Source organism: Photinus pyralis, unplaced genomic scaffold (assembly GCF_008802855.1).
Source record: "Photinus pyralis isolate 1611_PpyrPB1 unplaced genomic scaffold, Ppyr1.3 Ppyr1.4_LG6, whole genome shotgun sequence".
Classification (NCBI taxonomy): Eukaryota; Metazoa; Arthropoda; class Insecta; order Coleoptera; family Lampyridae; genus Photinus; species Photinus pyralis.
In genome coordinates this window covers 2887024-3031202 of record NW_022170663.1, presented here as the reverse complement: position 1 = coordinate 3031202, position 144179 = coordinate 2887024, and the positions used below count along the sequence as shown (strand labels likewise).

Sequence of the window (144179 nt, the reverse complement as noted above, 5' to 3'; positions counted from 1 at the left end):
GTTTGCAAGATCGTGTGATAATATTCAAGAACTGTAAAAAAAATTTTTCACAGCATTTTTCTTTTTTATTCTTTCTTTTGTTTTCCTTTGTCTTTTTTTATTTAAATACTCAACATATTTTTTATATTCTTTATAATTTCGAATAGTTTCTTTTTAAAATTAATACATGAACATTGTTATTGGGGGCAACCTGTTATGTTCATAGATAAAAATAAATAAATAAATAAATGACTAAAATAAACGAAGAAATTGTGCTGTGCCTATTTTTCTTGTGTAGGGGATGCCTAGCTAATGTTTTTCTATGATATGATGGTGAGGAGAACAAAAAGATTCATTACATTAATTGTCAGCCACCGTGTGGAGGCAATTACGTATTCTCTTCACGTTGGGATATAAAAAATACTTAACGTGCCACAAAACGAGGATGTTTAAGGTAGCAGATAAACATGTAAAAGGAACAGTAAACCTTAATGAGAAAGTTGACTAATTACTAAAATAATATGCATAAAAGGTTGCACTAAAATATCCACTCCACTTTAAATAAGAGATGTTTGCGTTGATAAAGGACACGTCAGCCGTATGCGACTTCAACTTTTAAAAATTAATTAAACAATTTATTATGACAATAAAAGCAAACTTATTTAACTGCGCATGCAAATTATAAATTAGAACTTCGTTTCAGAATAGGAACGACTATTAATTGAGACCTCGCCTCTTTGTACATACCAAAAATAAGGCACAGTATTGACAACTAATAGATCCAATCAGAAATGTGTAACAATAGCGGCAATTATTAATACAACTTTCACCGATATCCTGTCTCACGGTTTATACCAGCCCATCTCGAGCTCTGTCGTAAACAAAATTTTCGCCTTTAATTTCAAAAGCTAAGTGCACGACGTGCAATTTATATAACATCTTTACCTACATCCCGATAGCATCGACATTTTTTATGTTCGACATCAGATCGGCGAGGATCACAATTTTTTCCTCCATTTTGCTGTTACAGTAACTTACTTTCACTTCCTGAATTTCATTTGCACGACTTATTAAGTAATATCACGGAGATGTTTTAGCTGCAGTCTTCCAGAAAATTTTCCATTCTAGTAATTACCTAGTTTAAACACGAAGCCGTAAATAATTACGCCGATATAATAAATTAAATGAGACTCGCGCAAATAATTATCTTCAATTTACACTCTACTTAAATCACAAATCCAGGAGAAAACAAACTACCTACCTACGTACGGATTGTTTCACCTTCGCACGTTTAATTTTTGTCGTTCGTCGTCTCGCTAATTGTGGCTAGTTTTCAAAATAAGAAAAGCGCGACATTAACGTAAAAAGAAAGTTTCGTACGATTGTTACACAATTGTCTAGCTTTCTCGGGGGAAAAAAGTGCAAATCATGACCATAAAAAGTATTGAATTAAGAATTGTAAAGAACGTCTATTACTCGACAGATGAATAGTCGAAAGGAGGAATGTGGGAGACATAATAGGAAAATTTGAGGTTCTTAATGTAAATTCTCGATAGGGGGTGAGCATAAATGGATACACCCGAAAATACGGCTTAGGTCTCGCCAAACCTGCGTAAATTACGTCTTGGGATGATTGTGCCACGAATTGGTGGATTAATAAGAATCCGAAAATAAATAAACAACAAAATTACCCAGTTGCACTGCCGTCCAAGGGGTTAAAAAACTCATCCCTTTACCACTCATATACAAAACGACACACGATCAAATTTTCGTGGTTAATGAACGATAATCGGACAATAAATAAGCGAAAAAAATTTAGATATACGCTGCCGCCCAAGGGGTTGGAATAGTCATCCCTTTGTCGCATCTCGGACACATTTTATCAGGATTAAATTTTTGTGTTTTGTTAACGAGAATCAGAAATTAAATAATCAAAAATACCTAGGTGCACTGCTGTCCAAGGGATTAAAACACACCCCTTTGTCTGTCACATCTCGAAAATGATACACGATGAATTTTTTGGTGGTTGAGTAACGGTAATATAAAAATAAATAAATAACAAAAATTCCCCGGGTGCACTGTCGTCCAAGGGATTAAATAAGTCACTCCTTTGCCGCTCATCTCGAAAACGATCAAATTTTTGTGGTTGGTTAACGATAATCCCACAATAAATAAGCGCAAAAAAAAAAGATTTCGCAATCCTATTGTTCATTAAGTTCATTAAGTAACAGTTTTTGTTGTTCATAAGGTTCATGCGGCACTAACCCATGCACCCGCCCTGCTCCCTTTACGGGTGTTATTTACGTGATATTGTATTGCAATTTGCACAGCTTTTCGAAAATGCTTTCCAAGCAACAATCAGATTTTAATAAATGTAGGAAGATAAGGTAATTGTGAATTAATTAAAAGGTAACATTGTAAAATTTACCCCTCGTAAGTCATTTGCTCTTGCTGTACTTTTTGTCCAAATAGTCTAGAAAAAATCATCTACCTACAAGTAAAGACCTCATTATGATTTTGTCCAAAAAGTGTCTTTTTATATTTTCAAAAATGCACCGAAGGATTTTTTGAAATGCCGTAGTGAAGTTAATTGAAGTAGTAACACTGATAATAATGCGGCTTTTTCGTATTCCAAGTGTCAAAGAGGGTCTATTTTTTGGGAAACATTTTTTCGAGTTCTAATTATAGCCCTTCGATAGTTCTGGATGTTTGTGTAATATTAGCTTTTGAATGGAGACATAAAGCGAAAATTATAAAAAAAGCACAAAAAACATTTTCTGGTGGATGGTTGGTCTTTCAAAGAGTTCCCGACAGCCCCTCCATAATTCTGAAACTTCCTTTAAGAGAGTTCCATAATAAACCTTATTATAATAGAAACTTATGAGGGTCTTCCAACTTACAAAAGAAATATTTGGGACCATTTCTTGGTGAAAGTTTTCAGTGTGGGTTCCAGTTCCAGATAATTATTTCAGATTAATTTTTTTTAATAGGGCGTTTGATGATATCATTCTTAAGGTCCGTAAAAGTTTCTTTAATGGTTTTTCACATTCACAATATAAGTGTTATAACCTCCAAAACTCTAATTACATTTTATAAATGAGGGGCTAATTTCAAATGCGCCCATTTTAGACAAATTTATTATTAAACATATTACATTATTTTATCTGGCACTGATTGATCCTAATTATGGACGACTTAATTTTATCATAAATATCAGAAATGCCAAATAGTGGTCAATTGCAATATTTGTATATGAAAAATCCTTTCGGTAAATTCTTCGTTAGGTATAACTCAAATTACAGATGTGATAATGTGCAAATTTATCCAATCTGTCCTATTTTGTTTCGCGTATGACAGCGAGAGGGTGAAATTCGTATTTGCAAGGGTTCCGAAAACGAAATCTCGACACCTTATTTTTAGGAATATTTTATTCATTTTTCTTTGCTTCTTTGCTCGAAGGAGCAGGAATGATGTAGAATTAGTTTTTCAATCTTTACTTTAACAATGTAATAATAATGTTTAAAAATGTTTGTCAAAAGTGAGCTTATTGTCCTAAAAATGTGTTTCTACACAATCCTATTAGATTCGCATGCCATTAACGCAATGCCAAAAACACGGCCAACAAAGTTAAAGCTAATTCTAAGAATCGACCCTTGCAAGCAGTTAAAATGCAGTCGCGTTGGATCACTCTTAATGTCCGTAAAGAATTTGAGCCGACTTACTAGTGTACCGTGTGTCCTATTTTGGTTGAGACTGCAGTGTATCTCAGCTGTTTTTAGAGACTTGCGGTTTTTGCAACCCTGTGTCACTTTTTTTGTGAAACTTTTAATACTACAAACAGAATCAATGTAACGTTTGTTTCTGAGATACAGGGTGAAAACGAAAAGTTTGACTTTTTGGGATGTTATCATATCTTACTACCCATGTAAGATAGAAAAAAAAGGGTTGTTATAGATATTTTTACGCAAAATCAACTCTGTGGTAACCGTAAAACCTAGAAGACAATCTAAAATCTAGATGTGTCAAATGCTTAAAAATCCACCTTTACAATTACTGTCCAAACCAACCACCTACATCATCAATGTGTTGTGTCAACTGCGGGGAGGACCATCCGGCTAGTTTTAAAGGATGCAAAGCTTACATCGAAGCCTCAACAAATCAGCAGAATAAAACCAGACTGCCCGACAATCCACCATTTTACAAAGCACCAACTACAAAGAATAGTGAAAATAATCGAAGTTTTTGAACAAAAGCGGTACACCCAGCACTTTTCGTAGATATAGTTCAAGTAGGAATTGATAAATTCAAAAATATCGCCCTATATAGTTGCCATATTATTTTCATTCCAGAACTTTCTCAGTCAACATTAACTATTCTGTCAATAGATAAAAGTATACATGCTGGCACCGATATTATTCGTACAAGGCTTCCCAACTAATTCTTGTATCTTTGCCATAAATAACAAATTATTTGTTGAACTGGTATACAATAACATAAAAAAAGGTGTTATTGAATATGAGCCGGATTAAAAGTCTGGTTTCCGAATACGAGCTGAGTGGCAAAAAATTGCCTACTGAAAATCGTATGCAAGTCTACCGATCTTGTTTAAAGACACTTTTATATCAGTTAAGTGAGAAGCGTCAACTACGACCACCCCACTCATACAAAAGTGGTCGATCTAGTTTCGCGTAGAATAAGCCTCACCAGCCCTTATTATGAGGAGAGAAATTAAATATATACAATTTTTGATAGTTCAATATAACTTGTAATAGTTATTTTAATTTATTTAGAGCCAAATTGAAGTACGAATGCGAGGTGTCATCAAAAATATTAAAATCAACCATTAAAAAACGAACATCGAATGTGTCGTGAATAATTTCCCATGTGCATAGAAACACATATCACAAATATGCATGCATTTTTCAAACAATCCATTGAAATGAATTAATTATCTGTTAACACATTAAACTACTATTCGAAAATTGCTCGTTTAGTTTGAGATCGTCCTTTATGTGCTTTTTTCCCACGAGATCCGCGAATTTACAGCCGTTATTAAAGCCTAAAATCAATCTTCTTCCAGCGAAATAAAGCGCAAACGGCATGTGCATTCCATTATTAATGCAATGTTTAATACTGCAATGCGAGTTTTCTGCTCAGAACATGCCACGGACGTATGTGTGCACCACGTTGGTCTTTCCACCAACATGCAACATATGAAATCAATGAAGCTGCACCACAAGAGGTAGGTACTTTACTCATTTGAACATATGGCGCAATTGCGCGATGGAATTTTTTTCGGTCTTGGAAGATTTTTAATCTACGCGTCGAAATATTTAAACAAAAATGCCTAAAATTCCATAATAAATTTTCTCAACATATCGCAAAACCTTCAACTACCTATTGTCTAAATCTAAATATGTTTTTATTAAACCGGGGCTTCAGAATAAAATTTGATTTTGTCGCATTCCACTATTTCACGGCGTAATTTTCAAATTGAAAAATAACTTCGCAGTATTTTCTCATACCACCACCATCAGCAGCGCTCGGGCCAGAAAAATAACAGCTAAAAAACATTGTTTCCGAACTTCTGTAAAACAAAGGCATCGGATAATGTAGAAGAATTTTAATAAAAGATGTCAATTATTGGCCTCGCTATAATGGAGCATTCCATTCAAGGCTTGCAGAACTCTCGCCCGAGATGAAATGAAAGGGTTTCGCAAATGAACAAATCGCGCCAGTTTTCCTCAGAAAACAACCAAAGGACAAATGATTAATAGAACATTTTTACATGATTTTAATGGTCACGGATGACGTTTACAAAATCAGCGGATTATTTTATACTTTTAATCATAAACGTAAGTATTTCTGAAAGCCAAAGATAAGGGCTTGTCAGCTGTAAACAATTTTTCGGAAAGTGCAGTGAAGATGAAGCGGGGTAGCTTTAATTAGGGGAACATGGGGTGTGACGGTGTTCTTAAGCCTCAAGTCAATAGTCACATGAGGGGCAACATTTTTATTTAATTTTACGGAAAATGTATGTACGTCGGAATTTAAAAAATCTTAGGTTCTGATTATGTATCTCATCCAGACATTCCACTTGCCCTATATGAGTACCTTCTTCTTCAGTTCAATTCCATTCCATTTTAAACTTTGAATAAATTTTTTTAGGTAACAAAAATGGATGAAGTAAGCAAATGTCTAGCATCCAGCAACGTTGTCAAATAAGTTCGTTCACATAAAGAGTTTCTCTCTTGTTACAAACTCGGACCGTTAAAATTGCACAAAGAGAGCTCCAGAAATCCTCTTATCGAGAAATACAAGAAGATTAATTCTACATTTATAGATTAGCATGTTTGGACCTGTTCGTGAACCTTCTTTGACAATACGAAAAATTTGTTTTGTTATAGCCGATTACAAATGTCTAAGCCTTTGTTCAATTATGTAAGCCAGCAGTCAATATTTTCTCTTTCTGAAATGCTCGCGAGGAACGAAGGAAATTTTCGAGATTGCGAATTTCCGACTTTTACTAATTTTTATCCGCAACGTGACGCGTAGCTAATCCAATTATATGTATATTTGCCCAATTCAAATGAGGTCCTTTTAAATCCGAAAACCTACAAAGTTCCATTTTATCAGGCGAGAACCGATTTGTAAATTTTCGTTTCAAAATATAACCCAATTCTATAACTAAATTAGTAAGACGTCGCGAGTGTCCAGGCTATTATCGAGCTTTTTTCTTTGATTTCTTTTGTGAGCATCCGAAATTCGAAGTAAAATGCTTTTTCAGATGTTTTAATTGATTTTCGTTACTGGAATGTAGGTACAAGGAAGTTTTATCGAAGATAATTTTTTAAAAGATGTGCTGATGCACACGAATAGTACTTTGTCATACAAAACGAGTAATTTCGAAAAGCAAATACCCATGGATAGCTTTTATTAATTTGGGATGTAAGGTTTTCAGTTTTGAATTTGTTGGAAGTGTCGGTCTGCCGCCCCAAATTCACTCGATATCATACCGAGATTGAACATCCGTTTTGTTTGCATAATTTTATGTTATTTATTGCTGAGGGTCTTGTTATTTTATATGAAGGATTATCAATAGTAAAGGTGAATATAATTTACAAATAATCGGGAGCCAAAGATAATCTTCTCCAAAAATTTCCAAGGGATCTAGCATCTTTTCGGATCCAGCTTCTCGAATCTTCTTTATACATTTCTATGTGCGGATTTTCGGAACTAAACCTAATGAGCTACCCCATTCTGGATATTCTTTTCCACCCAATTTTGATTTTATGGATCTTTTTGTAAAAAACGTTTAAAACGATATATGTGCCACTCGATGGGAGTGCACATTATAATGTTAAAATGTGGCGGTGCGGGGGTGAATTTGTTTGATTTTTTCTCAAAACTACAAATCACAATCCGTGGTTCGTTTCGAAGTGAAAGCTCTGATGATTAAATTATTGCTTAATGTAATAGTGTCCGCATTCAAGAAGACGACTGAAAACGAGTTTGTGTAAATCTCCGGGGAACCAGGTCCCAAAAACAGATCTGCAATGGACGTGGCCTTCTTATAATTTGGAAAAATTTGACACACATGGTTGTTTTTCAAGTGTTTTGATAAATTCGTTTTAGTAAGAGCACTCGGAGAGAAGACGTAGGGTAGTGCAAAAACATTGGGGTAGGTCATAGACGAATTGGTTTAACTACGATCGTTTTATTTGAGCGCAATTAATGCAAGGAAAGGTGAGTAATCCAGTTACATTCTCGAATGTATTGAATAAACGAACCCGTTTCGTATGATGACGCGTAATTACATTTGAATTTATTTGTTATCAGTTGAGACGTGGCCGTGTTTCGTGGTGGATTGTATCGATTTCGTGTGTTTTGACCTGACTAATTCTGGCCATGGTGATTGACTGGGGTGTTTATTTCGGCCGTGTTCAATAAGGTATGAAAATGGAAAACTGTTTTGAACATTTTTAGGTAAGCGCTGATTATTACATATATTTTCTTCCTAATATTCTTAAATTGTGAACCCCTTTCTCCCCCTTGGGGGTTAATACAGGCCGTTTTTGTGAACGTGTTTAGGTATAAAATGATAGTCCTATTTATATTATGTTTGACGTGTTTATACTGTGAAGTAGTCGGTTATCGGTTGTATCAGTTTTTTGACTTCCCCAAGCTGCGTTATGACAGTTTGTGTCCCCTACTATGGTTTTGGGGGACGGGCAATACCACCTTTTAGGTAGGGCTCAACGCCGCCTTGCATCCCCCTGCCTGCGGGCCTGAATTGTCACCTCATCACCACGACTGAAAATAACAACAAAAATCTGATGCCCAGTAAACGTATCACTCTGGAAGCGTATACCAAAAATGGAACTTCGAACTTCATCGGAAAACAGAGCAGCTGGTGTTTTTTACAATTCTGCAATAAGTGAATTTAGCATGAGTCAGTAAATTTGTATTCAACCGCATTATTAGCACTATTTATGGTTCACTTCTTGCGCTTAGTTTATACTTAATTTAAGACAGTAACTTTTCCAAAATTCCACAGCGTTAATTATCACAAACAAAGAAACTTCGCAAACATTCGCTCAAGCAACTCTGTTCGATACGAAATTCGTACATTTTCTTACGTGGAATGTTGCTAAAGGGAATTTTCGCTTTTATGTTTGAAAGATCTCATCGGGCGTAATTTCGCTAAAAGTAATTTAAATTTAACTCGTAATGATCTTTTTTGGTTTTTTTCTGTACAATGATACGAGGAATGCCAAAGTTGAGGAACTCCGTCTAGTTAATTTTTTGCGGCGACATTTGCGCAAAACGCCCGCAATTAATATTTCCGCCAGCACATAAATTCTCATTTAGAGGCATGCCTGGGCTATTGTGATTATGCCCTTCTGACGAGCAACATATCTAATGGTAGATTAAATAATAAACAGATTGTTACCTTGGTCTATAACATGTTTTTCTACGCAATTCAATTTTGACAAAGCGCAGAGATAATAGACGTCGGTACAGCGGAGCTGTTATCTAAAAGTGAAGCTATACAAAAGCTAATCAATACAAGAACTTGCGCATCTAAGAGCGGCCCCGACGTTACATTTCACTAAGAGTGTGTGTAGTATATAATTTTTGTTTATCGATTACCTTATAATAACACCCACTCCTCATTATTGTTTAGGTTATGATCGTACAAAAGTAGACATGTGTCTCTAGAATGTAATGGCCATGTAAAACTTTTTGTTGCTGTTATCTAATTTTGTTATTGTTTCTTTTTATTGATAGTGACAGTTTCGGCTGAAGTTTTAGTTGGAGTGTTGTTTTTGGGTCAAATGTGTCATCATATATTCTGAGTTTTCTCTCCAGAGCGGTCGCTAAGATCATTCACCAGAGTTTCTTATCTAGAGCGCGTTTTATTTTTAGATACCTTAATTGTACCTCTGAGCCACTCGGACGTTTGTCGATGACACATCTCATTTTGCCGCTAATTTATATGGTTTTCAGTAAACTCTTCCGTAATAGCAGTAATCAATTTTAACTTCTCGCAGCATCAACTTACGTGCGATGCATTTCGTGCGGTGTACAGAATGTACAATTGATCATTAATCTCGGCTTTACTTCCTTGAGAAATGGATCGCCACTCTGTCTCCTACATCATAATTTCAACTCGGCAGGGAACGTGTTAAAATATACACAGCACTGGTAACTTCAGTTTACTAGGCCAAATATTTACAAAACGAGAAATTATTTGATAGTATAATAACCAAGATCTGCCCTTCCTTCACTATTCTTTTGCAGTGTCATAACATAAAAAATTGCCTGACATTGGATGTTTCTACATCGAGTATTGGAATCAATATCATCAGGCACAGAGTCCAATTTTAAAACGCGTGATACCAACTTTTCATTACCTTCACGAACCAATTTTGGAGGAGTAGCTTTTGCAAGATCTGAAAGTACACAAAAGTCTTACTTCTTTAGGTCTATGTATTATGATTGATTGGGACACATAGCTTATCCTGTACTTTTTTTAAGCAAATACAGGTTTTGAAGCATCACCCGAATCAAACAAAATGTCGAGTATATCGGTCTGTCTGTCTGTACTCTCCTTTTCGATTGAAACGATTGGAACCAAATTTGTTACATATATTCTAAGACATAAAAGGAAGAGCTGAAATTTTGGGCAAAATCGCGTATGCGTACGTGTGGGGGTGGTACGTATCTGTGTTAGCAAAAGCAAATTTTTTATTATTGTATTTTCTGAGATGCCGATCTAATTAGAATTAGTAACAAAAATTTGGGTTTTTGGAAAATGAGTGCGGGGGGAAGTTGATCCTTAATTTCGTTGACTGTTGGTACTCTAATAAAGGGACATTTACCGTAAATTTATCTAGAACTGTAAAACGATTATAATAGTGAACTATAGAGCTAATGTTACTGCACGAATTCGATTCATTTAGTGTGATTTTGATTATTTTTTTAGACCTAGGAATCAACTGTGGACTTCACAGTGACAATTTTAAGTGATGGGGAGGGGACGCTTTACACATACACATTTAAAGGCCGCCTGGTATACGTTCAGAGTCTACGCTATGAAGGATTAAGTCCTTAGAGAAATTCTCTGAAATATTGTTTTTCCCGTTGTAGGTACTTTCCTCCAACATTTTTGAGATGTTCTTATTTAAGTTTTCGCGCCGCCAGTAGATGTGAATTAGACGATCCTTCCGCCCCTTGCGAGTACCCTCCTCCGACCCTCATTTCATGCCAAGATGAAACCAACCCCCGTCATCTACTGATCAATTCTCGGTTAGTATCCATTCTCCTAATGGTAACTCGAAATGGGGTGAAATTTTAACCGAAGTTGAAAAAAAATTTTTTGTTTTATTTACAAGACCTTCCCCATAAAACTGTAATTGAGTTTATTTGAACGGCGACATGTGTAGGCTAAAAGCCATCATCAGGCGATGAACAACGGTAGAAAAAATCGGTTAAAACCGGAACAATTTAAACATCATGTTTAATGATGATGTTTAATTGATGTTTAAATTGATTAAATTGTTCCGGTTTTAACCGGTTTTTTCTACCGTTGTTCATAGCCTGATGATGGCATCATGTTTAATGATGATGTTTAATTGACGTTCAAATTGTTCCGGTTTTAACCGGTTTTTTCTACTGTTGTTCATGGCCTGATGATGGCATTTAGCCGAAACATGTCGCCGTTCAAATAAATTCAATTACAATTTTATGGGGAAGGTCTTGTAAATGAAAATTTTTCAACTTCGGTTACTGATCAATTCCCTGTATCGTCTTTTCTTACGACAATTACGATCGTGCATTATTCGTATAGCACGATAGGCCGATGGGCTTGCAATCCTTCGCCAAAGTCAGGGGGGCTCTAAAGAGGTGCAACAAATGTAAGAGCATTCCATATCTTTCTGTAGAAGAGCCTGTAATATCCCGTCCTGTTCCAGAATTCATCCATTCATAATCACAAAAAAATAGAATTTTCAGTAACAAAAATTAGGTGTTGTGCATTTTCAAAAGTGAGAACTTTCAGAGTATGAGTACTCAAATTGAACAATGAGTAAATACTACAGCATCCCGTTTAAAATTATGAAGGATCATAGAACTGAAAATGTAATAAGAGGGCTTTACCCCCGATTCTAATTTGTATTTTTGATAAAAAATCCAAAAATTGTAAAAACACGCCCATTTAGAGAGCTATGGGGAAGTTTAATTCGTTTTCACCCCCGCATACCCAGTTACCCCCACTTTAAAATAAAAGTACGATGTGAATCATTTTTAAATCAAAATTACAAATTTCAATTGGTGGTTTGTTTTGAAATTACAACCCCCTGTTTTAAAAATGATCTATTCCAATCTTTGAAAAACCCTTAGCGTTTATTGAATGGTAGTTGTGTCATGTCTGTCAGTCCGCGTCTGCTCGTAACCGCATAACTCTTTAAAAACCGCCATTCCTGTTGCAAGAAGAGGCTGGTATTGATTTTCAGGAACGTAATTGTATTCTCTTTTGTGTCGGCTCGGAAGTTTTGGCAAATTTGGTTTTTAATAGCCGTTATATATGGACAATAAAGTTGGTATAGGATTATCCAAAAGTCGCAATAATGAATATCGTAACGCTTCAATATTGATGGGTAAAATTATGACACATCGAAAGTCGGAACCGGAATGTCCCTCGCGAAGATAAAATATGACTTGCTATTTATAGGAACTTCTTATCGACTTCGTTCATAGCGCTTCTTAACTTGTAAAAAATTGAAACTACAATTACGAAAAATTCACCGAATATTCGTCTTATTTTATAAAATCGGCTCTCGTCAAAACCAAGCATTCTGGCAGTCATTTTTATTACATTTAAAATTATAATACGCAACACAAATTTTAATTAAGCAAATCCATAAAGTTAGTAACAGATGATTAAAATTGTCTTCGAATTCCTCCGAAGAAATTTTATGCGAAAAAACTTTTTTCCAGTTACTCTCGTATTCCAGTTTGCGCACCTTTCAAAATGATATTTGCTACAAATTAATTCGTCGCGGGTCAAGGCAAACCGACATGTGATCGAAAAACGCCCCCTTCTGCCGAATATGGGTATACCATTATTAACGGTTCCTATTTGACAAATTAATTTAATTGCTTGGTTAAATATTGATGCCTCACTTTTCGCACGTGGAATATGCAATTAATTACAAATTACCGCGTTTAGGCAATCCTCCACTCTCGCGATCTTATTTCCTATTCTAATACGGAATTAAGCTAGATATTACCTATCAAATTTATAATGAAATAGCGTAGGATTACGTCTTACAAGGAACCGCACGTTCTCCATAAATTTCGCATGTTAAAACGATTTTCAAAACGAAATATTTCATGAGCATCAGAAAATTTGACAAAACATCAAACTTAATTAACTTTCACGTACTCTCGTTCAACTTGTAAAATCGCGCACAAAACGCCATTACGCAAAATGAGTATTGAGTTTATAATAATTAATCTAGTACATGCTCTAGGCCTAGGAAAAAGGGCGCCGTTTCTTGTAATTACGGTTATTTCCTGCGATTTACCTATACTGCGGGGAAATATTCCCTTTTTCTGTTCTGCTTCTGCTTCTCGAACTCGAAGGTGAAGTATCGCTCACATATCAATGTCAGCGAACAAGTTCCAGGCGGCCAACCTTGCCAAGTGAATTTAACCCCTCAAGATACGCCCCATTCCAAATCGATCAATTAGATACACGCTAATCTGTCCACATTATTTGAAGCATAACACGAAAGCAGTAACACGATGAAGGATGCAATTCTCGACATTTTACGCAGCAAAGAAGTAACTTTATTAATTTAAACAATAGCGTCATTTTCCACATAATACTGCTCTTTCAAATGACAGATCGCATACGGAGATCTCTTTTAGGGGAGGTCTACACGGCGTAGGGAGTCAAGGTGCCGAGATTGGATCATTTGCTAATTTTGTTCCTCCTTGAAACGATTTAGAGGATTTCTTGAGACTACTCTACGATTCCGATCTAACTGGCCACTTTTAACATTGACACTGCAGTGTATATTAAATCGCCTACCCTAAAAGTAAACCGTTAGGTACACGTGGAATCGTGTTGGAAATAAATGGAAGTAGGTGGAAATGTGGTGGCAGTAGACGAAAGTTTTAGTAGAAGTGTGTGACACTAGGTCTTTAAGTACGCTGTGGTTACCGGTTTTGTACAAAATTCCTTCCCCTAAAGTGAACGTCAAATTTGGGATCTACGGATCTTTATTCTTTGTGAATGAAAATAACAAATTTCCTTCCTCCAATATTTTTTGAGATATTCACAATTACCTAAGTTTTCATATCGCCCGTAGAGGTGTCTAGTCTAGAAAGACCATCTTTCCGTCCTTTGAGAGGACCTCCTCCGTCACTCCGTTTTGCAGATATTTGCACCAAAAGCGAATCCGTGCTTCGAGCCGGTTCCGAAACGGTTGCCGGTCAGCGGGCTACAGAACTCGTATAGTTTTTAGGTTTAAAAAAGTCCGATACAAGTAAACGATGGTAGAGATATGTTTTTGGGTTGTAACTTTTTGACCCGATAATCTACGTAGTGAACCTTTCTTATATCCATTATATCCATAAAGGACATGGATACCATGTTTGTGACACGGCAATAAGCGGAAGTCTTATCAATCTTGTAACAAAACTTAACGGTAAATAAACAATTTTCAATTACGAATACCTATACCTAATAATCTTTCATTTACAAATAGTAATTAATGACCCAATAAACCCGTACAGGCTTGTTTACTTGTCTACTAGCTTGTAATGATTTTTGCGGAAAAATTCTTTTAGTGTGTGTGTACAGTTTTTGAATGTTTGTGTTAACCGTTTTAAATGATTTTAAGAAGAAAGAAATGTTAGAATTAGAGTACCATGGACCATGGCATAAATAATTATTTCATGACAGTACCCTCTAAAATTAATAGACATTACTACCTGGTTAGCTTTCATTTCTCTGCAATTATTAAATTTGACTGAAAGAGACCAAATTAGACTAATGAGATTTAAAGTAAGGCCGTCGGGCTTATGAATAGGATAGTGGAATTGAATGAAAGCATGGAATGATAATGGTTTGGCAACGTTGACAAGTTCAGGGACCTTTTCAAACACGGAATTTGTTACAAATTGAACGTATTTACTGTTAAGTCGAACGCGAGTATCCTCCTCCGACAATCCGCTCTTGAAATTTTTTTGTAGAGCTTTATATGCACACCACACAATCCACTAAACCTCTTCAGTGGCGTACGTAGAAATGTATTCTGTGGGGGATTAAACAAGTTCGTGGCACATAGGTACAGTCACCCAGTGCGTACTAGAAGGGGGAGGGGAGGGGGTAAGAAATAGAAATTGGGTTGCAGGTTGCTGATGCTGGTAGTCATTTATCTATTTATTATTGTACAGGCGAAAAAGATTAGATTAGAACGGTATTTTATTTCTTACTGCTAACAGGCCCCTTTATTGCTTTTGCTTTAATTAGTCAACGAAAACTTTGAATAATAGGTATATTTATGGGCAAAAAACCAATTTCGACAAAAAATTCAAAGGGCTGTAACTTTTGATCTAGTAGTCCGATCTTGGAACTGTTTGAAATTATGGATTCTACAGGCCACATTCTATAAGAAAATATTTTTTCCGGTCGATCTGAGACAATTTTTCTTCGTGGCTCAAAAAAAGGCAGTGTATAACCTTCCTTTTTTACCAAAAATCGACTACACCAAAATTTCTCGGGAAAACACTTTTTGTTATTAATTTTGGTGCGTAGAATCCAAAACAATTCGTACTTTTTCGATCAGACTTCTCAATCAAAAGTTATAGACTAGAAACCAATTTCGCAAAAAAATTCAAAGGGCTGTAACTTTTGATCTAGTAGTCCGATCTTGGAACTGTTTGAAATTATGGATTCTACAGGCCACATTCTATAAGAAAATATTTTTTCCGGTCGATCTGAGACAATTTTCTTTTCGAGCCTCAAAAAAAGGCAGTGTATAACCTTCCTTTTTTACCAAAAATCGACTGCACCAAAATTTCTCGGGAAAACACTTTTTCTTATTAATTTCGGTGCGTAGAATCCAAAACAATTCGTACTTTTTCGATCGGACTTCTCAATCAAAAGTTATGGACTAGAAACCAATTTGGGCAAAAAACCAATTTCGACAAAAAATTCAAAGGGCTGTAACTTTTGATCTAGTAGTCCGATCTTGGAACTGTTTGGAATTATGGATTCTACAGGCCACATTCTATAAGAAAATATTTTCTTTATATCTTCTAAAAGGAAACCAGTTCCAATTGTAACAGCTGTCATATAGGCAATTATGATTCGGGCTGTTTTTGAAAGTACGTCAAAAATGGCTAAATTTAGGTATTGGACGTTAAACATGGAATTAATAACGAATTTTACCTAGACTCTAGAAATGAAGTAATAGGCTGTTCTATTTAAAAGTGTGGTATCAAGTTCCGGTAAAACCAAATGTACTACCGACTTTAAATGATTGTCAAATTTTGAAGATATTTTGAGGTCTCTTTTTCGAGATATAGATCGCCGGCATTCGTCGTGGGACAGACAGTTTTTTTTTGCGTTCTATTGTAAAGTGGAGTTACTTGGAAAGAACGTAACGTTAGTAACGTAAAAGGTTGGGACGAACTGTATTAAGTGGTGAGTGTGCGTCGATTAATTACATACACGGCACAAACGAAAGTGAGTGGGGTAGTAACTATATTAAACAAGTTGTAAATCAGCATATGCATGATTAAAGCGCATTTTTGGTAATGCAGGTCAGTATTTTATTAGGGAAGTTTAAAATTATCGATCTCACGAGTAATTTTGGCTGCGTTAAATAATTAATTTTATTTAATTTCAATTGACGGTACGTCTTCATTTTGTAAAACAAATCACAAAGTAAATAATAAGTTTTTATACTGGTAGCGCTATCTAACGGTAAAATTATAGCACCTCCGAAACCCATATCGAATTTATTTTCTTCAAGTATCGATCTCACAAGTAATCTAACTCAAAATAGACTAGTGCCTGCACATCTACACTATAGCAGAAAGCTTTTAGTGAAAATTTGAATTCTCTAGCTATTGTAGTTGTGGAGATCTCACGCGGACAGCCGGCCTGCCAGCAATAACGAATATAATAGCGTATTTTTTTCAAAAATGCGCTAAAAATGCAATTTTTATATATACACGACAGTAGAATATCGGAATGTAGCCTTAGAAAATTGCGCAAAACGTAAAAATGTTGTTTTTGCGGGACTGGCATACAGTGTATATTTAAAATGCAAAAGTAAATTTATAAACTCAAACTTTATCCCGGCCGTTAAAGTTAAACTGTGAAAACGCTTGAATTAATTTTATGTACGAAAATTTTAATTGTGGTTCGCTGGAGAGTTACAAAACCTGCTTCGTTCTATTATAATGGAACAACTTCGGTGTAAATTGCGAATTTCGAAATGTCTAATATTATTGAACGCCCAGAAAAACGAATTAATTTTATTTTTACGTTACATTACCGTCTCTCTTCCTCAAAATGGGCGGTGATTATCGATTTCAAAAGTAACTTTGTATGTTTTGTGTTAGAATTTTTTAATTTTACGTTTTGTCCGTGCGTGCTAGAAACATTTTTTTTAGATATTCCTCGAGATATTTCTTTGGTAAGGTAATGACCAGTACGGCTGAAAAGGGATGCACAGCCCTTGATCCGCATACTGGCATCCACAAATCCAGGTACGGCCCCAACTGCCCGTCTTACTATCGCACTCGAAAAGATCCCACGCGGAATCAGAAAGTCAGAATTGTTTACTGGGCAGGTACCGAAATTCATTCTCCCTGCTTGCGTGTTTGCTTATAAGGGTGAAAATTTTGCCTGCAAGGCTGTAACACTCAATATATCTGCAAAAAAGGTTAATTATGGTATCCAAAATTATAAAAAGTTTGCTAGCAATCTACGTAGTTTAAATTTGTAGTCAGCGGCGTGCTCATCCATGCCACCCTTAACCTTGCAGAAGTACGCCACTGACCGCAAAATTTGAATTAAAAGCTTTTTTCAAAAATGTCGTTTTGAGATATATTCAGTGTTCCAAACAGAATGTCCCTGTATATCGGTTTTAAAAAATCTCTGTTGTTGGTTAAAAAACGGTTAAGTGTGTGCTCTTCGCGGACAAGAAATAAAAATGGATGCTTTACACTCTTAACCAACGTTGCATTTTGGGTTATATAAAAATAATAATAACTTTAATGCCCAACCGCAAAAGCCCATACTTAGGCAACAGGAAAGTACACTCAAAAATAGTACAATGTGTACAAATAGCTATAAATAACCATAAAGAGATTATAAAAATGTATCACACGCTATTATCGAAATTATTCGCATTTGAAATTTTGACGCCATCCAAACCTTCAATGAGAACTACTTCCGGCACTACGTTCCCGAGATATGTACCTACATTATAACCGATCCGGAAAAGAGATCCTGGATCGGGATTGAAGTGAATAGAAAAAAATCCTGATGTCGTCAAAATCTTTAAGGAAAAAAGCCCCGCCTCCACCCTCGCCAATTAAAATAGGATACTTTGCTTGGGACCTTGGTACCACCAGAAGTAAACGTTCCCAAAACTTAATACATTGCGATCACCGTATGTTATAGTTATTTACTTGCGAAAATAGAATATTATATACTTACTGTATGAAACATCAAAGTGAGGTATTATTGGCCGATATAATTTCTGACGCCAAACTTCAATTTACACTCGCGAATTTTGAATTTGTCGGCCATTGTGTTTCGCCAAATTTGAAGTTTGATGTAGTGATGCTAAGCATCAGTGATTAGTGGATATTATGATAGATTCTGACGTTCAATTTATTGTCCTCAATACGCATTTACTTTGATTAGTCTCACCCCCACGACATTTCGTTACAATTTAAGCATTATCTTGTGCCATTGGAACCAACCCTATTGTCTTTAGATAACGTCAAAAAAAATTGTGTTTTCCGCTACTATTATTTTCGCGCTAAACGCGTTCTTTTATGAGGACTGTTATCGATCGTCTTTTCATTTCTGTTCCAGCGTTTCCTAATGAAAAGCCTATGCAAGTTGATTTGTTCTCCGGTTCTCAGTTTATTTGAAAAAATCGAGGCAGTAGCACTTTTTCGAACGTTGTATTTCTTTTTGTCCATATTCGGTATTCCAGATTGCTTGAATAAGATAAAATGCGGTTTCGATCAATATTGATATACGTTTTTCGAATTATTGTGTCACTCAATTGTCCATGCCAGTCGGGATGCTTTTTTCCAGCTCTTTGGGGAATCGGGGGTAACGTAAATCACTTGTTGAAGAGAGAAATATAAATAATTAATTATTTTTCGAGCTGTTTAAATACGAATGCCTTGTTAAGTTTAATGCCTCAATAGAAGGCATTTTCATTTTAATGAAGTCGCCTTATTATACATTTTTAATGATGTGTATACGTAGTCCGACATAATACCTTTTCTTGATCGGATTTTACAATGCTCGTCTCGGAATTTATTGGTTGTAACCTTTTTATGCATGTGTTTATTAAATTGCAGGTTTTCCTTTGGTCCTTTTCCGTCTTTAATTTGTCGACATACCATCTGCCGAGGTAGGTAATTATTTTCCAAAATATTTCGCGTTGTGATGAGTTAAGTACGTAAACCTTTCTCTAAAAATAGTTAACCGCATTTGGATTGATTGTACAAGTTTGCGACACATGATGTAGATTTAGTCATAGTGTGATAAGAGAAGGAAGTGCATGTCAAACCGATTTCCCAGGATGCCGCATGATAAGTCCGAATTTCAGTTTTTAACAACAATAGCTAAAACGATCATTTCCGCCAACAACGTTCTTATATAAATAGCGTATATTAAGTCATTGCGCTTATCATTGGTTTTGTATGGCTCCAAGCTTCAAGCCCCAGTTTCCGCGTAAGCTAATAGAATATGTTCATGGTTTGTTAGTCAATGTCGATTATTGAATCTATTGCGAACGCTAATTGGATTATCCGCGAAGTAAAAAGCTTTAATCACTCAGTGAATATATCATTTCATCTTAATCTCGCTCGGTTAATTTACTGTAGTTTAAAAATTGGAAAAAGCTCTTCCACCAATTGCTAAACAGTATAATTCTTATGAATTGAGGAATTGCAGTTTCACCAACATGACGCGCCTCTCATTTATAACATTTTGCAATTGTATTTAGAGCCCCTCTTCGTTGCGTTAAGAGTGAATTTTTTAAGACTTCGGAAAAGATCATCAATAGTTTTAAGGTGGCGTTTACATTGAAGCATTGCAAATTTGTTTCCACAATAACTGCGTTCTGGGTGAACATTTTTGGTTGGAATAACATTCATTCAAATATATGTTACGACATTTGCATGAAACAAAAATTATTTAGCTAATTCTTGCACTTTCGCCGTTATCATTGATTATATATTCGTAGTATATAAATTTTCAATTCACAATACACTGCCTTTGGAAAATACACTGCCTTTGGAAATTAGACTACTGCCATATAAGAAATTTTCCAATACAATAAAAATTTGTTTACTAAATAACCCATTTTATAGTTATAATGAATTCCTAGACAGTATTTTTAATTTTAATGCTTTTAAATATTTTTGTAGATGTAATTGTTTATTCTTGTTTTATATACAGGGTCATTCTTGACGAGCGTCAGTTAGAAAGATATGGAAAACCTTTGAAAATTAAGCTGAACTGATAAGTCCTTTAAAGGTTTTGGCACATGATGAATTGAACTAAAATATTTTCAAAATGGCGCCACTTTGTTATTTTAAATAGGGACCCCTATTTTTTCTACATTTTCGGATTCTACGTCGAATTTGGAGTAGAACGATACCCCATAATTGACCCTTTGCTCCAAGGGCTTCGCCTATATTCAAATTTTTGTGTCAAAAATTGAATTTGCAGGGGTAACTTTAAAAATTTATTATTCGAAAACGGTAAGAGATATTGCAAAACAGTTTTCAATGCTTTATTAAGGAAGGATCGAATTTTCTTATGGTATACGAAACCGTCTAAAAAAGTGAGACTACGTCACTTTTTCAAAGCTCTCAACTTTTAAACTTTTAAACATCCGTAACTCCATTTTTTCAAATGGCACCCCCCCATTTTGTTCTTCACCCTTGTTTTCCTTTTTCCCAGACCTTTAATTTGATACAAAGTGTCAAAAGCTGCTTCAAACGGTTTCCGAGATATTCCATGTTTTAGTTATTTGCTGTGGCAAATTGATAAAAAAATTAAATCGCTTGATGTTATTCTTTTGTTTTTATTATGATAATGTTTAAACGTCAAATTTTCGCTGCTTTTCCTGGCAGCTATTCGATTACATTCACCGTGTATTAATATTAAATTCAAAAAATCTTCATTAGTGTAACCCAAACGAGCCATTATTGACGAGAAGTATAAGTTCAAGCAGCGAAAATTTGACGTTTAAACATTATCATAATAAAAACAAAAGAATAACATCAAGCGATTTAATTTTTTTATCAAATTTCCACAATAAGTACCTAAAACATGGAATATCTCGGAAACCGTTTGAAGCAGCTTTTGAAATTTTGCATCAAATTAAAGGTCTGGGAAAAAGGAAAACAAGGCTGAAGAACAAAATGGGGGGTGCCATTTGAAAAAATGGAGTTACGGATATTTAAAAGTTTAAAAGTTGAGAGCTTTGAAAAAGTGACGTAATCTCACTTTTTTAGACGGTTACGCATACCATAAGAAAATTCGATCTTTCCTTAATAAAGCATTGAAAACTGTTTTGCAATATCTCTCACCGTTTTCGAATAATAAATTTTTAAAGTTATCCCTGCTAATTCAATTTTTGACACAAAAACTTGAATATCGGCGAAGCCCTTGGAGCAAAGGGTCAACTATGGGGTATCGTTGTACTCCAAATTCGACGTAGAATCCGAAAATGTAGAAAAAATAGGGGGTCCCTATTTAAAATAACAAAGTTGATGGCTACTTCCGGTATTTCCGGAAGTGGCGCCATTTTGAAAATATTTTAGTTCAATTCATCATGTGCCAAAACCCTTAAAGGGCTTATCAGTTCAGCTTAATTTTCAAAGGTTTTCCATATCTTTCTAACTGACGCTCGTCAACAATGACCCTGTATATATTTACTATTTCTGAGATATCTACTATTTATGATATATTTGTATACTTTTTATGACGAATGCAAACTTTCCTGTGTATAAACAACAAATATTCACTTCACTTCACTTCACACCAAGATGAATTATTAGTCCGTACCCTGTTAATAGGAAGGCTTTATTATTATATCAATATATTAATTGTTGACTGTAGGAAATAAACAGTTAAAACATGAGCAATTCACGTATTGGCTCGATAATAATTTTACTGTTTTTCCAGTTCAATAGTTTTCGTAGGTAATTCCTAAAAGTAAAATCCCGTCTCAGAAACGGATTGTATTTTAGAATGAATTGTATTAGTACTTTTCTTGAACTTATGCTCGAAGTAATTTGATAGAATTTTATTACACGACATAACTCTTCGAGTCTCGTTGTACTTTATTACCAATTGTACATTGTACGAGTCTAGTTTATTAGGAGGTATTTTGTCAAATTCAATTTGCTGCAATGAAAGGACAAATTAAATTATTGAGGAAATTACGTGTACGAAGATGACGTAAGAAATGCGTATGTCAAACTCAAACGTCGACAACTCCTTAATCTTCTTTAACGTGTATCAAAAGTTCCTTTAATCTATTTAATTGCAATACTATTTGTTAGGAACGAAACTTTGAGAACAAGAAAAACTTTTATCCCTTTTCCGACAAATTTTCTTTAAAGTTTCTGTTAAATAGAATTCATATCCGGAAAATTGTTAGTTCCGCGTTCTAGTAAAACGGGAGTTTTTACCAATCCTGTGACAAACCGCTAATATTCATTAAATTCAATTTCAGGATTTAGCTTTTACACTGAAATGCCAGTGTAATTACTGGTTGTATTGTAAAAAAACTGATCATGCTTTAATTTTTTTCGGTTTTCAACGCTGCGCATTGTAATTGACTTAGGGAAAAGATACATATTTTACAACCCCTCTTGAGGTGGGCTCGTTTTTTATAACCGGAAAACTTTATTGAAGCGAGGGCAATAATTAGAATTTACGAACGAGTCTCTATAATGATTTCAGTCTCCTATCGTAATTAGTATTGCGTTTATTCCCAAAAGGGTGCCGTTTCATTTATTTTTCATTCATTTAAATATTCATCGAAACTGTTTGGCCGTTCCTAAAAAGCGTCGAATGTATTTCGTTGTACTATAAAACTTGCTAATAAAAAGAAGGAAAGTTGATAAAAGTCCTAAATAGAATGAAAAGATCTCTTTTAAGAAATGGAATTTTGTTCCGTATGGTACATTGCGAAATCGCATTTCGAAAATTTGCGTTTGAATTGTAACAAACGCTTTTTACCGCGGTAGTTTAACGAACGTAATGGAATTTTATTTTTAATCCATCCTCGATCCAAAGTATATTGAAAAAAAATGGAATTTGCAAACGGTCAAAAGGGTTGAGCTGTATTTTTCCAATTTCAGATACGCCTTGATCTTTTTCGAGTCTAATTTACACTTGACTTATCCCCAATTCTATCGAGCTTTTTATTTTTCGTTTATAATGAAACTACATCGAAGTTACTTCGCGGGTATGTGGGGATTGGGTCCATTCAAAAGCTCGCATGAAAAGGGCATTACCATGAACTGGAATGTACATAAAAATTCGATTTTTCTGTGTTTGTTTTCCAAAGCTTCTGTATTACGTCTGTATATCTTAGGGTTCGAGGAAAATTGTCTAAAATTGGTTCGGAAAACTTCAACATGTGCTTTGCTTCATTTGCAGTTCTTTATACAAGCACAAAACTTTGATCTGGATCATATTTGTACCTACTTGCGTTTATTATTACTTGTTAATTTAAAATCTGGCAGCTGTGTAAAGCTGCTCAAGAATTTTCGGCATTATGGAATTACAAGCGTTTATTTTGCAAGTTCATCAAATGTGTACTTGTGTAGTTGTAAATACCTAAATGCAATCGTGGTGCATGTATGTTTTTTATTTGTAGTCAATATGAGCGTTTTAATTAAATTTACTACTCCATATAGTTGGAAACGTGAATTCATATTGAACATGAAAATTAATAATCCAAAGCTTGAGCAAATAAAAGATGACAAAGCAGAACCTATCGAAATAAATGAAAGGATTCTTGCTTTGTGAGACAACCAACCGTTTTGATTAATTCGTTTTTTTTTTGCCGCTTTTGGTGCGTTTCCGAGTTTGGTCATCTAATTTAAAAGAATGATTTTATGCTTCTTTTTATTGTTGGGAAAAATGGTAACGTTTCATTCATAAATGTTTACGGTCGAATCGTTCGGTCTCCTTTAAACAAAACGAAGGCAAATTCCCGAGACTTACTTAACGAACAATGCAATTAAGGATATCGTTTGATTTCTTTAATTAAACAGGAATCCCAACTTGAAACGTATCGCTTGAATTACTGAAAAATGTCCCGGTATTCCACTTATATGAAATAATGCTATATGAGACATTTTATTTTATCTTTATTCTTTAATGCAAATTACTGAAATAAATTCTTATGCTCTATCAACTATCAGGGGCTTGGGGATGCCCGAGTCTCTCCCAGTTAAACTGTGTTAATTTTGATAGTTCACGGTATCAATAATCTTAATCTTACCACAAAAAAAGTCTGAATTGAACAGTTTTCCTAATTAAATTAGTGCACTTATACATAGAAGATCCGGGAAATTTAGTTCTTGGGCATCGGGACGCTTTCTCAAACAAATTCATTTATAAGTTACGAATAATCTAACAAGTTAAAAAGTAATCGTAAACGATTTACATAAAGCGCATTTCCACTTGCATTCATTTCCCATTTGTAAGATGCAACTTCTATAAAATCGTAAAAATCCGGCCACAAATATGAAAGATAGCGTTGCACATGGGCAATCCATTTTTGTCGTGCTACTTCAATGTCAGTTTATGAGAAGAATTTCATTTCAATGCTTTTCTAAATAAGAAAGTTGGAACTGCGCATGCGCAAACCTAAATTTTGAAACTAATGTTAGATTTTCCTTTGTTCCAAGCGCCTAAATATCAAATTTCACTTAAATGCTTCCATAGATAAAAAAGTTGGCACTGCGCATGCGCAAAATAAAATTTTGAAACTGGCGCTAGATTTTCCTTTATTCCAAGTGCCTATGTATCAAATTTCATTCAAATGCTTTTATAAGTAAAAAATTTTGCAATTCGGTTTATAAATGGTCGAGATGCGAAAAGGGCACTGTGAATTTTGAATCGATTCGATTCAACTTTTGGCGTTGCGTATTATATGGCTAAAGCTATGCCAATATTGAATTTCATGCAATTCAGTTCATAACTAACGGAGATGTAAAAGCGATCGGACATTTCTAAACAAAGTTATCGTTCACACGAACAGATAGATGGACAGACAGACAAAGGAACAGACGGACAGACCAACAGGCAGACGACAGATAGCAATGCAAAATTATAAACGATCTCTAGGATCGTTAATAAACGGCAAAAGTGTAAAATTGTGGAACATGTAAAAAACGGTTTTTTGTTTTTTTTACAATAACTTTTTTTGTAAGCGGTACAGAAAAAATTCCTTCTTTGGTACAAGACTCGACACCATAACGAACCAAATAGCGAAAAAAGTAGAACAATAGCTCTTAAGATAAAGAACTAGTAGCGTCGCAAAACGAGCGGACGGACGGACAGCCGGACGGACGGACGGACAAAGTGGCCACAATAGCGCATATTTTTTTTATTTTTGTGGAAATGCGCTAAAAATGCTTTAAATAGGTAGGAAAAATCAATACAAACCGAAAATCCATACATTTTGATCTTACGACCTCTTATGATAACAGTATGATTGCATATTGTGGGATAAGCCGTACACTTTTCTTCGGAAAGTGCCCAACTAATCGAAGGGAAAATCTATACCGGGTGAATATTTTAAAACCGAACATAGGCAATTAACATGGGAAAATCGTTTTTTGCAGATCATTGCTCCCCATGTTAACTTTAGAAGGTTTATAACGGCACCAATCAAAAGAAGAATTTTTTCTCAACTAATTATATACGAATTAGTTTATTTTAAGGTGTATTTCTCATTATTTTATCAAAAATTCGGCAATAAATCCAATTGGAAAAATCATGTTAAGCCGTGGAAAGAATTGAAATAAGTTTTCACACAGACGGAATGGGACGCTCATTAAAATGCACGGAAAACAATCGCGTACTAGACTAAATATTTCCGCTGTAAACGTTGTTTATTATAAATAGTTTTCCTCAGTGAACCGCATTTTACAAAAAAATTAATGCCAATTGTCATAAACTGATATTGATTTCAACTTTTGAATCTGCTTTTTGTGTTACTAGTCATGGCTTAACATGATTTTGGTAAGTGGATTTATTGCCGAATTTTTGATAAAATAGATCTACAAAAAACCTTTTTCCCATGTTAATTCCCTATGTTCGGTTTGGGAATATTCACCCGGTATACATTATATTAAATTAAAAGTTAATACATCTGTTTTAATATTATTAATATTCTAATATTCATATAAGATATTATTTTTTAGAGCATATTCTGCGCGCATCTTATTTTTCGCTCTTTCATTACAATCCACAGATCGATGATGTCCTTTTTAAAATCTGGAAGCATCTATCTTCTTGTTACGTTCACTTTGGGAAACGTAACAAAATTCCCTTGATATAAGCACACGGTAAGCTGAGGCAAAGTAGTGGTGGGTCGAGATGAATGTCGGGGTTCTGGTACACTAGCAAACATGAAGAAAGAGGAAGATGTAGTAATAGTAAACCGGATAGGCGCCACTGAGTCTTTCTTTAGTCACTTTCAAAAGAGAGGAGAGAATACTTACCAAAAAGGGGGAAACAAGGCAGACTAAGAGATCCTTGTTCTGATCTTGATAAGCTAAAGAAATAAAATACCTGACGGGGAGGGAACATAAACAATAATTGATGTCACAATCGAGGATTACTTAATGAATGATTCGTGGTAAAGATAATTTCAAAGAACAATTTCTAAACGGTTCGGCTCGCATACACCTTTAAAATTTTGGCAGTGTATGTTAGGCCTAAAGAATAGACGGTCAAAAACGTTTTTTTTTGCGTCTGTCGTGACGTCATATATTATTAGGTGCATTGGTTTTTGTTCGCCATTTGTACCAGTCTCGAAGTACGCTGAGGTGGTTTTGTACATCCACGGATGCGTTTATAGGATTCTCGTTGGCATCATCAGTGAAACAAGCCATTTCTGTGACAGATTCAGGTATATCTGCGGTGTAAATGAGGAAAAAAGTGGTCCTAACACACTGTCCTGGGGGACTCCAGATTTAATAGGGTAAAACGTAGAATGTCGATTTGAAGGACAAAGAAGTGTCAGATGGATATGATTTTAGGAGGAATCCATCCTTTGTCCTTCATGTTTCCTGAGAAAAGACTCTCCAACACCGCATCTTACCGTTGTATATTTAGCCATTTATTATGACCAGTGTGCAAGTCTATTACACATTTGAGTGGATACGTGCCCGTTTTCATTTATGGGATTTGAAATGGACTACAGGCAATGGGATAATTCCAATCGCAATCAATATTTTACGAGGCGCTAACAAATTTATCTATTTCGCCGTTACTTAATTTATAAAATCCAATTTTTACCTACTTAAGAGTTTAATTTAGGAAACATACTTCTGCACTAGAAAAATCCATTACTGTTTCCATTAGTGTTGTAACCCTCTCGTGAATTATTTCCGCGAAAGAGATTAGACGTAACAATTTCAATTAAAAGTAATCAACGTGAAGATCTCTAGCGAAATAAATTTGAAATATTCGGAATGCATTGAAATGCCTTTTTTGCTTCTCGCATGTATGCGCGACGTGAAATAAACTTATCGGAAATAAAAAGTTTCCTCTTCAATTTAAATTAAAAAAAGTGTAATCCTTATAAAAATTCAATGAACTCTGTCATTAAAAAAAGACGACGTAAATACTCAGTGAAACAAGGGTAGATTGACCATAAGGGTGTTTGCGAGATGCCCCGGTAGGACGTAGAATTTATGGACCGGTAGAATATTGTGAGGGTTGGTGGCGTAAATGTACTGCGGAGGGTAACTTGTATGGGTTTTGTTTTATGTTACTACTTTCTCAGCGGCGTTAAGATGCGTTCACACTGCAATAGAAAGGGGCTGTAGGGTATACGTTAACATGAAAAAAGTCCGCTGCAATTATGATTGACAGCTCTGTAATGATACGGTTAATTGATCGTTCTAGCAAATTACACTAATGGCTTCCGTTTTTGTAGAAATCTTCTTAATACGATCGTCCTTAATGGAAATTAAGAGTAACTCTTAGCGGATGAATCGATATGTTAAATTTCAAAAATACCCTCGCCCACATCTTCGCCGCATTGCAATTAATATTCAACGCTTTGTTGTTAATTATTGAAGTTGAGATCTTTTATTACTTCATTCCTACGCGACAATCATTTCATACTTGGACATAAATTAAAATATTCAAATTTTGGTTTAATTTACGCCTTAAAATGAGAAGCTACGTACGCCTTGACCTCAATAAACATAAATTTTAAGGAGTAAAAACTGATGTATGTCACGTCAATGCAAATCATATAAACCCATTTGTTAGATGAGCTTCCATAACCAACCATTTATCATTTTCTCAATTCCTTGTCTTCCTAATTTTTACAAATTGTTAGCGACGGCAACTGCGCTTATCATATTTAGTTTGCAATTCCATAGGGACAACGAAAGTTTAATTCACAATTAATTATTCCATAAATTTGGCTTAACCTATTACGAAGATAACGAAAGTTTTATTACGCGACTTCTTACAAAACTTTCTCCATTTCTTTTAATTACAAACTATTATCAAAAAGTCTAAAATGAATTCAGTTCGGATGTGAATTAAAATTTTGGGTTTGTGTATGACAGTGACAGTTTTCAATCGATCTGCTCTGACGTACGTGATTAAATGTCAGAGATTGTCACTGAAATTTGTATGTCTAGTTTACAGGGTGGTGTTACCCGTAATGTCACCCTTCGAATCTTACGATTACATCATAATTCCTTTCGTATTTGTTGGCCCACTGGATCGAAAGCAACATGCAACCCATTTTCAAAAAGTGTATGCCAATTGCATTTCAAGCTCGGAAATATTTCCACTTTCCCATACAACTTTTGATTCTTGTGATAACCCCTTCTTGATCAATGGCACCTTTCGCTTCTTTCTAGTTTCAAAAAATACCAAATCCCAAAGTGAAGTTTTGCTTAATTTTTGTCTCATTAAAGATTCATTTTTGTTTTGGAACGCAATGAAAAATGTTTGTTTCATAGGATCTGAGCAATAGATTATTCATCAAAATTGCGATGGCTTCAATTGAATTTTGTGTGAGGTTACGATTTCGAAAAATTGGTTTTTTATTGGACTATAATTTTTTATTAAATTAAAGAACACCTCGACTGCAGCACTTGGTTTCTCAAGTAAACAGGTCTCGATGATCGAACGGGATTTCATGTAACTTAGTTATTACTCGTATATTGAAAATAGGGGTTAAGTTGAACGTTGAAATAGAACGTTGTGATAGAATAGAAGTTGTACATAGATGATGACTTTAAGGGTTAAACGTTTTGGAAGGAAACGTAGGACCAGGGGTCCCTAGAAGCAAATAGAAGTTGTCGCTTTTTCCAGAAAGCAATTGTCGTGGTAGGTTTCTAGAAACGGTAATCAATTTTTCCTGTGTGTTGGGAGCATTGGCTCTTGACCCTCTAAACCCCCCGGTGCTACGTTCCCTCACAACCTTTAAAACACTGAGAATGCTTACGATTATTCTGTAGGGAATTCTAGCAAATTTTCTTTTCCTGAGAGATTTTCCATTCATGAGGGTTTTAAGGGTTAAACGTTTTGGAAGATTGCGTATTGGTGTACTTAGTAATGAAGCTCAAAAAAACCAGTGGGAAAATCTTTTGGACATGTTAAAATTTCATCAAATTTCTACGTTTTTTCCGTCTGTATGGTTTTTGGTTTGAGCTAGGAAGCTGTTTTGTTAGGAATTTGGATAATATACCTTTTGACATAACTTCTATACGATTATATTTGCGAAATTGGCGGTTTCATTGGTGACTTTTGGTTCGATCTACATTTTCAAACCGAATTTTAATGGACACGCTTAGGCCCCTTTAGCCTAATCTCCATTTTCAATGTTATATCATCCACTTCGCCTGCCAAGGATTGAAAGAATCTGACTCAATATCCATTGAGTGCATTTTAGGTTTTTTCAGCATGGTTCCACCTTTTTAATTTGCTGACTAAGTCAAATTTGTGCAGTTTCTTCTCAAAGGCACGAGGAACACAGTTTGCGTTGACTATTTATTATAATTACTTCAGCTGTTTTAGGCCGACCGACTCTTCTCTTACAAGACCAGTTTTTTCCAATACAGTTTTCGCGCAAATTTCATTTTAATTTATCGTACACTGAAAAAAACCGTTCAGAATGCGTTGAAAACCAAACAATGCAACAATTTACGTATACAGTATGTAGAAAATATGTTTGTTTCATGGGAGTCAATTACTTTGTTATTTTATGTATGTTATTTGCTAAATGAGAATTTCATATATCGTATATGTGTTTATAACATCAGAAACAGTATTATCTTTAAACAATTGAGTTCGAATATTGGATTTATGCAATCAATTGTATATTGGCGGATGTATGTGTATTTCATGAAAAAAATTTAATATCGCTGATACTTGAAGTTGTTTTTGTGTGCTCATTATTAAAACTAACAGAACGCAGACCATAATCTATATATTTGATCTATTGCGTTTGTTTAGACCGTTGGTTTGATTTGATTTGGTTGTAAACGATATTGCTAGTACGAGTGTACAAATGAAATCTTTTTGAATTTTTGAACGCCGTCTATAAGCTTTCAGAGCTCTAGATTCTTCCACAAAAAAAATGAGACACTATTAATCGGGAGGCTAGCGTTTTTGAGCTTTTTTACTCTGTGGCCTCGACCAACTTGTGAAAATTCCAAAAAAAATTAATTCACAAATTTTGATCACTAAATTGAATAAATTACAAAGCGATAAAGTTTAAACGAAAATTATGCATTTATGCACATAACACTAGTTTAGTAATTTTCATTTAAATTAAAAATACCGACCTCATCGATATTTTTGTAGCTTTTTCCAAAAAACTTGGGATAATTGACTTCCCAGACAGAAATATATGCAGCTACTCGTCAGATTAAATAAATTTTGTCGTTTGATTGGCACATCTATATACATTATTACTAATCACGTCCAATCAATAGGACTTGTAATAACTAACTACCTATGTATTTCTTTATGCTTGAAAACATTTGGACAGATTTACCTTAGCATTTTTGGAAAAACCAAAAATAAGTTGGCATGAACTACGCTTAAAGCGCACATTTTCTAAAAATATGCATAGATTGAGAATATGCAATCATATACACCTCCAAATTCATATATTGGCCATCGATAACTACAGCTTGGTTGCTTTTCCGTGTACCTCATCCACTTTTCAGTAGCCATCGTCTTCTCAGTGTGGTATATTGGTGACTCCTTGCCATTGGCTACAGATAATTTATTTCAACATCCCCGTTTTCGGGTACGGTCAAGGTACCATTTTATGAGTGTAACTCGTGAAACTATTGTATCAAATTTAATTTATTTTTGAAGAATACGGGGGGTTGATTTTTTTTTACCTTGTATATACTTAGTTGCAATTCCCGCAACTAATTCTACGTACTCCCCTCTATTTAGTTCCGTCATCCTTAGAGTTACCCTAGGGGTTACCTTGCAAGCTTTGTGTCGTGTGTTATTCTTATTAACAGAGGCGGGGTGCCAGAAGTTCATTTTAATCCATATTTTACTCATGCATGTTCAATGGGCAATGGAAAGCATGTTTCATTTATAGGTTAAGTATTTTTAGGCAAAGTAATACGAAAGAAACCTACACCCTTTAATAAACCTTAAGATCGTAGTGATTCTCTGATAGCTGGGGTTGGTTTCTGTTTGCACCTTCGTGTAACGCCATCGATTATGTGAGCTGGGGCGGTAGCTGCGTTACTATGAACTAAAATGGGATTGAGTTTCTTAACGTATGGTATTTCAAGATCCCTTTTATTTTAAATTCGGTGGAGAATGCGAGTATAAATTGAAATTCGGAACAAAGATACGTTAAACAATGGATTCCTCCGATTATCACTTTCAAGCGAAAAAGTTTAATATTCATCGTTAATCTTGCCATGTCACATCCCTGTATTACACAAAGCTGTATTATAATAATTTAAAATTGCGAGCATCATAAATAATGTACCTAGACAGTGCGGCGGCTTAATGGACAATTACATTTATTGATTTGAACTTCCAGTTTCCCTTCTACATTACTGACGAAAATCTATAATACAAACCATCAATGAAATCTCCTCGCGCTACGATGCTGATGATAACATCAATCTCAGGATACTAAAATAGTGGTGGTGTCTAACTTGTTGCCATGCATAACGTACGTTATTAACTTTCCTTTATGAGACGGGAAATTTCGTTCCCTGTGGTAAATGGCAATTGCTACTCCCCCTTAAAAAAAGCGAATATTTCAAGTAACTCCTGCTTTATCGATGCCGTCTTTCGACAACACCCGCAGGTACAAAAATGCTGCAGCTTCCACCCTTTTTTCAATATCAAAAATTAGCAATTCGACTAATTTCAATTTTATCATTTTGAGTAACTTGAACCGCAAGAGTTGATTTCGGCAATCTCTACAATAAACTAAAAATGATGTTTCTTGTGTCATTTTGGTCTAATTGAAGTACCTCGCAAACCGCAAAAGGGAAATTTAATTTAGCAATGCCGGCGGGGCACTCAATTCACTTCGGGAAGCCAAATTTCAATAATACGCGTTTCGTTTCGGAGAAATAATCAATAACTTTATTTTTTAAATGTACCGTAAAAAAAGTAGGTACATACTGCATTAAGTAGCATTTGTTATTCCGAATTCAACGATGTGAAACTCTGTAGGTTTTAACAGGGTAGTAAACCCGGGCACAATATCCTAATCGTGTGAGAATACCTATCATCGGGCAAATGTCCTGGCAAATAAAAAATTTGTCCAATAGGTATTTTTGCACGATTAGGGCGTTATGCGTGGGTGCACCATTTTGTTGAAACCAAAAGTTTCCAACTTCTGTTTTTATGTGTGTAAGAGTTAAGACCTTCTGCAGGAGCACCTCTGTTATTGGGCATAGGCATGTGGAGGGCCCAGAACAAGAGAGGAACAATAAATAAATAAATATCGTTTTCTTCGTAGTAAAACAATTTTTTTTAATTTTTTTGTGTGTGTTCAAATAACATCAGCAAAAAATAAAACCCAAATCGGCAAATTTCGAGATTTCCGGTATATCTTCGGAAGTACTCGAAATTTTCTGATGTTCTCTACGACTTTTTCCTAATTTGACCATCGTCGTTTTTTCTATGGTTGCGGAGATCCCATGATACATAGATCCTTACCTTAGACATAGTGTATAAAGGTAGGCATTTCCGAAATCGATTTGTGCTGCTAATTTCTTTAAGGAAAAGTGTAGTGATGTTTTTTCAATCGGAAGGAACTTTACTCCCATTTTCAGATGGGCCTGGATGCCTAAGTCCCGTTTCCTCTAAACACTTGAAAACTGTAGCTGCCCCGCCCAGATAAGAATAGCACTTGAAACTTGCATTTCAGATTTGTTCACCATTTTTGGATGGAAATTTTTGGAAATGTTTTCATTATATCTAATTTGGATATTCGTCCCTTCTAGGCAAATTGGTCTTCAAAATATTTACCCTATAATATTCGGTTTTGTACTATATTCGTCGCAGATTAAAAAAATCACAAAGAAAATCACCCAAAAGAAAATCCGAGATTTCACCTACAGACTACAGACCTGCACATCTTATCCCCCAAAAGCATAATAATAATAATAATTGAAATTTATTGGCACGCGGTAAATTCTCCCCAGAAAACTCACCCTTTCGCTTTCATCTGCATTAGGTATATTCGACCTGGAAAATTAAAGCAGGTTAGTTAATTTTCCATGGTATCAGCATTCGCCCCTCAAAAAAATTCGTTGCGTATCTACTTCTTTGACCCATCGACTTGAATTTTGACTAGAAATTGTCAAAACTAATTCCGATGGGAAAATGTCAAATATATTGCCCCGACGACTGAGTAGTTATCTTGGGAGCGAATTTTCAACTTGAAAATTACCCCAAATCGTGGCAGTTTATTTCTGTTGATGCGCACGATTAATACCTATGCAATTTGTTGCTAGCCAATTTTCAACTGTTGTCAATTGCAAGGAAACTAATTGCTCTATATTAAAACCAATTACCTTATAATGTATCTACAGACTGCTGTATACTAAGAAGAGATTAGTGGATAAAAAATTCAATGAGTGTAGAGCTGTAATAGTGGGAGCTTGCCTTAATTTCAATTCCTGCAATCCAGCAAGAAATAGTGCTTTCTCATTTTGGGTTTCCTACTTTCCATTCCAATTCCCCCTTTTTTCTGCGAACTCATTTCGTCATTAAATTATCTACTGCCGGAAAAGTTCTTTTACCTCGTGCTTTTAGTTTTACGTCACCGTTACAAATAAAATAAAATTTATTTCATAGTAACTACTGCAATATTTACACATCGTGTCACAGGTGCGATAAAAACATATCACTTTTTATGTTCGTTGACCCGAAATGCTATACCTTCTGTATAACGTCAAGTACGTTGCGCGTTGTCAGGATAAAATAAATTTTGATATCCACGATTACATTACGTTTTATGTTGGGAATCTTCAGCAAAGAAAAAAAGTATTTCTCTATCAAATTACTGATTGTAAAGGTAGGTAGTTCACCCCCGCGTAATTAGTGGTTAGGGGGAGTATTACGGCACAACTCAAGAGTAGAAAATAAAGTTAATTGTCGATTTAGAATAGTTTTGACTAGGTACTATTTTGCAACATTTTGCTGATATTCAGAAAAAGCGCATTTTTTTCAACAGCGCAGTGGCTTTTAGGTTCAGTTCGAGGCGGTTCGTGGAAAATTTCTATATTGACATCTTCATAGGGTGGAAAATTCGCATCTGAACAGCACCTATACTCCATCCAGACCCCTCTACGTTCTTTTCGACTAAATTTTTCTACGAAGAAGCATTGACCATGAGCTCAGCTGCATTTAAACCAACCGTTTTGAAATAGGCCAACTGTGTGGAAACTAGATGTGAATGAGGATTGGTTTTCAAACTGTTTAGTCAAAAAACCGGCTTGAAGAGATTGAGGATGGGCAAAAGGAGAAGATATTTGTTTTTTATCCTTATCTGTGCATTAACCAACATCCCCGTCCTATCTGGATCAAATAAATAAATGTGACCATTGGGTAGGTACTGGTAGATTACTCAAAAAATGCTTAAAACAGTTTTGAGCGAGGTTTTGAGGGATGTCTTGGGAAAAAAAGCATATGGGCGAATCTTACTTTTTCATCCTCTGTGCTCCTTAAACCACCCCTTAAACATTTTAAACGATAATCTCTCTCGATACAATTTTAAAGTATCCATTTGTAATTTTTTCTAAAAACTCACATTTACGCTCGCATTTACGTAACGTTTTGTTTATTGTGGAGGCTGTAATTTTTGTGTTACTGTAAATATTTTTGTTTCCTTGTTTGATTTTGTTTTTGTGATCGACAAGCCACATCTTCAGTGCACATAAAAATACAGCTTCTCCCCGTTTCAAAAATGTTTCTATAAAACTCCCTTTTACATTGTTGTTGGTCGTAGTCGCGATCAGTATTGCTTTTTGGTTGGTGTCATGAGGCACTGTTTAGAATTTAATCCTCCAGACTAATAATCACCATAATAAGTAAGGGAAGATTTATTCTCTATAAATTGTTATAATAGGATTATAATAATTTGCACTAATTACTTACTAAATTTGGTCTTCTGAAAGACGGTTCACCAATCAAAAAGCAATATTTGACAGTGAAAAATATGCCGACTGACAAAACTAATAATTCATGCAATTTAACAAAAAGGCTAAATGATCTGCTTCACAAAACGATTCGTCTATTGTAAGGGCTGTAATTTTTGTGGTACCTACTTTAAATATTTTTGTTTCTTTGTTTGATTTCCTTTTTGGGATCCACAAGCCACCCCTTTAGTGCACATAAAAGTATAAGCTCTGCTCGTTTCAAAAATTACAATGTTTCTATCAAAACTCCCTTTTACATAACGAATTGTCTGTTATGAGAGCTGTCATTTTTGTGGTACCTATGTACTTTAAATGTTTCTGCGTTTTATTGTCTGATTCTGTTTTCAGGATATACAAGCCACCCCTTTAGTGCACATAAAAGTACAACCTCTCCCCTTTTAAAAATTATAATTTTTTTAATAAAAACTCGCTTTCATATAACGATTCGTCTATTGTGAGGGTTGCTATTTTATGGCACTTGCTTAAAAAATGGTTGTTTCGTTGTTTGGTTTTGTTTAAAGGGGCCACCTTTTAAGTGCACATAAAATTGAACTCTGTTGTGTTCAAAACTATTACATTATAATTTTTCCATTGTGATGGTACACTAAATATTTGGGCTTCCTTTTGCGATTTTATTTACTCTGCCTATTTAATCGATTGATTGATAATTGAATTGGGTATATTTCGTATTTTTCAAGGGAACCGCGTATCCATGTTTGCAAAGGGGACTGAACCCCTTCTGGGAATCCCTTGGCTACAGGACTGTAGACCACCTCCTAAAAACTTGACACTGTAATCTTGTCGATGTGATAGAAAATGCAATGCAATGGGAATATATCGGCAATGTAAAATAATATAAAGAAATGCCCCAAATGGTTTTGAGGGATGTCGGGGGAACAAAAATAGCATATGGACGAATCTTACTCGTGATTACTTTCTCCTATGTGATCCTGGAAAGTTTTGAAAAATGCCCAAACCAACTTAAATGAAAATGCATACAGATGCTTTCACTATAGAAATATTCAATATTGATAAAGTAGGTGGGGAAGTTCATCCGTGAAAATTCGTTGTTTTGTTCAGCATGGGAAATTTTCATCAAGGAACGACTCAAAGCTAAAGTTTTGGTTTCGCTCTTGTACAGAAGTTGCCCAACATTTTGGCGTATTCCACAATTATGTTGGGGATTAAGCAAACTTGTCATTTTTTTGTTTGGGGTGAGGTCATTATCGTGTATTCATACTTGAAGTTTTAGTACTGCTTTTGCTGCTGATGGAACGTGTTGGTCAATTTCATTTGCGAAGAAACAATTTGGAGTTATATTTCTCGAATTAAGCTTTAGACGAGAAAATAATTCGCCTTTTGCGTTTCCCCGGACTCTGTGCCAACAGTCGGGCGTGATTGAGTAATGGCGGCCAATGAATGTTGGGTTTTCATTTACTAAGCAACTGTCATTTCGAACCTTCCTAGTAGTGCAGTAAAAGGAATCAATAGTAAAAGGGGTTTATTAGAAGTTTTATTGAACTATTAAACAGAAGTACGAGGAAACGGCCTCGTAATAACGATCGAATCCTGGCGCATATACATTGTAAAGAGACGCTTTCCGAAATCAATTTATGTACTATTTTTATTATTTTTAGAAAAGTTACGTCCAAGCGTTCATATTTTTCCAGTAGTTTGTGGCTCGGTTCAGGTGTGTCTAATAACGAATGGCAGGTACTGTGATTGTCGGCCAACAATATTAACTGGAATAATGAGGTGGGTGTAAATTATGGATAAGCTTTGGATTTCATTTGAAAATGACATACGGTTTTATCGCGACTGACTATTTACACACGTATAGATTTTTGTTAAATGGAAACCCAATATTTTTATCATTAATTTGAAATCTAAATGAAGGGAAAATAAATCGTATTGTTACAATTATGGAAAATGTGATTGATTAGCGTTACCAGAAGCACCGCGTTAGGTACTCCTTAAACTTATCGTAACGTTCCATTTTGGCCAAGAATTTTATTTTTCCATGCGATTTATTTCATATTTCTTTTTGCATTCGCGATTCATAAGGTTCACTGGTGTGTAGTTATCCGTTTGACATATTTTACGTATACAGGCTAGAAAACGGGAAATGGTCATAGTTTACTCCGCACTAATAAAACAATCTCCATTTCTCCCCAGACGTATATACGCAGTCTAAATACTTTTCGCTAAAAGGAATCGTCCATTTTGAGGTTTGATATGATTTCTTTTATAGCAAATACAGTTACTGGTTTAGAAAAGAACAATTTTGCAATTCTATGGAGTGGATTAAGCTTGAAAATCTCGGATAGCTCCGGTTAAGTGGAGCACATGATATTTATTTAGGTGGTTAGTGCAACAGCGCTTTTTTCCTTAAAAGACTATCTTATAAAACCATTTTTACGTACTTTAAAAAGCGGAAAAAAGCTGTAGAAGTAGATAATTTGAAATTGCGCGGAATACAATATTATTTTTATTACAATTGCCGTTACAAAATTACGAAGACGTAGAATTAGAGCCGCTTCGACGTATCAAAATATCGTTACAGAAAACGTATTGGGAAAACGATTACGTATCGACGTTTTGCTGTGCCTTTATAACGTATGAATATTTTCCGCTCCAATTGATCAACGATTTTCTTCTTTTGCATTTGTCGCATATAAAACACAAAAAATGCGGATGCATTTATATTTCCAAGTCTATCGATCCCTTATGATCAGAATGCCCGCGTACATTATTTAAAACAAATAAATTTTCAACTCTAATCGGATTTTTTCCCGCACTCTTTTTCCTATTTTTCATCTTCGGTGCGGTTCGCCGCATCGCGGCCCTTTTTATTTATTAACCGAATTCTCTTTTAGTAAAACCCCTATTTTTACAACCCTTTTATTTTAATTAATCATAATTTCGATTACTCTCATTTTGGTCGCGCTTAAATCGGGAATTTATTTTTCTGGGGTCCTCGAGCCCGAGCCATCGTTCTCGTTCTAAATTTAAGCGAATTTAAATTAATCTACGGTCATTAGTTCAGTTTAATGTACAAAAACTATCGCGGAAATTTACTTTTGTTGTTTTTATCACCTCGTGGAGAATTAATCGCATCTGATTTTCAAAGCTCCGTTGTTCAAAATGTTCATTTTTCGTTTGGACGAACAATGCACATGGTGCCACTTAAAGTGTTACCTCCAGGTAACTTTTACAAATTAGTGTAATTGGGACTTTGTTTTGTCTGCGTAATGTAGAATATTTTATTCTGGGAAACAACATCTTTCGATTACCTAGGTACTCCTACTCATTCTAAATAAATAGACGCTGACCTTAATTTTAGCGTACACCTCCGCATCACCAGCTACCCCCACTAAATTGAAATATGCATCTCCCATTTTAAAGGTCATTAAATCAAATTTGGTGATCCTAGTTCAACCTACTCAAATTGAAAATTATTTCCAAAAAATTTAGTCTAATATGTGTCTGAACTTTAATGGTGTTGTTTAAGGGTTGATACGTATAGATTTAAAATCAATCGCAAGATTTGAGATCTTTAGTGGTCAAAAACCCCTAAATTGGACGTGATTTGAAAATTATTTCCAAAAAAATTGAAAACCTGTGGCTTTGACGTTATTTAAGGGTGTAGTTTTAATTCAATTACATTTGAAGCTAGGTTTGATCTATATCTTTTTTTTTGTAAATATCCGAGTGGCCAAGACAAATTGCTGGAAGTTCTTTTCGAGTGTGTAAAATGACCATTAGGGGGCGCAACAGTCATGATCAAATATAAAATTTTAATTTTCTCAGGATTTTATCTAATAGAGTGGTATCAAAGATAGCTGAGTTTTCTTTTTTGTTTTACTTTTTTTCCTTGTGAAATAAAGTGGTGGGATCAAATGTTTTGTCTGTTGCGATTTTTTAACAATTTATTGCATCCATGCTAGTACTTATTTTTCTGCCAGATTACCTTCAATACCGATGTGTCCAGGGGCCCAGAAAAGTTTTATCACAGTGCTTTCCGTAATAAGTTTGTGGCAGGTTTTTTGTATATTATGGACTATTGGATTTAAAGTGTGTATGTCTCAGTAAAGAGTATCTTGTCGTAACGGGATGAACGAATTATATTTTTAAAGGTGTGCCTGATGAGGATGCTGGGAGTTTCTTTCTTACGAACTTGTGCTCTCAGGTTTATTAATAGGGAGTATAATAATTGAGTGCTGCCATAAAGAAGGAAAATTGTTGCTAGACCATATGTTATACAGTTATACAGTTCCAGAAGTTTGTCTAAAGAAGATGGATGTAAGTTTTTAAGAAGAATAAAATGGACATTATCGGTCCCCGCAGCTGAATGTTTTGACACATGGTGAAATTCATAAAAGCAAGGGGCAATATTAGGTAGGTTATCGGGGATATTGATGTTTTTGGTTTTGTTTTGGAAGTGATGAGCGAGGATATTGGCAATCATTTGGTCTTCTGTATTAATTTTTCCGTCACGGTTGAGTGTTGGATTTTTATGTAAAGTATAGAAACCTTTCATTTTCTTTATTTTTGACCAAAAGTTGGGCTGGTGGAGTCGCTGAGTTTATTGAACTAACAAATTGGTTTTCTTTGTTTGAGTATTCGTTTAGTTCTTGATTTTAGTCTCTTAAAGTTATTAGGTGCTATTGTGATCGACTTCTACGATATTCGTTTAGCGCCTTCTTGGACTGTTGCTAATTTGCAGGTATCGTTCCACCAAGGAACAGTTTTTCTAGAGGGGTTAATGGTGAGTTTCCTTAAACATTCCTCATCTTAGGAAATTATGCAGTTGATAAATTCACTTAGCTACTGCCACATCACAATTATTTGTGAGGTTAATTGGTCTGTTTTTTCTGGCGAGGGAAATATACTTCCTCGTGCAATCCACCCTTTTAAGATACGTTCTATCCAAGAAATACCGCACGTTGACTTCAAAATGCACCGGACAAGACTTTGTTCTTTAAATTTAAATGCGTTTATTTTGGGTTCAAATGTGTTAAAAATAGTTATAGTTTAACAAGCATTAAAAAATGTGCACTTATCCCACCACGTCATTTGAATTTCGCCAGCAACATTCTACTTCCAAATTAAAACTAAACGAGGTCAACATCTAGAAAAGTGCAGTTACGGAGAGATGGACAGGGAGAATGGCTACAATAAGTGTTGGAAAATGCGCTCACTCAAAAAGCTCAGTTTGTTACAGACGAGGGACGCACACTTCAAGATCGCCAATTTTCATTTAGATTAGCGTTACTTTTGCAAGCAAAGCAAAATTCATTTTTCTTGCGCTAATCAATTCTAATTTATACGTAAGTTAGAGATTTTTTTACATAAATTTGTGTCGTGTTTCGTTATGCGCCGTTCTAGGCTAACCCTAAATTAGTGACAGAATTATTTAATTAATTTTTTAACGTCGAAAAAAAAGTTGTCAAAAAGGAAGGTTTTATTACACTTTCGGTTGGAAGATTTTAATCAGAATAATTCCATTAACCCCTCAGGTATAATAACTAAAAGCTTACGGGAACTCGTTTGTTATGGATATTAGATTTCAAGAACTTTGTGCCAGCAATTTTCACTTGTTTAGACTAGGATTACGAACTTCAAAGGGAAATAGAAAGTGTACGAAACTTGGAAATTATTTTCTATCGATCTTCGTCTCGTGAATATTCTCTCCGTTTTTTGTTTAATTATCTTTGCATCGTAAGGGAATAATCAATCCGCTTTCCTCCATCAATTTCTGGTTCTTCTGTCAATTTTAATCTGCTACAGCGAATTTTGCTTGCAGGCTACATTCGGCTCACTCTCTGGGGAGTCTTTCTAATATATAAAAGTCTAACATATTCTCGTAGTCCACCCCTAATATACATAATACAAAAGCGTCATAACAGAAAATAGGGACCGCGGTACCAAAAAAAAATTCCCAATATTTATTGATTCCTTTCCATTCTGTGAACGTGGAATTTAATTCTTTCCTCGTGGGTTGAGATAAATGTTTCCGTCATTGAAACAAACATAAAGTTTAGATATTTGTGTCGAAAAATAAAACGGGAATTTGAGTTGTAACAAATGGAAGTAATGGAAATACACCATTCTGGTTGATGTATCTTTTGGGAACAAAGTGAAATAGATACTAATAGTCATAAGGGATAAAGGAAGTTACAGTTTTCTATTTTATTCTTAAGCCAATTACACCGATGTCTTCCAGTTTTGCCGGTATCATTTTCATAACGGCGGAAACTGGAAACTGTATAATAAAATTTTGGGGAAAGTTAACAAATTTTATCATTACCCCATACGTATATTTCATATCCTTACATTAGCGAACTCGTGGAAACTTTAGGAAAGTTTTAGGAGATACAACATTTGAAATCCTTGCACGTAACACTTCGATATTCCTTCTAGGTGTCTCATATACTACGCACTTCAAATGTTCCCTAAGAAAATAATAAGGGAAACCGCCCGTCATTTATTATGAGCATTTGTACGCCGGATCGTTTTGATAGCCAACTTTGTGGAAATCTTTTGTTTGAATAGTTAACAGGGATTTTCTAGTTATGCGATAGAGCTCCGTTTTGTTGAGTGGCGCTCGTGAATTTTTAAATGTACCTAGCAAGAAATCGATACACCTACCTTCAGCATCTTGTCCTGGGTGGTAAAAAGGAAAGGAGGTGTGGACGACGTCAAATTGGTTTGTCTGAATTTCTAAATTAAACAATTGCTGCACTTGAATGTAATTACATTAAATGCAATCTCATCTTAATTGTGCCGTCCTTCACTCTAAAGAATTGGAAGTAGAGATGCCACTTGAAAATTGCTCCTGATTAAGTCATCCGATTTTATTCTAGATTGCCCCCAAAATATTCACTCTTTCAGTGGCGTTTGTTTTTCATTTCAGAAATGTTAATTAAAATTGCTCGCAACAAACTTCTAATGTTCTTTATTACATCCTACGTTTTAGACTGTTATTTCCAGAGCGTGTGTTTGCGCAATCAAGTAATCTCGTAAATTTACAGCCAACAACAGGTGTATCTTTCTTCCAGGATAATAAAACGTCTTAGTATGACCACCGGGGGTGAAGGGAAGGGTACCCACTTTTATGCAATTAACATTCTTCCGATATCGGTAATAAGTCTTCGACACAATCGTGCAGCGTGGAATCGCAATATTAAATATGGCCGTGTGAACGCAGTTCTCTTGATCGGAACGCGCAGAAAACGTTACTTATTTAACCTATTTTGGTGCGTATATTACACCATGCGAGTTTTTCAGGTTTTTCCAAGTTTAATGGAAAATCCGTTTTTTTACTAAACGTGTTAGTATTGATTTTATAATGGGGGTTAACTGTATTTGTACACATTTCTTTACGTTACCTACAACAGTTGATAATGATGTATCGTATATTTTACGAAATAACGTTAGGAAGGCCAGCATGGATCATTAAAGATTCGGTTGAGAGTAATTAATGCAGCACTTAAACGAGAAATAATTCAAGCAAATGACCGCTAATCCCTTTGTCAATACCGTCCATTTGTCTATCTGACAGTTTGAAGTATTTTTTATTTATTAGCGCATTTTGTTTAAATAAAAAAATGTGGTATTGTTTGCGTTTTGTTCGTCCGTTCGGACTCACATCTAGGAGAATTGTAGTTCTATAATTTTTTGCAATAGTAATCTATATCTAGACGGTAATGCGTTAATGCGGAGGAGGGTACTCTCACAGGGCGGGTCATATCTCGTGTGGTTGTAAAAAGTTAAGTGTGAATATCTTGAAAATGAAAGAAGGTCTTGATTTTTCTTGCATCGTATAGTAATGTTTATAATAATAATAATAATAATAATAGAGATTTATTGCCCAACAGAACAGACCTTCCAATTACAGGACAATACATAATAGTTAACGCGCAATGATTTAATGTAATAAGAAAAAAAAAGAAAAAGAAAGAAACACAACAAAAAACTCAAAATCTTAACATAACTAAACAACAACAAAATAATTAAATTCATATTAAAAAAAAAAACCAAATGAAATTGTCGACAAACTGCAAGTTACATTCTATGCATATAAAATAAAGAGAGCAGTAACGTGACATTTTCACTGTGACAAGTAACTACGAAGCACGGCTGATATTTGAGATAAAGTGTCATGGTGAATGTCGCACAAACTGGAAATGTTATTAAAACTGTGACACATCTGCTGGATAGGTGTCCTCTTCAGTAAACTGGTGCGCGCCTTCTCACAGTAAAATGTGTCTACGTGACGAGTGTGGTACTTCGGAACCAGAAATTTTAATGAAGAAAGCAATCCTATGCAGTCCACTTCATTATGCAATAACTTGTATAGCAGCCGTAGTCCCATGATGGTTCTTCGATCTTCCAAGGTTTGAAACTGGAAACGCTCCGTTAATAACCTATTGTCACATCCTTGTGGAGGATAGACCCCATCGCACCTGAATGACATAAATTTCAGGAATCTTCTTTGTACTGACTCAATCTCAATTTTTAAATATTTATAAATCGGGTTCCAAATGATAGAAGCGTATTCAAGTTTGGAGCGAACATAAGTGACGTAAAGTAATTTTGATACATCAACTGTACTAAAAGGCTTAGTGTTACGAATTATAAAACCAAGCATTCTCATGGATTCACGTCTAATGTTAGAGATGTGGTCATTAAAGTTTAAGTGGTGATCAAACGTAATGCCTAAGTCAACCGTACTAGTATGTCGTCTCAGTGTAACATCGCCACATGTGTAGTTGTATGTAATGGGTAGCCTCTTCCTCGTAAATGTAATAACTTTACATTTAGATGAGTTTAAGCGTAGACAATTAGTATTGCACCAATCTTGTATAATGTTCAGTTGAGTTTGCAAAAATTCGCAGTCTTCCATGTTACTAATACGTGAGAAAATTTTTAGGTCGTCGGCAAATAGTAGATGGTGACAGTTTATATAATTTGATAAATCGTTAATAAAAAGTATAAAAAGTAGAGGTCCAAGGTTAGAACCTTGCGGCACACCTGATGTAGCGACAAACGTTTTTGACCGAGAATTCCCTACCTCCACATACTGGACTCTATCACATAAATAAGAACGGAAAAAGTACAACAGATTGATATGTAAACCACAGTCACTTAACTTGCTCAGGATTAGGGATTGTTTAATCGTGTCGAATGCTTTCGCGAAGTCTGTATATATAACAACCGTTTGTCCTTGCCTATCCATCACTTCCGAGGTGTACTGAGCAAAGCAAGCGAGATTTGTTGTCGTGGAGCGACCCTCCATAAAACCATGTTGGTGCTGCGAAATGAGGTGCTTCACTTGGGGCTGAATACGTGCGTATATTACCATTTCAAAGATTTTCGCAAAGTTGGAAAGTATGCTAACGGGTCGATAGTTTGTTATTTGGTCTGAGTCCCCAGTTTTCAAAACCGGACACACTCGAGCTTTTTTCCACATCTGAGGAAATGTATTAGTTTGTAAAGCAAGATTAAATATATGTAATAATGGTAACGTCAACACTCCCCTACAGTCCTTAACCAAGTACGCTGGGATCTGATCCGGACCAGCAGTCGGTTTATTCTTGAGCCTTTTTATGGCTCGTATAACTTCAGCCTCAGAGACATTCGGTAAAGTAATGCATTCCAAATTGTTACTAATCACCCCTCTGCCAACACCTTTACTGTTACTTTCGTTTAGGTAAATACCACTAAAGAAATTAGCAAAAGCATCTACAATAGAATCAGGATCGTCATAGCACACGTTGTGGTACATTTTTCCAGGTATTCTTGTGATGCCCTTCCGTTGCCGTACAAAGGACCAAAATTTTGTAGAGTCAGCTTTAATCGATTCTTCAATATTAACGAGGTAATTACGATACGCCGACTTGGTTAGAGCTTTTATACTTGATCTAAGTCTAGAGAAATTTTCATAGTAAATTTGCGCCTTGGTTTTCTTAAATTTCCGAAAGTAATAATTTTTCAATTTTTGCATTCGTCTAATCTCCACAGTAACCCATGATGATCTGAAACCTCCTTTTCTAACAGGAACGAAACGATGAAAGAGTTCATTTAGGACATTATAAAAGTCCAAGCACGCTAGATTAACATCTGTGTAGCTACTAAGGAATGACCAGTCAATGGCTAATAGGCTATCGTAAAGACCAATGAAATCGGCTTTATTAAAATTAAGGGTTTTATTCGAGGTGTTATTAAAACTGACTAGCGGAAAGTTATTTCGAGCATCATGCTTCAGCTGAACGACAATTCGTAAGGCCGGATGGTGTTGTACCTCGACAACAAATGGCTCCGTATCATGACTTACTTCACTACACAAATCAGTTAGTACGAGATCTAATAGTCTATTGTTTGAATTTAAGACCAAATTACATGGCTGAAGGTTACACAGATCCATTAAATTAGTAATTTGTTAAGATTTCCGATCACTTTTACAATAGTTGCTAAAATTTGGAGCATTGAAATCTCCCATAATTAGTAACTTTTTCTGAATGTTATGACACATTTGCTCAAGTAAACTCATAAATATCCACCAGTCATTTATAGTAGTATCAGGTGGAATATATAGCACAAACACATAAATCGCGAACATATCGAACTGACATTTGCACCCTAGCACATCAATAGATGGAACAGTTCTAGAGAGTTCAGACATATCTAAAGAGTCTATGTACTTACAGTTTTTTACTGCAAGAAGTACTCCACCACCCCATTTCATATTCACACATATTAACAGAAACAAAAAATTCGTCCACCTTCGACCGCATACCTCGCACGTTTTGGAAATAGCACTCTAATGTAACTGCAGTGTTGGGCACATTTAGTTTAAATTAATAATTTTAGGGATTCCACGGACATATTTAATTTTCAGATTAGTTTCACCATTCGCAACACGTTCATCCAGTTGTTTCTTGATTTTGCGATAGTAGCTGATCTGCTTTGGAGTCCTATCAAACGAGATTGACAGATGTTTAAATGCTTCAATACGCTTCAATTGACTAGATTTGATAACAATGTTACGTACATATTCATCTTTTAAAATTACTTTAATTGGACTCGGTTTAATATTATTAGGATCGAACTTCCCTAAACGAAACGCAGAAAATTGGATGTCACTAACTATTGGATCAATTTGGGCCAACACTTCCTGTACTTGTTGTATGTCTTGTTTTGCATTATTATTTTCCATTGCTCCATAAACAATTATATTACCTTTTCGCAATTGTCGCTCATTTATTTCCTGTATGATATCTTCATAATGGTCATCCATAAGGGTTTCAAAGTTAGTATTTTGAATTTGTGATCTAGCATTTTTCAACTCATCAATTTCACTTTTTAGGGATACCAGTAGCTGTTTCAAGTCTAATAATTCCGACTGACATTTGTTGCACTCATCACAGTGATAGATAATACGACGTTCCTTATTGATAATGCAATGAACTTCACTTTCAGATAACCCAGAACAGGCCGAATGTAATAGATTTTTGCACTTATCGCACTTTATCGCCTTATCCGGGCTTAGAGTAATATTGCAAATACAACATTTACTAATGATCGGCATTTCACTATTTTTGCACACTAGAATTGTAAACAATAATTACGAAAAATATAGTTTAGCACGTTAAGAATGAAATAACACGTCAACACGCGCGCGTTGCCAAAATGCTTATGTGTAAAGAGGACCTAAACTTTTAGTAAAATCAAGCAATACCTACTCCTAAAACAAAGACAATATAATTTAATAAAGGATCACATCTGTAGATTTCAATCAATGTAATATAAAATTAAAGCAATCATTTTGCGCGTCCATCTGGCCTGCATTTATTTCAATCAAGAACGAAACCATCTACGGCGTGATCAATCTGAAAAACATCAAAATTGAACACAAACCAAAATTATATGTTCGATCTCAAATATACTCACTGCAATTCCTTTGAGGTAAAGACTTGCAAGATATTTATATCTAGTGTCAAAGTGAAATATGACATTTCAAAAATTAAAAAAAAGGCACCAGCGAGTGTTGGCAAACTTTCATTTCTCTTCCATAATGCATAATATCATTTTTAAGAATTCAGAGAATGAAAAACGATGTGTATTATCTCGACATGGCACTAATTGTAAAAAAAAAGAAGAACGTGTCCTAGGGATTTACCCAGAAACTAGCTCAATAATTGGCGTTTACATCAGTACCGAACATAAAAACGTGTTTTGTTTTTGTTATGTTGGAGACGCGGGTAGCAAGCAGCATTATAAGTTAATATAAAAATATAGACATAATGTAAGCCTGTACGTTGTAAAATCTCGCTTTCCTCTTTCACTTTAACTTAATGTAATGTTGGAATAGAGCATTTATAGGGTTCTGTTCCCCCGGCGCGTTCACTTCTAATTGCTTTTCGGTAGCTTAATTTTTTTTATCTCCAACATTTCGTTTTAGAGTTTCGAAAAAAATTCACTTTCGCCAATGTTTTGGCGTCAATTAATTACATTCTTGAAAACGCCTGTTTTCTAATAAGCACTTGCCATATAATTATCTTCGTAAACCCGCGTTGGTAATTAAGCTCAAGCAGCACTGAATAATGCTCTCGGATGATTTTCGGGATAATATAGGGAGAGAACTGGATGAAACGTCTGTGACAGATTGACTACATTGCTTGTGCTCGGACGCCTCAACGCCGGAGGCGGCCCCTATTTCACTCATACGAAATTCGAATCAATAAACACGTGCTCTAATGTTGTTCTAGATTTTCGGGAGAATGTAAAATGGCATTCTATTTGCGAGCTGATGATTTTGCGACAATCTCGATTTTTATTCTCTCCATAATTTATAAATCTGCCAGGGAGTCCCTTTTTATTGGATTTTATCATCTTTTATAGTCGCATGAGAACGCACAAGCATTTGTGGAATAAATCTTTGTTTTTTTTAATTAATTTAGTTTGTTATTCATGTTCCTCCTGGCTGGTACGATATGGGGACTTGTCAAAAATTATGGACAATGTTCCAAGTTATGACGGCTATATTTAACTAGTTATGACAGTGTGTATCGTTTTGCACCAGTTGTTTGTGATGTAAATAACATGTTTGCAAACAAGTAGTGCTGGAGTAGATATTCATTCGTTATTATTGTATCTGCCAGATGACTAACCACCACTGCTTAGCCTCTGACAGTATAATTTGTTATGTCAACAAATTAAGTGTAAAATACCGTTGGTAGTAATTATGACGCTTTATTTGCAGAAACTGCAGACAATCGGAGAAGACTTCTGCGGATTAGATGTAAACACACCACTTGGGGGTGACCAAGCTATATCGGCTGTGCCTGTTTTACTTTTCACCACGAGATTGACGGCAGTTGCGGCGACGTCCACGGGAGATTTCACGGTCGTCTTCGTAGGCACTTCAACTGGCCATTTGAAGAAGGTAAATGTTTCCTCCAGGGATCTAATAAAAATTACACGTTCCGATAATTTTCAGGTCGTGGTTGAGTCGGGAACATCAGCTCTGGAATATGGAGACCTCACTGTGGAAGAAGGATCTGCTGTCAACTCCGATCTGCACTTTGACTCACAGCTGATGCACCTTTATGTAATGACTGAGCGAAAGGTGAGTTTTTTATATACACACCCGCCTCTTAATGAGTGTTAGAGAGATCCTCAAAAATTATGATCTCGATAATGTGGCTCCAGTTACGATCGTGCTGCAGGTATATATTTTCTTAACCTGAATTGTAAAGAACATTAACAAAGTTCGTTTTTATTAGAAAACCCAAAAAATCGCATATAATAAAATGAATGAAAAGTCGTCTGAACAGAAACTTTTTTAATGAAGTAACTCTTGTGGCTATGAATTTGGCCTAAATTCGACAGACAAATTTTTCGAGTTTCGAGAAGATTTATTGATTAGAAAGTCCCAAAATCGCATATTGTATAATGAATGAAAATTCAGTTTAAGAAAAAATTCTTGAGAGTACAAATTTGTTCTAAACTCTCAAAGTTGCGCGAGGGTTTTATTTGGCTTTTCTTAGGGAACGTCTCAAAAACCTTGCTGGACTGTCACTCACATTCTGAATACACTTTTAACAAATAAACGAGCTCCTGGGTCTCTGGAAACTTGACCACTTCTTCCAGAATTGGAAACCTTTCGCCAGTTACCATGTATACAGACGGACAGACAGAAAGGCCAAAGTCATGAACTCGCTTAGGAGCTCTTTAATAAGTAACAGCAAAATAATTTGTTGATAAAAAATACGCGTGGGTAGAAATTAGCCCTACAATTATAGGTGACATTTGAAGATTGAAATTTGATTTGGTTACTAATAATTTGTTTATACAATCATGAAAATAGCTCTAACTCTAATATTGTGGGTACAAACTTGTCGTTAAAATAGTCCTAAATTATGGGCACTTTAATTTCAAAATCGAGACAAGTGGGAGCTTTTTGGCGACGGAAATTGTCTGAAAGTTACTCTATAAATAAGCAGTAGTAGTCAAATTTTCTCTCTGAAGTAACTAGTGTCGCAAAACATACGATATAAACCGATCAGGACATACAGACACTTGGATTTAGAATTATTAAAATGCTTTAAAAACGGGGGACATTTCTCAATTTGTTTAAGCTACACGGCGTTTGGCAACGATTGAGGAAGATACAACGGAATTAAAAAACTGATTAAAAATTGTGATTTTTTTGTTAGATATATAATATTGGATTTATGGTCCTTTTTTACTTCCTTCAAATTTTTGGATTATAACATTAGTTCGCGATCAACAGGGTCGCATGTCAAAATCTAAAAAAAAATACTGCGGGTTATTTGGCCTCAGTATGCATTTATTCCGGGCGCGAAATTTCAGGGACGAGTTTACTTGGGGGAGAATGTTCCGAGGCGGATCTTGCTACTACCCATTAGTTCATTGAAACAGAAGGATTTAAGTAAAATAAGTTAAGTACACAGTCTGAACCCCTTTGCCATACAGAGAGTGTTTTTTTGCCAAATAACATAAGGGTCCCTTTTGGTAGGTGCATTCGTAAAACTTTCAAAATTTTTAATTTTCTCCCATCAACACATAGAACAATAGAACTACAGTGCGTCCCAAAACTCAAAGGTAAAGTGTTTTCAGAAAAATGCAGAAACACGTTGATTAAATGTTTCAATTTTGTGACAATAGATTGACAGATCTATGACGGCATCGATAATTTTTTAAATAGCACCCCCATTTTTTCAGCATAAAGTTATAATCGCTTAAAAGAGGAATTTTTTGATGTAAGGTAATTTTTATAAGAAATGGAAAAAAACCCAAGTTTATTGTTAAAGACTGTTACGCTCTTTATTTGTATGTTTTTTTTTTGTATTTTCAAATATGTCAAATTCCGTCCAGATTTTTTCCAGGTCGCTATGTAAGAAACGGCATACCCCAAATTCTAGTTGTATTTGTTGTGACCACAAAGAAAATCAATTAACGAAGACACTTCCTGTACGAAACCTTACAATATTTGATAGAGTGGGTGTCCAAACACAAAATTTGTATTTGTCCCTTCCCACTACGTGCATTAAAAAAACAGTCTAGTTTGGTTATTCGGGATTAAAATAAACCTGTATTTAAATTTCCACGCAGAGTAATGGTATGATGGGGTAAGTCAGATTTCTACTCTGCCAAGGTTTGTGCTTTCAAAACTATCGCTTTTGCACACGTTCTACCCATTCGGGATTAAAATAGCCCTTTGATTACATTTCTACGTAAAAGTGATAGTTTTGGAACCAGTGGCACCACTAAAACCTAATTAAATCAGCTCGCATTCGGAAACACGACTTTTAATCCGCCTCATATTCAATAGCACTGATCCTTGAACTTTTGTTTCCAAAAATTGCCCTAAGAAGCAGATGAAATAGAGACTTGAAATTTGGTTTACAGCAATAACCGACCATTGCGAATTAAAATATAAAATAATTTCACAATAGCGCTCCTTCCATAAATACCGGAAGTGGTGCCATCTTGGTGTTTTTTAATAGAAACATACCATTTTCTATTTTGTTCTAAATGCGTTAGTTTATTCTGAATTGAACGCAATTAAAATTTAAGTACCTACCTATCTGTCATAGTTTTTGACATATGTCATGCATGGGTCCTTTCAGATATTCATATCTCTTAAACCGTTTAACATAAGCGATCGTCGTATTTAATAATGAAATCCTTAAAGTCTAAAGGAATGGCCGCCGAAAGTCTTGAAAAAGTTTCCAGAGCTGCTGCGATTTTTCAGTTACCAATCAAAAAATGGTAAAACTTCAGTTTTTCAAATTGCAAGTTGCAACTACTATTTCTGACGCCAGAGTGAATGTAGAGGTAAATTTTAGGGCAACTTTTATTAACATTCTGTATGACTATATCGGGTAGTTATTGAGCTATTTGTTTAAGAGATATGAATTTTTGAATGAACCCTTGCATTTTCAAATTGTTAGAGAACAGTTGACATTATGCTATATTTATCGATGTTTCTTGGTATAGATGATTAATGGAGAGGGGACTCTTTACACATAAACAGTTAAAGGACGCCTGGCATACTTTCAAAATGTATGCTATATGAACCCCTTAGAGAAATTCTCCGAAATATTGCATTTTCTGCGGGCGCTGTTAAAAAGAGTATTGCTCACACGGACGAGCGGTCGGAAAATAATAAAACTATAAAGATCACTACAAAAAATCCATAAAAGTGATCCCTGACCGTGGCTTAGTTCGGATCTGGCTTTTACCCACCAAGTCCGGGTCCGGGTTTTACCCACACCCTGTTCTGATGGGCTAAGTCAGATTTGTACCACTTATTTCTGAACAAATAAAGCCTGTGTGCGTACATTTATTAGAATTATTTAGTGGATGAAATTTGTAGAATAGTAATTGTAAGATTTGATATACTGCGAGTCCGAACACCCATAATTTTGTTCGTTCCTACCACGTCCACTTAAGGAAAACGTGTAAGATTGAAAATTATTTCTAAAAAATAGAGTTTATGCGTATATAAATTTGATTGGCGTTATTTAAGGGATGAAATGTGTAGATTTAATAGTAATTACAATGTAACCTCTTTACTCTGAACACACGCTAATCTGGGCATCCAATAATCAATAATGGACATGCAATTATCACCATGATAACCTGGACGCACATGGGGGTTTTATTTGTTCATGTCTGTTCAGTGACTAGCCCGACACAATTTACAATTTACAGCGCTGTCCTTAGTTTATAACTCACGTTTTTGCGTATTTATTGCTGTATCGTTAGTGCTAGCTTCACAGGAAATATGCAAAATCTATTGGTACGAGTACATAATAACTAAACATCACCTTTCGGAACAATATGAAAAGAGCTTTTTTCATGTCTCATTTGATAGTTCTTTCGGAACAATATGAAAAGAGCTTTTTTCATGTCTCATTTGATAGTTGGGAATTCTTCTATTGACGCTGCAAAAAGCATCCAAACAAATTCGCTGCGAATTTTCATTTAAAGAATACTTTTCTATCTACTTATTCGTAATTTTAAGGGTTGTGACACACACACAGCTTTCTATAAAGTAGAAAATACGGAATATAGGATGCCCCCTCGAACGAAAATGAAACTGTAAGAGCGTTTTTTGAAAGTTTGCTGCTATAACAACCCCAAAATAGTTTCGTTTCGTTTTCATTGCTGTATACGTAATTGCGCTTTCAACACATCGGAATAATACGCTAATATTATATAATTAGTAAAAATAAATGTTTCTGGTATCCGTGAATATTAAAGGGCGAAAATGAGCACAATTTTCGTTTACTTAAAATGTTCTCGGCAACCTAAATTTCGGTGAAAACATACTTACAGGTTAAATTATGTAAATCCATTACGCCACTAAAAATAAAGAAAAGCAACCTCAAAAACTTTTATTTTAGGCTAATATGAGAGTAAATATGAGAACCATTTGTTTTGTGGACGTTTCATATATATGTTCAATACATTGTTAAAACGCCATTAAAAGGTTGTTAACCCCAAATATGGAGTAAAACATTTCCAATCCGGACTGCAGTTGAATTCGAAGGTGACAAAAAAGATCTCATTAAAGATTTCACTCACTAATTATCCCACATTAATGAACTGGCACGATGGGTACGCGTCAACATAAGACAATATAATAGAAAACTCCTTTTAAGAGGGAAACGTATCAATTAATCTCCTTTAGTGTGTAATAAATTAGGAAAGAATTAACGGTCGACTTTTTTTGCGAAACTAGTTCCGCGCTAAACAAAAAAGAAAAACTGTAAAATTTATATGAGAATCGGCGCGAAAGCTAAGAGATGGAATAATTTAGCAGATCGACGGCAAATTTAAAATGCCCTCGTTGAGGCCGCGCTACAAGGTTTTGAGATATGGTGGAAACAGGAAAGGTTTGAAACGCCGTAGTTTATTTATTTAATACTTTAAAATCCCTTTTAACCGATCCGGGTCAAATGTGCGGTATGAATTGGTAGATCGATAATGGTATATGCTTTTTTACAACCGCGCGAAAACCCGAAAATTTTTATACGCCGATGGATTGCAAAAATTCTTTTTATTAACAGCAATTGGTTCTCTGTGAACTGTAGTAGATTTCTTGGACGTTGAATGAAAAGTTGAACACTTTCTAATATGCAGCCAATTATTCCCATGAATATCGGATTTTGTGCTAATTGGTTACAGGAGTACCGCTTAGAAGGTCATGCTGTGCTTCACAAATATGCAGGGTGTAGCATTTAGGACCCGTCGGATCATGATTGCTTTGCCATAAAAGACGTAGGAGCAAAATTGGAAATATTTCTGGTCACCAGTGGCGTATTAGTCTAGGCCAGAGGTGCCCAAACCTTTGTATCGTTTGATCTACTCTGCACAAGTAAGATCCTTCGCGATCTACCAGCTACTTCTACTATGAAAAAAGGTTTTTGTTGTTAGGATGATGTGTAATTGAGTTTTGATTTTACTTTAGTCCGTCGTATTTCTGATGTTGGTGGGCGGGCACTTATTTCTGATTGTGATGGAAAGTTGCATATTTTTTATGTATACACTCAAAAAATGTCTCTTCAAATTACCTACCTTTTTACCACCCGCACGTTAGTAAAGGGATATAGTGCATTGGGGTTAAAAATGCCCCCTTCCCCACTGTTTTGATGGAAATACTCGCTTTGAAGCACCAGAAATGCGAATCAAACAAAATCTGGAAGAGGAGGAAGAAGAAGAAGCACACCAATGTATCCTTAAACATTGTAAAACATTTGCTATACCACCCCCACACCTGCGTATTCGCGGTTCTGCCCTTTTATATCTAAGAATAAGTGTACCAAATTTGGTCCCAATCGGTTCAGCCGTTTAGCCGGAAATGAGAATACAGACGGTCCGACACAGACAGACCAACATTATCGAGATTTTGTTTGATTCGGATTCCTGGTGCCCCAAAACGTGTGTTTTCGTCAAAAGAGTTGGGGGTCACTTTTGACCCCAATGCAATAGGTACTTACTAACGTGTGGGTGGTAAAAAGTCTTCTTCCTACTCTTTATCAGAATGGTAGGGTTTTGGTCGCTTGGGCGCACTCGCTTTAAGTTAAGCATAAGCTGATTAGATGATCGACTCGGAAGATCGCCGCGATCGACCGGTAGATCGCGATCGACGGTTTGGCCAGCTCTGGTCTAGGCGATAGAGACTGTAAAATTGGCAAACTGGACATTTTGAGGTGGAAAAGAAAAAATGGTGGAATATGTTCAGTTAGGTGTCAAAAACAACATATTAAAAATCCCACCCTCCAGACCCTGTGCTAAAGGCTCCAGCCACCCCACCATCCCCCAAAAACCGTGTTTTCGCTCTTTTTCGCTGATATCTCGCGATCTATGAGGTCTATATGAAATATTTTTAGCTGAAAATATTTTTCGGGAAATTTCATACAAGGTAGATACTCAGAAGTTAGCCTAGGTGGTACCTCTTAGCCTAGAAAATTCATAAAAGGAGGCGAAAATCATCATTTTCGTGTTTTTTTTGCGGTTTTTTGCAAAAATATCGCGACCGTCAGGGCTAGATGAAATATGTTTAGCTGAAAATGCTCTTCGCGCAATTTCATACGAGATAGGTAACTGAAGAGTTGGCGTAAAGTCACCTTTCACCTTCAACTTTCATGTGTGAGGAAATATTCATTGTAAAACAAAGTATTTCTATGTACCATTTATTCACGTCAAAACAGTATTTTCATATTAAAATATTCACACATTCATTTATACCTCAACGTAATCATTACCCTTATACTTATCCAAATCAATTCGTACTTTTTCGATCAGACTTCTTATCAAAAGTTATAGACTAGAAACCAATTTGAAAAAAAATTCAAAGGGCTGTAACTTTTGAACTAGTAGCCCAATCTTGGAACTGTTTGAAACTATGGATTCTATAGGCCACATTCTATAAGAAAATTTTTTTTCCGGGTCGATCTGAGACAATTTTTTTTCGGGGCTCAAAAAAAGGCAGTGTTTAACTAACCTTCCTTTTTTACCAAAAATCGACTACACCAAAATTTCTCGAGAAAACAATTTTTCTTATTAATCTGAGTGCGTAGAATCCAAATCAATTCGTACTTTTTCGATCAGACTTCTCAATCAAAAGTTATAGACTAGAAACCAATTTGAAAAAAATTCAAAGGGCTGTAACTTTTGAACTAGTAGCCCAATCTTGGAACTGTTTGAAATTATGGATTCTATAGGCCACATTCTATAAGAAAATTTTTTTTCCAGGTCGATCTGAGACAATTTTTTTTCGGTGCTCAAAAAAAGGCAGTGTTTAACCTTCCTTTTTTACCAAAAATCGACTACACCAAAATTTCTCGGGAAAACACTTTTTCTTATTAATTTGAGTGCGTAGAATCCAAATCAATTCGTACTTTTTCGATCAGACTTCTCAATCAAAAGTTATAGACTAGATGCAGATTCCACTTTTTCAGGCTCTTCGACGTCCCCTAGTGGTAGTGGGTCGTCTGAGATTACCGACTCGTAGTTCTCGTCTTCCGCTTTACCTGATGCATGGGTACCCTGAAGAGACGACGTGGCATTTAGGCACGATGCTCCATGACACTGGACGTAGAGTTCATTACATTTCAGACCTACAACAAGAAGCATTATGTCAAAAAATGTTTATAATTATGTATACGATTATAATATTCTCTCGTGTGTCCTAGTGTCCGGTAGAGAAGGTTTACCTGATTTCCTGCAACTGTTTCAGAAAATCAGGTAAACCTTCTCTACCCGACACTTAGGAGTTAGGACACACGAGAGAATATTATATTCGTATACTTAATTATAAAATTTTTTTGACATAATACTTCTTGTTGTAGGTCTGAAGAACGAATTCTGCGTCCAGTGTCATGGATCATCGTGCCTAAATGGGACGTCGTCGTTTCAGGGTGCCCATGCAGGTAAAGCGGAAGGCGAGGAGAACTACGAGTCGGTAATTTCAGACGACCCACTAGCACTAGAGGACGTCGAAGAGCCTGAAGAAGTGGAATCTGCAGAGGATAATATTACGTTGAGGTATAAATGAATGTGTGAATATTTTAATATGAAAATACTGTTTTTACGTGAATAAATGGTACATAGAAATACTTTGTTTTACAATGAATATTTCCTCACACCTGAAAGTTGAAGGTGAAAGGTTTACGCCAACTCTACAGTTACCTATCTCGTATGAAATTGCACGAAGAGCATTTTCAGCTAAACATATTTCATCTAGCCCTGATGGTCGCGATATTTTTGCAAAAAACCGCAAAAAAAACACGAAAATTGATGATTTTCGTCTCCTTTTATGAATTTCCTAGGCTAAGAGGTACACCTAGGCTAACTTCTGAGTATCTACCTTGTAAGAAATTTCACGAGGAGCATTTTCAGCTAAAAATATTTCATCTAGCCCTAAAGGTCGCGATATATTTGCAAAAAGCCACGAAAATTGATGATTTTCGCCTCTTTTATGAATTTCCTAGGCTAAGAGGTACACCTAGGCTAAGTTCTGAGTATCTACCTTGCATAAAATTTCCAGAGAAATATTTTCAGCTAAAAATATTTTATATAGACCTCATAGATCGCGAGATATCAGCCAAAAAGAGCGAAAACACGGTTTTTGGGGGATGGTGGGGTGGCTGGAGCCTTTAGCACAGGGTCTGGGGGGTGGGATTTTTAATATGTTGTTTCTGACACCTAACTGAACATATTCCACTATTTTTTTCTTTTCCACCTCAAAATGTCCAGTTAGATGTCTTTATCGCCTAGACTATTATGAAACTTACCTTTTTTTTTTAATGGAACACCCTATATGTTATTGAAGAATTGGAAAGTACTTGAAGAGTACTTATTTTTTTATGTACTTAATATATAATAGGTTGGAAGTGCTGTCTTTCTAGCCCTTACATAAGAAAACAATACCGCATACGCAAAACCTCTTATTGTACTTTTACCTACCCTGAAGCTATAAGTGTTTTTTTCGAAAGAAGGAGTTGCAAGTGCTGCAGTCTTTCCAGGCCATATATAAAAGGACTTCCGTGACTATTAAATTTATTAACGGGTTTATGAACACATGACATGTGGTGCTCCTTATGGTGTTGATTACTGGGGTTGTTTTATCTGTGGTATCGTTGATTCGAGGTGCAGTTTAAAAACATTTACTTGGAATTATCCAGTTTGCAATCTCATACTATTTAGAGCAAACCGCATGGGGTGGAGAAAGGAGCAGACTACTCCTTTAGTTTTTAAGTTTGGAAGTTTTCGCTGATATTTTCAGAGAGTAAACCATCCCTCTACGATGCCCCTCAGAGGGCGCAGAAACAGGCGAAGGTAGCAAGTTCAACATTTCTTCAATTTTCAAGATCCTTACCTCGGTTCGTATGACATTTTAAACAAATTTCAAAAAAATGGCGCCCGCCTATCTATCTTTATCGCGGGTCACGATTTTCAACTGCTACATAAACTAAAGTCCTCATAAAGATCCATATCAATCGCTTAGGGTGTCTATATTGATATTGCGTAGAGACAGACGGACGGAAACACCGGGACGTGCGCGTTTGCCCTATAGTGGGTTGCACCAAAAATTGTTGAATATGGCCCGATTCGGTTTTGGTAACGAATCAACGAACATCACATCACGATTTTTGGGTTATTTAAATATGTGATGCATTTTTTTACACAATAGCATTTGTTTGCAAAGGAATTCTTGAGGATGGTTTTGTACACATTGGGTAAGGCATGTGTCTTATTTGCGAAAATCATAAAAATAATGCGTGCTTTCATTACAAAGGGAAATTTATTGTGTGCAGCGATGAATTTTTTTCAACATTTTGAAGAAATTCGCCTATTTCAAAAACCGTTCGAATTAGAAAGACTCCAGTAGAACGTAGATTTGAAAAAATAAATAAAGACTAGGATGGAAGTGAGGGTCAACTTTAAGAGTACCCTCTGTTCCGACATTTCACTTCCAAGATACGTTTCGTCCAGACCTTCCGTTTTCTCCTTTGACAATACCCTTTTTTCGTACTTCGTTTCCGAGATATTCGAATTTGGAGTTTGAATCTCATCGATAAGTCTCATAAACTCGCGATAAAGCTTTACTAGTAGGACAATAGTGGATAAATTTCTGACGTTTTTTCATTGCATGTGGTGCATTAGTAACGATCGTAATAAATTTTGGTGAAGAAATATTATTGGGGTATTCAAAACTGGAAGAACATTTACACTCATATTTGATTCGGATTTAGGGTATTAATAAAAAAGTAGTACATTCCATTTAAAATAACGAAGTATAAGTCAATTCCCCGTAAAACCAGCCAGAACTGACTTTGTCGATATGGTTAGTGAGTTGTGAATGATCATTGTTCTGGATTACGCACTCCCAGCTGTACGAAATTATCAAATTAAGACTTCTAGATTACTTTGTATTGGAAGTAAATAAATTACCGACCTTTGCCATCAAAGTAATCAGTTTGTTTTCCGCTTTATTTACTTTCCAGACTGATAAATGTAATTGCATTGACCTGCCTTAACGTAATTTATATACTACAGTATCGTTTTTCATAGTATCAATCGTAACTTCTTGTATTATGTGGGCCTGATGAGAGTAGTCTTTGGTGAATTCTAATCGCTGGCTTTTAGGTCCCTATGGGAATACACCATAACCCGTTTGAAATATTTATTTTTTGTTACTTGTCAAGGTGGAAGAACCAGCCAGGTATCAATCATACTCTTCAACAATCAAGATAGCCTGAGAAAATGAACATAAAGTAAAAAAGTAGGTACTACCGATGGTAATCTTCACGCAATAGCAAGATGCAAAAAAATGTCTTCTGTACTGTACCATCACTACCTAATCTTCCCTTGTACATTTCGCACACGGGTCTTCCGAAAATTAAATATTTTTTAATTCGTGTTATAATCGAAAAGTTCCGCCCTGGAATCACTATAGGAATTGTTGCTGGAACAGTCGATAGTAATTATCGCTGAGACACTTTTCATTATTCATCTACGTCAGTCAAACGGACAGCGCGATGCGACTAACATATTAATAAAAATTATTGATTGGCGGGTACTGGCGAATGAATCTCGTTTCAGATACGCTCTTTCGGACTGAATTGCAGAGAGCAAGTAAAAAAAAGCATTGAAGTAATCGCAGAAAATTGTCAATTTAAATTGAAAACTTTTACGACACATTTCCACTTAAAGACACGGATAAATAAACGACCTATCGAATCCTGTCAGATATTTTTCTAATGAAATTTAGTAGCAACGTTATAAAATTGGAACGTCTTCATTCGCAAACAGTCAAAATTCCGCCTTAGAGCGTGAATCTTTTTATTATTTTTAGCAATGAGATGCGAACATTTTCTACGAAGCTCATTTCCGAAAAAGACGGGAATTTATCTATCAACTGAAACGTCAGCTCTGCACGCCACCACTTACAAATTGCGATTGTTTTTTAGTTATTGTGTTAGTTTCGTATTTTATTTCCACCATCTCCCATCGTTGTGAATCGATGACAACTTGTATGGATGGAAATAATACTTATACAATCAGGGTAGGTACGACCGGAAAACTACCGAAATTTCCCTATGTGGAAATAACTGTCAGATTGACGGAATGATATCGTTCCTTTCAAATTGTTATTTTTTCGATTTAAATTAGCTTTTATTGATCCACCAACCACTCGCATTTCATCTGCTTCATTGGCATTTAAAAAAAAATGTACCAAAAACCACTATTGCGTTGCCACTCATCCTTTGAACGGGACATGAAAAACTATATGGATTATTTGTTGGACCTCGAGCAATCAAATTTGTTTTTTTTCCAATCAAATGTCGATTTTGGATTCTCCTGAGACCAACGTTTTCTACGATCTCCAATACTGAAACGATCATGGGACTTCAAACGATCTTAAGATTATGAGCTTTTCTCCGCAACGATAACAAACCTGTCACCCTCTATTTATAAATACCAAAAAGGGACCCTCTCATAGTGGGAGGAGGTTGCCAATACTCTACGCTCCTTAATACCCTCACTTGAAACATTCCTGACGGTTATGAAAAGAGCTTGATGGGGACTGGGCCCCCCAGGAAAAAGAAAGATTCAATGTTCCTTTCCCCAAAAGGCCACAACTATCATAAAATCGTCGTCGTATACGGGGGGGGGGGGGGGGGTTCCCAGACCCCCCGCTGGTAAATTCTCCCACAACGCGTTCATGCCTAAGGATTCTTGTGATATTTTTTCACAGAGGACCATCGAATCGTCCTTTTCTGACGAGTACTCCATACTCGGCAGGTTTCTGGTGTTACATTTTTCTCTTTCCAAAAATTACGGTGTAAATCCTAAGGGCAGTAACATGTTGGGGAAGAATCTAGAGCCGAGGATTCTCGGGGTATCGAATACCTCCAGGTAATACCCCCAGGAAAATGAAAGATTCAATGCTCCTTCCCGTGCAACTATTATAAAGTGTTCGTATAGGGTGCGTCGAATACTTGAACTCACCTCAAATTGCCTAATTCTGTTCGCTCCGCAAAATTCACCCCCGGAGAGTTTGTTTGTAGAATATACTTCCTTGGAAATTTGGTCCAATGTGTCCCAAATTCGACCTCCGAAACCGTAAAACTCTGTTAAATAGAGGCAAAGTTGCGCATTTTGGGGACCAATCGAAATTCTCCCATTTGAAGAGATTTTTTAAAACAAATAACAGCCTGCCTGTGGATCAGGGTTGGGTCACCGGAGGTGAATGGTTTGGAGGTGACAGTTTGACCCATTTGGGGCAGCCCGGTTTTCCTTCTCCTCGTCTGCTCAGCCACGGAGATACGCTTGCATGGTTTGGATTGTTGTTGAGGCTCGGTGACCTGTAATATAGGTTGAGGGGTCTCCTGGGACGCTCCTCTGGTTTATTATTTTGATCAATTTGCATGTGAGAAGACAGCGAATTCGTCCCTCTAGCTCCCTGCCCACCACGGATCCCAAGAAGGGGACGTCTATCCAGACGCCCGGGCTACTAGAGGAACATAGGTTCTAAAGGGATGATTTTGCTTTTAATAAAAAAAATAAAACAAATTGCCTACACGTTTTGAAAATTCTGAAAGGTGTCAAACATTTTGGGGTATTCTCAAACACTACTAAAATTGGATAAATGTATGTTTATTCAAGTATTCCTAAGATCTTAAAACATTTTTGCACATTTTTGATGTATTTCAAAAATTTCCTACGCACTTACTAACATTGTAAAAATCTGTTAAACATTTCCCATACGCCTCTGTATAACACAATGTTTTCCGGTTTTTAGGGCACTTCCACTTTGTGCTTCAATATAAAGCGATTTTTTCAAGTTTTAACCACATCCGCTAAGCCCCTAGAACCAAAAATTAAAAAATTCGTTAAACCGCATGTGAACAAGAGGCGAAGAGTACACTTTCAAATTTGTTTTTTCGATTTTAGAGCCCTTATGGACATTTCATGCCTTAACGAGATTACAAACATGAAATAATTTTTAATTTCTGATCGAATGACATCAATACCACGTTTGTAAGGGGTGTAGATCCAGAGCCTTTGTGACTCTGGCAGACACACGCCCTTTTTATTTTTTTAAAGTGAAAGTGCACTAAAACACGCAGTGGTCGCTGAAAATGGTCCAGATCTTTAAACGAGTGACTGGAACCTAAACTTTTGTTCTCGTAATGTTTGGTAATTAGTTAGTTAAAGTAATAGCAAAGTTATTAATTAGCGTTTAGTCATTTCGTTTCACTAACCACGGCCTTTTATCATCTTCAAATAGATACCATAATTTTAGTAATTTCGTGTGGGGAAACGGTACGTAGATGAATGAAAGATATGAATTGAAAAGGTTCCTGAATGAAATGAAAGAAGGAAAAATAAGCAACTGAAAGCGTTCCCAAAATTCCAACAGGTGCCGCACTTAAAAAATTAAGAGGCTAAAGAGACCTGTAATCCATTTAATGGATTTAATGAAAAATCATCGAATAATATTGGGAAATAATTAACTAAATTATTATAGGAAAGTCTAACAATATCTTGCTGTGACGTTTCCAATAATCATTTGATAAATGAGCTGTCACTTCTTTATATTGTCATAGCAAACAATTACGTTTGAAAAAACGCTCAAAGGTCTTGCGGTTTTTCTCTCCCAGTTCCGCTTTCGTAAATAATTAGGATGATATTTGAAATGCGTGACGATTACTTTCGTGATCCCATAACAAGATTTAACTTGTCATTAGTAACATTTCTAGCCATTAATAACGCAATCCTGAAATTACGAGACAGTTTTAAATTAAAATTGAATTCAATCTATGGACAGATGCACATAGTTTCTCACGGGGCGAAAGATAGACAGACCTGAGCCGAGAGTTTAGGTAAAAGACGCGGAAACTTTGTATTAAAGCAATTGAGTACAAACCTGTTCTTTGTGCTTGAAGCAAGCAAGATCTGCGTTTAATGGATTAATTCCGTACCGCGTAAGTAAATGAAACGTTTGCACAAGCTCGATGCAGGATAATTGCAAACAGAATTGGTGTTCACAGAAAAGCAACATGAATCCGAGTCTCTGCAGAGCGCGCGAGTAACCTTCTTTCATTGCACCAAATTTGTTTCGTTTGTCATTCTTTTTTGCACCGCGTGCGAGGGCGACGGCCGACGTGGTTGGGAATTTCGCAACCCTCTGTAAACCTATAATTAATGCAAGTTAATGCAACGTAAAGCCATTGTACTTAAAGGCCGAACGTGTGAGACTTTTTCGTGCAACCTGCATTTATTTTAAAAACAGCGTTCACAAAAAGACATTCCGTTGTAATTAAATCGACATGCTGCATCGAAAGGAATGTTGTATAGAATTTTGGCCAACAAAAGAGCACTTCAGCAGCTTAAAAAAGACTTTACTGGAAAGGTGACTTTAATACGCTGGTGCAATGTAGTAATTTTGCGGTCGCTATGACAATGGAGATCAACTGGGAACAATTTGTCCAGAGGTATAGTATGCAAAAATAATTTGACAGCTAAAGTTTCGTTTGTGGTTTCTCCACCCCCAAATGTGCATCTTGCCTTTGGCAAACGTTACGCATTCAAAAATTGGTTTTTGGATACCTTTTCCAAGAATTTTCCCTAAAAAGGTGGGCCAATACAAAAAATCCGAACTACAAGTTACGACTTTTATTATGAAGAAGATAGCTGCCACATCCGGCTAGGCATTACTGGCCGAAATATTTGTGCCATGGGCACAGGTACCTAAAAATGTACAGCTATTGCGCAACTATTGTGGTAGAGAACGACTTGAGAAGAACGTAATAAAAACATTAAATGAACCGTGAGTTTTTTAGGGAAATTTGAGGGGAATTTGTTGTGAACTTGGAGAGATATTATTTGATGCATTTTTGCTAAACCAAAATATTTTTAGCCCTCACTATTTCATCCGTCTGCCAGTCCATCCATTTACAACAAAATATATACAATAATTGTAGGGGGGTTGATTATCCTCCACCCTATCCTTCTAATTACGATGATTTCCAATATTTTCGAAATGAAAAACGCACAATTTAGAGTGACCAACTAAAACTGACCGCCATGCAGTGTCATTCCTATGTAAGAGAAGGCTTTCCGGAAAGGTATTTTCTGCAGAACTTTCGTGTCGTCGGTTTCCTAAGTAAACGGAATGTGACAAAACTGGGCTCTGCTCCGCAGTTTTTACTTTTACGCATACCAACAGCGTAATGTCTAACATCGTATGTAAAATCGCTGACAGTTCCGACAAATAAGTGTTGGATTTATGCGAGGACAACATAAACTTGGTTATGTTTATCATTTAAACTTGTCATGAACAATTGTTTGTTAGCAAGGATAAAACACTTCGCTAAGTACTTCGCGAAAACTTGCCTTTCTCGTCAAAAGTGGATTGCGAAATTAAAGTTTGGATGACATTATTTCACCTTCGCAATTGTATCTAATCTTTAATTTCAGGCGAAAATCTGTACAGGTAATTTCGAATCTTACGTTTGACGTTATGAAAGTAGCTGCTTCAGTTAAGCACTGTTTTACAGGTACATATTATTAATATTGCGTTGAAGTTGTACGTGTAATTGATGAAGGAATCTGACATTGCATATGAATAAACTACACTCGGCAATGACAGAAATGCGGACTATTGTTTAGACGACGCTCAGTATTTTCTTGTCAGGAACAACCAAAATTCACCCGTACTGCTATTTAACTGTTCCTTGACAAATGTTGCAAGATATATTTGCAACTTGATGCGGGAAATGATACACGACATTGTGGAATGTTGGCTAAACAATATGTCTAGTTACTCGAAAAATACCTTCCCGGTTATTTGCAGTCGAATTTTCCGGTAATTAATGTAAAATGTGTAATGGCGACCATGTATAGGAAAGCGCGCGTGCTTCGGCAAATGCATGAAAGTATACTTGGGATAATTTGGGATAACGTGATTAGCAAGTCAGGTAAGCGGATCAATTAAGAAACGTGGGAGTTAAAGCTCAAAAACGAGGTTACCGATTGTGTAATTCAATTTATAAGGTTTCGGGTCCTTACGTCAACAATATTGAGATGAATATTAGCATTCCCTTCAAAAAAGAAATTTCGGCAGCACGAATAGAGGGATAGGGGATGGTGCACGTAAATTCATTAAGTAGCGAAGTTACCATAAGGGAAGGGCGGATTCGGTTGCTCTCCCCCTCCAACATTTTTGTTAATTACGTCTAAAATTTGATAGCTGAATAAAGTCTCCTCCTCTCCCGCATTGCGTTTTTGAATTTTCGATGTTCCACTTGATATTTTGCGGTCGTCTGTATAAGGGAATTTCGCACCAATCCATTTCGCCTCCATAAATTGGAAAACCTGTTCAATCTACGTTCCGAGTTGAGGTTTCTCAAATGTAAATTTTCATTGGATCAAGTTTCCTGGTCGAATACTTTGAGGCTGAGCTTTCGTGAGCGGCTTTTCCGAACATTTTTTGAGGAATTCGCTTTTTCTTGGGGAGCAACGCTTTACAAGACTGAAGTGATTCAAGACCAAGAAACAATATTATTGGTTTACATACAAGGCGCTTAAATATTCCGAGACATTTTCGGAACATGGAAAAAGTGCTGAAAAGATTACACTTGAACGTAAAGGTATGGAGAAACACGTTTTTTTTAAGATTTTTTAAATTTTTTGCATAAATGGTAGTAATTAAATCTACATATGATGTAAATACGGAAGGGGCTAATTCTTTGGCTTATTTTAAGACGAGAAGTTCAGATAAACATAGACCCGCAAACGCTTCGTTACCGATCAACAGGGTGTTACAATTTCGCGTACACTGTACAGTTTAAGCCTTTAATTTATAAACATATGCAAACACAATTAATCAAATTCGAACGGTGAAAATTAATAAAAACAAGAGATAATCCAAATAAAACCAGGGCCTACCGGAGCATTTTGAAAATGTTACTTTCATTTAGCTAACTACCCAAAATTGATTTCTTTTTCTCGATGTTTGTCACAAATACAAAAAAATTGCAAGAGACCAGGGAGGGAAATCCAAATTACAATCTACCAATGGCGCACCGACAAAAAGTTCATGGGTAGAAACACCGCGTAACGTATATTTCAAATTTGAACAAAATATGTATGTCAAAAACTGCAGGAAAAACTTGGATCTTGAAACTTTAACACCCTGTACATCACTAACGAAGCGTTTTCGGATCTATTACGAACCTTATTACGACCATTAATACTCTACGCTAGTCCGATTTGGCTCAACACCTCCAAAACCAACATTCAGAAATTGCAGCGATTTCAAAACAAAATCCTTAGAATTGCTGCCCCTTGGTACATACGCAATAATCAGCTCCACTACGAATTAGGCGTTTCATCTATTCAAGACTTCACGTTAAAATGTGCAAAGAAGTTCGTTAAAAATGCAAGTGCGTGCGACGGTGCAGTGTTTTTCAATCTTTGCCAAAAAAACTTATTCATTAGAATAAAACGAAAAATGCCGCAATATCTTATAGCTTCCGAAGACGATAGTGATTAAGCCAATCCTTTAAATGTTATACATTCAATTTTTATAAACTCGCATGATCCGTCAGAGACATTAGAATAAGTCTTGTCATTATTCTCGTCATTTTCTGTCTTTACTGTCATAAATGTCATGTATAACACTTGTATGTTGATCTGACAATACACGATTTAATTAAAAAAAAAAACGAACTTTTAGTCATAAAATAAGTCAAAGCATTCGCTCATTCCGTATTTACATCATACGTAGGAACACCCTGTATATCGTGCGGGTCAAATTAAATTAATTAATAACGTAAACATACGGAAGTGTTAATTTCAAGAGATCCAACACACTCAATTATTTATCAATTAACAAAGTACAAGTCGCGATTAACTGACTAACGTTTTAAATGAAAGAGGATTGTCACTAATATCCTGCACAAATTTTTTAAAAACCAAACGGCGGAGTCAATTATTGAGGCAAACGAAAACAAAGTTTGATACAAATGGGTAGCCACGTGCTTAAAGTTGCGGATGTTTAGTTTTGTACAAAAAGGATACCCTATCTTTAGTATAAGCACAAAGTGAGTCAAGTTTAGGGTCTATGCAATGTAACAGAAACGGAACATTATGGCTCAACCTAGTGGAGTCCAATGGAGTTTTCTTACCAAAATCACATTCGCGCGCATTAATTTCAAAACGTAGCATAAGCCGACATAGATACGAAAAAATGTGTAGAAGAGAAATTGTAGAGAACTACATTTCCTACATAGCATAATATGTCCAACTTTCATCCGTTTTTGATTAATAAACTTTTAAATATGAGTCTGTTTTGCCAAGATTGCACGGTGTTTAGTAAATTTGTTGCTGCAGCGTTTCGTTTTGTTGCTCAAGTTGTTCCGACTGTGTTATAGAAATTTCATGACTTGCGAAGGATACACGTAACAACTTCACAGAATGCGACGGGTAAAAGTCACCGTGACCCGCACAAAATATTTAAAAAAAATAACAACAATTCGAACGCAGAACTACACCGATAATTTCAATCACACAACTTTGGGGAGGAGCAGGTATCTACAGATTAAATATTGCTCGCCCCCTGAAAGTAAAACAAGAATAAGCTGATGTAATGAAATCTTTATTTTTAAGCTAATTTGATGTCTTCTTTTTGATCCTCACGGTGCTAATCTACCTTGAAATACATGAACAATGCTCATTGTTCCAACATCTAATAAACGTCCTAGGTTTAGATGTGATTAATCGGCCCTCGGCAATTAGAGAGTTGCTTTAACGTTTTTTGTTGAATGTTTGTTTAGTATAAAATATAATTAATAAACGCCTAAAGTTGCTAATATCTGCAAACAATATACATTTGTGTTATCTTCTTTGTTGTTCTTGGGATGTGTAGGTAAAAACCTACCATCTATTTTGTTATTGTTTACATACAAGCTAAAACTCGTGTTATATAAATTACCCACTCTGCTGTACAAAAATCCTATCCGAGAAAAAGCTGCAGGCAACTAATTACCTTAATGAACTCGGTAATCGATAAACCTCATACAGAACAAGACGATGATATTGTGAATTGTTTACAGTTAGATTCGGATTCGTCGTACTTTTATTTACCAATGTTTTATTCTGTAGTCTCCAAACATGATATTTGGGAAAAAAACATGAGAGCTAAATGATATATCAATTTTTAGTTTGGAAAACTGACCTCAACTACTAGTACCAGTCCAAGAAATTTCAATAAGCCATGGCATAGATCGTGATGTCGCCTACAAAATTCAATCTGGCCATTTTTCGAATCTCGCCAAACAAAAGAGATAGTGAGGTGGCCCTCTTCTTCCGAACACACTGTATTGTCTTGCTATTTTACCAAAAATCGGTAAATTTTTGGTGCGCCAGAGAGATTTTGGCACGTCGAGTCCAACATGATCAGCATTTTCAAGGTGTAACTACAATTGAAAACAATTCTGCATAACCGAATTTGTTGCTAACAATAAACAATGGCAACTACAGTGAAGAATGGCAATTTTGATTCCTGAATTAACAAACACAATTTGTTACTTCAATTGAAAATCTTTGCCTATAACGGAATTTAGTGCTAAGTATAAACAATGAAAGAAGTCGGAAAATTCATGGCAGTTGTTATTTGCTAATATGCATAAATAATTTGTTACTCAAGTAATTATTGCGTAAAATTGTTATATTACATTACAGCTGAAAACAATTTGTATGGCCGTGCTGCTAACAATAAACAATGGAAACAGATTGTGAATTAATACAAAGTAACAAACGGTCATTTTGATATCTTAATATTCATAAACAATTTGTTACTCAGCACAACTGCCACTGTTTTAGAAAATTCCATGGCATCGCAGATTAGTGAAAAAGATGGGGGTTGTATTTTTCCAATTTTCCGTCTTTATTATGCAAAAAATTGAAAAGTAATACGGTTGATTGGCGTAAACAAATTTTTTCTACAAAAAACTTTAATACATTTTTGCTCTAAAATAATTTGGAGAGCCAATAATCGCATGTTATGAATTTTACATTGAAATCCTTATGATGCGTTACGCAAGTCACCACCCTGTATACATATCGGCCTCATTATCTTTTGATCCGATTTTTTTATATTTTATATTGCACAAACCAGCTTCAGCGACTAATTCCTCTCAATTTTGCAGCGTTTTGAGGCGGAAAAGCGAAATGGCTTACCGAATGTGAATATAAATGTGTAAAGCTGACAACATTTGAATCCAAAATGTTAGCAAAATTTGAATTTTCGAATTAAGAGCGCGTTGAGATGTGCGGCCATTTCAATGCATACTTAATTTGTATCTTAAATGATCCCCATGGCAATAGAGAATGCTTTTATGTGTTTTGCAAAAATGGGAACTTTAAAAAAGTCCGTCATCATCATAACTCAAAATGGTATTCATGAGCAAGATGGTGCCGTATAACACGGAGAAAAATGTATGTTAAGGTAATTAAAAATATAATAATAGCTATCAAAAAATATAATACGTATAGGGTAGCTATAAAGAATTATAAAATTTATCATATACATATTGTTGCAAGTGTATAACTAGTTTTACTATATATTGTTTTAACTCATACAAAAAAACTGTATGTAACGGCAACCATCTCATATGCATGCTTTTGTAATACTGGAGTTATTACGGGAGGAATTAACATCTCTGCTTTGTATTAATAAGTAACTTAGATTATTGCAAGTAATATACACACCCTGCCAAAAATCGACTGCACAACCTTCTTTTTTTAGCAAAAATCGACTGCACCAAAATTTCTCGGGAAAACACTTTTTCTTATTAATTTTGGTGCGTAGAATCCAAAACAATTCGTACTTTTTCGATCACACTTCTCAATCAAAAGTTATAGACTAGAAACCAATTTCGAAAGAAAATTCAAAGGCAAAGTAGCCCAATCTTGGAACTGTTTGAAATTATGGATATGCTGCGGCCAGCACAGATACCACCCGCACATCTGCCCGTGCCCAAAAGCTCTTTTATTTATGTCTAATAATAGTACCAAATTTGGTTCCAATCGGTTGAGCCGTTTAACCGGAAATGAGAGTACAGGCCGACAGACAGACCGACATAATTGAGATGTTGTTTGATTTAGATTCCTGGTACTTCAGAACGTGTATTTCTGTTGTACCCCAATGCAATAATACCTCCCTTACTAACGTGTGGGTGGTAAAAATGGAACATTTATTGAGTTAAATGTAAAGTTAAATATAATTGGCAATTGACAATACATGCAATTGGCGCCTATTTTTACGCGTAATTTTGTTAGCAGATGCTACTTTAGTACGAATAAAAGAATTGGTCCACGTGTGGAAGAACAAATTCATAATCTCTCGCTTTCCGGGCGCGTGGTGCGTGACCGCTAAGTTTGCCGAGACAAACTCTTCCGGCGACCGCCAGGCACGCGGGAAATAGTGGGCAGTAAGTCCCACGCTTTTTATTATGCATTTCTCTCTTAAGCTCAGAAATGTATTCAGATGTATGTAGAATGTATAATAACCCGTGAAATCATCATGAAATCATTTCCCCTACCCCTCTAGAGATTGGGCTGGTCCGTGGTCGGTAAATATATCGAATATACACAGTAGTCGATTATAGAAACGTACATTTTCGTTAAATTTGCCCAATACTTTGACGTTTTTGGAACAGTAGGGCTGCTGAAATCGAAGTGATACTTTTCTTCTCTTGTTAAACGGCATATTGTGAACAGAGGAAGAAAATGAAAAATCTATTGTCCGCAAAACCGTAAAATTGTAAACCAAATTTCGAACAAGTATGCGCCAATTTCGTTGAGTAAACGTCTCAACTTACCATTTTATGCTTTTTTTTCGTGCACGTTCTTTATTGTAACTTCGGTTTAAAGTGGATGTGGCTGGCCCAAAATTTTTCCGCCAGAACAAGTAATGTCACAAGTGGGACTTAGATACGATGATGATAATTGGCGTGCGCATGGTTATACTTACTTCACACGCTCACTATAAAATAAATTGAATGAAAAAAATCAATCTCGAGATTACGTACACTAAACGGTCTACTTTATGAACTAATTTGTTAAAAGTAGGGGTTGAAACCGCTATTGATAGTCAATTTCATACAAAAACAGATAATGTAACCCTTTAAGGAAGTTCATGGAAGTGCGTACAAATTACGCTCATCTTATTGAAGATGAATTTTTTAAAAAGTAACAGGCTTTAATTTTTAAAATCAATCGATATTCCTTTAACGTAACCTATCCTACAGAAAAGGCCTTAGAAGATACTCAAACTTTCATACAATACGCGTTTAATTTAGCGCATTTTTTTAAAGAATGAATGCTGTTGTTTGCGTTTTGTCCGTCCGTCCGTCCGGGCCGACTTCTGCGGTTTTGAACCACTTTTAGGGGAATTGTCCTAGAGTCCTGAAATTTTTTGCAAAATGGTAGCCTATAACTTGAAGGTGTGTCAGACGGCCTGTTTCTGAAGGTGCTAAGTTTTACATGCGATGACCATTTGTGTCAGTTTTTCATATGAATGCCTCTAGTGGTGCCAAATTGGTTAGAAATTGGTTTTGCCTTTGATAGAATTCTAATTAAAAGTATCAACAAAAGGAACTGTTTTCTATCAACTACTGCCCTTTTACTAAATATCGATGAACTTCTTTCTCTAGAATTTTTTGCATTTTTAACAATTAAAAAAATGGGGGATTCGTGGGGCTAGAATATCCTTAAGACCTTAAGTCTCAACTCGACATGATAAGGAAATGGGTTTAGTAGGACGATTTCGAGTTTTAGAACGTTTATTAATGCCAATGAGAATGCTTAATTATACTGGCGAGAATCTTATTTTTTGATGTTGAGTTTGGAATTTTAAGAACAAGGTATGCGAAGGTAAAAAGGTCCATCCATGATTTGAGGGGGCATTTGTTGATTAGGCAAGCGAGACAGTCGTCTCCTTTCGGAATTCTTTTCAGAACCCCTTTGACTTTGCAAAGAAGTTGATGAGGGTTCCAATTTTTTGAGAGAGTGGAATATACTTCCGGATCTTTCTTTTTGAAAGTCTTAGGACGGTCGGAAGGAGGGCAATGCGGGCACGAATGATAAAACTCAAAAGTTACTCCTATACACTAAAAGTATAAAATCCACGAAACGCACAAAACGTAATCCACTCCAACCCCTAATTTACCAACTATGATTTAAAAATGTATCTACTTCTGCATTGGGGGGTTTTTAATCAAGATCCAATGTTGAAATTAACAGACAAAATTTTGGCAAAAACCATATACAATCTCCTTATAGTAATCCACCCCAACCCCTAATCTACGAACCTTGTTTTTAAAGTATATCAACTTTTGTTTGGCGGGGTTTTTAATAAAAATCTACTTTTTGACATTGAGAAACAAAATTTACACAAAAATAAGATACGATCCGTTAATCTACTCTACCTTGACCCTCGTCAACAATCACACAACGTAATCCACCCCAACCTCTAATTTACCAACTGCGCCTTTAAAGTATATGAACTTTTAAAACACAAAAAAGAAGCTTATATTTTAAAGGCACGTTGGTAAATTAGAGGTTTCGATTTCGTTTTATGATCGTTGTAGAGAGTTAAGGTGTGGTAGATTAAGGAATCGCATTTGATTTTTGTTTAAAGTGTGTAGAAAACCTGGGAGGAAATGGAGAAGAGGACATGAAGAAATTTTGGTACGACTTGAAGACGCGAATTCTGAGGAAAGGAGGAAGCTTAGATAAAGTATGAAGAAAATTACGGGAGAGCTTTAGAAGGATTTGGGAAAAACTTGCAGAGACTCTGGGGAAAGCTTAATTTAAAGAAAGCATTTGAAATGATGGAAACCTGAATGGAACTTGACGTTCAGGGTGAGGGGACTTAGAGAACTTGTCTTAAGGAGGTAATTGAAGAAGAAATTGAGAAGTCAACGCCGACAGGAAGCTTTAATTTCTATTTGTGGGTTATAGATAATAAAAAAATGTCAATTAGTAATTCACATTCCCCCCTTTTTGATTGGGAAATGGTGGCATTACACATAGGGTCGATTAAGAAATAAGTACCCATTTGAATCCCAAGCAATGAAAGTTTTGATGAAAAGCGTATTAAACAAACGTAGTGATAAGACGTAGTAGGTAGTAAAATTAGAAAATAAAGAGAAATTTTGTCGTTCAAAAGATAGATGGCCGAGCCGTTAGTGCACCAATTTGGTCCATAATGGCAGACTGAGATTGCTCAAAAATAATGTTTAATAAAGTTAAAAAGCGCGCTGCTATAAGACACATAAATCTTCTCTGTTCGTTGTCTCCTACTTCTGAAGAAGAAGGCGGAAGGTGTTGTATCAAAGGAAATGAGGTATAACGATATATAAAAATAATGTCAATAGCATCTGATACATATAAATAATGCAAAGGGCGCTTTCTTTTGTTTTTTTATTACTTCACGAAGTCTGTACGTATGTACAAACGTACACCTGAACTGAATGATTAATATACGAAATGGGAGATTTGATTTATATTGTATTAATATAACTTTCTAAAATATATTTGATATAAAAACGTTACGCGAAGTCGGTAAATCAAGCACACTTGTTGTGTCGGGATGCCCCTCGTTCTCTTCTGGAAAAATGGCAGGCACGCCTACACTCTATTACACCACACTTTTGAGTAATGTTTTTAGCCGACATAATAAATTTATTTGTTGCAGCGGGAAAGGAGTTGTGAAACTAGGATTTCATTTTGAAAAATTCTTTCTCGAAAAATCTGCTGGCCAGTCACTTTTATTACCTTCTCGAAGTAGAAGTGCTTCATAATTACTTTCCCAATTCGGGTATACAGCGTTTTTATTATCGAAGTACTTTAGAATCCTCTTACTTACGGATCAAAAGCAATCGCGAATTTTATGCTGCCGATTTCCGATAAGCGACAAACAATTTTTTTACCTATCGTTCACTAACAATGTAAGATTTTTACTGTGATATATTTCTGTACGGTATTTTCGCATTTTCTTTTCGCTTCCATTCGTAAGCTAAAAAACAAAAGTGCTCGCATAAAATATTTTGCGTAAACCTTCAGGGATACTAACCCCGAGTTTACAGAGCGTGCATTTGTTGTTAAAGTGTGGAAATGTGCACTTAACACCTCTGTTGCTTTATTGCTTCTTATTGCGTCAAAATCGTTTAGATCTGAAGTGATGATTTTCTCGCATCTCGACATGCCCACAAATGAAGCTGTGGTTTTAGTTGACTTTAACATGAAATTATCTAAAAATGCTCATAATTTGTAAACATTTGTCGTATAATTTGACACTAACACATGATTTCCTAAAGGGCAAAGTATGTAGCAACCGACGACTTCGACCAGAGCTAAAGAAATGTCTGGAAAGCTGAAACGTCCGCAGGCAAGGAAATTGGGATAATTTCGTTACAACCTCCGCCAATTGCGCTGCATGTATGGAAACGGAGTAAATTTGATATTTTTGAGGTTCGGGCCATTATCTGTCTATAAGACGTCGGAAAACTTCCGTTTCAAATTTGTGGAGCTGTCCTCGTGCAATTTTTGACGGTAGACTTCCGATAATAAAACTAAAAGTGCTTGGTGGCGACCAAAACTTCAAATGTGAATATCTTCAGGACATCCATATCGAATACCGACCTACATATAGTAAATCTAATTCAAAGATAGACTAGATCCACCTGTCCCATTTACCAATTTTGTTAGGGAAATGGCAAAACCCACTTACTCATCGAGACAAGTCACTGCACCAAAACGTCCTTTGATCAACATAGAGAAAAATAGATTTGGAAATTGTTTGTTAATTTTTCCTCAGCAAGACAGTGCCGATTTTCACCCCTGCACGGGGAGGAATTGCGCAATTTTGTTCGGTCCCAAACAGGGGAGGCGTGTGCGCTGCGAGTATATCTTTCGATCGAGTAAAAATGGAAAATGGCGTTATAGAAAAATTAATAGGTTCCGCGATACGTAACGTATTTGAACATTTAACGGGGTTTTCGGAAGAGGAAACATGGGCGTCATAAAAAATTTAAAAACGTCTCCACAAAATAATACCAAAGGAAAAATGAAAAAATTAACCGAAAGGGGCGCAAAAGGTGTACTTGCTGGTGTAATTCTCTGGAATCATCTCGGGAATCACTAAATGATCACTTCTCTTCAACAGACGCTTCCGGACCTACCTACTTTCCCAAATTTTGATCAACTTCGCTGTAAGATGGATCCGTGGATTAATTACGTACTTCTTTGCCTTATTGAACAGTGTGCCCAATTGAATTTTTTTTCGAGCGCCTTGCAGCACCAGGGATGGCTATGGGCGTCTTAGCAGTCCTCAGAGGACATGCCTGTTTAAATGACTCCACAATAAAGTCGGTATAAGAAGATTTACTTTGTCCTGCAAATCGGCAGAACCCGAGAGGCGTTTCCCCAAAGGGGCAATGATCCCAGATCGCAGTCTAGCTTCGGGTAGTTACGAAAACCCTGATTTACCCCGAGGGTTGACGTTAGTACTCCCCCATGTCGTATGGTGAGCATTTAAGTCCCACCCTATAATGAGGTGTTTATTGTTTTTTCTCACAGCGTCCTATCAGTTCTGCCATCTCATTCCTGGCAGGTAGGTTGAAAGAACCTCCCGGGAGATGATATACTGATACTATTACGACTTGAGCTTTGCCCTGTATGTCAAAGCTTAACTGTATGTCGTGATATGATGGCCACAGAAGGCACTAAGGGCCTTAATTCTTAGTCCACTAATTTTGGACCCTACTTTTCACCCAAGGCGTCAACATTATTGCTTTCGAGTTTCTTCTCACTAAAAGACAAACTTTATATTGAGATTATGTATTTGTCCATATCTAGAACGAATCGAACAACATTAATTGTTAACGTTATTTCAAAAATTATTTGACGCACTCTTACTGTTTATAATAATTGCAAAACGCGTTTTCTAGTGGGCGCAACCTTAAAAGGAATCAAAACATACACGGGTGTTCTGCTTTCGCATTTTCTTATATGACGCAGCCACTTTAGACGGGAGTTGTAGGAAAAATATATTGGAATAAGCCAAGCGTACGTTTACAGAGGGGGTGCAAAATTTATCCGCTCTCCAAAAGGTTCCAAAATTTGTGTTTCTTTTTTAATCATTTTCTCGGCAACCTTGAAGCGCACAATAATTGATCGGCTTTACCCGAGGCTTTACCTAGGTGTAACCCATCTCAATTTTGCAAATTTTATCAAATTGACACAAAAAGATTGGGAAGGCGATAAAAATTCTAATCTGTGGATTTTTCAAACGAAATTAATAGAAAACGTGTAAACAAATATAGAAAACGAGCTCTTGGGTATGGCTATAATAGCATATGAAAAATCTTCGCTTTTCCTTGACCACCACTACTTTGGTGTTCAGTTTCCCCCTTTCTAGTCTTTTGGTGTAGATATACGCTATAAGAATTTTCCTTCTTCTGTCTATTTTCCTTGAAGACTCCATATGTCTGATCACTTATACAGAACATAAAACCAAAGTACGTATACTAGTCGCGTTTCTATGGTTCGGGTATGTTTCGTATGGATTATGATATTATAGCTTACCCCTATGCAACGACCCCCACAACTCTTCTTTGCTTTATTTCAACTACCAACTCACTTATTTTTTATCCTTCTAATGCATTTTTGCGTTGAGGGGGTGGAAATCAACGAAAAATTGCCGTGGATAGCAACCAGGAATTTCGAAAATCTAGTAAGAGTGTCAACACGTAAAACGAATACCTAAGTGATTGAGTCTTACTTTTAACTAAGTTTATGGATAGTAAATTGCGTTCCATTTAGTTAATTACATTTATGAACGGCAATAACGTAGAAAAGTTGTAATGAGGGGAAATCAACGTTTCCGTCATTACAGTCCGCGATTACGTGATTAGCAATGGAAAAAGGAATTTTCTAATCAATCCTAAACTAAAATATAATGACGGGTATTAAAGAATTGGATAAGTTTTCCCCTTCGTGGGGATATCGATATTAGAATTAGTAATGGGAGGCCATTCTGTCATCCGCTCGGGCGTCATATTTGTACGTAAATATTTAGTTTTCGCATTGATTTTACGCACACACGTGGGCAAACAGCAGTAATGGAAAACTCGGAAGCATTAAAATCTTACTAAGCGGCTTGAATGCGGCCATATTCCATTATTTCAAAACGATATGGAGGGATCAATTACCGTAACCACAACTTCGACGGTAATTTTTTGATGGAAGTTAATGGCCGCCTAACAAATTACGCTTATTCACCAAGTACGCTTTTAGTGAATTTATTAAATCATAGAACCTCATACTTCAAAGCAACCCCCAATTTTCAGTGGCGGCCTACTTTAAACAAAATAAAATAACATTAGGCCGCTTACCTCGGGGTAGTTATTTTATGCGAATACGAATAACAATGACCATTATACGGGCCTCTAACTTTACGTCCTGAATGCGAAGTTCGTATATTTTTTGCTGAGCAGACGGGGTAAGAAATCGATTTTTGGTTGTGGCCCCATTTAAGTGCATTTGGAAAAAAACAATCGGGCGCCATTAGAAGTAAACGTACGCGAGCTTTCGAGAAATTATGTAATGCGCCATTTAAGAACGTTACAATAATTGGTACGCATCAATTGATCGTGCCTATTTGAATTTCAGTATGCAATAAACAGAATGCCAGAATCAGTGTTGCTAATAACGATTTCCCAAAACTACAAATGATAAAATTTATGGTGGATGGAGTAGTTTTTGGATCCCCAAATCTTTCCAACTCAATTGCGATTTCCCATACAGATCAAATTTGAGGTTAAAAGAGCCAAAGGAGAGTTCGGCATAAGCCTTTATCCATACTATGGTGCGCTTAGCAGAACTCGAGCACATAATGACAGACAGATATGTCACCTATACCTATACAGTCCAGAGATGAGCTACTACGAATACTATGATCTGAAATCGTATCGATGGCAGTTAATTTTTCCTATTTTTATAACACTTATGCCGAACTGGTACTGGGCCTTAGACCATGAGACAGCTGAAGTATTCGTTTTTTGTAACAAATTGGTAGAACCTAAGAATCTGTGCCAATTAAAGTATTCAGAACAGACAATAAGAATTATGCAGGGTTCACCTAGATATAGTAGAATTGTTGCTTTTCTAATGCTAACCATATAATGGACAATGATTTAAACAAGTAAAAAGATTTTCGCCCTAAAGCGAGTAACTTCAGCGCATTTTGCATGCATTGATGCGTACTTTCTAAAAGGCCATAGCTATGTGCGCTATACTTTACTATAGAGGCATCTATGGTTAAAATTTCAAAGAAATATCTTCATAAATTAAACCGTCTGCTTTGACTACCATCGTTCCAGTTTTCAGTAAAACACCATCGGAAGTAGCACCGGAGGGTCTGGGGGTATGGAATACCATTTACCGTTTCGTCAATTAAATTGGAGTTTTCGAGATTTTGGGTCCCTCTGGTGCAAAATAAACTGAGCAAGTTTCTTGTTGGAGTTTTAGCTAATCAAGAATCAAAATACAACAAGCGTATAGGCACAATACTTGACAAAAGTTTAAAACTGTGATGAGTGAAAGTAAGTGTCAGAGAAAAAATTGCAAGCCTCAAGATAACCAACTAAATGGCGAGAAAAATAGGGTAATAGCTCTGAAGATAACGATTTGATAATGACACAGTCATAGAGACGGACGGACGGACAATGTCCATTTGAAATACGAAAAAACATCTTCATTTTTGTATTATATGGTTCACAGGGCGTTACATGTACGTAAAAAATTGGGTGGTAGAGGGTATCCAAACAAGCACTTTTTTCAAATAAACGGGGGATAGAGTGTTTCCTACGAGACTGGATAGCGCAGCTGCTGAATCTCAGAGCAGTGCACATCAGCGTTGGCGACGAAATACTTAGGTGAGAGCATACCTCCAAGATGGGGTGCACCCACTTTTTGGAACTTAACTGTAGACGGGCTCAATGACAGTGGCTACCATACGCTCTAGTATGCGGACGATATATTCAAACTAATAACGGGCAAATTTGATGCTACTTTATGCAGACTGATGTAATCAGTTCTTAGAGTAACCGAAGAATGGTGTAGGGAACACTCCTTGTGTATATCAATCCCACAAAAGCTTTCACAAGAAAAATAGTGGTAGAGGGTCTTCGAACTTCCATGCTATTGCAAGAACACCCCCAATTTTCAGAGTCAGTGAAATATTTAAGAATAAAACTTGACAAAAAACTGAATTGGAGCAAACATATCCAGGTCAATGCCTAAAAAGCAAATATGGCTTTCTGGTAAAGTTGCCGCGCAATTGGGAGACTTTGGGGACTATCCCCGAAGGTTGTCTTGTGGCTTTACACTGCCGGGATAAGACCTACGCTCTGCTGTGCAGCAATTGTGTGGTGGTCCAGAACCAGACTCTCCACAACCGTAGTACGTCTTAACCATGTGCTAAGACTTGCGTGTGGTATGTGCACGGACACGGGCACGATGCGAACAACTCCCACAGCCGTCATGGAGGCCCTTCTGGGTCTACTTCCACTAGACATAGATATGATTAGAGTCGCCACCCCTTCCAGCATCCTTAGGTTCATCTCACGCGGGTGATGGCTTGAGTGACGTTGACTCTAGCCAGGAAAATAGTACAAACGGTCCGAACATATATATTTTTTTATACAGAGTGGCTCAACGAGAAGTATACAGAGGGCTTTTAGGGTATTAAATTTAGAAATTTTGAAAAATTCTCGAACACGTCAATTTTGTATTCGAGGGGGACAACTTTTGGAATACAAATCACGAACCCAAGTCTTCACCTCTCTACGTAGGGAGCTTAACCCCTAAAATTTTAAATGGAATCCTATGGCAAATGGCACATTATTTGAAAGCCAATTTAATCGTGATTACTAATCTGCAGTGCTTTTTAAATTCTATTGATTCGTTTCCTAGAACTGACAGGTTCACCTAAGTTTAACAAACAAATTGAAGCTTCAAAATAAAATTTTAATACAAGGTAACTTAGATCGCATTTGTTTTGGTTTAGAAAAAACCATTTCAAATGCGAATTATCTCCGAAACGAATCAATAGAATTTAAAAAGCAAAGCAGATTAGTAATCACGATTAAATTGGCTTTCAAATAATGTGCCATAGGATTCTATTTAAAATTGTAGGGGTTAAGCTCCCTACGTAGAGGGGTGAAGACTTGGGTTCGTGATTTGTATTCCAAAAGTTGTCCCCCTCGAATACAAAATTGACGTGTTCGAGGATTTTTCAAAATTTCTAAATTTAATACCCTAAAAGCCCTCTGTATACTTCTCGTTGGGCCACTCTGTATTCTTTATACATTGTTATTGGGGTAACCTGTTATGTTCATAAATAAATAAATAAATTTAAGGCCTATCCATCCTCCTATCATAATCCAGTAATGCAGAATCTAGGTGGTATCCCTCGTGGTATCCAGAACTCTAATGGCGACCTCGTTTTCTGTAAACTTATTGTACATAATCGTCTTCTTCTGTCTGTCTGTTTGCATATTTTAGTCATTTTTAACGGTAGAATGCTTTTAACAAAAAGGACAAGCACTTCACGTTGGAGAAAGGTAATTTTCTTTTTGGAAATATTAATATGGAAATGCGCCTTTTGTAAATGATCACTCTTCGGTCGTTTGTCTTGGTCTCCATTCAAACTCGAACGTTTAAATTTCGACTTAAACCGTATTTGTTAAACAATTGAAATGACGTGAAGAGTGCTTGAAGAATTCTCTGTAAACAAATCGAAATGTATAAATTTCATTATTTCCCAAAAGTTACAAGGAATACGAAAATATCTCTCTAGCACTCGGTTATGCTCTCTAACCTTTCGTCAAATTCAAAATAAATGTTATTTTGTTATTCAAATTAAAACGTGGCGTCTTTGTTTCAGGTATCCAAAGTAAAGGTGCAGGAATGCAGTGTTTATAAAACATGCTGGGAATGTCTTGGAGCAAAAGACCCTTATTGTGGGTGGTGTTCATTGGAAAACAAGTAAGTATTTACGCTACACCCTTTCATCGCCAGCGCTGTTTGCTTTCGTAATTAAATCGAGAATGAAACGTTGTAACTTTAATTTATATTTATAGGTGCAGTTTGAGATCTGATTGCCAGGATGCCGCTGAGGACCCCTTATACTGGATCAGCTATAAAAGCGGGAGATGCACTACAATAACAACAGTGACACCAAACCAACTGCAGAGAACAACGGCGCGAACTGTAAGCAGACGTTACTTTAATTTTTAACAACCTCGGCATATATAACGAAAAGAAATTTGAAGAAAGATAAGTTGGGGTTGTTTCTCAAAGGACACATTTAGCTTATTTACAAATTCATGTTGTACTCAAGATGCGGTGTAGTAGGAGAATATCATTTAAACTTTCAAGGATCTGAAAGTTCATGCATTAAGTGGGAAATTTAATAGTTTTCCGTTATTTAGGGAACGGTAATTTTATAATTACTAGAAATTCAATGCGAAATTCCGCCATTCTACCGCCGCCTTTCATTCTACGGCGAATCGATACTCTGAGCAAAAAGGCTGCATGCTAAAGTACTATAAAATACTTTGAAGCTTTAATGTGCAAATTTGGTTGTTTTGCTCGATATCATGAACGCAAGACAAGAATAAATGACACTAATCTTATCAGGAAAGTCACTCGACAACTCTATGTTCTACTAATTTTGCGCTGCCATAATATTTTCTACAATGTTGAAATTTTAATTAAATGTTGCTAGTCTTTATAGTTCGGGCGCCAGGTTAATTTTATATGTCGATACCAAGGATAAGCTATTTCTCTGGACATTTCGGATTATTAAGGCCGATACGAGATCGTAATTTTATGGTCGTAAGGCTCGTTTATTTTTGGGTTTGAATAACAGCTTGTATAATGAAACCTCTTTATTTTGTATATGCAGACCAACATTTCCTCTACAGTTTTTTTTAATAACTTCTACTTCAACGTTTGGAAATTGTGTTCTTTAATCCATAGGAATTCACATGGTAGTCTAGCAATCAGGAAATTTAATACGAAAAGATTGTAACTGAGAAATTTCGTAGCAGTATTTTCTTTGAGATGGCTTTTGTTAGAAAAACAGCCAGACACTCAAAAATTCCTTAAACGTTGACGGTACAGCGAATGGGATCGCCCCCATTTGGAGAACGAACTACATTATGGACAATAATAAGTATGGTTAAAAAACCAAGACAAATTCAATTTATCTACATTGACTTTGTCAGGTAGAGTCCCCGAGACCGTGGTGGCCATTCAGTGGTACCCCCTCAGCCCGCTACCAATCCATTTAAGGTCGATTGAGTAGTGTGGCGGAGTCTTGGATGCCCAAAACTGCAAAATAAATTCCATTGAATTTCGAAAAATTCCATTGACTTCCATCTAATTCCCTTGAATTCCAGTAAATTTCAAAAGAATTCCAGTAAGAATTTGAAGTTGATATTAATGTAGTTAGTATATTTTATGATGATTTATTTTTCTATAACGTTTAAGGTAGAGTACCATTGGCTACTTGTATGACAGAGAGCATTCTTTCACTATTGTCAGTGTCAATACTATAATATGACCTAACCAATCCATGCTCCTGTTCAAAAATTCCACTTGCATTTTTATTTCTTATAGACATACACATGCACATATGTCAAACATAATAATTTATTATACAGGACGATAAAAGGATGATTTAACCATCGAGTGAATTAGCTTTTACAAGATGGCTAGTTTCCCTTTATCGTCGTGCATAATGCAAAACTTTATTTTATAGCAGAATCCATAGAAATCATTATAAAACTTCCGAAAATTCTGTAGGCATTGGCGATCCCACTCACATATGTGTTGGATCAAAGCAAATATGCAACACCATTTTCTGAATTAGAATTGGTTACGCTACTAGATCCTCTCAAGTCTTTCAGAACTGTCTAAGATTGCTCGCAACTTTTTAGAAATTCTGGGTCATCTAAGAGCGAATTTTCCATAGGTTTTTCAGTGATTGCATGAGATCCCATAGTAGGTATCCTATATAATCAGAAATTTCTATAGGACCAAGCTGCAGGCGCGTAGCCAGGGGGTGCCCAGGTGGCGCTCAGCCGTGCGACTGGAAATTACAGTTAATGGTGCCTTTACAAAAATTAGGGGAGAAGTCTTTATCAAAAACTTCTTAAGCCCCACCTAGATAAATACCGGCCACCCCTGCTACTTCATTCTGGCTACGGGCCTGCCAAGCCGTGCCTGCTAGATCAACACACCCAGAAAACGCCCCTGAGCTATACCAGAAGTTCTTGCTAATTATTAATTAATTTTTAACAATTATCTCACTCCCTGAAGAATTAAGAATCTCAAAGAATTTCTGGTGAATTTCGTTGAAGGATATGTGAAAGACTTCTCTGCGATTGGTTGTAAATCAATAGTGGGTTGGTGAACGATACCGAAATGAAATTACAAGTTTTTACCTCGGCCGCAGTTTGTTTCTCTAAGTTATTGTCATTATCTTGTATCCCATCATAGTTCGCGCTTGTTTAGCGGTCTCAAAGTCCCAGGGGTTGTTTGCAAGACGGTTTATCTCTTTATGTTAAAAATTGAGGAGGACATACTTGTTTAAACACGAAAATAAGACAAATGAATGATATATAAACGTTAAAAATTCAATGCTCCAGAGAAAAGAAGTTAAAGGCATATATGATATGACAAAGACTGATGCTAGTCTGCTTAAAATAAACCGTTAATGTAACTTTTACCAGACAGCACTGAATAACAAAAAAGTAATTTTATTAAATTAGGTTTTGCTAACTGGAAAACTTTTTAACGAAAAACGACAAAACTATTTATTTTACGAACTAGAGAGAATTGTTTTAATTTATTTTTTGGGTTACATTTTCATAGTGCACATAATCACAAAATAAGAGGGAGATCTCAAGTGTCATTAATAAAATGGAAAAAGTAGGTAGGCAGGAACGTGCCCCATTGCAGAAGCTACAGTAATTCTGTTGAATTTTTTAGCGAGCTGTTTTGCTGTTTGAGAAGAATCAATAAGCACTTAAGTACACGCCATTTTACCTTGTTAAAAATATTACGCTATCTATTTACACATTTTGACGAAATAAATACCTATGCGACCCGTGTGGCAGTTTTGAGTGAAAACCGTCACTCAATTGTGGTGGGAAGTAATTTGTGCTAAGCGGATTTGTGTACGAGTTTTATTGTAATTTGTCATCTCCGCATTTATCATTCTATTGTAGCTTGAAATGTTACAAAAGAAAACGTAAACAGCGATCAACGGCGTTTGTTGTCTTTTACCACTTCGGCTGGTTCTTTATTTTAATTAATTGGAGCTAACGACGCACGAGGGTGGTCGTCCGCTTGTAAATGTAACCACAGACTTTGTAAAAGATAATCGCATTTTCATATCCGCGTATGTGCAATATTAAATATCCCCGAAAACACTCCTGAGCTATCTCAAAAAATCTGTTTATGGTTTAGACTTTAGGGCACAGCAATTACCTTCTTCCCTTTTCGTCTCTTTCTGCAAATGTCGTTATTGGAGCCCCCATTACCATTTTGTTTAGCCTGTGATCCTTATTTTCTTTCTGCTTGCGTACCACTGTTCTATCTATCTATCTATTCACAGGGGAGGCACATCAAAGAACCATTGTGCCTACCCCCTTTCTTTCGCAACTAGGTTCAGAGCCCGTTTCTCTCAATATAGGATAGGTATAGGACCCTAAGTTGCTTCATTCTCCCCGGTTCCAGATAGTTGTCGCCAAGGAGTCTGTGTGGCTCTGATCAAGGCGACACAGTGACAGACCACAAACCTAATGTTACGCAGGTGATAGTTGATCATCCAGTGCCCCGTAAGGACACCGGTGGTCTTCCTAATCTGGCTTCTAGCCAAGCTTAGAAGGTATAGATTAGTCAAGGGGCCCTGTAAAAAAGGTCTTGGACTGTTTGAGTCCGGAATTGATTGGCCAACCAATCTTTGATCCTTGCCCTGACAACGGAGGGAGCAATTGCTAGGGTAGGTTGGGGCCCGACGAAGACCCCACCACTGCCTTCTCGAGCCAGCTCGTCCGCCCTTTTGTTGCTCCATATTTCGCAGTGCGCTGGCAGCCAGATCCCCTAATAGACTCACGTAATCTATCTAGAGTTCGCTTGCAATCAGAGTTTAGCCACCTATCTCTGCCCGGGAGAGTGACCTTATAAATCTTCAGTCTTAGTAAGACAGTCCCGATCACATCTCTTCCTGCGAGGAAGGGATCGGATCTGAGGATTTCCTCCCAAATCCATCCGTGTCCAAGGGTGTTTCGACCATTCCACTCATCCCAATCGTTTAGCCGTATGAAAGCCTTCCAAGCTTATACCTACCTCCACAGATAAGTGGCTCTAGTGCCAGAAGAGCCCCCGTTGCCAAAGTTGGCGTGGTTTTCATGGCTCCAGTGATTCCCAGAGAGGCGAGCTTTCACCGCACGGGCCTGCGTACCACTAGTTCTATAGGAACGTTAACGTGTCCTTCTTCTGGGGTCTTTCGTATTCGTCACTTTTTCGTTCTTTCGCGTTTTTTTGAGGGAATGTTTTCGCGGTTATAATGTTTTGATTCTTTTATTTTTCTTTCTTTCTTTGTTGTGTCCTGCGACTTCCATTTTTTACCACATTCTTTCCATTACCTTCCACAACAAAGTGTGACCAAGATACGCTCTCTGAGGTCCTCTGTTGTTTTATTTTCTAATAGCCTAAACTCTCTATGGGCGATTTTGAAGGTTTATCTGTTAGTTTTCCTTTCCTTTTATAGACTATAATTAATTTTGTGTTTTTAGACTGAGTATCACTTTCTATGGCTGCTTCCTCATCTGTGGCAACTTATTGTTTCATCTACTTCAAAGAACAAAAAAATGTAGCTCGTGTCGTAAAGTTCCATTGATTGGGTGGAGTTTTTGGATCCATTTTTTGATCATAGTTTAGCTATATTCTTTGCAGTTTTGGTTAAATTTCATTGGCTTGCTTCTCATCGTCCATTGACACCAAAGCATTAAGTTTCCAATTGAGTACCTCCCAGACTTATCCTAACTGATCTAAGAAATGCGCTCATCAGAATAATGAATTGTTGTTCTTTAATGCAATGCTTTCGGTTTGCGGAATGTTGACAAGTTTTAGCGTTCTGTATCACCTTTCAGTGGAATTTTTAACTTCCTAAGTTGTAAAAGTAATGCAATTTAGAATTAGAATACGCAGCCTGATTCTGAAGAGGTCTGCTCTAAGTATATCATATTATATTATACAGGATGTCCGTTATTTACGTCTCATTATGCGGATTTCGGTTATACTTTTGTCCTGTATGGGTTGCACAATGGATTCGTCGATTCGAATAAACACACGGTTAATTGATTGACAATGGCAAACATTTATTCCGAAACACCAAGGAAAAATTACTGAATCCTTGAGTGAAAAACTTACAAACCATGTTTGGAAAATATTACCCCGCACTCAGGCGACGACAATTAAAATAAGAAATCTTAAAATGACTTTTTTTTTCTTAATAATCCAAATAATTTGGTCGTACAAGGTTTGCGATGCTACGCGCACTTAACTTACACACAAACGCTGACAGCTTCGGAACACCTTGCTGATAAGCATAAGGGTTATAACACAGAATTAGACCACAAACACAATAGGCTTGATGAATAAGATGACAAATGTTCGGTGGCTGTTTGGACGGTAGAAACTTTTAGCTTTTAATAAGAAGAGAACCTTAAGCAAAGGTTTCTTTGTTTTACTTTCTTGATCACAAACGTGTACTAGCATTGATGATTATGATTTTGTTTCAGCTGGATCTCGTGATAGATAACTTACCGAGCTTATCCGGTCAGTTCCTTTGTGCGTTTACAGCTTTAGATCGTACTCTCATCACAAATGCCACCAGGAAAAACTATGGAGTGAATTGTACCACTCCGCGTACGGATCTACTTCCTGCAATTCCAGTTGGACAACGTGAGTTGATTGGGATATGAAATGTTTCCGTTGTTGATTGGTTTTTTGCAGATCACTTTACAGCGAAATTGTCTGTCCGAATGACCTCTGGTCCAGATTTTGTCGCAACCAATTTTACATTCTTTGATTGTAACACATACAGCTCGTGCACTCTATGCGTATCTTCCTCCTTTCCTTGCGACTGGTGTGTCGATGGCCATCGTTGTACGCACGACACCGCTGAAAACTGTCGAAACGACATTCTCGTTACCGGCGTTAACGTAAGCTGCAGCTCTCAAATCAATGTGTTATCGTTTTGATTTTTCAGCGAGTAGGACCGAGTTACAGATCGGGACCGGCGTTCTGCCCCACGATAAATGCTACCGTAGGGCGCTCGCCCGAAATACTAGTGGCTTCCGGATTGAAACAGTCAATTAAAGTCAAAGTTCATATCATCGGCCAATTTATAGTGCAAACGAGATTTGTGTGTCAATTTAATATCGAAGGCCGCGTTACCAGCGTCAACGCTCAGTTACTAGGCGATACGATTTATTGTGATCCTATGGACTTTATTTACACTTCTAAGTTACCCAATACGACAGCCACGTTTGCAGTCATTTGGGGCGGCTCTAAACCACTTGATAATCCAGATAACATCCATGGTAAGTGTTCAGCTTTGACTTATAAAATATCCTAAGAATGAAAATCGGTGTCTTCCAAAAGCTGTTAAACTTGCTCAAAATTTATTGGAAATTTGAAGATCTTCCAAAAATTATTCAGTTTCCTCAGTTTTCTGGAATAACTTTAATTCTGCTCATAAGCGGTGGCGCCACCAGAAGCATTATATTCAAGGACCAATATACTATCGGGCGGACCAAAACGTGCTTGACCTGAACGAGGTAGGAAATGGTGAGCAATAAACAGAACGCAGAAAGGGAACTACTAAAACATAAACTAAGCAAGTTAATTGATATTCATTTATTTTTCACATTGAACGAAAGGTATTTGGAAGCTGTGCAAAAATCCAAAAGTATAAATTAACATTTTCCTCAATTTTAAGTACGGCCTGATACTCAAATTAAAGTAGAATGTTCTCTATGTGGATCACGTCGCAGCGGCTCAATGTGGTTGTTCGAGAATCTTCCAGAAAATTGACTAGAGCAAAAACAGTCGCCCCCAAAACTCGCTCAATATAAATTTTTCCCGCGGTAGCGAATCTTTAGCAGAAAATAAATGAGTTGAACCGAGCGCACCTTGGTCCAAAGTTACTCTTTGGGGAGCATTCGATCTTATTATCACCCTGTATAAGAAACGCTCTTTTTGATTAGACCCAAAGTCGTAATACTCCAAAACAGCAGACAGATCACACTTTCGATTCTGTGTAGATATGTGCTTTGTTGCTACCTTTTTCCATACCATTCGAGTGAGGCGCCACTACTGTCCACAAGTTCCAGGTTGTTAAATTACAAATATCCTTTTTATTCCAGTTGTTATTTACCGTTGCGGAGACATGGCGGACAACTGCGGAATGTGCTTAGCTTTAGATGAAAAATACAAGTGCGGATGGTGTCAAAGTTCGGACAGTTGCGAGGTGAAAGAGCAGTGTGGCCGTGGTTCGGCGGTGTGGTTGAATCGAAGTCAGACTTGTCCCAATCCCGAGGTAACTTCGTTTAGTCCCGAATTAGGACCATGGGAAGGCGGCACCAATATTACCATACAAGGCATTAATTTAGGAAAGACTTTTCAAGATATTTATACCGGCGTTAGTATCGCCGGTATCAATTGCCAACCGTATGAGCAACTCTATCTCGAGACCAAAGAGATTGTTTGTAAGGTAATGTATTTCAAATTTGTAGTTATTGTAAATAAGTGAAGCTTCGAATTAGGTCGACGGGCCAGGCACTAGCGAACCTCGCCATGGTCCTGTAGTTGTTAGAGTAGAAGATTACAGAGGTGAATCCAAATTGCATTATAGATTTGTAGACCCTGTTATAACTGGAATCTCACCAAAGTATGGGCCGCGCTCCGGAGGCACCATGCTAAAAATAACCGGAGAGTACATGAACGCTGGAAGCAACATTCAAGCTTTCATCAATGATCTTCCCTGCAAAATACTGTCGTATGTTATTGGTCATTCACATTTCGCCGATAGTTTAATGCATTAATTTTTAGGACTGATCAAAAACAAGCACTGTGCATGACAAGTGCTTCGGAAGAACCAATTGCCGGAAAGCTTCGTATGAAATTTGATAAAGGTGATCGCTATTTCGAAAAAGAGCTGTTTCATTATGTGGAAGATCCAGTCATAGAATCCGCAGAGTCCGGCGTGGCAAGCCAGATTAAGGTACCTAAGGGAATACCCGCTGGTGGTATTCGCATCACAGTATCCGGGAAAAATTTGGCATACATTCAAAATCCCCAAATGTATGTCTACTACGAGCAAAAAATGTTCTTTAGCGTAAGTTTGGAAAAAATCCCAACGCAAATTCCTAAATCCTTCCCTTGCAGCAATGCGTTGTACAGAGTAATACCAGCATGATATGCGACAGTCCGAAAATAGAGGCGGACGAATCGAAATTAGACTCGGACAATCCGTTGAAGCTGGAGTACGGCTTTAAAATGGACAACGTCTCCGGCGTTCTCAATTTGACCATGAAAAGTGGATTCCCCCACTTTCTTCTGTATCCAAATCCCGATTTTGAGCCATTCGAAAAAGAAGTTAAATATTACAAATCGGATTATCTGAACATCAACGGCCAAAATATCGATCGCGCATGCCAGGAGTCTGACGTGGTGGTAAAAATCGGCAATAGTTACTGCAATGTAACTTCTTTGTCGCGCCAGCAATTGACTTGTCGGCCACCAGAAACTCAACCGCCTGCTGTCGACATGCTAGGTCAAGAAACCGGAGAAGCTCTGCCCAAAGTGGTCGTGATTGTAGGGGGCTCTTTGAATTTCACAATCGGCAGCTTGTCTTATTCCTCACCACAGGGACTAAACGGGTCTATCTCGAAGCCGACGTTGATAATTGTCGGCGCTATTGCTGTCGTCATAGTGTTGGTATCTGTAGCGTTCCTCATTCTTTATCGCCGCAAGTCGACCGAAAATAATCGCGTTTTAAAAAATATGCAAGAACAAATGGATATCTTAGAATTACGCGTGGCCGCCGAATGTAAGGAGGCCTTTGCTGAGCTACAAACTGAAATGACCGATTTGACTGGCGATTTAACGTCTGGTGGGATTCCGTTCTTGGACTATCGAACTTACGCAATGAAAATACTGTTCCCCAACATGGAAGATCATGCTGTTTTGCAATGGGAGAGACCCGAGCTTCTTCGGAAAGAAAAGGGACTCCGCCTTTTTGGACAGTTGATTATGAATAAGACGTTTCTACTTCTATTCATAAGAACGTTGGAGAGTAATAGATATTTTTCTATGCGAGATAGGTACGCTTTTCAAGGAAATGCCTACTTTTTAATTAATCTCCATTTTTATAGGGTAAATGTAGCTTCGTTAATAATGGTGACGCTGCAAAGCAAAATGGAGTACTGTACAGATATACTGAAAACTTTGCTGGCCGAATTAATCGAGAAATGTATGGAGGGAAAAAGCCATCCAAAACTGCTTTTGAGACGTACGGAAAGCGTTGCCGAGAAGATGCTTAGTGCATGGTTTACGTTTCTGTTATACAAATTTTTGCGCGAATGTGCGGGGGATCCCCTATTTTTACTATTTAGGGCCGTTAAGCAGCAAGTAGATAAAGGTCCGGTGGACGCGATTACTTCGGAGGCACGGTATTCTCTTAGCGAAGAAAAACTCATTAGACAATCAATAGATTTTAAGCCAATGGTATGTAAGCTCTTGCGAAGTGCTGGGTGATTTACTGTTGTTGTTCTAGACGGTGTATGTTTCCATTTCTCAACAAGCTGTATTTGTTGGAGGTTTAGATCCGAACACTGATAATGTTCCTGTTAAAGTTTTAGATTGTGATACTATCAGTCAAGTCAAAGAAAAAGCCTTAGATACTATTTATCGCGCGACGCCATACTCGCAAAGACCTAGAAAAGACGATTTGGATTTAGGTGAGTGCATAATTTTTTTCTCTGCAGCAGGATTGAGACATTGATAAACATTGATAAAGGTTATAGGGTATGAATCGACTTGCTAATGACAATCATCTGAGGTAGGTCAGTGTGGTGCAGTTTTCTTGGGTGTTGATCTAGTACTAATTGCAATACAACAAATCTGATATTTTTTGCTGTCTGGTATAGGGTAAAAATCGGGTAGTGAATAAAAACTACTTGATGATGTCCTTCCCTCACCTCTGGCACCTGGGCACGGTCGGCGCAGTGTCCGTCGGCGAAGTGTCCCTAGTTGGCTATATGAGCCATCAAAAAATCGTGTCGGCGTTGTGGGCATTCGGCGAAGTGTCCCGGCCCCACACAAACGTGTTTCTTAATAACATTCATACATATTGTTTTGGTTTTTTAGATGCAATATATGTTGTTGAAAAATACTTCCTCAAAATCAATAAATTGTTTTCAATATGTAGGCGCAGAACACAGACACAGATAAATAAGTAAAAAACCTATCGCTCTGGCAATTTGTTATAGGAATTCTTGTTCTTCTTCTTGGCGTTATTTCCTCACAATTGCAGGGTCCGCTCTTCTACATAGCCGTCTCCATCTGTTCCGGTTCATTGCATCTTCGGGTGCGTTGCCAACTGCCCTCATATCCTCGCCAAGCTGGCCCATCCATTGTTTTCTTATTCTATGCGCAGGCGTTGACCAGGTGTTTTGAGGCGCATCGTTGTGTCACTGCGTATAACGTGGCCGTATCATCGAAGTCCCGCCTCACATATCTTCTCATCAATTGGCGCCACTCCCAAGCGTCTACGGATCTCGGTGTTCCTTATGTCAGGCCCAAACTCCATCGAAGCATGCGCATTTCAATCGAGTGAAGTGCGCGCTCATACTTTGTCAATGCAGGCATGGGCGCCGCTACTAAAGGGCAAGGGGGGGCCCGGGCCCCTCCCTGGGATTTGAGAAATCACTTAATCCCTTTTAGAAAATGTTGAAAGCTCACAATAAAACCAGAACACAGCCACCTTTCTTTGTCCCATCGCTGTTCGGTGACAAAGCAAAAGTAGGTAAACCTTTTATAACCTTATTGAGTTACCTCAATGTCCATAAAGTTGCTATATTGTATAGACTATAGAGATTAAATTAACCGAAGACCGCAAGGTGGCGTTTTGTTTTGGAAAAACATCAATGACAATATTGTCATGTCACTTACATATTTCGGTTCGGCGGTTTTTAGCGCATTTTTCAAAAGGAAAACGAACGCTATTGTCCGCACTTTGTCCGTCTTTACCATTACTAGTCCTCCACTTTAAGCTTTTTCGTTGTGGTTTCTTTCTTATACAGTGTAGCACAGCCTCGAGGCCAGAACGACAAAAGACTTTTGGATTAGTCACTTCCTTCCCGACCCCGAGCTATTACTGATTTTGTGCGGGGAAAATGCGCTTTCGTTGGTCGCGAGTGACCACGTTTTTAACTTGTTATGGAATAGATGCACATAAAGTGATGAATATACGAAGAATCGCATACGATTCAGTAGGGGAATTTTTTGTTACTCAGCTCGTATTGGGAAACCAGACTTTTCATCCGGCTCATATTCAATAGCACCGATTCTTGAACTCGTAGAAATCGATTGGTGAACATTTGAGATCGCTGTGTCTTTTCGTTCTTGAGTTAGACGATGAACAGGCGCACAGGCGGACAAAACCATCACGTAAGAGGATTTTTTATTCTTCCGATTACATTGTTTTACCCTACTCTACATCCAACATTGTAATCAATAACATTATGGTTGGTGATTTGTTATAGTTTTGAGTAGAAAAATTATGCAGACACAGTTTAATGTTACAATTTGCCCTCGAATTTGCCTTACGCACTGTAATTTTTATCACCTGCACGTTAGTAAGAGAGGTATTGCATTGGGGTAAAAAATGACCCCCCCCCTACTTTTTTTCGGAAATACACGTTTTGAAGCACCAGGATTCCGAATCCAACAACATTTTGATGATGTCGGTCTGTCTGTAGTGTACTGTTATTGTAACCAAATTTGGTACACATATTCTTAGATATAAAAGGAAGAGCTGAAAAGCTTTCGGGGAGAATAGCGCATGCGCAAGTGTGTTAAACTCTCATTAACGGCTAAACGGCTGAACCGATTGGAACCAAATTTGGTACACATATTTTTGGACCTAAAAGAAGGTACAACGCGCATGCGCCGGTGTGCGAGTGGTATCTGTGCTAACCACAGCAAATTTTATAATATAGTGCTATTAATTTCATTTTTTTTTTCAGTAAACTACTGTAACTTGTTACTTTTGTTCTTGTTTTACCTATTACACTATTACACCATGTGGTTTTTATTGGATATATGATTTAGTTGCGTATCCTATTGAGTGACTAATTAAAAAATAGTTAGGTAACATTTTCTATTCCAAAAATGTAAGGGCCCCTCCCTAGCGCATTTTCTTCCGGCGCCCCTGAATGCAGGCCAGCACTCGGATCAGTAAACCAAGGGTTGTAGACTGTCGTCTTAAATTGCACTTTCATTCGCCGATCACATAAGACGCTTGTGACTACAATGTTGATTCAAGCTTGAACGTCATAGGAGATGTCACCGTCACTGCTGATAGTGGAGCCGAGGTATTTAAATTTGTTGACCTTCTTCAGGCTATCCTATCAATGGAGATAGTTCAATTGGTCTGCGACCCACACTCCATAGAAACGGTGTTTGCCATGTTGAGCCCCAAACTCAGGTATATTTGCGTCTTCCACTGCTGGGATTGTTGTTGCAGTTCCGCGCGGTCTTCACAGGCGAGGTAGACGTCATCAGCATATACAGTGTGGCCCTGGTAGAACGCACCATAGGGAAACGGCAATGTATATGTTCGCAAAAGATCCACAAAGCCTTTGAAATTAGTGTTCAACGTACTATTCCAATCTTTATCTAGCATCGGGCAAGTTCAATAACGTACGTTGAACACTACCTTCAAATACATAGCAAAGACCTCGTGGATCCTTCTGTGGAGAAATACATTAACTGTGTTTGCCTATGGTGCTTTGGGACACGTTAGACGCGACCATAGATGCGGCAGTCATAACCAGGATGAAAAGAAGCAGCGAAAGGGCGGAGCCTTGGTGTACGCCAACGTTGATTGCGAATTTTTTTGTGAAGTAGTTTGACCCATTGGACATACTCTTCTGGGACACCTTGAGATCGGAATGCATGCCATATGAGGTCATGGGTTACTCTGTCAAATGCTTTTTCTAGACGCAGAAACGCCGTGTGGATGGGCTCGTTTTTTTCCCGCTGTTTTTCTAGCAACAACCTGGCGGCGTGAATTGCATCAGTGGTTCCACAGCCTTAAACGAATCCGCACTGGTTCGGACTAATTCTTCTGATCGATCAATGGCGAGCGTCAAGAATCCACTCGAATGGTTAGAATCTTTGACGTATAGTACCTACTTGACCAATATTTTGCGTTGCGCGGTGGTGAGCGCTTGCAAGGCAATAAAGTTTGTTCGCTCCTTCAGGCGTGTCTATTTCCTCATAGATATGGCTATACCTAGTGGGCAGCTTTCGACGTCGCCACTGAGCGTTTCGCCATTGTTTCCAGGGTCTTGTACTGACGGTAATCATTTACGTTGTAACTTTGGAGCCATACCTTGAACCCTGCCCGTTTTTCTTTGATCTTTTGTTGTACTTCTTCATCTGACCACCGATCTATGCTTATCGATGGAGCGGCGACCTGGTTTCGTTTTTCGTATCGTCTTGTGGGTTTTACTGATGACGTCGTTCCAAATGCAAGACACCTGCTGGTTCAGGTCCTGGGGTGCATTCATGAACTGCTCACTATGTTCCGGTAAATGTCACCATTTGATCTTCTCCAACGCCATTCTGGGAAGCCGTTGTTGCTGGCCAATGTCAGGCCAGACGTCCATAACAAACAGACGGTGTTGAGGTGCAATGTTGGTTCATAGGATAACCCTCCATCATGTAGTCGATCTGAGATGTTCAGCCACCACTAGAGCAGGTCACAAGGTGTGATGGCTTTTTCTTGAAGAATGTCTTTTGGATGGCGAGGTTGTGGGTGTCTGCGCAATCCAACACCCGCTCACCATCGTCGTTACGCACTCCTGATCCAAGGCCGCAGTGAACTCGCTCGTAGCCGTCTCTGTTTTGCCCGTACGTGACCATTGAGGTCGCCGCCAATTATAACATGGTCTTCTGGCCCAAAGAACTGCAAGTGAGTTTCGAAAGACTCTCAGAACTCCTCCTTTTCGTCGTTGTTGCAGTTCGTTTGCGGTGCGTACCCAGAGATAATTCGCGTGGTGATATAGTCAGTGTTAATTTTGATCGATATGAGACATCAGATATATCCGGACCACTTTGACAATTTTATCTCGAAGTTGCTAGCTGATCACGACCCCTACACCGTTTTTGTTTGACGTCACTCCATTGTACAAAAGCTTGTATCTTAAAGAATCGAAATTCGTGTCAGAGGAAGAATGTACCGCTGGGACTTCCCTTTAACCCATGCGCATCACACCATGGGTTAAAACACATAAACTCATTTAAACTAAACTGTAATATGATAACCTTTTTTCTAATGTATCAAAACAGCAGTTATTAAAGTGTAGGGGGTAAAAGTTGCTTTTTCATAATGATTTTTTTGTTTCGTTTCAGAATGGCGTACAGGAACGGCGGGAAGGTTAATACTTTACGATGAGGATAGTACAACTAAAGTGGAAGGGGAATGGAAAAAGCGAAATACGTTACAGCACTACCGAGTTCCTGACGGCGCGTGTTTAAATTTAGTTCCGAAACAGAGTTCTATATATAATCTTAATATATTTTCCGAGAAGAATGATAAGTCTCACAAGTACGAAACACTTAATCTTAGTAAATTTAGCTCAGCTAGTCCGCCATTAAGTCGTGCGACGAGTCCCTTAAATAATGACCACGACCAAGGTATGAAGGTGTGGCATCTTGTAAAGCATCACGATAACGATGCGCAGAAGGAAGGAGAAAGAGGAAATAAGATGGTATCGGAGATATACCTTACAAGACTGTTAGCTACGAAGGGCACTCTGCAAAAGTTCGTAGATGATCTTTTTGAAACAATCTTTAGCACCGCACACAGAGGTTCTGCGTTACCACTAGCTATTAAATATATGTTCGATTTTCTTGATGATCAAGCACTTCAGCATGGTATTTCTGATCCAGAAGTTGTTCATACATGGAAGAGTAACTCGTTACCATTACGATTTTGGGTCAATTTGATTAAGAATCCAAATTTCGTATTCGATATACATAAGTCCAATATTGTAGATTCTTGTTTATCTGTTGTTGCTCAAACATTTATGGATTCCTGTTCTACTTCTGATCATAGACTAGGTAAGATCACTATCTCATTCGCGATCTTCTTTTACAAACTTTTCATTATTTAGGTAAAGATTCTCCAAGTTCCAAGCTACTCTATGCTAAAGATATTCCCAGCTACAAGGAATGGGTGGAACGATATTATTCCGACATCAAAATGATGCCCGCAATTTCTGACCAAGATATGAACGCGATGCTGGCAGAAGAATCAAGGGTATGTTTACCATTGCCAATAATCGAAAAAGGAAATGGTAGTCAATTATTGATTGTTCAACCCCCCTCCCTCTTCTCTACTCTACCGCTTGACTGTCTCACTCAAACTGTGGTAGATGGTTGTGAAACCTGATGTTTTATATATTTTTTAAATTTTGTTTTTCAACGACATCAAAGCAAAGCAAAGAAATTGAACCTTAAAATTTGTGATGAGAATAATTTTATTTTGTAACTGTTTTGTTTTAGTTGCATACAACCGAATTCAACACGAACTGTGCTTTGCAAGAATTGTATACGTACGCAATGAAGTACAACGAGCAACTGATGGTAACCTTAGAAGAGGATGAGTTTTCGCAGAAGCAACGGCTGGCCTACAAGTTAGAGCAAGTTCATAATATAATGGCGGCGGATGTGCAACCGTGATACTGGCCCGATCTGACGCATCCCACTGCGCCTCCATTATCACCTACAACAATGCCGCGACCGTCGGCGCCTCAGGAGCTCGCTTGCTGATAAAGTGGTCGAGTGACCTGAGTTTACATATCCATCAAACTTTTTATATGTGTTGTTGGATCGCTGTTTAATTGTTCAGTGTTGGGGTTGGTGCGCACTCAGCGACTTTAAGTGCCTCTGGTAGAAGTGAGTGATGTGCTGTCTCCATAAAATTAGTATACTATATTTTTATCATCGGACAGTGAATTTATGGTTTGCTTTTGAATGCTGATCGTCAGCGTTAGTACATATTACGGATATTTATGTTACATCACAAAGTCTACTGCTTTTTGATAATTGTATAATGAATGTACCTTATATTTACCTTTGTACAGTTTAATATTTTTATATTTTGTTTGATGCAATCATGATGATTGTCTTCCGAAATTAAGGAAGCAGCAGGGTGTAGTGTTATATGCGACCTCTCAATCATCGATGTCTCAATTTGTACATACTGTACATGGGTCGTATCAGTGTTGGTGTGTATGTGTTACAAGGCTGTGTACATTTTCTTAGTGAACAGAACTGTGTCAATTGCAACTGCAAGAGAACTAAACTGTTATTGCACCCAGCTCATAACTTTTGTTCCACTGTCTAATAATTATTGCGTACATTTGTGGTGGAATTTTTTCCACTAGGTAGAGATTTTTGCAGAACATTTTCTCAGAAACTTTTTTAGTAGAATGTAAAAGAACAACCTATTTTTATATAAATCTCGAAATATGTTTATAATTTGCCAGCGATATGTTTATTTATTTAACATTTTTTATAAATCAATTTTAAGTAATGTTTTTATACTCCTATACACGTTATAAGTATGAATTTTAATTAATCGGCGCCATTGTAATTTTTATAACTATGTTGAAACCGAACATTCTTTAAAGCTTTAATTATGTTTTAAGACGTTTTACAGCTATACAGTGAGTGTAGCTGTTAAATTATAAAGTCATTTCCATTACAATTTGGGCAACAGCAGAAAGTTCAAGGAATGTTCTCTAAAAAGCTCTGCACATTTATAGGTCAAATTGAGATGGTTGCAGTTATTTATTTATTATCCACGCTAAATTATGTAGGTACTTTGTGATTCATTTTTCCATTTCTCAATTTCACTTATAAATGCCGCCAGTGAAATCACTATAGTTTAAAACGCTTCTTGAACATTTCAGTTCCAATCAAACTTGAAATGCCTGCTTTTGATTTTTAAACGGGCATGCGGTAACAGTGTACATATTCAGTGTGTGTGCACAGTGTATTCATAGTACTGTGTGTAACTCAATTGCATTTGCAATAATATGAATGGTCATGTACTACTATATGTTTATTATAAAAGACTGAATGGACTTATTTCAAATACTGAATAGAAAACATCTCTATATGCCTTTTTTTACTTTACCCCCTTTCGCTTGCACTTTAAAAATTTGGAGAGTTTAGTAGGTGGGTACCTTTATTTTTTCCTTTTGTGTGGCAAGGATAGAAAAACTACTGGTCTCTGATTGATTCAAATTGGAATAGGAATTTTCGCTTGTAGAACTAGCCAAAATAGATAAATAAATTTGTTATATGTGTCCAATCCTCAATATCACTTAGATTATACACCCTGTAGTACACCCATGTAGTACCCTTGCGCACTATGTTTAAAGAATAAGAATTTAATTTTCCCCTACTCGCGTCTAGCTGACTTGACCATTGCCCCTCTATACACATTCTCCTACCTTTTAGTGCTCATTGCGCGCAGCACAGCGTGCGTAGAATCCAAAACGATTCGTACTTTTTCGATCAGACTTCTCAATCAAAAGTTATAGACTAGAAACCAATTTCGAAAGAAAATTCAAAGGGCTGTAACTTTTGAACTAGTAGCCCAATCTTGGAAGGTTATACACTGCCTTTTTTTTGCCCCGAAAAAAAAATGTCTCAGATCGACCCGAAAAAAATTTTCTTATAGAATGTGGCCTGTAGAATCCATAATTTCAAACAGTTCCAAGATTGGGCTACTAGTTCAAAAGTTACAGCCCTTTGAATTTTCTTTCGAAATTGGTTTCTAGTCTATAACTTTTGATTGAGAAGTCTGATCGAAAAAGTACGAATTGTTTTAGATTCTACGCACCAAAATTAATAAGAAAAAGTGTTTTCCCGAGAAATGTTTGTGCAGTCGATTTTTGCTAAAAAAGGAAGGTTGTACACTGCCTTTTTTTGAGGCCCTCAAAAAAAATTGTCTCAGATCGACCCGGAAAAAAATTTTTCTAATAGAATGTGGCCTGTAGAATCCATAATTTCAAACAGTTCCAAGATTGGGCTACTAGTTCAACAGTTACAGCCCTTTGAACTTTATTTCGAAATTGGTTTATTTTCTAGTCTATAACTTTTGATTGAGAAGTCTGATCGAAAAAGTACGAATTGTTTTGGATTCTACGCACCAAAATTAATAAGAAAAAGTGTTTTCCCGAGAAATTTTGGTGTAGTCGATTTTTGGTAAAAAAGGAAGGTTATACACTGCCTTTTTTTGAGCCCCGAAAAAAAAATTGTCTCAGATCGACCCGGAAAAAAATTTTTCTTATAGAATGTGGCCTGTAGAATCCATAATTTCAAACAGTTCCAAGATTGGGCTACTAGTTCAAAAGTTACAGCCCTTTGAATTTTCTTTCGAAATTGGTTTCTAGTCTATAACTTTTGATTGAGAAGTCTGATCGAAAAAGTACGAATTGTTTTGGATTCTACGCACCAAAATTAATAAGAAAAAGTGTTTTCCCGAGAAATTTTGGTGTAGTCGATTTTTGGTAAAAAAGGAAGGTTATACACTGCCTTTTTTGAGACCCGAAAAAAAAATTGTCTCACATCGATCCGGAAAAAAAAATTTTCTTATAGAACGTGGCTTGTAGAATCCATAATTTCAAACAGTTCCAAGATTGGGCTACTAGTTCAAAAGTTACAGCCCTTTGAATTTTCTTTCGAAATTGGTTTCTAGTCTATAACTTTTGATTGAAAAATCTAATCGAAAAAGTACGAATTGTTTTGGATTCTACGCACCAAAATTAATAAGAAAAGGTGTTTTCCCGAGAAATTTTGGTGCAGTCGATTTTTGCTAAAAAAAGGAAGGTTGTACACTGCCTTTTTTTGAGGCCCTCATAAAAAATTGTTACAGATCGACCCGAAAAAAAAATTGTCTCAGATCGACCCGGAAAAAAATTTTTCTAATAGAATGTGGCCTGTAGAATCCATAATTTCAAACAGTTCCAAGATTGGGCTACTAGTTCAACAGTTACAGCCCTTTGAACTTTATTTCGAAATTGGTTTATTTTCTAGTCTATAACTTTTGATTGAGAAGTCTGATCGAAAAAGTACGAATTGTTTTGGATTCTACGCACCAAAATTAATAAGAAAAAGTGTTTTCCCGAGAAATTTTGGTGTAGTCGATTTTTGGTAAAAAAGGAAGGTTATACACTGCCTTTTTTTGAGCCCGAAAAAAAAATTGTCTCAGATCGACCCGGAAAAAAAATTTTCTTATAGAATGTGGCCTGTAGAATCCATAATTTCAAACAGTTCCAAGATTGGGCTACTAGTTCAAAAGTTACAGCCCTTTGAATTTTCTTTCGAAATTGGTTTCTAGTCTATAACTTTTGATTGAGAAGTCTGATCGAAAAAGTACGAATTGTTTTGGATTCTACGCACCAAAATTAATAAGAAAAAGTGTTTTCCCGAGAAATTTTTGGTGCAGTCGATTTTTGCTAAAAAAGGAAGGTTGTATGTACACTGCCTTTTTTTGAGGCCCTCAAAAAAAATTGTCTCAGATCGAGCCGGGAAAAAATTATTCTTATAGAATGTGGCCTACAGAATCCATAATTTCAAACAGTTCCAAGATTGGGCTACTAGTTCAACAGTTACAGCCCTTTGAACTTTATTTCGAAATTGGTTTATTTTCTAGTCTATAACTTTTGATTGAGAAGTCTGATCGAAAAAGTACGAAGTGTTTTGGATTCTACGCACCAAAATTAATAAGATAATGTGTTTTCCCAAGAAATTTTGGTGCAGTCGATTTTTGGTAAAAAAGGAAGGTTGTACACTGCCTTTTTTTGAGGCCCTCAAAAAAAATTGTCTCAGATCGACCCGGAAAAAAATTTTTCTAATAGAATGTGGCCTGTAGAATCCATAATTTCAAACAGTTCCAAGATTGGGCTACTAGTTCAACAGTTACAGCCCTTTGAATTTCTTTCGAAATTGGTTTCTTTTCTAGTCTATAACTTTTGATTGAGAAGTCTGATCGAAAAAGTACGAAGTGTTTTGGATTCTACGCACCAAAATTAATAAGAAAAAGTGTTTTCCCGAGAAATTTTGGTGCAGTCGATTTTTGCTAAAAAAGGAAGGTTGTACACTATCTTTTTTTGAAGCTCTCATAAAAAATTGTTTCAGATCGACCCGGAAAAAAAATTTTCTTTTAGAACGTGGCCTGTAGAATCCATAATTTCAAACAGTTCCGAGATTGGGCTACTAGTTCAAAAGTTACAGCCCTTTGAATTTTCTTTCGAAATTGGTTTCTTTTCTAGTCTATAACTTTTGATTGAGAAGTCTGAATGAATGGCAGTTCAAAATGTAGGGAGTCTTGCAAGATCTGTAGAGTAAATGTAGCAAAGACTTTTTCTTATTAATTTTGGTGCGTAGAATCCAAAACAATTCGTACTTTTTCGATCAGACTTCTCAAAAAAAAGTTATAGACTTTCTCAGGTGCCATTTCTAGACTTTGGGAATCTTGTCTACTTGTCCAGGACTTCCTACTACCCCATTCCTCCTGACAGCTTCCTACTTTTGCCCAGGAATTCTGCACCTCCAAGCGCCGTTTAACTGTCGTCAGGTTCTCACTCGGATGACAACTTTGAAGAATCTATAAAAGCTGGCTTTTCCTGTTCCACCTTTAGGCAAAGAGTATAGTATTCTTTGCTTTAGGTGTGTAGTTTCTAAAAATTGTAGGAGGTTTCCAAACCACCTCCTTCAACTCCTAAGGGTCTGGTTGTTCTCGCACGAGGTGATTCGGAGTTTGGTCATTTGGTGAGGTTGGGTTAGCCGTTTAGAGTATACTAGTTAGGTTAGCTTAAAAATCTTGTATCAGGAGAATATAATGTGCGAGGAGATTAAGGTTAGGAAAAATTTTTAGTGAGGTTAGGTTAGGGTGATAGTTAGGTTAGCTCAAAAATCTTGTATCAGGAGAATATAATGTGCGAGGAGATTAAGGTTAGGAAAAATTTTTAGTGAGGTTAGGTTAGGGTGATAGTTAGGTTAGCTCAAAAATCTTGTATCAGGAGAATATAATGTGCGAGGAGATTAAGGTTAGGAAAAATTTTTAGTGAGGTTAGGTTAGGGTGATAGTTAGGTTAGCTCAAAAATCTTGTATCAGGAGAATATAATGTGCGAGGAGATTAAGGTTAGGAAAAATTTTTAGTGAGGTTAGGTTAGGGTGATAGTTAGGTTAGCTCAAAAATCTTGTATCAGGAGAATATAATGTTCGAGGAGATTAAGGTTAGGAAAAATTTTTAGTGAGGTTAGGTTAGGGTGATAGTTAGGTTAGCTCAAAAATCTTGTATCAGGAGAATATAATGTGCGAGGAGATTGAAGGTTAGGATAAAAAATTAGTGAGGTTAGGTTAGGGTGATAGTTAGAAATTGGTTTAGGCGTCTAAAATTTTGGCAAACTAATTTGACCTAACCTAACTATCACCCTAACCTAACCTCTCTAATTGTTTATCCTAACATTTAATCTCCTCGCACATTATATTCTCCTGATAAAGATTTTTGAGCTAACCGAACTATCACCGTGGTCTTCTAAATCTGAATACAAGCCAGATTAAGAGATGGTCAACTATCATAACAGGGTCATGGAAAGGAAGGGCTCTAAACCCAGTTGCGAAAGAAAGGGGATAGGAAAAATGGACCTTTGGTGTGCCCAAGTGCTGCTTGGTCGGGCTCCCCTGCTAATAGGTAGGTAAGAATGTTTGTGTCCTTATTCTCTTTTATTTATCCATTGGTGCAATTACGAACAAGAACAGTAGTAAAGTACTGTGAAGGACGATACTGACATAAAAAAAGGTCAACGTGGCAGTTACTGCTTATCACTATTTGTCTTAAAAGGGGATGAAATATTAATTAAATGCACAATATACAGACCATCGATACATTTACAATAGCGCAATATATATACAGACTCAGACATTACATTGTACATTTAAATTAATTTAAGATTATTTAAAAGGCATGTGTATGGACAGATTGATATTTTATTTAAAAATTAAAATAAATTAGAAAAATAATTAATTTTTAAAGCTGAAACACCTTAATATAAAATTAACTAATACTTCTATATATCCCAACTAAAAAGATGATGCTTAACTAACATATCACGTACACCATCTTTGAGAGGTTGATTATTTACATCTTTTTTCACTGGTAATTCCCAATCAGGATTCAAGTTGAAGGATAACTGCGACAAGATTCGAAGTTCACATTTAATCTGCACCCAACCAGGACTAAACACAAAAGACCAAGGATGATACCTAAAATGAAAAATTAGAAAAATGTGTGGCAAACCTCAAACTAACCATTTTTGAACTACTTCGCTACACGAACACAGCACCTCTAACCATAAATGAAGAACTTGCTCGTTAAGACCCATACAAACTAAAGACCGTAATTTCACGTCCATCTGCGCATGCGCATTATCGTGCGATAAGTTTATGGCTTGTACACATCGATACAGCAACTGAAACGCCATTAATCAGAAACAATTTAGATACCAAAGACAATCACCTCCTCTGGCGTAAGCACCTTACCATCCTCATCTAATCGATATGTCTTGCAAAGAACTAGGCGACTATAAACGGAATTAAAATCTTTTTCAACTTCCTTAGTTGCCGCTTCCTCAATAAACAGCCAAGGATGACACGGACCTCCTGCAAAAGATACCGTAAACTTAGTGATCACGCGAACTTACGTTAAGTGAAGTGACCAATCTGAAAATGTCATTTAAATTATACACCCTATAGTACTGTTGCGCACTATGTTTAAAAAATAAGATTTTAATTTAAATGATATTCGTCCATTGTCTCTCTATACCATTGAATAAGTAACCTATTATGTTTATACTCATTCCTTAGAGAAGTACCGGAGTGGGCAGACAATGGGTAGAGACAAAGAGGGAGTGATATTTTCGGATTGGACACTTCATATAATTATGATAGAACTTAATAAACGTTTTACCAAATCATGTTTTAAAATAGTGGTCTCAGAATTCTCTATCTAAAAACCTAAAATCCTGATGGTGATGATAAGAGTATTTGAGAACTTCGCCTACTAGTTTCAGATGGCAGCACAATGTAACTGACCAAATGCGCGATTTGAAGAGACGCCCCTTGGATGCGGGAAATTAAAATCTTATTCTTTAAAGATAGTGCGCAACACTATCACATGGATGTATAATCTAAGTGACATTGAATATTGGATATATAATACAATACGAAATAAAACGACAAACCTAAAAAATTAGGTCGCTTCATTCCGTGCTCTAGAATTTGTTTAACAACAGGACATAACGTCCCCCTAACTAGATCAGTAACCGTTTCCGAAATGCTGTCGTCCCCCGCGCTACTGTACTGCTTGCTCCTCTCGTCAAGAAGCTCGACGAACTTTGCCGGAAACCAACCTGCAAGATGTGAGGATTAATAATGGATTTTTCATTAAATTCATTTTTTATCTGACTTAATGAATCAGATGTGCCGCTAATATGAAAAGAGTACACAGCAAAAGACATGTGTTTTGCATTAAAAAAAATAGTAGGTGTAAGGAAAAAACGTTTCCCACGAAACTTTATTATGTAGACTAAGAGTATTCAATAAAAAGTATAGGTTTCTATTTGAAAAAATTAAGCACGCCCTACTCTTGAATCTTAACGGACAGTTATGTGAAAATGTGCATAGCATCAATAAACGGACCCCTCCATATGAAGATCTTTTTGTGATATTCCCGCTAGTTTTCGCAATAATTACTGTTTCAAGATAAATAGGATGCTCTATATATTATTTAATTAAGTGCCATCCAAATAAAAAACTACAAAACTGGTAGTTGCAAAGTTTACCGCAACTCACAAAAAAATACCGCCGCATCTCAATTCGTTTTTCATATGCAGGTGCAATTAAACCCCAATAAATCATCGCCTGAAACTGATATCTTTATTTATTTTCGGTATATTCCAAATTCCATTGTCATACTCGGGCCAACACGAAATTTACGCTTTATTAAATTAATAATTCTAATTAGTTCGCCATAGTCGATAATTTTTTTTGTGTTCTCTCGTAAATGTTGCAAAAGAAAGGAGGGGTAGACACAATGGGTCTTTGGTGTACCCAAGTGCTGCCTGGTAGGACTCCCCTGTGAAGAGAATAGAAATAGAATCCGACATCGGCGAAAAAATTTGGGTACCGGACTACTGAGCGCCTACTGCATATCTTCTGCCAACTTATTTTTTCATTGAAAAAACGTGCAACAGTGCTCGTTAATCTAGTCACAACTCCTCCCAAAAATCGTTAGTACCCTTAGCGTTTCTACCATACATTTGCGAACGAGTTTTTAGGGCTCAACATTTTGGGGGTGAAGGTGGGAGTCTGGGGAGTATTTATTTTTGAGTGGGCGGGGTTTCAGCCAAGGCTGCTCTACCAACCCAACCCACTATACATTTACAAATATTCATGCCCGAAACCGGATCAAACCAAAGACCCTAGTACGCATCCGAGCTTCAACTCAACTGCGTTACTGCACGTGCCAGCCAGTATGGAATACCCACTCAAGGTGCCTTGAGTGCGACAGAGATTTGGGTAATTGGTTTTTCGATCATTTGAAAGGTGGGGGTGTTTTCTGTTTAGCTAATAGGAATTTCCGCTCACGGCTTTTAGATCACGTGACCGCACTCGACCAATAACAAAAATTTCCAATTTGCCAAATCACCAAATCTCCTTTGCCCTAAAGACACCTTCATTCTTGTGTCAGTTGTAGGTAAGTGAAGATTGACTTTCTTTTTCCTGGAGGATATTTCCCAGACCCTCCAATTATACGTTCCTCCAAAAATCGTTAGTACTCTTAGCATTTGCAGTATACATTTTCGAACGAGTTTTTAGGGAGTGAAGGTATCACCGAGGGTCTGGGGACTATGGAATACCCCGCCTCCCCCCAGTGCACAAAGGTCTTAAGTCAGTTGTAGGTAAATGAAGATTGACTGGTTTTTTCCTGGGGGTATTGAATTGTACATTTTTCACCATAATCATTAGTACTCTTAGTATGTACACCATAATTTTTCGAGCGAGTTTGTAAGACTGTACGTTTTGAAGGTATTACCGGGGGCTTTGGGGGGTATTCCCCAGTGTACAAAGGTGGTATGTCAGTTGTAGGTAAATGAAGATTGACTTTCAATACCCCCAGACCCTCTGGTTATACATACCTCCCGAAAATACTTAGTCCCTTAGCATTTACACAATAAATTTTCGAGTTTTTAGGACGGAACGTTTTAGAGGTGAAGGTATCACGGGGTCTGGGGATGTAGGTAAATGAAGTCTTTCTCCTGGCCCTGACCCCCCCAGTTATACATTCTCCCAAAAATCATTAGTACCCTTAGCATTTACATAATTTTTCGAACAAATTTTTAGGGCTGAAAGGTTTGTTGGCGAAGGTCTTGTCGGGGGGCCCGGGGGGTTATGGAATACCCCCTAGTGTACTAAGGTCTTATATCAGTTGTAGGTAAATGAAGATTGACTTTCTATACCCCCTGGCATTCCTCCCGAAATTCTTTAGTGTCTAAACCATATTTTCTAGCCAGTTTTTAGGATGAAACGTTTTGGTGGTAAAGGCATCGCCGGGGGGGGGGGGATTTTATTTTTGAGTGGGCGGGGTTTCAGCCAAGGCTGCTCTACCAACCCGGATTTGAACCAGGGACCTTTAGTATGGTACCCGAACTTCAACTCAACTGCGCCCACATGGTCCGGCTGTTATGGAATACTCCCCAGTGTTATACATTTCTCCCACAAATCGTTCGTACCCTTAGCATTTACATAAATTTTCAAAATAAGTTTTTAGGGGTTGGACGTTATTTAAATTAATTATAATCTGCTACCTAGTGCATTTTCAATGGCGAAAGGATCAGCTCGGCACTTCTGAGACATTATAAATTCAATGGCTTGCTACTGCTACAATACTGCCACCTAGCGGAATATAATTGTACTATACGTTAATTTGAAATAAGACAATAAAAGGATATTTTGTGATACCGATAAATTACCTCGAAGACCATTTAGTTCACCAATCCAACAGTGTTCATCCTTCTGACTGATGATCGTGATGATATCGTTCTTTCGAAATCCCAACTCATCGTCATCGTGTCTTTCAAAATCTGCGTAGCAACGTTATTATTATACTCGCATCGAAACCGCATTCCTACCTAATAGAGCTTTCGCGCGCCGCTTTCGATTTTTGGAGACGTTGATGTAATTGGCGTGATCTGTCGTGTGACTTTCCATCGTATAATCGGCGACGAGTAGCACTTCCGCATTCAATTTCGGTTCCAGTTGCATGAAATGTCGGGCGATTTGAAGGATACCTTCTCGTAAGTCGACCAGCAGCTCCGTTTGTTTTATATTCTTCGATTTGATGTCGTTTTCGTTGTTTTCGTTAAATAATAAAAGCTGGATAACCGACTTCGATTTCTTTATTTGTCGCCTGAAATTCGACTGAGATAGTATAGAGTGCAGAGTGAGCCAAAGTATACTCATGTATCTCTCAAAAACTACCTTATTCTAGTTAGGATTTTTTCAAGCCCCCTAGCGGTGGTTTTTTCATTGACAGAAACATAAGTTTCCTTTGACCGTAAAACAAAATAATACCTCGCCAAATGCTGCTTCGGTAAATTAGGCACGGCTTCAGGATTACCAACTAAAGCACCTTGATCGGCCATGAGGTAGGCTAAATGTCGACGACGATAAGTCTCAATCATCACTTCGTTGAGCGAACTCGCCACTTGCAAAGACACCTCGAGCAGTTTATCGACGTCGTCTATATCGCCGGGTATGTCGGAGAGTGCGTTGAAGATTTGCGCGGAATTTTCTAACGTCCTCAAATACGGTTCCTTCATCTTCAGCATGCCCAAAGTAACTTGAAATAATACTAACGAACCGCTGAAAAAAAATAGATCCCAGATGTGCAGAAGAATTTTCATGTGTACCACGCTCGCAAATAACGTCAGGAACCAGTGTGAGGTGATCAATGATAATTCGATGTCGTGATTCTTTAACACCTCGTCCACTTCTGGCAGGTAGTTCGAAATTAGTGTGTGTAAAACCCGCTGATCCGCCTGAATGCCTATAACAATAAAACAAATAGTTAAACTGGTGATTTAATTACGGGTTTTGGTCATCGTTTAGTGTAGGCACTCCCTAATTAATTGGCATATATTGCCAAGGAACGCGTTTTAAACTAATTAGATTCATTATTAATAGCAAGCAAAAATTAAAAGGTCCGTGAAGTTGCTCCTGGAAGTTGAACCAATTGTGTTAATTTACAATGTACCTGTTAGTTTTTAGTTGGTTTTCATTAGTTTTGGCAAGAATGACGTTAGTTTCTCTTTGGTACTAATGTTATCCCAAAATCAAAATTGTCCGGGCGTGCTTCGCATTTTCCGCAACATGTGCTAGAATTGTTAGTTCAGAGGTAATTTTGGATAAAGATGCGTTAGTTTCTGTAAGTTTTGATTAAACCGTCGTTTGTTTTCTCTTCTTTCTTGTTAAAAAAATTTTTTAATTTGTCCGGGAATACCTCACACTTCACTGGTAATTAGTTGAATTGTTAGTTTAAACACCATTTTCGATTGAATGGTGTTAGTTTCTATAAGTTTTCATAAAATCGTCGTTTGTTTTCCCTTAAATAATTGATTAATCATTAAAGGGTTAATGATATATGCGTCCATCAAAGCCATTTGCAATTAGAGCTTGCTACATAAGACATGGCACTCATTTAAAAGATATTGTTCACACTTAGCTAATTGTTGAGTATGTGAGTAGTGAGTTTATCTACAGTATCCAATAAAAATTTATAATTATCTTAAGCTTTTTCTGTGTTTTTCTGAACGTCAAATGTAGAACCTCTCGCCCCTAACCAACACATAGATTTCGACACGTTTTGTACAAACGCTTATTATTATTTTGTCACCAAGGGAGATTGAGCGTATCTCCATTTCTAGTTGGTTGACAGATGGATGTACGGGCATCATAATTACAAATTGAACTCAGGGTAGAGCCTTCGCTACCTAATAGATGCAAATAAACCCCAATAAACATAATGAGTGAGTTTACACAACGTGAAACAATGTGAACTAGCAAAACACGCAATATGAGGCTAGGATTGATGTTCTTCTTACCGATACTTGCCTAATTGCTCGCCAACTATAGGTCTTCCGTTGGACAAATCGTTGAAGACTTCCCATTGTTCGTGGGCAGGTCTTGTGAATGCTTCGTAATGACCCGGTAGGTAGACAACGATTCCGGAAAGAATGTAATTTTTCCCAAGAATTAACATCTGCTCGGGAAAATCGGTAAGCGTATATTCTATATCACTTTCTGCCTTTAGCTCTGGTACCGTTAGGTGATCGACAACTATGAAAAGATGATTTCCTAGCCCACATGAAAGAGTTGATTGACCTTCGCATGACAATATGACAATATCGATTTTTGCAGTGCAACAAAATCTTCTTTTGAGAGAATATAAATATTGCTTTTCAAAACTACCATTTCTTCTCTGGCATCATGTATTTTACATTCAGGTCTAATAAATCTTGTTTCCATTGTAACACTAGGACATCCTTGGAGCAGTTTCCGAAGTACCATTGAAATCACTTTCTACTGTTGCAGTTGATGCGGTTAAATTTGGATAATTAAAAGATTTGACAAGAACAGCAGCCCATAGGGGTAGCCGATATGCTAATTTACAAAGGGGGTCTGCAAACTCGGAAAATAGTACGGATTTGGACGTCCATGTTCCGATTTTCCGCTTTCTTCACGTATTTGTTTTTGCATTTCTATAACCCACTGGCGTATACTACCACCTTCTTCACATAAGTCACCATCCATTTCACATAATATCTTTATAGTTGCATTATCTTCATTATCGGAAACTGCTCCAAGGAGGTCCTAGTGTTACAATGGAAACAAGATTTACTAGACCCGAATGTAAAATACATGATGCCAGAGAAGAAATGGTAGTTTTGAAAAGCAATATGAATATTCTCTTAAAGGAAGATTTTGTTGCACTGCAAAAATCGATATTGTCATATTATCATGCGAAGGTCAATCAACTCTTTCATGTGGGCTAGGAAATCATCTTTTCATAGTTGTCGATCACCTAACGGTACCAGAGCTAAAGGCAGAAAGTGATATAGAATATACGCTTACCGATTTTCCCGAGCAGATGTTAATTCTTGGGAAAAATTACATTCTTTCCGGAATCGTTACCTACCTACCGGGTCATTACGAAGCATTCACAAGACCTGCCCACGAACAATGGGAAGTCTTCAACGAATTGTCCAACGGAAGACCTATAATTGGCGAGCAATTAGGCAAGTATCGGTAAGAAGAACATCAATCCTAGCCTCATATTGCGTGTTTTGCTAGTTCACATTGTTTCACGTTGTGTAAACTCACTCATTATGTTTATTGTGGTTTATTTGCATCTATTAGGTAGCGAAGGCTCTACCCTGAGTTCAATTTGTAATTATGATGCCCGTACATCCATCTGTCAACCAACTAGAAATGGAGATACGCTCAATCTCCCTTGGTGACAAAATAATAATAAGCGTTTGTACAAAACGTGTCGAAATCTATGTGTTGGTTAGGGGCGAGAGGTTCTACATTTGACGTTCAGAAAAACACAGAAAAAGCTTAAGATAATTATAAATTTTTATTGGATACTGTAGATAAACTCACTACTCACATACTCAACAATTAGCTAAGTGTGAACAATATCTTTTAAATGAGTGCCATGTCTTATGTAGCAAGCTCTAATTGCAAATGGCTTTGATGGACGCATATATCATTAACCCTTTAATGATTAATCAATTATTTAAGGGAAAACAAACGACGATTTTATGAAAACTTATAGAAACTAACACCATTCAATCGAAAATGGTGTTTAAACTAACAATTCAACTAATTACCAGTGAAGTGTGAGGTATTCCCGGACAAATTAAAAAATTTTTTTAACAAGAAAGAAGAGAAAACAAACGACGGTTTAATCAAAACTTAGAGAAACCAACGCATCTTTATCCAAAATTACCTCTGAACTAACAATTCTAGCACATGTTGCGGAAAATGCGAAGCACGCCCGGACAATTTTGATTTTGGGATAACATTAGTACCAAAGAGAAACTAACGTCATTCTTGCCAAAACTAATGAAAACCAACTAAAAACTAACAGGTACATTGTAAATTGACACAATTGGTTCAACTTCCAGGAGCAACTTCACGGACCTAAAATTAAATGGTCGCCCGACGCCGACAATACTAGACGATTTTTATCGTTCGAAGACAATTGTTGTCTTAGACCCCCGTAAGAGGACACTCGCATCTGGTAACATAATCCAAGGAACAGATAAGGTCCGCTATCGCCGTGCAAGTTAGGGGTGTGTTTTCGCGTTCCGGATCAAGTTGTGCTTAAGTGTGAAGCGCGCGCGTTACGCTATTTGTCGGCATATAGACCTCAGGAACTTTATTAATTAATTAGGTGATATATGTAATAGTGTTTTCCCCCCTGTAAATAGTTCCCCTTAGTGTCTAAATAAAATACGTTTTCTTAACAAGGAGTCTTATTGTGCGGTTACGCATTCACCAACCAAACCACAATCAACAACTGACGCCCAACGTGGGGCCTCCATAAGTGTAACAACGTCTACGATCACACGCGGCACGGCGACGAAAATGGAAGCAATCAACAGCAACGCCACCACATTCGCGATGACCAGGGATATGCTGAAGGAGCTGATCCAGTCCATCAGCACATCCAAACGCACTCGGGATGTCAATGTTGCCGCAAATAGAAGCTGTGACATGGTGGTTAGGTATAAAGCGAACAGTAACCTCATGTAACCACCATGTTACTAAAGCCGCCATACCAGATACTACGGTAAATATTCGAGCAAGAACCAGGTGAGACCGACCCCACCCAACGTGTAATCACCAAAAAGAGCTCTTCTCGCCCGAATCGAGGATGAAATAAGTGAAACGGTGCAGCTTCACACAGTACACGGACTATTACACCGCCGTGTACGAAAAAAATACCTCGCACCGCCTTCACCACTTTCAACCAATCCAGCACGAGCTATGAGGAATTGAAGAAGTCGATTGTCCATGACCCAAACCCACCATCACCTCTAAGAAACCAAGGTGCGCGGTCTGGGACACACAAAGGAGGAATGTAGGAAGAGAAAAGGATAGAAGAGGCAGCACAACTCAAACCACCGATACAGATGATCCTAACAACGTTACAAAACCCAGACACCACGCCCCTGGCATGCTTTGGATGTGGTATAGTTGGAGTAATTCGAAGTCAGTGCCCAAACTGCCGCGAAAACGCGAGACTTTTTCCTAACGAATACCACTCCCTCTACTACATTGAGAATACGACCCATGAATTAATTAACATCGGGATCGCAGGTGCCGCCGAGATTGCATATACCAAGTGTTACATGCCGCAAAACGTCCTTTCGGTTCCCACGAAGTGAATCATGCTGCCGGGAAACCCCGCCTCACTACGGTGTCCGTGTGCTCCTTATGGACTGCATGATCTTAACGAAATTCTTGGTCCTACCAGAAGCCAAAAAGCGAACCGTTCTCAGGGTTGATTTCATAGAGGATGCAAATTTAATCCTAAACATCCCAGAGATCCTAGGACAGCACGCTATCAAAGCTTACGGCTGTTCGGGAGAAGTCCGAACCCATCCACACTAACTCCAGGCCCTCCATCGTTGCCCAGATAGCCTCCAGACACCGATTCAGAGCTGTACAGCATTTTTAAAGACGCGCTACCTACACACCCCATTGCACCCCTGCGAAGGTTACCGTCTAGCGCTCTTCATGGCAGACATAGAAGACGTGACCACAAAGCGAATACGAAGCGACAACAGCACACAGTTTGTAAGTAGCACCATGCCGCATATTACACACTGTCTAGGAATTACGCAATCGCTCACCCCAGTGTACCATCCTTAATCCTGGTTAAATGTAACCATTCCAACTGACCCGGTCACTTGGCTCCCATAAGGTTCGATATGAACACGATTCACTGCCAGTCAACCGGATTCACCCCAGCGCGCATTAAGAACACCGGACTACTGCACTAAGAACCAGCGCGCAGTCATCCTATCCGATAACTTCATCCCCAAAATTAAGAAGCTTCCACTGTGAAGCTATACTGCATTCATTATAAGAAGGTAGTAGATGGCGCTGTGTTTGAAGATAAACACACACAGGAAAAATATAAAACGGTACCAAATAATTGTAAAGTAGAAATATCCAGTACTGCGAACAGAAATAAATCTTTGACATTAACAGCTAATGACATTTCGGCAGTTTAGTTGGTAACATAAGCTACCAGCTTACAAAATTCGCCAGTCGTTTTATGTTTCAGCGTAATACTGACTCGTGTTTTAACCAATCACAGTGAAGGTCAAAGCTTCCCTGTGCTTTCTACCGCTACCTTCTTAAAATGAATACAGTATAGGCTCAACCAAAAAACGGCTCAAGAAAAAGGTCGGCGGCATCCAAAGATGGACAGCTGTACCATACGCGCCAGAAGTTTTAGTATGGGTTACAATACACGCCCAAAGCAATAAAAAGAAGGGAAGCAGCGCGAAGTTTTGATCCCTTAGGCACGGATCATATCGCATCGTACAGGCTCTCTCACCATCGACCAAAGAAAACCCGGGACAACCCCTAGGCTCATAGTACACCTTCTTTTTCATACAAAAGAAACAAGCTATTAATAAATTATATTGCAAAAGCAGAAAATTAATCAAGTACACAAGAAGAGAAGAGAAAAACAATTCAAGAAAACAGTAGTAATCCTTTTGGAGATTCATGTCTCATTATACATTGTCCACCATCCCTTGGAGAAGGGCAGTAATGATTTGCACTGTAGGGAAACCATCGATTCCATAAAACGCTATAATTCAGGTAACGTAATTTTTTTAAATTTTGTATATAAAATAACGATCAGTTTCTATTTAAGAAATTTTATTAACGATCCTCGAGATCGTTTATAATTTTGTATTGCTGTCTCTGTCCATGTGCACTTTGCACTTTGTGTAGAAACGTCTGATCCCTTTGAAAATTGATACACATGTTCTTAAGGATATAAGAAAGGTCGCTATTGTTTTTCGGCTATGTAGACTAACGGGCCAAAAAGTTACACCCCAAAAACTGTCCAAACTTCCAAAAAAAGGTTTCTTTTATAATTCTTGTTACAAAGAACATATGGATGTCATACGCAATCCAACTTTTGTATTTGCGCAATCCGAATTTTGTTATCTGTTAAGATATTTAAATGAAATTTTGTACGTAGGCACCTCGAATAAAAGTAAAACTAATGCCGAATCAAAAAATGTGTTTTGCGCATGCGCAATTCTAAATTTTTATTTGTTAAGATATTTAAATGAAATTTTGTGTACACGGACCTCGAATAAAAGTAAAACTAATGCTGTTTCAAAAATTTGTTGTACAAGCTATACTGATCTGATGGGACAGAATCAATCCCTTAGCTTAGGGTGCGTTAAAAATGATGTATGTGCGCAGAACTCGAGGATCGTTCAGTGATCAGTTGTATCGGATTTTTAAAAGTACATATTGTCTGAATAAAGCAAAATTGTATCATTAGAGAGAAAAAAGGAAAACTAGTTTTTCTTAATGACAAAAGGAAAAATCCTTCATCTTTTATTAACGAGCTCCTAGCGAGTTTATAATTTTGCGGTGTCTGTCTGTCCGTCCGTCCGTCCGTTAGCACGATAACTCATAAACGAATGGACCGATTACGATGAAATTTTGCAGGTGGATTCTTTATAAAATTTGTAGATCGGAGTTCGTCGATTGGCAATGTAGGCCAAAAAATAAAGAAGGCCCTTTTGACATCTCCGTTAGTTATGAACCGAATTGCATGAAATTCAATATGCGCATAGCTTTAGTCATATAAAACACAATTCCAAAAGTTGAGCATCTCGACCATTTACAGACCGAATTGCAAACTTTCTTATTTATGAAGGTATTTAAATGAAATTTGATACATAGCCACTTGGAATAAAACCAAATTTAACGCCAGTTTCAAAATTTGGTTTTGCGCATGCGCAGTGCCAACTTTCTTATTTATGGAGGGATTTAAATAAAATTTGATACATAGCCACTTGGAATAAAAGTAAATTTAACGCCAGTTTCAAAATTTGGTTTTGCGCATGCGCAGCTTATTTATGGAGGCATTCAAATGAAATTTCATACATATACACTTTAAATAAAAGCAAAACTAACATCAGGTTTAAAATTTGGTTTTGCACATGCTATAGCCATACCCAGGAGCTCGTTTGCTATATTTGTTTAATTTATTTATTATAAAGTCGCCTTTTTAGATAAACTCCAAAAAGGCTACCAACAACCCTAATCAGAATATTTCTTTGACACTTAGAAAACCAAAAAATGCTAATTTTTTATCATCAGGTGTACCTACCATAAAACTCCACTACAAAAAGTTTTAAAACTGATGAGATGTTCAGAATCAGGCTACTTCGTGATGATAGATCCACGGATATCTTTTCTGTTTCATTTTTATCAATGAGAAATGACTATTTTTGCTACCTCATTTTATGACAAAAAAATGGCATTACCTATTAACGTCGAACTATAATAGGATGCAGGCAGTAAGTCCTCAACAACTGTAACCATGATCCAAAACGCATCTTCTTCCTCCAATAGCAATAAAAGGGAGGCGACAATCATCCCCATCCCTTGGCAATACCTAAAAGTCATACTTAAACAACATCCCTAGAAAGTCTATACTACCCAATATCCGGATACAACCATGCCAATCCCCGCAAAATCCGTCTTAACCGTGGGATTCCTGTACTTGTTATGTGACTAAAGCAGGCATTTGTAGGCATCGTATGGAGTAGATCTTTCTCGATCTGCTTCGATGTCATCAAAGAATCGCTGCTAGATAATCGTACAATTTCCTTGTAACTCATTTCCGATTGCTGCTTCTTATTTAATGCACCTACGAACGAGTTTCGTCACTCATTTACATCAAAGCCAACACCAATCTCACCGGAGAGCCGCATCCACATCTGCGGACGTAAAGAGTGAGGTATCCCTGCCCTGACCATCGTACGCAACTTGTCCGTTCTTGGCAACTGCATCTCCACCTTGTCCCACGTCAAATCAGACACCTCTTTATTGTGCGAAAACTCCAAGTGAGCAACCCACTGCAACCTAAAAGTGCTCTTTCAGATTTAACACCTTCAACAATCCCCTAACCTGTGCTGAGCGTTTTCGACAAACGGAATACCGAGCAATTTGTTCGAGCTTTGCTCGGGACCGTCCTCTTCGTCGACTCGAAATCCGAACTCGTCGAACCTTTAATTTAAAATTTAACAATAGCGCCACACCGAGATTTCGGCACCTGTATTCCGGTTGCGAATTCGGATCGTCGGGAACAGTTAGCTTTGCCATTATGTCTTGGGGCCACATACTAGGTGTAAGTGCTGAGAATGGACCACCCGGACTGGGGGTTAACATGTCGCTCATACTGATAGCTTCGGAAAACTTCTCCACGAAAATGTCATCCTCCAAATCGTCCTCGGACATTGCCAATTCTAATTCTCGCTTCTACAAAAGAACTAACTATGGAAGTCATAGGGAGGATAATGCTTACATTATGGTCTTCTTTACCAACGTATCCTTCATGGTCTCGATGATTGAAGAGGGATTTGGCAATATCCATTTTTGTTTGTTGCCAAATATGTTTAGAAGTTGACGATTATTTGCACATTTACGTTTGTGACACTTATCCTTTTATACTACAATAAGTTACCAATTTGGAAAAAACAACAATTAGAGTGCGGTTAATGGTTATTAACAATGTAAATATTAATTATTTAACTTTTTGATTTTTGTGTATTGAAAATGAGTTAAAAATGGTGATGTGACAAACGTCACATATTTTCGACCAATTAGAATTCACTACACAGTGGTGGACATGATATTTTTAATTGGGGTTGCCATTGGCGTATCAACTGTTTTTTGCCACCTTAATATCATCAACATTAACATATCTGTATTTAAAATAATGCGCCTGTTCCATTACAGATCATGGCCTAATTATTAGGCCATGTTACAGATGACCTGACATGAAATGAAATGACGTCCAAGAATAGCAAATAAGTAGGCTTACATATTCAATTAATCTTGCACCCCAATTGGTTGTAGTCAGGGGTGTAGTCTTAGAAAAAGAATTTTTTGAATGTCTACAACTTAAAAGTGGTTCATATTTGATATTGTGTCGAAAACCGCTAATTCAAAGCGGTGATTGATTGATGCCAAATCAGGTCTGGTCTGTCGAGCTTATATCCTGAAGGAGTTTAGCTACTCCTGATTTTTTGCCTAACATTACACTTGCGCCCTCCGATGCGAAACAAATGAGATGTTTTTATAGATAATCTTCTGATAGTCATAGTCGGGACAATACAACAGTTCACTGACCACAGTATCTGCCCTTTGATTAATTAATGGCACTAATTAATATCTTTGGTATAAGACACAATTTGTATGTATACTCGATTAGCATTAGGGTTGATATTTTTGTTCTAAGGGACTTTAATTGGTGCTCTCGGTCCTTGCCATTGCAGGTTACATTATAGTTGATCCACTCACCACTGAAAGAAATTCCTTGAATGTTGTGAGGTCCCAAATATTTAATTGATGCACAGGCGTGACACTCCAAATTATTATTCTTCGCTTCTAACCAATCATGCTTTTCCTACCTTTTATGTAGGTTGATTCTCGATCCAAATATCAGCAACCATTTCGCTACTTGCAGGAGCTACTATAGTGCTAGTTACTAGTGCTACAACATTTCAAAATCCCATATCCAGTGAGCATTTTTCTTCAACATAATTTATATACGGTCTCCGTATTTCTTCCTACTTTGTTGTCCATGTCAGTTATCTTTTGATCATTTTTATTCTTTCATTTCTGGTTATTTTGTGTTCCATTTGTCTAAATTCGTAGTCTACCTGTTGTGTAAATCCCACATGTTGCTGATTTAAATCTTCGATCTTCTTTTCGCGAACCGTAAATTTTCTTTGACATTCTTGCTTTTTTTGGCTTGTTTTTTCGTTTCGTAATTGTTTCATATTTTTTTTTTCTATTTTGGTAGGAATGCATACGACCCACAAGGCTTTTGGTCGATTTTCTCTCTTAAAAAGTAGTTCTCCAAGGATATTAAAATCCTTCAATTTATTCAGGTTATTTTCCTCTAGTTTATTGTTGCTTTGGTTTACTTTTCCATAAATCTTGTCAAAAAGTCAGCAATTTTGTTTTCACTCCCTTTGCAATACTTGATTTGTAGTCTTGGATTAATAACTCACATCGTTGTCATCTTGACCTGAGGTGTTTGCAGAACAAAAGATAATGCCTTGTGGTCGGTATATAAAAACTACTGGATATCATGGACATCTAGTAAACACAGTTACATACGTACCGAAACGTTGAGGCCAAACTGTGCCCATTCACCAAAAGGCTGTGTATTTTCTAGAATTTATATGAACTTACCAATAACCTGCAGTAAGGTCTAATGAACTGATGAATTCCGAATTTCCAAGTTTTTCTAAAGTTTCTTCCAGTAGGTCTTCTAGCATCGAAACATATTCGAACCGACCCTTCTGCTTTACTCACTACTACTATAGGGTTCGAAAATGGTGGGTCTAATCTTTCTATTATGTTGTGATCCAGCATTCTCCGTATTTCCATTTCTACTGCTTCCCTTTTGGAAAAGGGAATTGTATAGCTCTTCTGTACAAAAGGGGTACGGCTGGATTCTTATCGGCATTATAGATTCTCATGTTTCTTGCCTTGTACATTTTGGAATAATCTACATGAAATTCACATAATAGTTGACTTCGTCCTGAATAAACTTCAATCTTTTCTCTCTAACTTCAATAGTTGCCTTCTTTCCAGTCTACTCCAAGGATAATTGGCGGATTTATTGCTTTGGCTATATAGAATCCATGGTCAATGGTCATGGTCGTTTTCTCCTACTTCTTATTGACGTTAGGAGATGTTTGGTTACTTTTGACACTCTTCCATTTACTCCTTGGATGCTTAGTCCCTTGGTGACCATTTTAAAAATTCTTCTAATATAATGCCCAGAAACGTTGTTGATTGCAGCTAATTCTTTTTGGTTTAATACAAGTTTTGATGGTTTTTGTTTTGCGGTTCTGGCGGTACTAAAAATCACAATTTGCGTTTTTCTTTATTTGTAACCGAGCTATTGGTCTCAATCAACTTTTTTTTGCTTTTAAAATGAATTACAGTGTTGCACTAACTGGTTTGGGTTTTCATTACTTATTAACAAATTGGTATCATCCGAAAAATTAAGTCTCTGGACGATTTATTATGTAATTTAAATCATTCAATCAATATTAAGAATAGAATTTGACCGCTTACATTGCCTTATGGAATACCTCTTGTATTTTTGAGAATTTTGGGTTTTATAATTTCTACTCTTTGATATCTTTCACTGATTGAACCAATCTAAGGCCCTCGGACACCGTAGTGTTCGAGCTTACGTACAAAGCTTTTTGTATTCAACTTGTACACCATTTAAAGCCCCCAACATCTTCCAAAGCGGGTGGAGTTCTGTGACTTAATGCTGATCAAATGTCAAGAAGATGCAAACTTTTGGGCAAATGTTATATGGATGTTTGCTATTGATGACTAGGCTTATTAGGGGAAAACCGTCCAAAATTTACAAGAATCGCATTTGCAGATAATGCTATCATCATTGTGTTAGTAATAATCACCATTTTTGATAAGAACAGTCATCCTTTATAATCACTTCCGCGGGTTTGGCTGGACATTCATTCTTGAACGTCACCTTCTATAGGAAGCAAGGGGTCTGAAAATGAATTCCAAAACAGTCTATTTGTTTGTGACAGTGCTGGTAGCATGCTGTGTTCAAAATGGTAAGTCAATCAAAGATACTATCGACAAACGGAATTGTTACTAGTAGATGAATTTCAGGCTGGTCGCTAAAGTGCTATACATGCGCATCACCTGAAGATTCGACGTGTGGACGTGACTTCAATTCCTCCACGGTACCTGCTTTAGAATGCGACGCGCCCAACAACGTGTGCATTAAGGCAAAGCCTAAAATCGAAGGGGGTGAGTCTGTTATCAAAATAGTTGACGTACTAATGAAAACCTATTTTTAGTAACTGTTGTTACAAGGCTTTGCGGAACCAAAGATGCGTGCGCGCTTCTTGCATCCTGTGTTACTTGTGATTCAGATCTGTGCAACACATCTGCGTCTGTGAAGTTCCAATTTTGGCTTCTGTCGTTAATCGGTGTAGTCTACTTTTATTTATAAAATTTAGTTATGCATGCTTCAAAAATTGTGTAACTTCTAACGTGCCTACTTAGTTAAGAGTACACTCTGTACACTTTTGCTTGTATTCTGTTAATAAATGTCAGTCTGACTCCTGGCGCCTCTCATGATTTTGAGAATCTCCATATAGGTGCTGTTACGTAGTGAGAGAAAACAAATTGTTTGGAGCATCAATGTCCCCTGTGTTTTGCAAGACGACCAAATTTCTCGCTATGTCATTTATGAAGAAAATTTAAACGGCGTTCGATATCTCGAAATTTTGAATACACCTTGAAAATTTGGCTCTTCAACAGCGGATGAAAGCATGGTACCAGCAAGATGGCGCTCCAGTTCACAATTATAACGTAGTTGGCATGTGGCCCTTTAGATATCAGGATTGGCGCCTTTGAACATTTTTTTTTACTGTGGGGGCACATTAAAGAAGTAGTCTACAAAGATCAGATCATGACAAAGAAAAATATGTTGGAACTATAGTCCATAATATCTTCCGATCCTCAACACCATATCAAATCAGGGCAGTAACAGGCAGGTAAGTCTCCAGAAGAGTTCATGGAACAAAATGGGAATAGGGTCTTAATGTTTTTCGATGTGTTTTTTTAAATTTGTGCATTGACAGTTAACTAATTTTCCCAATGTAACGGCGTTTATGTTGTTCAGGGAAATCATGATTTGTATTAAAAATTACTTTATTAAGAAAAATGTTATTTTAGGTATAGACAATGTCATACCAACCGAATGAATATTTGGTGTAGAATTAATATCTGAAATAAAAAAAAAGGGACATTCCATTTGAAACAATCGAGTTTTCTTTAAAAAACTGAAAAAAAATATTCTTATAATTTGTGAAGACCCTGTAAATTATTGTGAAAAATCATTATATAATTATTCGAATAACTAGTATTTTTATAGGTTTTATAGTTATTTTATACGTACTAACATTGGATAAGTTATTATTACTTATTCAATGGTACTAATAAGAAAAGATTTCTCTTCAAGAGCTTTTTGAGTGCTTTTATGAGTTCAGACAAGTTTGTAAGATCTTTCACTGTTTTTTTTCTAGCAAGGGTTGTCTCCACGGCCTTTTAGTTACCTTTTGTATGTGTACTTGTGTTTAATTCAGAGATTACAATAGAATCAGTATCAAATTTACAGATTTTGGGGTGAAGGGGAAGGGGTAAAGTTTACTAAAATCTGACCTAAAAATTCTAATTCTTTGATATGGTCAATTTAAAAGGGTTCATAGGGAAGTAAGTATACGTATGTATTCTTTTAAAAGAATCTTTCTGTACTATAATTCAAGCCTACTGTCCGTATAATGCATTGCGACAAGAATACAACTGTCATTACAAAACAAAAAGGTACTACTAATACCTATAGATACACTTTAAATATAATAGTAAAGGTATAATGCATTCATTTATCACAGTTATTATGCGTACTAGTAAATTTCCACAACCATATACCGAGTAAACGACACTACTATTCACTGCTTCTCTTTTGCGTGTCTCTAATGGCTTCATGGTCATGTTAATTAAATGTGGCATGTGTTGACGGTCCAATTTACACACCACACAGAATAAGTAACAATGGAAATATACTTGCATTTTTTAACTGTATTAAATTAAAAAAAAAACTAGGGGGCTCATTACCAGTGGCTACTTCCATCTGTCAAAAAATTATTACAGGAATAAGTGTGTAGGTAGTATCATTTGTTAAAGTCCCAGTGTGGCACACGCGAGGGTGCGCCATGGGGGTATAGTTTAATTTTTGCAGAGAACGTTTGATTTTTATGGATTTAGAATCCAAATTTGGTCGATTACTTCTTAATTTTCACAAAAAGCTCAAATTTTGAATTCAACCCCATTGGGCACGTATTAGCAACGTTACAGAGCTTAACCCATGGATATATAAAACGAGAGCTGTAGGAAGATTCACCCGGTAGTCGGTAGGTACTTTCGTATTGGTATCTTGCAAAGGGTTGGAGATTCTCTCAGGTTCGCGGTGTAAATTCTTCTTATAATTTTTTCGTCTTATTATGTTGCTGAACTACTATTGAACATCATAATTGACAGACAAATTCCAAAAGGTTATCAAACTGAATATTTATTTAAACATCGAAATTAAGCAATTTATTATAACCACACTAAAAAGAGAAAAGAAACGTAGTTCCTACTAAATTCTACTTAAATACCCCTATAACTAAATAAACCCCTAAACCAGATCTAAAAAAGCAGTAGAGCACCTCAGTGTGATCCTACGGGGGTCATTGGATTTGATTCATTTTCAATAGACCTATAATATGTGGCATATGAGTAAACTATGCAAAGTTTGAACAAATAGGTTCAAGCGTTTGTCAGAGACAGAGAGGCGTGACTTCACGGGGTCATTGGATTTGACCAATTTTCAATAGACTTGTTACATGTGCTATATAGATCAACTGTGCAACGTTTGAACCAATTCGGTCCAAGCGTTTGGCAGTTATCGTGTTCACGGACAGACGGACACCATCGACTCCCCTATAAAGCTTCCAACGCTTTGCTATGTCTCTTAATAACCCTATCTAAACAATGCATGTCTATATAAAAAAATTCCAATAATTAAAAGTTTATGGAGAAGTTTATGATTACGCACGAATATAAACGCGTTCAAGATGAATTACTTCTCGTTCACATGCAGAATGTAAAGAAAAATAATAGGTACTTTTTCATTATTGCAATAACAGCAAGTCGCTGACGTCAGGCGAATGGAGTTTTTAACGCCTCGTTTCTAATTTCTACGGGTATGTTTTCTGGACTGTATACTGCTTTCCCCAATTTTTTAAGCGGCAGAGCAAAGCGAGACAAGCTTTATAGGGGAGTCGATGGTGTCCGAGTAGAAGTAGTAGAAAGAGTAGAAATTTCCTTCGTTTTTTTCATTAGAATGCCATGAAAGGTAGAATGCCCCCCTCACCCCGAAACTTTCAAAAGTTTTACTTGGAACACTACTTAAGGCAACAAAATTTGATTGCCGTTTCAAGGTTTTGGCTACCTATTGGAAAAATTCCAGGACAATTCCTCTAAAAGTAGTTGAAAACCGCAGACGGATGGAGAGCACAATAGTAGTTTTTAAATCCCTCAAAAAAGTGCGTTATAAAGCAATTATTGCATGTTTAATGCCGGCAATTAGTCTTAGCCTCTCCACTTACTTCGCAAGATAAAGACAAATACAGGGTTCTGATTTAATAAAGGATCAATTCAATAAAAGTTTTTTTTTAAATGGTGGTGTATTCGGAAATACGCTCGGCTAGGACTGGTCGATGGAAGTATACCTGGTGGCCCAAAAAAGCCGTGACAGAAAAAATATTTTTTATTTAAATAGAAATACCGACCTGTATATTATTGCATTTTCTGATTCTCCACAAAATTGTAGACATGTTTCATGTAAATGTCCAATCTTCAACTGTTCACGGAATATTTACGCGACGTAATTAGGAATATTTTTTCAGAAAATGTACAGCAGGAGTTTATTGATCGAGCTGTTCATGGCGGACACTCCCAGCATTTGCTAAAACAACTTTTGCGATTTTAAAAAATCATTTATGAATCGGTTTATATGTGGCAATAAAGTGATATTTTAATACTTGAACGTAATTACGTGAACAGGTGTAGGACAGTTACATGAAAATTTTCTACAATTATCTGGAGAACTCGAAAATGTAATAATATACGGATAGTTCTATTTAAGGAAAAAATATTTTCCTGCCAAAAAAAATTCGCTGAATCCAAAAACAAAATCGGTGGGTCTGAGCGTATTTCCGAACACGCCTCCATTTCTTTTTATTGAATTTATCCGTTATTAAATCACAACCCTATATATGTATGTAAAAGTCATGTATCCAAATTCAACGCATTTTGTTTTGGTTCTTAAGAAACTTTTACTATAAGCCTTTTATTTTTGCTGATGAATTCGCTGAAACTTTTGGTTTGCAATTTCCAAATACTAACTTGAAATCTACAAATAGGTAACCTCTAAGTGAAATATTAGTTAGCCATTCAATGCATTTCCAAAAATTCCATGACTCGAATCCGGTTTCGGACATGAATTTTTGCGCGTGTATAATGCGCTGGCTTGTGAAAGCAGCCTTGGTTGAAACTGATCCTACGAGGTACCTACCTAAGGAAAGGATTTCCTTCCAAAACGTTCTGACCAAAAAATATTAGCTTCGTGCAGTAAATTTTACATTTTCTCCTTAGGTTAGTAATCTAAATTTTCTCTCTGGTAAGTGTTTTTGTTCTATCATGATTTCAAAACGGCACATGACTTGCATTGGATTCTGGAGGTGGAGAAATCCTTCTGCCATAAACGTTTTTGATTTTTGTAGCAAGTAATTTTTGCAAATCACGAAAATTTCATTGACTTTCATGTTGCAATGCATTAAAAACAACGCTCAAAGTCAACTGCGTTTTGTAACCAAACAGTTACATTTACAGTTACCATGCTGATCCAAACCTCCGGCCTTTATTAAAGAAAATTTAAATGATTTAGGTAAAACCTACGATAATTGAATGTTTGATGAAAACATCATATTACGACAGACGATGCGACAAAAAATGTGATTTCGCGTTTAATTACGACAAGGTTCCCGAAAAATAAGATTATTTATTTATTTAGATTATTGAGATATTCGGAAATCGGTGCCACGGAGAAAGTATGCAATCCGATTTCTTGATCGGAACGTCACTCAATAGAGATTATGTACTTGGATCTTAATTAAGAAATGTTGGTTGGAGAATATTGATATGATATTGTCCTGTTATTGTTTATAAATTTTGTTCAATGAACTGAACACTATTTAAACCTTTTTATCTTGTTTACAATTGTCGAGTAATCCGTTGCATCATAACTACCGGTAGCTAATTATTTACCTTTATAAAAATTAATTATAAACAATTCGTTACCAAGCATAATACGACCGAGGTTAAACGAAGAAAAATTCATCGCGATATCAATATGCGGATAATTACAAAGTCACTTTTTTGCCGACATTGTCACATCAAAGTTCGTCAACTGATACATGCACCGTATCAATTTTGCAGAAAGCGTAAGTTTTTTCTGATTTGACTTTTTTTCACCAAATTCATTAAAGTAAGAATACCAAATTGTAATATTAAAGTAGGGAGCATATAACAAAAAGGGCCAGTGGATGAAGAGGTTTATGTAACATTTTGCAAAAAAGCGATATGTTAATGGATAACGGAGGTTTCAGATAAAAAAGTTATGCACCCAAAACGTTCAACTGCAAAACAGCTAAGGCTTACGTATGGTCAAATTGTTCGCTTTTTTTGTACATCTCATTCAATTGTTGAAATTCAATTATGGTTCTTGATCCAATGGCTTCTTGGAACTAGTAAGGAAATTGTAATAACGATAATATGTATTGATAACATTATATTCGTGGTATCGTAATGTGCATTTCATAATCGTGGTTGCTGAGTAACTCAATCGACGATCTTCACTAACACTATTTTCGAATTGCAATTCATGCAAAAGGTCCTCAAAATCCTCCCGTTAGTAGTGCCATTTCAAACAAATAGGGAACAAACACAATTAGTAGTACCTAGTTTAGTAGTAAGAACTATACCATAACAATGCACCAAACTCCAAACGGGTCAATTATTATGATTCATGTGGTTTTATCGAACCAAATCTTGTGACACTGCGACAAATACAAATCGAAATTTTATTTTTTAAATCTCAAGTTATAACTTGTAACACCAAAACTTATAAATAAAAATTTAAATGTGGGTCTTGACGTTTTAATTTTTCGACTTACTACCCCAAAACTTCGACTCACCTTAATCTATGACTTGAATTTTGGGGCCTCGGGGTTTCGATTCGACGTTTCAATCATTACAAACATATGACCCAAAGTTTCAAAAATAAATTTAAATTTTCGATATTTTGGATCATAACTTCGGTTAAGAAGCAATGATTGAGCCTGTTAAAATTCTACATTGATCAACTGTCAAATGGTAATAATGTGGTAAAGAAATTTATTATAGTACAGACAAAGAATACAGTTACTCTTTGGTACAGAGTAGAGTAAATAATATCTTTAATTTAACGAGTTAAAAGTGGTTCAATTTTTGCAATAGTTCACGTTATAATTCGAAAGTTTAACTACAAATTTCGAAAGTTCCAACTCAAAATGTTTCACGCTTTTTAATGAGATCCTCCAAAACTTCACTTATCGGCCGTTGTGACCTGAACCGCAGTGGCGGATTTAAATTTTTTGCGCCCCTAGGCACACCCCCAAAATAATCTTTTAATTGCAATGAATTTTAAAATAAAAATCAAATTTTAACATGATATTTTTAAAACTAATATGAAAAGAAATACAGTATACCTAAGATTAAGTTTTCACACACGTCAAAACTTGCATTGTCGATTATCGTTCTGACAGTTACAGTTTGTTTAAACCAGGATTTAAACTATCTACCAAACCAATTCCAATTTATTTCATAATTTTAATGAAAGATTTTTGTCATTCGTAACTTATGTTAGGGGACTTATTTTAAAACTTAAAATGTTACCTAAAATAAATATAGTGCAAAAAATACCGCCCTCTAAAGATGCCGCCCCTAGGCACGTGCCTAGTGTGCCTATATGTAAATCCGCCATTGCCTGAACCTTAAACCAAAGCTATAAAAATAAATAGATCTCTTAGTTCTGCTTTAATTCAAACAATAAATAACAAATAGTGGAGATTATTTAGATGGAATTTAATTAGGTCGGTCAGGCAGGTGCAGTAGCTACATAGCTTTTCAAGCTACCTACTGATGTCAAGTAATTTTGGAACTTTTAATTACAATTTAATGCCTTTTCTATGAACATGTGTAATGAAAATGAAAATTTTCCACTCTATTCGCTTTTTTCGTCACCAGGCCCATAACCAGGATGAGCAGAAGTGGCCGGCATTTTTGTAGGTGGGACTTAAAAATCTTGAACACACTGTTATACAAAATAGCTTTAAGTGCACATAAAAATATAACTTCATCCCGCTTTAAAAATTATAATTTTTGTAAAAATAAAAACTTTTGCACAACGATATATCCATTGTGAGTGCTGTAGTTTTTGTAGTACACCGAATGTTTTCTCGTTTCCATTTTGTTGACAGGGCTCACAAGCCATCCTTCAAGTGCGCATAAAAGTATCTCCCCTTCTCCTTTTGAAAATTGTACATTTTTAAAATAAAAACGCACTTTTGCGTAACAATTTGTCTAGAGTGAGTGCTGTAATTTCTGTAGTATATAGAATATTTTGGTTTGCACTCACAGGGTTTTTTTGGCAAAGTGGAAAATGCAGTTGCTTTAGTTGCTTTTCCACTTCCCGAGTTTAAACCCTCCGCGATTGAGTAACTCGAGCAGCTGGTGTGTAGAGACTTTGCATGGTGCGACCTCGTAATAAAGTCGTCCATATAAGTCCCGTTTAACGATTGCAGATGCTTCTGGGAATTGCCTATTTTCGTCTTCTGCGAATTGTTTCAGGGTCCTTACTGCTAGGTATGGTGCGTCGGTGGTGCCATAAGTGACTGTGGTTATTCTGTACGCCTTAATAGGCTTACGAGGAGAGTTGCACCAGAGTATGGTTTGATCTCCTTCTCGTATTTTGATTTGTCTGCCCATTTTCTGAGCGGTCAGTACTACAGCATACTGTCTCCATCTGAGTAGCAACTGGGTTATATCCACTTGTAGTTTTGGACCAGTTAGCATAATTTCGTGCAAGATTTTCCCTAAACTGGAGGTGACTGAGGCATTAAACACTACTCGTAAGTTTGGGGTGCGATTAGTTTATTGCAACTGCTGTAACCTTTGTAGTACCACGAATATATTAGTTTCCTTGTTTCACTTTGTTTACAAGATGAAGATCCATGTCACTCTTTATGTGTACATAAAAGTATAGTCCATCTTCGTTTTAAAAATGAGAATTTTTGTTAATAAAAACTCACTTTTGTGTAACGATTCGTCTATTGTGAGGGATGTGCTTTTGTTTCTTTGTTTGATTTTGTTTTCCATGTTTGATTCTTATTTGTATGTAATATGTTGGGCCAATTTTTGTTTTGGATTTTGTAAAAGAACCATAAACATTATTAGCCATAGTTTTCAAGGGGGCAAAGACCACGTTTTCTAGGTGAGGCTGGACCTCTCCTGGCCAGTCCCTGGCTACAGGCCAAACCGAGCTAAATAAAAAATTTCAAATTTGTTCTGCGCTCAAGTTTCTAGTTATAAGTTACGAATAATTATTACTGATAGAACCAGGTCATCTCTTTTTCTATTAAAAGTGTTAGGGATGAATCTTTTTTTCTTTAAGCCGATTCATAAATTATACACATTGACTATGAATCAATTAACTAAGGCTTGGTAAGCTGTAAGCAATAACGTGTAAATAATAATATGAATATGAATACTTTCTGATAACCAAAAAGTTTCAAGCACAAAAAATTTCAGTTTTGTTCATTTCTTTAGGCAGTTTATGGCATCTAAGCTTGTAAATTTGACTTAACACTCGAGATACAACGGACAGGCAGGTTGATAATGGGAACATTTCTTAAATGCTAATCTTACAAAAAAAGGACGAACAACCGAAATCCGGTGCGATTAAATGACCTAATTAGAACTTCCCACCGTATTTTAGGGATAAACCCGGTCGATTTCGATTGCGACTTCTTAATTAATAGTGTCAGCGCCAGGCATCCTAATTTGGTTTCAAAAAAAGTGTTTGTTCCATTCGTTTTGTGTAAGTACGATTATTTATCCTATGAGGCATAAACGTTTGTCACGCCTATTGAATCAGTTGTTGAATGTTATGGCACCTGCATTATGACTGTGCAATTAGCCAAACATACATGCGGCAACATAATGATATGCAAATTTCAAAGAATTTCTGATCCCATTTCCTCTCGGTCCAGTTCCAAAGTTTACCTTGTGAAATTCTACGTTTCTTTCTATTCGCATTTATCATAACTGGATTTATGGATAATCAACACAAAATTGTATTAAAATTGAGCGAGGAAACCAAATGAAACGTCTCCACTGTATCCAATACTCATAAAAGCTTACTACAGGGGATTGACTCCCAAAGCGCAAAATTCAATCACTGCTTGGATCATATTTCAACTTCATAGACCAAGGCGTTTTTTGAGTTACCGTGCGAATTTACGGACGGTGTAAGTGCGGTTAATTTTGTCCAAATTTGCGATTTCGGATATCTATCTTTTTCACAAAACCGATTTCCTGTCACTACAGCATTGTTAGTTTACTAATGATCAAAGGTTTTATAGACAATGACGATGTACAAACATGCAATGAGTTTAATAATAATCATTTGTAGATCGGCGGAACGCAATTCATCTTTGAAGAAGAGGTTCCAGTATCGGAAGCGGACCGTGAGTTACAAATTTTGTGTTGTATATTGGTTATGGTTTTTTTTTCTTTGTAGGATCGCTTTATAATTTCATAATTAAGGAAATGTATCACCTTTTTTATCACTGTATGTATGCACGTTATTGAATGTGATTCATTTTTTAATATGCGTCAATGTGGTGCAGTACTGCTTGCTGACCCGATCGTACGGTCAGTCTTATACCTGCTCGCTGAAGTGTTGAAATATAATATTTTTCGACAAAGTTAGTTAATTGGTGCGATGGAGGAATTGAGTTTTGTAGACGTGGATATTATGCTGAGACATGTTGGAGATTTCGATAGATTCCAGTATTTATTAATCGGTTTATTTAGTTTAATTAACATTTTGTCAGGATTTCACTATTTTGGGCAAACTTTCATAAGTGTTACGCCGGAATATAAGTGCAAACCATCGCCGTATGACGATGTCAACAAGACGACATATCTGGCATGCTACAAGACGATTCAAGAAGGCGCAACAACGAAAAAGGTGGCTTGTAATTCCGGATGGGACTATAACACTTCTTACGGATACATCAGTATCGTCCAGGAGGTAAAGAAGCTTTTCTGTTATGAATACAATAATAGTTCTTTTAATTGGTAGATGGACTGGGTCTGCAACGATAGCTGGCCACCAGTTGTTGCACATTCGTTCTTCTACGTTGGTGCCGTTTTGGGAAGTTTCGCGCTTGGTATTTTGGCTGATCGCATTGGAAGACTACGCGTTTTGATAATCGCAAATATGATAGTGATTGTAGGCAATATGGCAACTGCCATGTCGACCCATCCAATAGCCTACATCATAAGCAGATTTTTGGCCGGTGCGGCGACTGATACCAACTTTGTGATGATGTATATAATAGGTGAGCATATCGACAACTTTTCCGTAACGCAAAATTAACATTTTCCGTTTTAATCGTCGCAATTTTCCGAATAGTTAAACAAATCTAAACACAAAGTATAACGTTATGGTAAAGATAATGACTATTTCAAGGGTACCTATTTCATGAACAATGTTAAACCTTGAACGTATCTAACATTCATAATTATTCCCTGTCGTCCAGGAATACGCGAATCAATCTCGCTAGGGTAAATATTGGTGTTGGTAAACATTTTACTTTTATACGCATCGCAAATTTAAATAATAATTTAATCAGAAAATTACTTTGGATGTTTCCATTGTTAAGTGAGATTTAACAAAGCCTCAGCCAAACTAAAACTTCGAAAATGCTGGTAGAGAAAAAATGCAAGGTTATATATTATTTATGTAAACTTATTTAATTGCAAAATAAATATCTTTAGAAAATGTCATAAATAAATCTTATGTTTGTAGGAAGCTTGGATGGTATAATAATTCTAAACTAAGAGTGTATTAAGTCAAAACTCTCAATGTTATGCCCTTCCGACCAGAAAAATGTTGGATACACTATTATTAGTATTATTACACAATGTATGTTATTTTAGATTTATTAACAATACGGTACCTACCACACTAGCAAAAAAATCAAATTAGTTAGAGTCATTCATTAGGTAGTTTTTTGTACTTAAGCTCTGAAATGTCACTCGGACTATCATATCTATCCTTATGTCCTGGGGAAAGAAGTTGAAAATGGCTGCATTCCCATCATTTTGGTGGGGTTAGGTTAGCACCCTCAAACCGGCACTCCAATTTGTTACCTCGTCAAAATATTGTGCACATTTTATGCGCTCAATCCCCAAATTTTGTACGCTTTTCGTTTCGGAGAAAAATTTTCCGTTGATGGTCCAATTTAAGGCTTTGTTTTGAAGCATGTATTCTCGGAACAGATGTAATTATTTTGTGAATATTTGTTGCACCTATCCTCAGCTCTTGTGCGTCTTTCCTTAAAAAAAAGTCTTTTGTTTGATTGGGGACGTTGGGGTCATCTTATAGGTCTGCTATTTATGCGGGACTATACTGAAAACTTTGAGCAGACCCTATGTCAAACAACCTATCAAAAACCGTACTACCCCATTAACAATGACTAGTAGTCCCATCGTGGGGTCAGACTGGTACTAAATTATAGTTTTGAAAAAATTTTAAAGGAACGATTCATCGTTTTCTATTACAACTTAATCATCCTCCATAAAAAATAATACCTAATTTCGCTGGTGTCGCTGACAGTAAAGGGAACCTCCCGGTTGATGGTCTCCAATATTTGTATCTCCTCCTATGGGGATAGGACCTACACGACTCACGTATCTCTCAAAGACCCTGTTTTGAAGAGTTCCTCTAGAAAAATTCCAGCGTTGGGAGGTTTGTACCTGAAACATCCCTTCCACTCTTGCATCACGGCATCAGCTAACTCTTGGTTTGTGTAGTTTTTATATGGCCTCGGACCTGCCACACGCATGTAATTTCGCACCATATTTTGGGCGGGGGAGTTTAGTGACTGAACAAATCTCGGTAACTCTAGCCTGATAAAAACAAAAGGTCCCGCGCTCTGCCAAAGATACCCCGTGTGCCAAAGTAGCCCCGTTTTGTACCACCTTCCATAAAAGCATATATGATAGCGCAAAGTTCAAGAATTTTAAGAAGAATCTTGTTGCAAAGCATTGAAATTTGCTTGAAGCATCAGGGAAAAGCTTGTTTTAAAACTAAAAAAATAATAATATTTTGTTAACCTAGTTAAACAAGCCGTTAAAAGGTTACAGTTGTTTTAATTATATATAGTTAAGTAAACAATTGATAACAGCACAATCTGCTTTGTCACGTTGTTTAAATTTAGAAAAAAATTTAAAATGTTTATAAAATACAATTAAAACCGCGTAAATATTCTGTAAGAGATAGGTATACCAATAATAGATTTTACGCCCTCTCAAATGGCGTAGGAATCCTACAAGAAAAATTAAGTTGCCGTTGTTTTTGTAATTGGACGAAACCCATTTTCTTTCTCATGGAACTTAATTACAGAAAAATATCAATACCTACGTGAAAACTTTCCAATTATTATTACCAGTAGAAAAAAGTGTGGACTTCCGGTCTAGGCGGACATCTTGAAAGTATTTTCGTTCAGTCAGAAAATTGTTCTTACTTTTATGTGTAAAACTTGATAAAATTATCTTGAACGGTTTCCGAAAACCGTCTAACTGACGCCCGTTGTGCAAGATCTTGTATTAATAGGACACCGCACCTCTTATTTTCCAGTGATCTCTTACGATTCTGGTAAAATCATGAGAAATCTTTTAATAATAATAATACTAATATATATTTGCCCAACAGATACATAAAAGATCCAATTAGAGGACAAATGGAAAAAAGTTAAAAAGTGTAACTATTTTATCCGAAAAGAGATTTCAACAATATATTCGCGCTGGTTTTCTGTACAAGATGACACATTGATAACAAAACCAAGCGATGTTTGTTGGTTCAATGTACATTTTTGAACAAAATTCTCACGGCAAATAATTTTTTCATTCAAGTGACACATCCTTGAAATCCCCTGAAAGTAGGAAGATTTTTTTTAACTAGCTTTCAAAATATTCCTTTATATTAGATCATTGGAATTATATTTTGTTCCAACAAAAATCTAAAAAAAGAATCAAGAAATTTGCGCTACCACAGTAGATGCTCTTGGTGTCGCGCTGCGACGTTGCCAGAAAACCAACCCTATTTACTTTTTCGGTTTTAAACCTTTCTTTTTCTTGTGAAGTGACAACGAAATTCACGCAAAAACACATTATTATAGGTATTAGTTCTAATACGATCCCATAAATTATACCGTGTCTAAACTAACGCAGGCTCACCGTGTAACTTTTGCCAAATTACAAGCGAAATGAATGAAAATGTGAAAAATTATTTTTATATCACTTCCGGTTGCACTGGATACTTGCGAACTTCCACAAAATACACAATCGAGTGAGAAAAACTGTAATTTAAAATCTGCAGATTTGGATAACAGTAGTGATGAAGATGGACTGTAAACAATGGCACTATCATTCCCTTTTGGAAAGTATGTTAAAATGTTATTCAATTAAATTGGCGATGATTTTCCAGAACCAAATTTTTTCGAAAACGAAGAAACGAAGATTCTGGTGGGTTGGAAAGGACCTAAGCAGCTCTGGAGAAGCTCTACAGGGCTTTTGAACATTCTAAAATCATAGTAAATGCCTGGGAGATTCTTAAGAGCCTTCGCTTGCTGTAGAAAGCGTTTATGAAGTTTTTCTTTTAGTGCTTTCCAAAAATTTCAGAAGAAGAACTCAGAAAGCTCTGAAAAAGCTCTGACTAAACAGTTCTAGAAAGATCATAAAAATCTCTGTAACGGACCTAAAAAGTTCTACCGTAGACCTGAAAAGTGAAACGATTTTAGAAATTTCTCAGAAAGTGATTAGGGAATCATGCAGTTTCCAAAAGGTGAAAGACTTGTAACTTTCCAGATAGATCTGGCAACGCTTTCGGAATAAATATGTAAAGTTACAGTTAAATCTGTAAATTAATAAAAAAAACAACCCCTTCTACACATGTCAGAAAATGTAGATATGACATCAGTTAAGATTGTGTAGGGATAAAGATACTGAAAGTTATTTTTTTGTTGAAAACTTGAAGTTATACTAAAAACTAGTACCTTTTACTTGTTGGATAAATATTGTAAACTTTGTATATTCGATTTTGAGTTATAATGTGTAACGAATTTCACCATGTTCACAGTTATGGAGTATATACGACCGAAAATGCGTACGGCTGGATTGAACTTATGCATCGGGGTATTCTATTGTATTTCCTGCGTGGTCGTTCCATGGTTGGCAGTCGGATTGCGTACATGGAAGTGGTTTCTTGTGGCAATCTCACTTCCACATCTCAGCGTACTCTCCTTCGCCATCCTTGTTCCGGAGAGCGCCCAGTGGCTCCTAAGCAAAGGCAGAACTGACGAGGCAATCGCTTGCTTCGAACGAATCGCTAGGTTCAACAGAAGAACGGTAGACCCAAAGGTACTGGCCGAGTTACGTAAATACGCAAACGAGCATATTAAAACCGTACGAAATGAGAACCTTATAGGTTTAATTAGCACCCCGCGACTTAGAAAGAAGATGCTGATTTTAATGTTTAAATCGTAAGTGTTGGCACAGGTAATTTTTATTTTTAATACTAATTTTTGTTGTAGTATGGTAATGTCGTTGGGATACGACACGATTGCGAGAAATGTGAACGGATTTGGATTCTCACCCTTCACAATATTTTCTATTTGTTCGATCACTATTCTTCCAGCGTGCGTAGTCATTCTCTTTCTTCAAGATCGTTGGGGAAGAAAAGCGTTAGCAAGCGGAGCGTTGTTTATCAGTGGACTATTCTCAGCCATAGGGGGTGTCATACTAGTCATCAATCAATATACCAGCCCAATATTGATAATCGCCATATCGATAATCTGCCGTTTCAGTATTAACGTTGCGTACAACTCAGGGGCACAATATGCGGTGGAACTTATCCCAACAGTGGTGCGCGGTCAAGGAGTATCAGCGATCCACGTAATAGGTTACATTGCGAACTTCTGCAGCCCTTCAATACTATACATGGGCGAGATGTGGAAACCTTCCCCCGATCTCCTTTTGGCAGTTTTACTTATTTTTGGGGCGTTCGCCTGCCTGTTCCTACCCGAAACATTGAATAAGACGTTACCGGTTACTTTGGAAGACGGCGAAAACTTTGGAGAAGACGAACGATTTTACGAGTTTTACTGTTGTGGAGGAAGGGGCGATGACAGTGTAGAAATTTTAAACCCCGGTATTTATAAGATTAAATATATTAACTGACTGTAATACTAATTATTATTATTCGATACATAATACGGACGTAGGTTAATTGTATTATTATAATAGGTATATTGTATTTATTCGACGATATAAGAATTTTAATAAACAAATCAGAGTACACTAACTATTACAGTCCCTAAAACATTCCAAATTAAATGCAAAAAGCTGCAACTTGATATCTGCAAAATTGAGAGGGTAAGTAGTCCAACTTTCTTTAAGAAAATGGGGTAGGTACATGTGCAAAAACTTGTTTATAGAGACAGCTTTCCTCGCCGATCTTACCCAATGGATGTAGCCCACCCCCCTCACTGTTGTTAATTGATTCAAGGACTCAAGCTTTCACTTATAAAAAATCCTAATCTTTGAGCTCCTCTCTAAAATAGACAAGGTATAATCGTTGGGGCGGCTAGGTCCATCCGGACTTTGCCCGTCCCTGTTTTCCTTTACTTATTTTAAATTGGTTTTTGAATTATGAGTAATTTTACGGTTTTCACTTACAGTAATTATACTTTTTGGGCTCCTCCACTAAAAAAAAGACTGTACTTTCACTTGTTTCAAATTAAAATTTACCCAGGCATTACATGATCATTAGGAACTTTTAGTTTATACCACCAGTAATACTAAATTTTGAGCCTCACTACCAGCAAACGGGCCTTTCGTTGGGGCCGCAAAGTAAATTTAGCTGTACCATTAAATTTTTTGCATAAATTTCGAGCTGAATGCAAGTTTTTGCATGCGAGAGCGATTGTCATTTTTCAGGTCCACTCATGAAAGAACAGTAACGTATGATAGCGGGAATCTTTGATTATATTTAAAAGTTTAGAGCTTTTTGTTCATACCTATGTGATGTGAATTTTGAACCTTAGATTATTGTCTAAATCAGGGGCGGACTGGCACGGGGGGCGGGTGGTGATTGCCACCTAGCCTGTAGATCATAATGGCCCGTTGGAAATTTATAAGTATGTGCTGTATTTAGTTTCTTGCACTATTAATAAATTATTAACACGTTTCTCTAATTGGGGTTGATGTTAGGTTGTTAAAAAATTCTGTTAATTGAAGTGTTTTACAATGAATTTATCATTTTTTGTCGTAGTATTTTGAAAGTGCTGAAATACAATGATAGGCGACGCACCTCGTGTGGATTGTATATTTTGTTACTTTTAATTATCAGCTGCAATTTAAGAAAAAACTGTATGGTAATTGATTTTCGAGAAAGGAGTACTTTAAAATGTTTTTGTGGTGCACCTCAGAGCTAACCCCCCCCGCCACCTTCACTACTACACTAATACTATACTATGGCCCGTAAGTACTCAGTCCGGCCCTGTGTATAACCTCCCATTTTTACCAAAATTCAACTACACCAAAATTTGTCGGGAAAACACTTTTTCTTATTAATTTGGGTTGGGTGCGTAGAATCCAAATCAATTCGTACTTTTTCGATCAGACTTCTCAATCAAAAGTTATAGACTAGAAACCAATTTCGAAAAAAAATTCATAGGGCTGTAACTTTTGAACTAGTAGCCCAATCTTGGAACTGTTTGAAATTATGGATTCTACAGGCCACATTCTATAAGAAAATTTTTTTTCCGGGTCGATCTGAGACAATTTTTATTTCGGGGTTCAAAAAAAGGCAGTGTATAACCTTCCTTTTTTACCAAAAATTGACTGCACCAAAATTTCTCTGGAAAGCACTTTTTCTTATTAATTTGGGTGCCTAGAATCCAAATCAATTCGTACTTTTTCGATCAGACTTCTCAATCAAAAGTTATAGACTAGAAACCAATTTCGAACAAAAATTCAAAGGGCTGTAACTTTTGAACTAGTAGCCCAATCTTGGAACTGTTTGAAATTATGGATTCTACAGGCCATTAGGAACTTTTAGTTTATACCACCAGTAATACTAAATTTTGAGCCTCACTACCAGCAAACGGGCCTTTCGTTGGGGCAATTTAGATGTACCATTAAATTTTTTGCATAAATTTCGAGCTGAATGCAAGTTTTTGCATGCGAGAGCGATTGTAATTTTTCAGGTCCACTCATGAAAGAACAGTAACGTATGATAGCGGGAATCTTTGATTATATTTAAAAGTTTAGAGCTTTTGGTTCATACCTATGTGAGGACGCAATTGGTGATGTGAATTTTGAACCTTAGATTATTGTCTACTCTAAATGTACACCCAGATCTGTATAACGCCAAATTTGTGCCCTGACGTATAGAATAAGACTATCTAAATTTCCTATGTAATCCAATCTCCATTTTCAATCATCTCCGCCAAATTCTACTATGCAATCGCACTGAATCTGATATACTAATGATTGCAATTTTCCAGGGTTCCACTTCACGAATCACGTTTAGGGTTCTCATGAAAAAAAACTACCAGCATATTTTTTACCGAAAGAAATCTCAATCGAACTTTGCTGAACGTAATTTTAGACTCATTCAGTGCGTTAACGTTTTTTGAGTTGTTCAAATTTTTAGAATGAGGCTTCAATGCCTACATCTTTTGACAACTGCACAATTGTTTGATAAATTATGACAACAACAATTTTATTTTATTTATGTTTTCGACAAACCTCGTATAAATTACCGAAACTATAACGTATCAGGTGTAAAATTGTCTGTAGATTTCGAAAATGTAAAAATATGCATAGTGGGCCATTTAAATTTCAAAATTTTGATTCATTTCCCGAATTAGAAGTGATATAAAAATACTCCTTCAAGAACTTATAATTCTGGTAAACTGGCAGCGGCGGCGAGCCTAGGTTGGTTTACACATGGTACAATGTATGGTATTGAACTTGCGAAGTTCGTTGGCGCTGATGTTTTTCAAATATTTTGAGGAGGCACGGTTACCTTGTGAGTTTGACCGTGATCTTCCGAACAGAATTTTCCAAAAAGGACCAATAAGATACAATGGAAACAAATTTTAGTAGGTACAATTCGGTATATCAAGGTTTAAGAAAGGTACATTAATAGTTTTGGGATTTATTTAAAATCTCTCCGCTGCCCGCGTGAAGTACGGTCGTAATTGATCAAAACCGGATTTTCCTAAAACGCCAGAGGTGCACTAGGAACGAATTTTGGTGCATTGAGGACAATTTTTCAAGCCGAAAACTTTTCACGGCCAGTTTCCTGGGAGCCCAAAATAATCGCATCCGAGCGTTCTCTTTGAGCATTGATTTTCACAATCCGAAAATTGCGACCCCTCGCCCTTTTATTATAAAGGACATTTTTAAAAAGTCATTTAGACTTTTGATGTAAACACAAAAAGAGATTTAAAAAATATCCCAATTGTGAATCTAAACCATCTGGGGACACATAGAGACACATGAAACATTTCATCAAAATTGACAACAAAACTGAGTAAGTTCTAGATCCAGCATACGAGTGGAGTTAGAAACTCATTTTAAAAGGTTTAATAACTCAGAAACTAAGAGAAAAAATTAGCACAAAATTAAGGTGGGTACAAGAACACTTCTAATTTCACAGCATTGAGGGTAGGCGTGAAGTTGGAGTTACAACCCGCCCAAATGAGTATACAATGTACTAATGTAGGTAATATCAACTACCTTAAAAATTACGAAATTTTAAAACGGAAAGGGGTATTATTCTCAGGTGCCAATTGAAGGGTTTATTGTAAGTCTTATAAACATAATCTGTCAAAAAAACAAAAATTGTTTGATGTACAACAAGAATTACCCCCGCAGTTGAGTATACCTAATTGCTATGTAAGTATAAGAGCGAATTTTATTAGAATTTGAGATTTTAAAACGGAAAAGAATTTTATCTTTACGTGGCATTCGTAGGGTGCCTTATACGTCCTTTAAATATAATTTATCAAGGAAACAAAAATTTTTTATGTATACAACAAAATTGACAACCCCCGCAAATGAGTAGAGGTAAGAGCGATTTGTTTTTAAAGTTGCGACATTTAAAAACGAAATGGGATTTTATATTTACGTGTCCATTGTAGGGTTGTTTCTAAGTCCTTCACCTACAATGTATTTTTTTTTCGTATAACTAAGATTACAACCACCGTCATTGATTAGCAAAATCAATCAATCAACGTAAGAGCGAGTTTTATTCAAAATTGATGCGAAATTTTAAAACGAAAACGGATTTTATTTTTAGGTAGCTATTGTAGGGTTACTTGTAGATCCTTTAAATATAATATATCACCAAAAAATCCAATACTTCCATGAAGGGTGGGCTAATTTCACAAACTTCACTTAATTTGTCAAATTGAACTAAATCACAATTTAACTAATATGCGGCAAAAAATCGGGCATAACCTATCAATTAGAATACCGAGGAAAATGGTCTTGATGGTACTTGCTAGGGGCGAAACTGACATAAAATTAAAAAAAATGTATATTTCGGATTGCTTCCACTGTAAATAGTGCCTCAAATTCTGGGATCAGTTTTGCAACTCCGATAACAAAATTGCTTTGCGATCTTTAATATCCAATCTACGATGAATAATTACTTCTTCTTGCGAATTTTACCGTAATACCACTTTCCCACGAATAATGGCTTAATTCAAATTTCTACTATGAATAGCCTATGCTTAGAACTAAGACGCGGCAATAAAAGGATTACGCGGTAGGCGCATCTTTAAAGACGTAAATGAAACGAGTATCCCGCGTACTTATACTTTCAATTAACGTTTCGATTAAAGGGTTTACTATCTCTTTTGGAATTGATTCATAGATCGAGGTTTCGTATACCGTTGTTAATTGTACCTTACTATAGGGTGCCAAGTCGCGCTGTAGTGGGGGATTACGCGCCTGAAAAGTGGGGTAGTAAAGGGGAAAAACAAATGAAAAAAAGTCCATTTGTTGCAGTAACGTGGTCAGTGCATTCTGAAACTAGTTACAGCTTCAACCCTTTATTTCGACCGTTTAATTTAAATCGAACAAGAGAATGTGTTAATTTGTGCGATGGAGGCGGGTATTAATAACAGTAGTGAAGAACTTCGGCCTTCTAGTGCAGGACCGTCACTAATAAATGTAGTGACCACTTGTGTTAGTGCCCGGCAATCGCCAAAGTTGAATATGCCACCAGTCGCGTTAATAACGGCGTCGGCATCGGCGTCGTCTTCGCTACTCAGGAATTCCGCATCTCCGTCCTTACCAAGAAAAATTATGAGCAAAAATCATAACAATACAAGTTAGTATCAATTGAAATTAGAGAAACATTTCATGGTTTAATCTTCATTTGTTATGTAAGCCAATTTCTATTCTTGTAAAACAACAATCCTGTGATTTGTGGTACAAAAACGACGAATTTCATCATCGTTTACGGACAGTCAAACCTTTAACACTTCATTTACTGTTGCCTAAACTTATTTTGAAAATTGATCACGAAGCGGTTGAATAGACATTGTGCGTAGCGTGGAAATTTAAACTCATTTCGCGACCCAAAGTGACAAAAATTTATTTTTTACCTGCGCATCTAAAGTGTACATCGAATTGATCCGCCTTAGCAGAACAACGCTCTTTTTGCAACTGTTAACTTGTCTTTACCTGCGTTTTTTTAGTTCAATACCAATAATTGTATCGCACCGAACATTAAACTTCAGTGGCGTCTTGTCAGTTTATTAAAAAAAAAATTCATCCCAAAATCCAGCTTATTACTAGCTTATTAACTTAATATCGTGTACCTACTGTAGTTCTTATCAGAGATCACATTTGGGAAAAACGTAGAAAATTAACACTACGCCACTGGATAATAATCTCATAAGAAATACCAGTGCGTTGCTTTAACAAAAACTAAACCACAGTCAGACATCAAAAAACAGCATATTGGATGTTACAATCCCAATGATATTACTTAAACACCTTTACATAAAACTGAGTACATAAGTACAGATTCTTGGGCATTAATTAAATACACAAATTAGTAATTTATTGCTAATTACTATTGGCGCTGTAACAATTTACGTTTTTTTGTCCATTTAAAATAGCAGGACAACTTCAACGGTCAAACCCGTCTTGAAGGAAAAACTCTTTTCGAACTTTTTATAAATATAGGCTTCCAGTGAACTTGTATTGTTAAAGGTATTCAAGTTTTTCCCCGCAATTTTTCGTTAAGGGAAAAAATGGACGCGATTGTAGTGCCCACGATATAAACATTCCTTATACGTTGCATACACCTTTTTCTTCGAAGAGATCGAAAGATTAGACGATTGTTGGAATGAAGAGAGAAGGTTTTGAATACCTCTCACAGTCACAGATCATAGTTGTGAATATGGCGGAGAGGAATACTAATTGAAAAGGTTTTCGACACGTTTTTACTGAATTAATAATGGTAATCATCTCCAATGACCAAGTGAAATAGTCAAAATAGCAACCAAAAAGCGCACCAAGGAAAACCTAAACAGAATGGACAAACAACGCGCACACGGTTTTGATTTCAGGAGAAGTGCGCTATAAAAGAAAAAGGATGCCGATATTCTCATTCGGTCCAAAAATCGAAAGATATGTATAGTATTTACCACGTTCAGACATTGAACTTCATAATTGCACTCAATTGAATCTTACAGTCATACTTTAACCAAAATACAATGGATTTGTCTTAAACCAAAAATGTAGCCTTTTCATAAAGTGTATGGTACTCCTTTGTACCAATCCACCCTGTTCTAGCTTGAATGTAGTTCAGCTTGTTCATTTTTAAAACTCTAGTCACTTCACTCTTATTACTTTTGTTTCTGTAATTCACGTTCATTTCCTCTCGATTTCATTGACCCCTAAACTCATTCTTCTAACTCCTTTTTAACTTTGGCTTGCAGGTCAGTAATTATTTTACTTAAATCCATTAGTGCAGTATTACTATATCTAATCATTGTAGATCACAGAATCGACGTTTTAAATTTTGTTAACCTATGGACAACAATGTCTGGTTCTGATCATGAAACATTGTATCTGGTAACCAATAAATTGACAAGAATTGCATTTTCCATTACAAATAGAAAGCTTAGCAAACCACTATTTAGCTCCATTCTCTGTTTGGGTAACTGCTGAAAGACGGAGCAGAAATGTCACACCAACAGTTTGACCAATCCGCCTCCAAATCTATTTAGTACTACCCCTATGATCTTAAACTAATACTGTCGACGCAAAAAAGTATCTAGACCTGAGCTTGAAAATTAACACCAAAATAACTGAATTCCTATAGATTTGTCTATTTTTTTAAAAGCTCCATATTTGATCCCCAGCTAAGTGCGGGTTTACTGCTCTATATAGTTAATTTGGAAGAAAG

General features: G+C 36.6%; 5 protein-coding genes across 6 annotated transcripts in view; 4 read left to right on the top strand and 1 right to left on the bottom strand.

Annotated features, from left to right (window-relative positions):
- Positions 1-48863: 48863 nt before the first annotated feature.
- LOC116173477 (plexin-A4) lies at positions 48864-99382 on the top strand. The gene is made up of 17 exons (XM_031490973.1): positions 48864-48923; positions 48965-49147; positions 49202-49330; positions 81770-81870; positions 81966-82095; positions 87702-87864; positions 87916-88124; positions 88172-88505; positions 89331-89677; positions 89730-89962; positions 90016-90301; positions 90352-91289; positions 91341-91692; positions 91742-91925; positions 96607-97317; positions 97371-97516; positions 97762-99382. Exons 1-17 carry the CDS (start codon positions 48864-48866, stop codon positions 97936-97938), a joined length of 4683 nt encoding a protein of 1560 aa, XP_031346833.1. The 3' UTR covers positions 97939-99382.
- Positions 99383-104248: 4866 nt separating this feature from the next.
- LOC116173754 (small G protein signaling modulator 3 homolog) lies at positions 104249-118267 on the bottom strand. Its single transcript, XM_031491429.1, has 13 exons — positions 117981-118267; positions 117729-117934; positions 117584-117682; positions 117375-117538; positions 117113-117323; positions 116938-117068; positions 108911-109385; positions 108469-108746; positions 108310-108420; positions 105520-105687; positions 104796-104938; positions 104588-104748; positions 104249-104542 (listed from the first exon to the last, which is right to left on the bottom strand). Exons 1-13 carry the CDS (start codon positions 118047-118049, stop codon positions 104347-104349), a joined length of 2412 nt encoding a protein of 803 aa, XP_031347289.1. The 5' UTR covers positions 118050-118267; the 3' UTR covers positions 104249-104346.
- A 2865-nt stretch (positions 118268-121132) lies between these two features.
- LOC116174187 lies at positions 121133-121809 on the top strand. The gene is made up of 3 exons (XM_031492061.1): positions 121133-121290; positions 121349-121489; positions 121540-121809. Exons 1-3 carry the CDS (start codon positions 121230-121232, stop codon positions 121692-121694), a joined length of 357 nt encoding a protein of 118 aa, XP_031347921.1. The 5' UTR covers positions 121133-121229; the 3' UTR covers positions 121695-121809.
- A 4946-nt stretch (positions 121810-126755) lies between these two features.
- Positions 126756-137028, top strand: LOC116174811 (organic cation transporter protein-like). Of its 2 annotated transcripts, XM_031492801.1 has the most exons (6): positions 126756-126792; positions 131082-131136; positions 131190-131705; positions 131757-132015; positions 135819-136221; positions 136273-137028. In XM_031492801.1, the coding sequence occupies exons 3-6, from the start codon at positions 131394-131396 to the stop codon at positions 136916-136918; spliced, it is 1620 nt and encodes a 539-aa protein (XP_031348661.1). In that variant the 5' UTR covers positions 126756-126792; positions 131082-131136; positions 131190-131393; the 3' UTR covers positions 136919-137028. The 2 variants fall into 2 exon arrangements, with proteins under 2 accessions (XP_031348661.1, XP_031348662.1); XM_031492802.1 differs by lacking the exon at positions 126756-126792 and having other exon boundaries at positions 131078-131136.
- A 4721-nt stretch (positions 137029-141749) lies between these two features.
- Positions 141750-144179, top strand: part of LOC116175196 (NGFI-A-binding protein homolog) — a 25644-nt gene continuing 23214 nt past the window's right edge. The window contains exon 1 of the mRNA XM_031493331.1: positions 141750-142088. Within this exon, the coding sequence (XP_031349191.1) occupies positions 141860-142088 (229 nt within the window). The 5' untranslated portion in view covers positions 141750-141859. The remainder of the gene's footprint in view (positions 142089-144179) is intronic.

What these genes read in the sequence shown, in the direction of transcription:
- LOC116173477 (XM_031490973.1), top strand. Translation starts at nt 48,864, where the DNA reads ATGACTAACCACCACTGCTTAGCCTCTGACAGTATAATTTGTTATGTC. An exon ending in ATGTAATGACTGAGCGAAAG is followed by an intron (nt 49,331 to 81,769) that starts GTGAGTTTTTTA and finishes TCTTTGTTTCAG; the next exon opens with GTATCCAAAGTAAAGGTGCA. An exon ending in TAATCCAGATAACATCCATG is followed by an intron (nt 88,506 to 89,330) that starts GTAAGTGTTCAG and finishes TTTTTATTCCAG; the next exon opens with TTGTTATTTACCGTTGCGGA.
- LOC116174811 (XM_031492801.1), top strand. Translation starts at nt 131,394, where the DNA reads ATGGAGGAATTGAGTTTTGTAGACGTGGATATTATGCTGAGACATGTT. An exon ending in ACATCAGTATCGTCCAGGAG is followed by an intron (nt 131,706 to 131,756) that starts GTAAAGAAGCTT and finishes TTTAATTGGTAG; the next exon opens with ATGGACTGGGTCTGCAACGA. An exon ending in TGTGATGATGTATATAATAG is followed by an intron (nt 132,016 to 135,818) that starts GTGAGCATATCG and finishes CCATGTTCACAG; the next exon opens with TTATGGAGTATATACGACCG.
- LOC116174187 (XM_031492061.1), top strand. Translation starts at nt 121,230, where the DNA reads ATGAATTCCAAAACAGTCTATTTGTTTGTGACAGTGCTGGTAGCATGC. An exon ending in AGCATGCTGTGTTCAAAATG is followed by an intron (nt 121,291 to 121,348) that starts GTAAGTCAATCA and finishes GATGAATTTCAG; the next exon opens with GCTGGTCGCTAAAGTGCTAT. An exon ending in AAAGCCTAAAATCGAAGGGG is followed by an intron (nt 121,490 to 121,539) that starts GTGAGTCTGTTA and finishes ACCTATTTTTAG; the next exon opens with TAACTGTTGTTACAAGGCTT.
- LOC116173754 (XM_031491429.1), bottom strand. Translation starts at nt 118,049, where the DNA reads ATGGATATTGCCAAATCCCTCTTCAATCATCGAGACCATGAAGGATAC. An exon ending in AATTCGCAACCGGAATACAG is followed by an intron (nt 117,683 to 117,728) that starts GTGCCGAAATCT and finishes TTTAAATTAAAG; the next exon opens with GTTCGACGAGTTCGGATTTC. An exon ending in TTATAGTTCGACGTTAATAG is followed by an intron (nt 109,386 to 116,937) that starts GTAATGCCATTT and finishes TTATTGTTATAG; the next exon opens with GCATTCAGGCGGATCAGCGG.